Source organism: Pelodiscus sinensis, chromosome 10 (assembly GCF_052426305.1).
Source record: "Pelodiscus sinensis isolate ZL-2025 chromosome 10, ASM5242630v1, whole genome shotgun sequence".
NCBI lineage: Eukaryota > Metazoa > Chordata > Testudines > Trionychidae > Pelodiscus > Pelodiscus sinensis.
The window spans coordinates 55,776,720-55,909,805 of NC_143061.1; the positions used below are offsets into that span (position 1 = coordinate 55,776,720).

Here is a 133,086-nt window from a genome sequence, read left to right on the forward strand (position 1 = left end):
CTGTGTAAGAAAAGGGTTCGACTGGCAGAGGCCTGTGAAAGGGGAGAGTGTGTGGGAGGGGGAGTCTCCCCAGCCAGAAGGCTGTACATCCTCAGCAAGGGTCTTCGCTAAGGCCTTGTCTGCACTGGCCCATTTTGCCACCCAAAACCGGCCCTTTGGCATTAAACAGTGAGAGCGTTTACCCTGCAAAGCGACATGGGCTGAGAAAAACACCCAGTCTTGGCAACAAAAAACTTCCACCCCAGGAGAGACTTTTCTCTTTTCCTTTCCCTTTATTGTCGCCAAAGAGCAGGGTGGACTCTGCTGTTTGTTTTGCGGAGAGAAGTGGCTTCTGCCTCAGGATCCCCCAATGCCTGCCCTGGTGGCTGTGCTCAGTGTTTTGTGATCTCTGCTGCCCTGCAGGCCTGCACCCCTCCCCTTTCAAAGCTCCAGGGCGCATCTGACAGCTGAGTGAGCGGCTCCCTTTGGGGAACAAAGAGAAAATCACTGCAATGCTCCCGTTCTTCCCTGCACTAGGAACCCGGCGGTGGGCAGGCTGCTGCTGCAGGGGAAGGGCTGGGGAGGTTGCTGTGCTGCTTGGATATTCCTCAGCCCAGAGAGCATCCCAAGAAGTGCAGGGATCAGCTCTGCCTTCCCTCCACACTGCACTGTGGGATGCTTACCCACAATGCTTTGCTCTACCTGTCATCAGGGTGTTAGCAATGTGGCCGCGAACTGTCAACAATGGGAGGCAGAAAGAACGGTTTGACCCGTTTTCACTTGTCACGATATTTGCACGTCAGCATCACTTTCCTTGTGTAGCCAAACCTTCCCCGTGTAGACGGAGCCCAAGGCTGGTTCAGCCTGTTTCTCCCGTCTCTTCCCGGACTAGCGCTAAAAGGACTTCCTTCGGAGCCCCTCTGTGTTCCTTTGAATTGCTCAGTCAGAGCTGAAACCAGCTGGGAAAGGGCTGAGCAGCGCAATGAGCAGCCAGCCAGGGGGCTAGTGGAGAGGCAGGACGTGCAGCCAGCAGCGGGCGACAGAGAGGGGTGGTGAGAGCAGCCAGCAATAGCAGGGAGCAGGAGCCCAGCAGGGGGGCTGGCGGAAAGGCGGTAGCCAAGCGCCTGAGCAGTGGAGGGAGGAAGGCTCTTTACCCCCAGCACCGCCCAGGGCGGGAGGGGAGCTCTGCGGCTGTGCTGACCAAGGGCAGCGCCTGCGAGGGGTGCGCAGAAGGGCTGGCCTGCGGGGAGGATGTTACAGGTGCTGCACTTAAGACCCGGAGAGGAAAAGGGCACTAGCCATCACACGTGGGGAGGGGCTCTTGTGCGTGGTTCCTGGGAGGAGCCCCCTGTGTGGTGCTTTCCCAAATTAATGCCAAGTTATTTGCCCTCCTTCTGTTAACAGGGGGGTCTGCGATGCTCAGACTCGGTGCTTGCCTCTCAGCGGCGCCCAGGGTGGCGTGTACGGTTCCCAGGTCACTGGCGGGGGCGTGAGCCACTTGCAGGTTGGCTGGGTGGAAAGGAACCACCAGACATTGAACCTGGCCCTTGCTGCCACTGGCAGGAGACCATGTGACCTAAGTGACCAATCACAGATTTGACCAAGAAGTCAGGAGGTCTACTTGCATGAGTAAGAAACGTAATGTGATTCAAAGTCACAGACCTACCCTGGCCCGTGCTAGCTCAACCCACAGCACAGCCGAAGAAATAAAGAAATAGACAAAGAAGGGAAGAGAGCCGGAGACTGAATCAAAACGCTGAGGTGGCACGGGAACAGTGGGAAACACACTCAGGCAGCTGGCCAAGCAAAGGCATTCAGAGGGCAGCCATCCGACGAGAGAACCAGTGGGAAAGAGACTGAAAGCAACCGAGAGCCGATCGCTGCACTACACTGATAGCTGGGAGGCCCAAAAGTGGGGCTGACTGAATCTAAAGCATTGCCAGGCATTGTATTTTGTTTGGGATATGGTCATTGCTCACAATACGCACCGGACAGAGCGAGGATAAAGAACTTCCTGGTGTTTAGGGTCTGGATGTGTGTGTGAAAGGCCGATTGATACACACACACACACACACACACACACACACACACAACCAGTGACACTGTTCTAACAGTGACAACATCCTACCATTGTGACAAGCGACAACATACCATGTTAGTAAAAACAACCCACATTCTGTGGGGCTCATCGATCGCCCACGGCAGATTAAGATGCACCGTTCCCAGGGGGAGGCAGATGTATCCCAGCTTGGCACAGGCCGTGGGAAAGGGCTCAGCGCATGGCCCAAGCAGTGGCATTACCTGAGCAAATCAGTAGCATTTAAATGATTTCAAAGCGAAAGGCCCTGGGCCCTGCTGGGGGGCAGGAGAGGGCACTGGAGCAGCAGGGGCTCTGCCTTTCCCTTGCTGGACCAATTATCGGCAGTTAGGAGGACGGAGCCCGCGGAGAAAAGCTGAGCCGCTTGGCAGCTGAGCAAAGGAGCGGGCAGCTCTTTGGCACGGAAGCGCTGCGCTGTGTCCCAGCTGTGGTCAGCAAGTTACAGAACAAGCAGCAAGCGCCAGGCTCCCCAGGGCTTCATCTCGAATTGCATAAGGGTAGGGGAGGTTGTCCCAGTCTCTCTGGTTATGCACTGAATAGCAAACAGCTTCATTCCAGCCGGGGACCTGCCTTTGAGTGGGGCAGGACGGCTGCCTGGCCTCTCTAGCTGCGCCCCACTGCTTGTGCCATTTACAAGGCACCTTCGTCCAGCCCCAAGGACTCATCTGCTCTGCAAAATGAGCTGGGGTTACAATTGCAGTGTTGGCCTTAGCTCAGGTCCCCTTCAAACTCGGGCTGTCAGCGTAGCCATGGCAGGGGTCAGCCCGTGAGCATCAGCTTATTGGTTTGCGTTATGGTTACATGTCTGCTCCCGGGGAGCCGGCTGCCACGGCGCGGTGCCCCGGCTGGGGCAGGTCCAGGTTCATCTGCCAGAGTGAGGAATGCAGCAACCTGGACACTTCCCCCCCCCCGCTCCCCGACAAAGGAGGGAACAGCCAGCGACGGCCCTGTAGGAACTGGGGAGAAGACTTCAGCCCCCCCACCCTAGCTAAAGGGCATCTAGGGGGAGCGAGGCTCGGGGCTGGGAAAATCCCATACAGGAAGGCCCCCACCAGCCCCTTTCACCCGCCTGGCGATTGTCTCTTCTGTACTGTTGCATGAGACGCAATCCCATTCCAGGCACACCCCACTGTCCTGGCACAACCCGCCCCTGGCCCTGCAGATGGAGTTTGGTGGTCCTAGCTCCTACTGTTTAGGAGGAGTTCTTTTTGTGTGTCCCTGTACAAATCAGCACCCCTGCACCTGCACCACGAAGCCCTGACTTTGCTTGAAGCTATCAGAAGAGGAAGCTTCGGAGGAGTAGCCGTGTTAGTCTGTAACTGAAAGACAACGGACAGTCCTGCAGCACCTTAGAGACCAACACAACATGTCGACGGGGTCATGAGCTTTCCTGGGCACTGCCCACTTCTCCAAGACCCAGCCTAAGATCAGAGCTGCCAAGACCCCTCTGCTGCACGCTGGATTTGGGGCTCAGAGCTCTTACAATTAGGTAGAGTTCGTGAACCAACAGGCAGACAAACTCTCACAGTAGATTGGCGTCGACACTCGGAAGCCTGGGGCTCTGCCTTGGAGAAGTTAAAACCATAGACAGGACCTATGAATAGTGACTGTTTTACACCAAGCTAGCCCATGGCTCACCGGCCCCTTCCACCTGTCTGCACAGCCAGCCCCATCTCCTGAGTACTCGGCGCCAGGGAATCCAAGTTACCAGTGAAGCAGGCCAGTATCGGAACCATCAGGCACTTGTAGGAAAGAATGAGAGAACCGAAGAGGCCGTTTACAAAGAGAGACATGATGGGCACATGCTTGGAGCACTGCTGTAACGCGGCCATTCAGGGGACAGAGAGAGGAGAAACAATTGTCCACCCTCAGCAGGATTTTTGTCACCGTCAAAATATTGAGGAAATGGACTCGTTCTAGCATATTAGTAGAAAATGGCCTTCCACATACAACCAGGACGTGAGAAGTTTAAAACTGGAAACTCCAGCTCCCAGATCAAATAGTTCTGTCTCTCTAGGTTTGATATGTGAGAACAGATTGGGCAAGCTGACCACACAACAGCCGTAAAGTATCTCACCTTTTGATGCACTGACACAAGAGACTAAGGCACGTCTGGTTTCCGTAAGTCTTAATATTCTGTCGCTTCTGTGAATGGAGTTTACATGGCTCTTTGGCGCAGTCCCAAAACAAAACATCGAGGGGTGCAGATCGCTAATGTGCTTTCAAAGGAAGTGAAAACGGGACTGATGAGAACGTGCTTCCAAGGATCTAGACCCCACTGGGTATGTTCCATATTCTTTCCGAGACGTTGGAGGGCTCACAGACTAAACACTGAAGTCATGCTGGATGTTTAACCATGCCAAATTCAAACAGCTCCAGGATCTACAGAACATCTGTCTTCCTTTGTTTTATACCCATGGATGAATTGTTGGGTCATGTGTGGCATTATTTAGTGGATATAAAATGCCTCAGTGCACTGAACACACAGGGAAGAACTTTATAAAATGGGAGTTTAGAGTTTTCCTAAGGCTCTGACCTACAACAGGAATTCTGTGACTCACTGTCTCATGAAAACTGCCCACTGCCCAAGAGAACCTGAAAAACAAGGCGTGCGGCAAATTCTTGGTTGTCCTTACTATTGTTAAATCCTCACCGTTCTAACTGATTCTACAGATTGGCCTGGGCGGAAACAAATTGTAGCGTGGCAGCCCATCTCTTCCGTCATGTGCAAACAGCTCAGGTATTCGTCAGCCAAAATTCTCTCCCACGCCTGCCTCTGCGGAGGTCTTCCTCTCGCCCAGTGGCCTGACCCCGTCACAACCTGGGAAGCCATGGCGGACAGGTGGACAGCCTCTATTCCAACCCATCAGTATTGCCTCATTCTTGCCACTGACCGACTCAGACTCCTGCTTTGCAAGGAAGCTGCGGACCAGAGGAGAGAGTCTGGATTTCCTGGCGCCATTGTGCCCATTTCTGAATCAATGCGCTAGGATCTCCTGGAGCAGCGACGGGGCAGTGAGCACAGTGGTGACACGGCTGTAACAGCCCTGGGCATTCGTTATATGGCCACAGGGAACGCTGGCCGGTCACCAGGGCCCGGCATTCGCTTTGAAAGGGCCAGGAGAGCTTTCCCAGCCGCTCAGCCAGCCGGGGCGGGGGCGGGGGAACCGGCGGAGCAGGGAGGTCGCTGGTTCTGCCGTGTGCTGAGGATTCGGCCACCCTGCCCCCGTCGAGTTGGCCCCGTTCGGCTGCGCTCGCTTCATGTCGGACTCACCCAACGGAGAAAGGCAGCAACACAAGGCCCCAGGCAACTGAGAAACGGCAATGGCTACCCCTTACGGACCAGCTTCTGCGCCCCCTCCGCGCTGAGCAGCGCCGCCCTCTGCGCCCGTCTCCCACAGAGCGGAGCGCCCTGCCGAGGCGGCACGTCCCTCTTCTGGTGCCGCGGCTGCCTGCAGTCCAGAGGGCGGTGACGGGGGGATGCTGAGAGACTTGCCCTGCCCCACAGGAAAGGGGTGAGGGCCTGACCCCACTCAGTGGGGAAATACCATGGGGCAGGGTTCCCCCAGGGACGTTTCCCTGGCGCTTGGGGCGAGACGCAGGGGAGCGTGGCCAGGGCAAAGGGAAATACCCTCCGTGAGCAGGACAGCCTGTGCCGCCCCAGAAAGCCCCTCGCGCAGACGCCAGGGCCCGAAGGGACCCTCCCGATCACCTGGTCTGCCCTCCTGCCCCTCCCTTCCCCCACTGCTGGGGTAGACCCCAGAGCTCTGGCAGCGTCCACCATTTACAGGCTGACGCGGCAGAGAACGCGCCATTGACACCAGTGTCACCCAGCCAGGGCCCTGGGCCTCACGCTCATAGGAAGGCCAGAAACCTCCAGGGTCTCTGCCCATCTGAGCTGGGGGGATTCCTGCACGGCGACCAGCAGGCCTGGGCAGGGGGTGAGACCCAGCAGGCAGGCGGCTGGGGAGGAACACACAGCAGACTGCCGCCAGAGCTTCCCCCAGCCCTGTGGCCCGGCGACCCACGGCACGCGCCTGGCGTCTCCTCGCACAGGGCAGGTTTGCCATCCCTCAGCTCACCGTCAGCCCTTTGCTGCACCCCATGGCGGCCCACCGGTCCATCGTCCTGGTGCACCCGCCTCCCCCTCCTCGCTCACGTCCCCACGCAGCCCCACTGCTGCCGCTGGCTCCTGACTGCCCGGGGCCCGGCACGTCCAGCCCCTTTCGAACACGCCGCTTTCCGGGGGCGTCCTGGGGAGCGCGTCCCTGGCCCGCCCTGTGCCCAGCCGGCCCGAGACCGTTCCGGCCACGGCGCCCGGCCTTTGAGCCGTTCCCTCCGGCCTCCCAGGACAATCCCAGGGATCCACAATTGGCAACTGGTAAATTCAGCACCAACCAACCACCAGGCGCCTCCTGTGTGACCGCTGTGTGTAGGGGTTCGTAGGCAGGGGTCAGTCCCCTCCACTGGCGCCTCGCCCGACCTGTCCCGTGGCAGAGCAGGGGCCCTTTCGCTGCCACCACGCCACGGCCTGGTGCTTGGGGCAGGGCTGTGTGCAAAGCCCCCGGCACAGCGCGAACACAGCCCAGCGACCGTGAGGAATTCACTTCCCGGGCTGCCCGTCAGAGCCCGCCCGCACACGGCTGCAAGAGGGAAGAAAACAACCCCACGTTTGGCTCCCACGAGCCCAGCTTGGCACAGCTCTGCCGCGGCCGCCGGCCTGCCTGGAATGCTGCTTCTGCCTTCCAGTCACGGCTGTTTTGCAATGGAGGAAGTAAGTCTGAGCCATCAGAGAATGGGCCACGCTCTGGGTGCCAGCGAAGCCGGGCAGACCCCTGCCTGAAGGCTTTTGTTTCACCTTATCTTTTCCATCTCCCCGACACCTGCCTCTGCAAGGACGAGGAGGCAGAGATAATAGACAAAGGGCCAGCATTGTGCCGGCCAAGCAGCGGGAAAACCACGCCTCATTCTCCCCTCTCGCCCGTGTGCTCCCGGGGCCGGGCCGGGCGGTCCTGTGGTCCCGCTGGCCTAGGAATCCCTCCATCGGCCCGCCTGTGGGGCAAGCGCCTCGTGTCCCTCCCCAGGTGCTGGACCCTTGCAGCTCTGCATGACAGAGACTAGAACCATCTCTCGCGCTTCAGGGCGTCAGCCAGTCGCCTCCAGGGAGGAATCTTTCCTTGGTTATGCGATTTGCCAGCTGCAGGCTGAGGTCGTCTGTGTCTTCCTGTGCTGCATGGGGGACGGGCCGCAGCTGGACCGGGATACAGGCAGCCTGGGCGGATGCTCGGAGGGGTCCAGAGAAGCCCGCGACCTGCTGAGTTGGTGCCTCCTGCTCACACATGAGGGTTACGTTTCGAGGTTAAGGAGGATTTTCCCCAGGTCTGACGGGCAGGGAGCAGGATGGGGGGTCCACCTTGCTCCGCCATGTGGATCGCCGGGAAGGATTATCTGGGGACGCCCCCCCCAGCAGAGGGCAGAGGCCTTGGGAGCACTCGTATGTCCGCTGCGACACCCCCCAGCCAAGCTCCCTCAGGGCAGGGCTGCTTCCCCCTCCAGGGCCTGGGCTCCTCCCCGGGCGGGGGTGTCACGCGTGGAACTCAGTCCGGGACACTCCTGCGAGTGGCTTGGGGGGGCAGACAAGTGCTGGCTCCACAGGAGGCCAGAGGGCTGACCCAGCTCCCACGGGAGACTGGGCACAGCCGGGGCCCGCGCGCTGGGATCGCGCCTGCCCCTGAGACAAGAGCGCCAGCGGGACGGTGAGACCTGGCGCTTGGCTGTCCTGGGGGGGTTTTGCTTCAAATGGAGCAGGCCCCAACAAGGGGAGCCCTGGGCTTTTCCTCGCCGCGGGAGCGGGGGGCTGGGAACGTCCGGCAGGGCCTGACCCCGCTCCTGCCAACCTGCTGGGCCATGCAAATAGGGAAGGAACAATAGAGTTTTGTGCCTCAGACCCCCCCGCAAGCCGGCCGCCAGGGCAGAGCCTGCTGCTGTGGGCGAGGCGGGAGCGGAGCACGGCACAGAGGGAACATTGTATTCCTGGGGGAGAGACGATGGCTCCGTGCCACTGGCCGTCTCGCTGGACCGGCCTGGCTCCTGTGCTAGGGGCTGGCGGGGCGCCGGGGCGGGGGGTGGTGCGCTGAGTCCGAGCCGGCACGGTTCTACCGCTGATAGCGCCGTAGGGACCCCGTCTCCTCCACCTTTCCTTTGCTTGTGCCTCTGGCAACACACGTCCGGGGGGTACGAGGGGCTGTGTCTCTAAGGGCTGAGCTGCCTGGCCACAGGGACCGCTGCTCACACAGGCAAACCTGCGCCCGCTCGGGTACCGGAGCAGGGACTCGCCCCAGGGGCTGTGCGGCTGGGGCAAAGGGGCACGGACGCATCATCCCTGCAAGCCTCCGATTCAGGGGTAGGCCATGGGCAGCCTCACACCTGCTCGGCACAGCCCCAGGGACGGCTCTGGCAGTGCAGTGGGCTCCGGCTGAAGGGCACGGGGCCCTGACGCCCCGCAGAGCTGTGACCGAAGCGGCCCAGGCAGGGTTCTCCTCTGTAAATAAAAGCCTGTGTCAAGAGCTCTTGCTTGTGCAACCGGCTGTTGACACAGGGCAACTTCCTCGCGCGGTGTTTGCCCAGGCATTGCAAGGCCCCGGCCTGGCTGCAGCCCCAGCTCAGGCTGGGAACCGAGGCAGTCTTGTGAAATCGGTACCTGCCTTCGGCAGCCGGGCCGTGCAGAGAGGGGGCACGGGGCCCTGGTTCGTGCGAGTGCAGTACACGGCCTGAATGTGTACAGCACGCAGGGCGGGGCCGATCCCCCTCCGCCCCATCCCCGCACAGGTGCAGCGGAGCCGCCTCTCCCGGGGGCACAGGCTAGCCCACTGGCTGCCCCAAAGGCAGCCGGCAGGGAGGAGGCGAGGGGCCGGCGGCAGCCATGGCCGCTAGCGGAACTGGCCCACCACGGAAGGGCGCTCAGGCCGGCAGGGCTGGAGCCGCAGCTGGTATAAAACAGGAGCTCCACCGAGGTCATTGCCGACTGCAGCCCACGTCCCATTGGCCAGGAGAGGCCACGGCTGCCACGGCTTCCTCCCAGCAGCCGACCTGCCCAGGGGATGCCAGGAAGGTGCCCAGCTACAGGGGGGACCTCTCTAGTCAGGCCCCCCAGGACCTGAGCAGTGCCGAGCCAGAGAATTTCCCGGGCCACGGGAGGCCAGCATGGCCACTGGAGACATGGAGGGGTAAATCTGAGCTAGCGGCTGCCAACACGCTTTATGGGACCACGGGACACTTGGCCACATTCCTAAGGGGCCAGCCGGCGACCTCCGATCCTGCCGGGCCACGGCTGGTGCTGGACCAGGCAGGGCCGGACTCAAGCCGGCGTGCTAACCCGAGGGGCGGCCCTTGCGTTTTCCAGGGCTCAGCCCCCCTCGGCTCACAGAGCTTTGCTGCACCCCCCGAAGCTCCTCGCGGGCTTCACTAGATTTTGACCCGCCCAGCCATGGTTTACACGCTGCTCCCCAGAATGACTAAGTCCTGGTCCTGCGACCGGGGGAGAGGATCCTCCATGTCTTACAGGGACGGTCCTCCTGCAACCCGGGGCCTGCCAGCTCCTTCCCGAGCTCCCTGCCGCCGCGCAGCCAGCCCTTGCGGAGCTGCACCCCGCGCCCCCGCTGCCTTTCAGCTCTCCCTGGGGCAGACCTGCAGGGCCCTGAGCACGCGCTCCGCCCGGCCCGTCTCTCTCGTGCCTGGGCCCCGCCCCAGCCCAGCCCAGCCGTTTGTGTAACAAGTTTCCATTAAGCGCGTCTTACGAGGGACCTTATCCAAAGCTCTGCCAGCACCCGGGTGCCGCGCGTTCCAGGAGTCGGGTCGTTCCAGCGCTAAGCCCCACGGCCGCAGCGGGTCCAGGCGCCTCGCATGGCCCGGGACAATGGGCCGTGGGAGACTCGCGGTAGCCCCTGCGCCCTGCCAACATTGCAATTGCTCAGTGGGGTCCCCCACACACCGGTCACCTCTGCCTCCGAGCCTCTTCAGGTCCTGTCTTTCCTCCATCCACTCCGGCTGTCGCCTCCCCGCCCTGGTCTCTGCTGTCTCTGGGTCGTCACTAGCCCCCGGCCCCCCACCTGCCTCCTGCCCTCGCACCAGCCCTCCAGGAAGCCATTCCAGGGGCCACCGGACCCTTCCCGGGGCAGAGTGACACGGCAACGCGATACCCAGCACAGGCTCCGCTCAGGAGCCCCGGAGCAGGCAGGTCTCAGACGCGGGTAGCAGCGGCGCTGCCCTGCGGGGCCTTCGAACGCGTGGGACAGAGCTCACGGTCCACCCGGGACGAGCCCGCCCCTCGCCCACAGACGCTGTGGAGCCCGGGCCGGCCTGCAGCACCTTACACCCTGCGGGACATGAGCCACCATCGGTCCCGCAGGCTGGGGAGCCAGGGACAGCCGAGCCCTGGGCCAGGACCTCGGCGGCAGGTGGGTGAGCTAAGAACGTCAGAGACCCGGCTCCGGCCAGGGCCCGGGGGAGAGCCGGTGCTGGGAGGCAGAGCTCGCCCCGAGTCCGTGTCCTGCCAGCGGCCCTGGGGCTGGACAGGCCAGGAGGGGCGGGAGAGGTTTGTGTCCCAGTGCAGGAGTCGAGGGTCAGGCGTGGGACGGCTGGGTCTAGCCCACAGACTCTGGCACAGAACGGAGAGCTGGAGGCTGAATCACTCTGCAAAGTCCCAAGAGCAAAGATCAGCTGAACTGCAGGCGATTCAACCCCTCGCTCTGCAAACAGCTGGCTGCCCGGCCCGGGCTTCCCACCGCCCTGGGTAAGCCGGCCGGGAGGGCAGCCCAAGCAGGCCGGGGGCCACACAGCGCCCCTTAGAGCTGCCATCCGGTGCCATGCGCCCAGAGCCGGGGGCCGTACAGTGCCCCTTAGAGCTGCCATCCGGTGCCATGCGCCCAGAGCCGGGGGCCACACAGCGCCCCTTAGAGCTGCCATCAGGCGCCACGTGCCCAGGGCCGGGGGCCGCCCGGTGCCCCTTAGAGCTGCCATCAGGCGCCACGTGCCCAGGGCCGGGGGCCGCCCGGTGCCCCTTAGAGCTGCCATCAGGCGCCACGTGCCCAGGGCCGGGGGCCGCCCGGCGCCCCTTAGAGCTGCCATCAGGCGCCACGTGCCCAGTGACGGGGGCTGTACAGCGCCCCTTAGAGCTGCCATCATGCGCCACGCGCCCAGTGACGGAGGCTGTACGGTGCCCCTTAGAGCTGCCATCAGGCGCCACGTGCCCAGGGCCGGGGGCCGCCCGGCGCCCCTTAGAGCTGCCATCAGGCGCCACGTGCCCAGGGCCGGGGGCCGTACGGTGCCCCTTAGAGCTGCCATCAGGCGCCATGTGCCCAGGGCCGGGGGCCGTACGGTGCCCCTTAGAGCTGCCATCAGGCGCCACGTGCCCAGGGCCGGGGGCCACACAGCTCCCCTTAGAGCTGCCATCAGGCGCCACGTGCCCAGGGCCGGGGGCCGTACGGTGCCCCTTAGAGCTGCCATCAGGCGCCACGTGCCCAGGGCCGGGGGCCACACAGCGCCCCTTAGAGCTGCCATCAGGCGCCACGTGCCCAGGGCCGGGGGCCACACAGCGCCCCTTAGAGCTGCCATCAGGCGCCACGTGCCCAGGGCCGGGGGCCACACAGCGCCCCTTAGAGCTGCCATCAGGCGCCACGCGCCCAGGGCCGGGGGCCACACAGCGCCCCTTAGAGCTGCCATCAGACGCCACGTGCCCAGGGCCGGGGGCCACACAGCGCCCCTTAGAGCTGCCATCAGGCGCCGTGCAGCGTGCTGGGGGGCAGGGCCGTGCATGCGTCGTGCACCCAGGAATGGCTGGAGCCAGCCCTGGCTCTACCCCGCGGATTGTCAGCACTAAGCTCGTGTGGCTCTGCCTGCTGCCGTGGGGGGGGGGGGGGACTCAGTCGCTCCAGGTGCCCCCATGGGCCGTGACCCTCGCTCCTCTAGGGAGGCGTCCAACAGCTGCTGCTTGGGGCGGGGTTTCTGAGGGGCTGGGACAGACTGTCAGCACCCGAGATATGGGCGACGCCACGGGCCAGGCCGGCTGCTCCACGTGCACCCCCGCCCCGCCCCGCTGGAGCCAGGCTCTGGTTAGCTCACTCGCCCCTTCCCCCGGGAGCCTGCCCTCAGGCCCAGCCTCTCACTCGCCCGGCTCGGCGCGGACCCGCCTGTGCTCCCAGCCAGCTGCTTAGTTCTGCTCTCCCGGGCCCAAGTGCCTTGGACTGCAGCCGCCGGCCGCCGGAGCCAGCCTTGGCCCGGGTCAGTGCTGCGTGCACGGCCCTCGAGCAAACACCCCGGCCGGAGCTGGCTCTGCCCTGAGCGCCGCACTCTGCCAAGCCGCCGGCAGCGACCTTGCCCGGTGCCCGCGGATCCTGGGCGTGTGCCCAGAATCTCACCGGGTCTGGTCTTCCACCACAGGCCTGCAGCGATTCATTCGGCAGCCAGTCCTCTCTGCCTTCCCCGGGCCCTCCAGAACAGCAGCTGTTAGCGCTGCCCCCTGGGGAACGAACAGGACCCGGAACCATCCAGTCGCCCTCCCCTGTCGCCCATTCCCAGGGACCCCTTCCTGCCCAGCCTGGCTATCAGCCATCGATGGACCCAGCCTCCACGAACATACCTAGTTCTCTTTTAAAGCCCTGGCCCTCACAACAGCTCCAGCGAGGAGTTCCACAGGTTGATTGCCCATTGCGTGAAGCATGCTTCCTTGTGTTAGTTGTAAGCTGCTACCTCTTCAGATGGTGATTAACTGGGCTCCCCAGTTCAGTCCCAGTCACCTGTCTGGAATTGACCTCGGCTGGGGAGTTTCTACCTGTGCGTCCTCATTTCCATTAGTCACCCTCTGAGCTCTTCTCCCCCTCATTAACAAGCAAGGCAGAGCATTTGCATGGGTGTTGGGCCTGGCCTTGATGATCTTCAGCCTCCACCTCATCCTCCATGCTTAACAGCCCCACTTCTTTCCTGATTTTCGCTTTATTTGTGTGGCCAGAGACACGGCTACGATTGGCGTGAACCCTTTGCCAGGTCCGGCTCTGGGCTCAGCCATTGCTTGGTAACTTTTGACAGCCGGTGAGAGGTTTTATCTCCCGTGGCTTTTGGGGGGATCAGAGTTTGGGTTTGTTTGTTCCTGTTCTGTAGCTCGCAGCCCTGCAGACTTGACCGAACAGCGGCCTTTGGTCCCTGGTACCCGCTGTCCATGCACACGAAAGGGGAAGTCACTGCTCGCCAGGGCAGGCCCCGCTGAGCTGTGCTGCAGCCAGAGAAAGCTGAGCGCTCTCGTACGGTTCTCCCGGAGAAGCCCGGGGCCGAAGGGCGGTGAACGCGGTCTGCACGTGGCCAGGACACGCCTGCGTGCCCAGGAGAGGGGCTGTCGTGTTCTGGCCACGGTAGGACTGGAGGGAGCAATTGGTATGGCCCAGAAGAGAGACCAGCCCCTCGGACAAAGGTCTCGTCCTTTCCGGTGACCCCTCGGGCTGGAGGCAGGCGGCCTGACCCCGCCGCGCTCCAGGAGGCTGCTGTTTAGCACTTGACGGTGCCCATGGGGAAAGGCCGTGCATGTGGCACTGCGGCACACCCGTGGGACGGTCTTGCCATCAGCTGAGGGATTGGCGCACAGCCCTGGCGGGGCAAAGTAGCATATTTCTGCTGGGTGTTCGGGGAATAAACAGGCCGGAGCCACCCTGGAAGGCAGCGAGTCTCGAGTGAGCCATGAGGAGGGGACTGGCTGCCGTGTGCGCCAACAGCTGAAGGCCAGCTTTGACCAGAGTCAAAACAGGGGGCTGAGCTGACCTGTGTCGGGAAGGGCCCCGGCCCCGCTCAGAGGAAGGAAGGGTCTGGCTGCTGCTGAATCCAGAGGAGCCCCTAGGAATTCTAGTTTTGCACGGGGTCAAGGTCGGTGTCCCCTGCAATCTGCGCACGTGGGGGGCCGCCCGGGAGAGTGTCAAATGCCGGCAGCCTGTGTTTCTGGTGGCGGTGCCCATCTGCACACGCCTGCGCGCACAGAACGTTTATTCTGCACAGGGATGGACCCTGGTCCGAGTGGACTTTGGGCTGGTCAGCTGTCGGCCCACGTGGGAGACGAGCCCTATGAACATAAGGCCAGCAGAACGGCCAGGCTGGGTCAGACCAACGGTCCCTCCCGCCCAGGGTCCTGGCTGCCCACAGCGGCCCAGGCCAGGTGCCCCGAGGGAGGAGACACAACAGGGAATCCTCACGTGCTCCCTCCCCTGACTCGAGCCGTTTCCCAAGCTGTCAGTTCCAGGGAGGGACCCTGTGGTCGCCCATCCCGGTAAGGGAACGCCCCCCACACCTCTCTTGCGGAGCCTGGCACCAGCAGGGACATGAGGAGAAGCCAAAGAGGTGCTGACCACGGGCAGGAATCCCTTGGGAGGGGGAGCATAGCAACATGGCAACACGCCCTGGACGTCAAGGGCTGAATTAGCAGCGGGCCAGGTCGGTGCCTCGACTAAGCGTCGAGTGGCCTGCAGTCTAGCTGGGCTTCCAAGCGCGTTGTTTGGTACCAGGAACTAACGGGCCTAAAACGACCGTTGCTCTGTGCTACGTGGGCCCTGGTTCTACAGCACGGAGGCCTTGGAAGAGGCTGTTTCTTGAGGAAGCAAGCAGAGCGAGTCCCTTCCGAGGGTGAGGAAGAGCTGCCGGCCAGAGCAGGCCCCGCGCTGGCGCCCGCCGCCTGCTCCGCAAAGGCAGCCGATGAATTGCCTCGGACAGCTGGGCTGAGGCCCTGGAAAAGGGCGGGCGAGGCACCACCCACAGGGTGCCGGGTGCATGGGGCACAGGAAGGGGCAAGATGGCTGCCAGCTTGTCCCACGGGTGCCCGTAGGCTCAGCGCTCTGGAGAGGGGCCCCTGCAGGCTGAGGAGAGCCTGGGAACCGAGGCACGGTCCGTGGTACAGCCCCTCTCACGCCCAGGCACCCCTCGGGAAACAGCCCGTACCGGGGGAGCTGCTGGCCTCAGTTCTGGGAGTGGCTGGGCCAGGCCCCCCACCTCACGGTCTGCACCCCTCGCTGACCCCTGGACTCGCCACCTTCTCGGGGTGGAGGGGGAGAGCAGCCCCGGCCTGACGCCGGCTGCTGGCTTGGCCTGCCCCGTGCGGGGGGAGCAAGGGGCCATGGAGGGGCAGTGCCTCGCACCCCCCACACCCTGCTGCCAGTACCCCCCTGGAGAGGGAAAGACGCGAGCGGCTGACGAAACGGACGAGCTCAGCTCCCCCCACCTGGGGAACAGGGGGCTTGGTCTTTGGAGGGTGACGAAAGGAGCTTGGCAGCTCCCCTCAGGCGCCCTGGAGGGAGCCGATTTGCCCGGAGCCGGTGGCGAGGCGGGGTCCCTCGGGCCGGGTCAGAAAGGGGGCGCAGCGAACACTGCGCCCGGAGGGGACCACGCTGGAGCTCTGGGCTTTCCGCTCTAGACTTCTGGGCAGCGGTCGTCCCCCGGGGCAACGCCCGCCCCTCGTGTGAACGGCCCGGCCGTATGGACTAAGCCACAGCTCTCCTGCAGCCGGTGCAGCTACCGCGACTGGTGTTTCCTAACGGACTCCCCGAGGAAGCCAGGCACAGCTGAGGCAATCTCCAGGGCAGCTGCCAGAGCTGCGGGCGGTTTGCCCGCGCCACGCTCGGTAATAACGGCCCGGGGCGCACGCCGGCTGGGCCAAACGGGCACTGGGACCAGATCTCTGCTCAAAGGCGCAGGGGGCGCGGGGACCCCAGGGTGCAGGTCCCCCCCTCCCCCTGCCAGCCACGTGCTCCAGTGGAGAAACGCCTCGCCACGCAGGGCCCACCCGGCTGCACACAGGACACCCTGCCCCGCAGCAGGAGCAGCCGTGGGCAGGGACAGGGATGCTGCCCAGCAGCCAGGAGATCCTACATCCCTGGCAGACCCAGTGCTGGGTCAGAGTTCTCCTTGGCAGGACGCCGGGCTCTGGCTGCCGCTGTCTGGCATCTCCTGGCATTGCAGCAGCCTGCCGAGGTTGGACGCGGCGCTGGTGACCCCTGCAGGAAGGAGAGCTAACGAGTCGAGATGCAGTTGCTCCTCTCTGTGGAGTGGAATGGCTCTGGGGCCTCCATTCATACAGGAGCTGTGCACGGGGCAGGCCACTGGACTAGGCCAGCAAACTTCCTTCTGACTTTATCTTCTCCGTGGCACGACGAGCTGGCTCCCCCTGGAAACGCTGGTGCTGGGGTGAACGTCTGTTGTGAGCAGCGTCTTGCTGTGTCTGTGTCTGTCCTAAAGGATTGTGAGTCTCATCCTTCTTTAAAGCACGTGGAGACCCAGGGATGAGAAGTGCTGCACACGAGCTAGCGCAGCGGCGCTTTGAATTATTCTTAGTCGTCATGATTACTGCCTGTCTCCTTTTCCTTCTGTTTCCACTGCCTTTGGCGCAGCCATTCCCACGCCGGTGGGGCTCTCGTGGCTCTGGCCTGTGCTGGGGTCTCCTTCGACTCCAATTCCTCCTCCAGCATTTCCCCCTTAGCGACTCTCCATCTCTCCTGCTCCTCCTCCGGGTCCTCCGGGCTCTGTCCTTGGTCCCTTCATTGTGTCCCTCTGGTGGATTTCATCCTACAAACTCCAGGCAGAGATGTCTGCGGCACCCGTCAGACACCTGCAAGCCAAACCAGTAATCTGCGAGGGACCTGTGGAAGGAGCCAGCTCTGCCGAGATCATCGCTCACCTGGCACTCGGACGGCACTCGCTAAATACTAACAGCGCAGGGCGACGCGACAGCCTTCTCTGTCACGGCACGGGGGCCAGCTGTCTGCAGCTGCGACCAGTGGAAGGCTTGGTAAACCTTCATAACCACATCCCAAAGTACTACATGGGCAGCAGAGTGCACGTGTATCTAGGGCTTGTCGCTAGCGGCGCTTGGACTGCGATCAACACAACAGTCACATGTGAGCGTGGCTCCAGGGATTGTCACTAGACACACTAGCCTTTACAAATGACACACTAGGAGACGGTTCAACGGATGGACAAGGCAGCAGGCCCGGAGGCCGATGAGCACTGTGGCTCTTACCGCTAAGGGTTAACCAAGGTGTCTGACACCAGACGTGGGCGCACAGCAGAGGGGCCCCGTTACAAGACAGTGACAGAGACCGCGGGGCCGGCGCTGGCTCCTGGTGCTCGGGAGCCTAACCCAGCACCTCAAACCAAGCTGCAGTTTGACTAACTGTCTGTACTCCTCCTCCGGCAGCTCTGGACCTCAGCACGGCCTCCCTCCCCGAGGGGCTGCGCCAGGAGCCACGTCCCAAGAGATCCCACAACTCGCGTCCCGCTGCGCGGCCGGGGTCTCCCTGGTGCACCTGGCAGGGGCCTCCAGCCCGTGTAACACGTCCTGGCTGAGCACGTCCCTGCCTTCGCTCCAGAAGCGGGGGCCAGGCTCCTGGAAGCCCCGGGACTGGGAGAACCGCAGGCGCCAGCTTGTTGGGCACAGTGCCAGCTGGAGGGGCACACAAAGGCCGGTGCTTCGGTGTCCCTGAGCGCCCCGCTGTGGTCACACAGCCCGGCTTCAGGGCCTCACGCCCGCGTGTTTCTCCAGCCTGCTGGTCCCATGGATCTCACCCGGAGTCCAGGCAAGTCAGAGCGCCCTTCCCACCGACTCTGGCAGCTCCGGTGCGATCCAGCTGGGCGCGCCGCAGTTCTAGCTTGCCCACCGCGCAGGGAAGAGGAGCTACAGCGGCCTCAGGCCGGGCTGCTGGCCACAGTGTGCGAGGACCGAATCGGCACACAACTCGGGGTCCTTCCCGCCCCACGGTGCACCCAGGGGAGCTGCCGGGAGAGGTGTCACCCGGTTCACCAGGAATCCCGTCGGCGTGTTGCGTTTACACGCATGGTCCTTGGCCTTGTGCGCTCAGTGGCGCCTTGATGGCCGCGAGCAGGCCTCTGGCCACCCAGACGTGGCTGCGCGTTACAAAGGAACAAGTAGGATGGGGGGGGTCTGAAAGTGCACAGCCGTGGCCCCCCACTAGGTGGTGCTGTTGTGCAGCGCCTGTGGGTCCTGTGGGCAGCCCCGCCCCTCGCTTTGCTCATGTGCCCCATCTCCAGCTGCTTGGCCTCGCAGCCCTCCCGGCCGATCCCCACCCTGACTCATCTCCCGCTCACGGCCTGTGCTCAGCCCGGCAGCCGCCATCCCGGCTTGTCCTGGGGCTCCCGTCTGTAGCCCACGGCCGCTCTTCTCTTCGGCCGTCAGCCCCTTGGGTAGGGACGGGCCGTGTGCTCTGTGCACCTGCCGCACCAGCGCCATGGCGTCCCGGCCCGTAGCACGTCTGCGAGGCACAAGGAAAGCACCATGCACGTGCCGGGTGCGGGCCCTCACCCCGGCAAGAGCAGGCCTGCATCGCGGCAGTCTGCGTGACCCCGTGTGGAGGGGTAACCACAGCCAGCCCCTCGGTCACCAGTGGCCAGCGACGTGGCCAGGTGACCTGCCCGCCGGTCAGATTTACTGCCCTTTGAACCGGGAGCTGTTGTAGAGGGAGCTGGGCCAGCCCACACCTTTACCAGCTCTGGGCCCACCTCAGATGTGGAGAATGTGCAGAGGGTTTCTGCACACGGAGAGGGGCTGGTGCCCTCCAGAGATGGAGCGTGCGGGGGGCCCATAGGGCCCAGGGGGATTCTTTCAGCTGGAGGGGACACCGCACCATGTGTCGTGTGAGGGGAGGTGGCTGTACCCTAAACACCCTCGCCCTGTGTGACGTCTCCTGCACCCCTGTCTCCTGCACCCCCGTAATGGCACGGACAGACTGCACCAGCCAGTAGAATAGAGGGAGTTTATTGCTTCTCCAGGATACAGCACAGATGGAATCTGGTTCCAAGGCAGGCCTAGGATGCCTCAGCCCCCCTTGAGATGGGGGAGCCTGGGCCCCTAAATCCCAGCCCCTTCCCTAGGCTGTCTCCTCCATGCTCCCAGACATCACTTCCAGCCCTGCCCCCAGCCAGGGATCCACTCCCCTTCTTCCCATTGTTCCGCTCCCTGGGAGATCACTGGTCAGACAGGTTCAAAGCCCCCTTGCATAATGACTCATCCCCTGCCCTGCTGGGCCATGCTGCAGCCAGCGGAGGTCACTCACAGCCCACTGCCCAGCATAGCAACCAGCAAGGAACCCCCACTACGTCACACCCTGGAGCGCTGACACTGTCTCCCAGCGGAGGAGCTGGGCCATACAATTACCACCGCACAAGGGCCACTGCTTGGGGGCTGCCGGCCGGGCCTCATGCGTCACCGTGCCGCGGAGCAGGGACCTTCCCAGAGCACTGCACCCCTTTCCGGGGTTCGATTGGGCTTGTGCACCCCACCTTTCACTGCGCTTCAGAGGAACTTGCTCACCAAGCCAGACCCAAACCGCCGCGGGGTCACGGCACCCTGGGACCGTCCCACGGTGGCTGCCTCCCTCGGGACAGCACCGGCAACCCAGCTCCGTGGGAACAGTCTGTGTGAGCAGCCACCACCCCCACCCTGGATTAGAGCACTGCTGAGCTGGCAGGGAGGGTGGAGGCTTCCTTGGTTTGCCTGTGTCCCTCTCAGCAGGCAGGTAGCGTCTCCTGGACCCTAGCACCCACCCCATCGTCTGAGCTCCCTGGGAGCAGCACAGCCACACAGGCACTCAAGGGACCTGCCAGCCAGAGACCCGCCCCACCTCCAACCTGGCCTGCAGCCTGCCATGGCCGGGGCAGGGACAGCCTGAAACCAGCCCCCCCTTCCCAGGCCCAAACAGCCTCAACATTCATCCCTCTGGGGTGGCAGCGTCTGCACTGCGGGGTAGGGACAGCCACGGGAGCCGCACCGCAGTGATGTGGCTCGGGCGTGGAGCGTGCACAGGAGCCAGCAGACCCCAGCCTGGCACCGCATCATCCCGAGCCCGGCCGGTCCCTCCCCGGGCAGGGAGCCACGAGTCGGCACCGAACCACGCTCTGGGTCAGAGAGCGGCCCGCCCCAGGGGCAAATAACCACAGGCCGCGCCGAGGGGCGCTGCAGGGCACTGCTGGGGTGGGAGGCAGGCTGGGTGTGGCCGGCAGGGCTCCCAGGCCAGGCCAAACAGGGCTCTAGGGCCCGCTCCTCGGCGCTAGTCGGCATGGGGCGAGGCACGACACGGTGCCTTCCCCAAGGCGCTATCACGCAGCCTGGGACAACCCCAGGCACCGCCCCGCGGGCCTTCGCACTCGCCACCCGGCTGGAGAGAACCGGGCCCGGCTTGGTGGGGAGACCTGGCTTCTCATGGCCGGCCCTACCCCGCCCTGCAGACGGCGGGCAGGGACCAATGCCTGAGCCCTCCTGAAGCGGGCCTGGGCTGGGCCTGGAGCCGTGGTGCTGGGGGGAGCCCCTCATGCCCCCCAAGGCTGGCTGCCCTGCTAGGGCCTCGCAGGCTTGTGTGGGGCTGAGGCACACTCCCACAGAAGCGTGGTTCTGACGGGCGAGCTGCCTCCTCTCGGGGCCAGGGCTGCCTTACCCTGAGGAAACTGAGGCGGCCATGGGCGGGGGGGGGGCGAGGACCAGAGTGCAGAATATTGTGCCTGCTGCTGGTGCAGACGTCTTGTCTGGGCAGCGCCATGAGAGCAGCGGAACAGGAAGGAGGCAGCATCGAGACCTTTCGGCCCAAGCCAGGGAGCAGGGGGGCGCCCTGGGAGCGCCCCCCCTCAGGTGCCAAAGTGTCGGGGGCCGGCCCTGCTTGGGGCTGAGAGGCGAGCGGGTGCAATCGTGGCTCCCCGGCGGCAGGGAGAGCGGGGCCCTGGCAGCGCTGCGTAAGCCGCGGCAGGTGCCTGCGCTCCTTGGAGGTGCTACCCAGGAACAGGCCGGCCTGTCCCTTGTGGGGTGCCCGGGCGCAGGGCCAGCCAAGCCTGTGCCGGGACATGGCCCCTGCAGGCAACCAGGGATTCAAGGGAGCAGTGGCTGACCGCCCGTCTCACCCCTGCCCTGGGCTTGCCGAGACCCATCGCCCACCGTGCGGCAGGACGCCGGAGCCTCCCCTGGCTTCCATCCCACCAGCACCGCACGCCCAGGCCTCCCGCAGCAGCACGGCCTGCGCCCTGTGGGCGGCGCTGCCTCGCCTGCGTGCCCGGCTGCAGCCATCTGAAAGGGCGCCGGTGGCGAGGAGCGTCGGCGTAGCAGGGCAACAGGGCCCCTCCAGCCTGTGCACAGAGCACAGAGGCTCGGTCCCGCCAGGCGCTACCAGCTGCCCCCGGGGAAGGTTAAACGCGGTCGCAGCCCCGGGGGCCGAGGCGTAAGGGCGAGAGCCGGCAGCGACAGGCACTGGCACGGCTAGGCAAGCACGCGGCGTGCTGATAACACGGTCAGGCAAACAGGACTGGGGGGCTTTCCAGCTGGTTACGCCCCCGCCCCCCCGGGAAGGGCGCATGACAACTGGGTAAGCAAGCGGCAGAAGCTACGGCCCGCTCTGAGCTAAGCGCCCCAGCCTGCCCCAGCCACTGCAAAATCACCGTGGTAACTCGAAGCAAACAGCATCCTTGGCTGGGGAGCTGTGGCCCCCCCCCCCCCCGGGACGTTTTCCAGGGGGAACGGTCATTGGACCTGCAAGGAGTTTCTAAAATGTGCCTCAAGGGGATTCTCCGCCCCCGCCCCAGCCCTGTGAAAATCCGGGGAACCAGCAGCGGGCAAACGGCGCCGTTTCTAAAGAGGAGGTTCTGGAAATGAAATCAATCCCACCGTATTTTTCTTCCCTGGGAATTTCACGGGACAAAACAGTGTTTTCCCGTGAACACTCGGTCGGGCGGTTTCAAACCGGCTCTGCCTGCCGACGCCGGACGAGGCCCACGCCTGCTCTCCGGTCCTGTGGTCAGCTTGGGCCTCATTTCAAGGGGGCTCTGGCAACTCTCCGCCAGGCCGGGGGAGACCCTGCTTGTAAGGGGCAGGGCTGGAGCGAGCAGTGAGAGGCAGACTGGCCGGAGAGGAGCCTCGCCCCTCTGGGCAGGTGGGGGTCAGAAGCACCCTACTTAACACCCCTCTAAGCACGGCCGCTCGGGGCGGCAGCGCAGCCCAACGCATTGGAGAAGGGGCCAGCGCCGTGCCTGGCAGCCTTGGCACCACACAGACGGGGGCGGGGACCAGGCAGGGCAAGAGCGTGGCAGCTACGCTGGGCTGGGCCGGGGGCTGTGGGCGCTTTGCTGGCAGCATGAGGCACCTTTGTTGACCTTGGCTGACTGAGATGCGGATGTAGGAAGCAGGGCAGGGCCTGTTTGTCTCTCTCACGGCAGCGCCGGCCGCCCTGCCTTCGGGCCGGCTTCTCGCGCCCGCCCCGTCCTGGCGCTCCAGTGAGCACACGCGGCCCAGGGGTAGGGGGTCGCCCTGGAGCCTGGACTCCAGACCCCACCGGCTGCTTGCAGGGGAGTGGTCAGCAGGGCACCGGCCCCTGCCCCGCAGTACCACTGGGTGGGGGATGCCCTCGTGTGGATCAGCTCCCAGCTGCCCCAGCCCCAGGCAGCACACGCGCCGCCCTGCCGTGGGCACACGCCAAGCCCCGTGGCCTCAGCCCCCCCCGAGCATGCAGCCCCGAGCTCCCCGACACCAGCTTCCTACCTGCACCTTGGGCACCCGGCCCTCGAGGGAAAACCAGGCGCCTTCGGGAATACGGACGCTGGAAAGCAAAGGGCACACGGGACACAAATCCATCCCCATCACCCCCAGGACACTCCCGGAGCGTCGCTCGCCCCCCTCCGGCCCGGCTTCCAGCCAGCACGGCCAGGCCGAGGGGGACCCCAGCTAACCAAGCCCACGGGTGCGCTGAAGGGTGCCAGAGCATCTCTGCAGCCCAGAAAGACCAGGCCAGACCTTTGCCGGTCACCTGAAAGCAGGTGTCCCCTCCCCACGGCCGACCTCCCCCTGGGGATTTCCTCCGGCTGCTTCGCGGCAGCGGGCGCTGTGCTAGCCTTTGGCTCAGTCCCTGCTACTCGACTTCTCCGGTAAGATGCACTAGGCAGCGCCGCCGTGCCCCCCCTGTGGGGCCAGTCTCTCCCTCCTGGCCAGAGAGGCTTGGCTCAGGCATGCTGCCTTTAGCGACAAGGCCTGGGCAGTGGCTCTCACGCAAGGGTATGCGTAGCGCCCGGGGGACGCGGAGCTCTTCTGGGCCTACACTGACTCGCCCAGACATTTGCTTCACTTTCCAGCAGGCTACGTGGAAGCCCTAGAGAAGTCAGTACGAACGACTGTGTCCGTCTGTCCTTCAGGAACTCCTCCCACACGGTAAGAGCTGGGACCACCCAATTCGGTCGGCAGCTTCCTCGGATCCTAACTTGAGGCAAGGGCAGGGCTTGGTCGTGCCAGGAGAATGGGATGTGCCTGGACCAGGACGGCGACTGGTTCTCAGAAAACCAAAGGAAAGAGAATCACCAGGCAGGTGAAACAGGCTGGCTGGGGTTGTCCCCCCTCCCCTGTCTGGGACTGTTCCCACCCTGAGCCTCCCACCCCCCAGGCACCCTTTCAGGAGGGCTGGGGGCTGACGCTCCTCCCCTGATTCCTACAGGGACATGGCTGGCTGTTCCCCTTCATCTGGGAGCCAGGGGAAGTGCCTGTGACGTAGTGGGGGTACCTTGCTGGTGGCCATGCTGGGCAGTGGGCTGTGGGTGACCCCCACTGGTCACTATGCCAGGGGGCTTCGAAACTCGTCAGACAGGTATCTCCCAGGGAGCGGAACAATGGGAAGAGGGAGAGTGGAGCCCTGGCTGGGGGCAGGGATGGAAGTGAGTTAGTTAGTTTCCGGCTGGGAGCATGGAGGAGACAGCCTAGGCAACGGGCTGGGATTTAGGGGCCCAGTCTCCCCCATCTCAAGGGGGGCTGAGGCATCCTAGGCCTGCCCTGGAACCAGATTCCATCTGTGCTGAGCTGTATCCTGGAGAAGCAATAAACTCCCTCTGTTCTACTGGCTGGGGGAGTCTGTCCGTGCCATTACGGGGGTGCAGGAGACAGGAAAACCCCAACGCGCCATCACAGTGCCCAGTTTGCTGCCTCCTCCAGCTGGCTGGGGAGCGCAGGGGGCAGACGAACCAGAGCAACGATTTCCAGGAAGCCTGGACATTTCCATTTTCTTTTCCAAACACAAAACCTGAGCTGAGCGACGCCGGGTCAAGCTCCTCGCACGCCGGCCGGCGACTCGCTCTAGTGCTCTGCACACGACACGTGCAGTAGTTCCACTGCGTGGATGAGGTGGTACCGCGAGAAAGCAAAGCAGCATTTGCCTACTAGTGCGTGTGACACCTTCGCGAGTTCACGTCCGATTTTGTGAGCAAGTAGCTTGTAACTATTCTTGGGCCTTGAGGCCCAGGAGATGCACGCAAGTCTGGGCAGTGGTCACTGGAAAATTCAGGAGCGCCCCGACTGCCGTCTCTATTGTGCGAAACCGGGAGCGGGTAGAGAGGCTCCTGCTGCCAGAGTCCAGATTGGTGCCCACAAACTCTATTCTTGGGGTGGGAGTTACGGTTGATTTGTCCAGCGTTAGCAGGAGGCTTAAGTTGTTGAAGAGGGTACAGACGATGGCGATGGGGGCTCCCACCTGAGTCTCCGAGGCCCCCCACAGGAACCACTCGTCTGGGTAGGGGAACACCTGGATGCCCCGTTCCCTGAGTGCGGCAGCCACTGTGGCGGCACGTCGGAGGCCAGGGGGCCTCAGACCCCTTGGGTTAGGGGGTCCATTGTCATCACTAGACCCTCAGCTAAGGCTGCTTCCTTCATGTTTCGCAGCCAGCAACTGCCCCTTCCCCTGAAACCTGGTGTTGGTCTCCGCCTCCCTCCCTTTGTCTCTGCCCTGGGAATCCCCTCTTTTCTCCTCAGGCTGGGCCCAGGTGTCTGGGCTAATCCACATGTGGGGGTGTGACACAGTGGGGATACCTTGCTGGTTGCTATGCTGGGCAGTGGGCTGTGGGTGACCTCCACTGGCTGCTGTCTGCAGCACGGCCCAGCAGGGCAGGGGATGAGTCACTATGCCAGGGGGCTTCAAACCTGTCTGACCAGTTATCTCCCAGGGAGCGGAACAATGGGAAGAAGGGGAGTGGAGCCCTGGCTGGGGGCAGGGCTGGAAGTGAGGGAGTTTGGTTTCTGTCTGGGATCATGGAGGAGACAGCCTAGGGAAAGGGGCTGGAATTTAGGGACCCAGGCTCCCCCATCTCAAGGGGGGCTGAGGCATCCTAGGCCTGCCCTGGAACCAGATTCCATCTGTGCTGTATCCTGGAGAAGCAATAAACTCCCTCTGTTCTACTGGCTGGGGGAGTCTGTCCGTGCCATTACGGGGTGCAGGAGACGGGAAAACCCCAACGCGCCGTCACAGGGTGAGTCAGTGGGAATCGCACAGCGCAGCGCAGGGGACCCCGGGTTATAGAGCAGACAGCCCCCCACTACGCCACAGCCATCTCCGCCATGCATTTGGTGAAGACCCGAGGGGTGGTGGAAATACCAAAGGGGAGGGCCGTGAATTGGTAGCGGCCAGGGCCCACGGTAAATCAGAGGTACCTGTGGTGGTGGGAAGCGATGGAGATGTGGAAGCAGCATCTTTTAAGTCGAGGGCAGCGTACCAGTCTCCGGGCGCTAACGAGGGGATTACGGCCGCCAATGTTTCCATTTGGAATTGTGCTTTGGTGATGGAGGAGTTGAGGGCTCTGAGGTCCAGGATGGGACGGAGGCTCCCTTTGGCCTTCAGGACCAGAAAGTAACAGGAATAGAACCCCCTCCCCCGAAACTTGGGGGACACGCTCTACCGCCCCTATCGTCTGGAGATGTTGGACCTCCTCTTGAAGCAGAGGCTCGTGAGAGGGGGTTAGGAAGGAGGGGGCGAGTGGAAAGGGATTATGTAACCCCTTCCCGCTATCTCCAGCACCCATCGGTCCGACGTAACAGACCACCAGGCTTGGAGGAAGTGGGATAAACGGTCCCGGAAAGTTAGTGGAGAGACTGGTACAAAGCCCTCGGGGGTCCCATCAAAACCCCTGCCGGGGGCCCGAGGGTTTGTTGGGGGGCCCTGGTTGCTGCCTGGAGCTGGGTGCAGTCGGCGCCTGTTGTCCCGACATTACCACTCCTGCTCCTACAACGGGAGAAGTCAGGACGTGGGGCCTGAGGGGCACTCTAGGAACATTCCTGTTTGCGAAAGTGTGCCCCTGGGTGGCAGGAGTGTGCATGCCCAAGGATTTTAGGGTAGCCCGGGTATCCCTGAGGCCATGGAGCCTCTGATCGGTCTGCTCAGAGAAGAGCAAAGAGCCTCAAACAGGAGGTCTTGGAGAGTGTTTTGGAGCTCCAGGAGAACCCCGGAGCCAGGAACGACAGCGTAGAACCACACCTGTGGCCGTCACCGGGGCAGTGGCATCCGCCACGTGGAGAGCCGCTTGGAGTGCTGCTCTGGAGATGGCTCTCCCCTCCTCATGGAGAGCCTTAAACTCCCAGTGGGAGTCCCTGGGGTGCAGGTCTATGAACTTGTCCATGGATGCCCAGGAGTTACAGGCGTAGAGCGACAAGACCTGCTGACTGGCGATGCAGTACTGCATACCCCCGGAGACGTTCCTGCCTAGCAGGTCAGTCTTCTTGGCCTCCCTGTTCTTTGGGGTGGCAGCAGCCTGGCCTTGTCTTTCCCTGTGGCTGGCAGCTTGTACCACCCGGGAGCCCGGGGGAGGGTGAGAAAACAGGTGCTGGTTGCACTCTTGGGGAACAAAGAGCCTCCTTCCGGCTCGCTTATCAGTTGGGGTGCAGGGGTTTGCCACAAGGACTTAGAAATTTTGGCTACAGTTTTATTAACTGGAAGAGCCACTCTGGAGAGAGCATTGGAGTGTAGGACGTCTACCGTAGGGTCCGAGTCTTCGCACACCTTCTCCGCCTGAACTCCCACACTTCGGACCAGGCTGCGGAGAAGGTCCTGGTGGGCCCTAGCGTCCATGGAGGGCATGGGTGGGGCGGAATCACCTAAGGCCCCTTCTGGACCTCTCCCATAGGGGCATCCAAACACGAGGAACCCAGGGATGAGGAAGGGGGAGGTTGGCTCACCGGAGCCACGCGCCTCTGGAGCCTGGAGACTACTGACCAGGAGGTTGCGACTGGCCCAGAGATGTCGCTGAAGAAGTTGCTCATGGGCCTGAGGAGACGGAATCTGGCCTGGGCAGATCTACACCCTGGCTTCAGGGGTACGCCCAGGGAGTCCAGAACGGCCACTGGCCCGGAGGTTGTGGAGGTCATGTTGGCTGCACCATTGGCACCGGTACAGGCTGTGCCACTATTGCTGGTATAGATGAGGAGGGCTGCAGTGCCAGGAACGGGGCCAAGAACGGGATTGGGAACCCCTTGAGGACCAGGTGGATTTTGCCTCAGAGTCGGATGAATACTCCAAGGCGGACCAAGGGGAAGCCGACGCGGGTGCTGACAAAGCCATCGCCTGTCTGGCCGTGGATTCTGGCTTCCGCGGTGCCGAGATGGAGGCAGGGCAGCGTGGGCGAGGTAGGAGCCGGGATCCCCTGGGCCGGTAGCGGTGCCAAACAGCAGGGCTGCGCCAAGTCTGGTGCCGTGTCCTGGGGCGGCAGAGAGACTAAGGACGTCCCGGTGGCAGGTGCCGTGAGCAGTGTCGCCGGGGCCGGTAGGGGTGGGCAGTGGCCTCCAATGTCCTGCACCAGACCTTCAGGTGCCCTGGAAGGGGGCTGGTGCCAATTCTGCCTCCTGGAGGGTGTCGGGGTGGGAGGAGGAGAGTCGATGAGGACCCTCGCTGCCTCTAAGGCCTAGCCACTAGCCACCACGCCGGCTGCAGTGGAGACCAGGGATTTCCCTGCATCCCCCCATGGGGCTGTACCCTCCCCGAATTTCCCCAACACCCCCCAGTTTAGTGAACTATGGTGCCGTACAGCCCACCTTCCCCCTCAGGTCTCACTCCTCATCAGCCGACACCCCGTAAATTCGAACACCTCCCCAATTTCAATTCCTGGGGAGGCCACTGGTGCTGACCGGCCAGCGGGCAGGACGCAGCTGGAGGAGGAACCGGCCCAGACAGCCGCCTTAGAGCAGGACGAGAAGGGGCAGGATCCCTCCCTGGGAAACAGAGCTCTGCCACCAAGCTGCGCCAGACAAAGCCGGTGCCCACTTGCACAGCCCTGCCCGGGCGCAGACCCTGCTGAGAGCCCTGGGAATCGGCACAGCACAGCCCCTCTCCCATCCCCCACCCAGTGCCGGGGCTCCAAGAGCTACCTGCACAGAAAGTAAACAGCTGGCGAGCACAGAGCCAGGTGGGGAGCGTGCAGGTGTCACGCCAGCAGGCTCCTGGCTCAGGCTGCGGAGCAGACGCTCGCTCTGTCCATGGTCTCAGCGCAGCAGACGGGCCAGTGCACCACGCCCAGCAGGTCCCAGGCTCTGGAATGTGGGCTCCGTGTCCACAGAGCACCGCTGGGCGGGGCCGGGAGCAGGTGAGGAAACGGCAAAGCATATTTGCTGTGCCGGTCCCAGCTCAGACACCCGGAGATCATGTCGGAGCAGCCCGGGCCGGTGCCAGCGCCCCAGCTCACCATGCTCCAGCCCCAGCGGCCCCTGAGCAAGTAAGTGGCTGATTTGGGGCCCTTGAAACGCGCCCGGTACCACGGCCACCTGGCCCCTTTGCCGCCAGGGCGGGGCTGGAACTCAGCAGCAGAAACATCGGGGTTCCCCGCCCACGGCACGGCAAGGCTGCCAGGCGCACGGACGCGATGAACCGCCCCAGCTCGCCGAGTGCGAACCACCCGCAAAGAGGGCGCAGAGCCAGGGGGGACGTTGGACAGAGCGGGGCGCACAGAGGGGGGCGACAGGCCGCGGGGGAGATCAAAGGGGGGACGTTGGACGGGGCGGGGCGCACAGAGGGGGCGACAGGCCGCGGGGGGAGATCAAAGGGGGGACGTTGGACGGGACGGGGTGCACAGATGGGGCGACAGGCCGCGGGGGGAGATCAAAGGGGGGACGTTGGACAGGGCGGGGCGCACAGAGGGGACGACAGGCCGCGGGGGGAGATCAAAGGGGGGACGTTGGACAGGGCGGGGCGCACAGAGGGGACGACAGGCCGCGGGGGGAGAGCAAAGGGGGGACGTTGGACTGGGCGGGGCGCACAGAGGGGGCGACAGGCCGCGGGGGGAGGTCCGGGGGGGGACGTTGGACGGGACTGGGCGCACAGAGGGGGCGACAGGCCGCGGGGGGAGAGCAAAGGGGGGACGTTGGACGGGGCGGGGCGCACAGAGGGGGCGACAGGCCGCGGGGGGAGATCAAAGGGGGACGTTGGACGGGGCGGGGCGCACAGAGGGGGGCGACAGGCCGCGGGGGGAGAGCAAAGGGGGACGTTGGACGGGGCGGGGCGCACAGAGGGGGGCGACAGGCCACGGGGGGAGAGCAAAGGGGGGACGTTGGACGGGGCGGGGCGCACAGAGGGGGTGACGGGCTGCGGGGGGAGAGCAAAGGGGGGACGTTGGACGGGGCGGGGCGCACAGAGGGGGTGACGGGCCGCGGGGGGAGAGCAAAGGGGGGACGTTGGACGGGGCGGGGCGCACAGAGGGGGGAGACAGGCCGCGGGGGAGATCAAAGGGGGGACGTTGGACGGGGCGGGGCGCACAGAGGGGGCGACAGGCCGCGGGGGAGATCAAAGGGGGGACATTGGACGGGGCGGGGCGCACAGAGGGGACGACAGGCCGCGGGGGAAGGTCCGGGGGGACCTTGGACGGGGCGGGGCGCACAGGGGGGGAGATCAAAGGGGGACGTTGGACGGGGCGGGGCGCACAGAGGGGCCGACAGGCCGCGGGGGGAGATCAAAGGGGGACGTTGGACGGGGCGGGATGCACAGAGGGGGCGACAGGCCGCGGGGGGAGATCAAAGGGGGAAGTTGGACGGGGCGGGGCGCACAGAGGGGGCGACAGGCCGCGGGGGGAGAGCAAAGGGGGGACGTTGGACGGGACGGGGCGGGGTGCACAGAGGGGACGACAGGCCGCGGGGGGAGAGCAAAGGGGGGACGTTGGACGGGGCGGGGCGGGGCGGGGCGCACAGAGGGGGTGACAGGCCGCGGGGGGCGAGCAAAGGGGGGACGTTGGACGGGACGGGGCGGGGCGCACAGAGGGGGTGACAGGCCGCGGGGGGAGAGCAAAGGGGGGACGTTGGACGGGGCGGGGCGCACAGAGGGGGTGACAGGCCGCGGGGGGAGATCAAAGGGGGGACGTTGGACGGGGCGGGGCGCACAGAGGGGGTGACAGGCCGCGGGGGGAGAGCAAAGGGGGGACGTTGGACGGGACGGGGCAGGGCGCACAGAGGGGGCGACAGGCCGCGGGGGGAGATCAAAGGGGAGACGTTGGACGGGACGGGGCGCACAGAGGGGACGACAGGCCGCGGGGGGAGATCAAAGGGGGGACGTTGGACGGGACGGGGTGCACAGATGGGGCGACAGGCCGCGGGGGGAGATCAAAGGGGGGACGTTGGACAGGGCGGGGCGCACAGAGGGGACGACAGGCCGCGGGGGGAGATCAAAGGGGGGACGTTGGACAGGGCGGGGCGCACAGAGGGGACGACAGGCCGCGGGGGGAGAGCAAAGGGGGGGGACGTTGGACTGGGCGGGGCGCACAGAGGGGGCGACAGGCTGCGGGGGGAGGTCCGGGGGGGGACGTTGGACGGGACGGGGCGCACAGAGGGGGCGACAGGCCGCGGGGGGAGAGCAAAGGGGGGATGTTGGACGGGGCGGGGCGCACAGAGGGGACAACAGGCCGCGGGGGGAGAGCAAAGGGGGGACGTTGGACGGGGCGGGGCGCACAGAGGGGGTGACAGGCCGCGGGGGGAGAGCAAAGGGGGGGGACGTTGGACAGGGCGGGGCGCACAGAGGGGACGACAGGCCACGGGGGGAGAGCAAAGGGGGGACGTTGGACAGGGCGGGGCGCACAGAGGGGACGACAGGCCGCGGGGGGAGATCAAAGGGGGGACGTTGGACGGGGCGGGGCGCACAGAGGGGGCGACAGGCCGCGGGGGGAGGTCCGGGGGGGGACGTTGGACGGGACGGTATCAGAACCAACCACTTGAAAACAAGCTCCAGGCCAAGAATTTCACCTACATTGGCGGGGGGGGGGGGGGGGAGAGAGAGAATCATGATTTGGGGAGGCAATTTCCAAACAGAAAAGAAAATTAATTCCACAACCCTCACCCAGCTCCGTGAACAGCATCTGCCTTCAGATCCACCTGCTGGCACCCTAGAACTTCCCAAAGGCAGAGTAGCCACAGAGTCCGGCTCTCGCAACTCACTCTGCTGCTGGAACTGCCAGGTGTCTTCAGACCTCAGCCCCCTAGCAATTCCCTGCTCGTTACCTGGGCGCACGGGGCACTAACACCGGGACCTGTGCCCTGGGCCTGTGAGGCTAGAACTTGCGTGAGAGCACAAGGACGTTAAGGACTAGGCGACTATCCAGTCGGCACACGCTTCTCGGGTAGTCGCGTCGACTGGTCGCTATCAGAGGCAGCAAAGGGGGTGGGCAAGAGGGGTACTTCAAAGCAGCAGTGCAAGTAAGGGCTCCATGCAGCACTGCCTCTTTGAAACTCCGAGTTGACATCTCAAAGGGGCAGCGCCACGTGGAGCCCGGGGTCAGCTGGGGAGTCCTGAGCTGACCCAGTGCCACATGGAACCCGGGATCAGTGAGGGGCTCTCAGTCCCCTGCTGACCATAGGCTCCGTGCAGGCACTCCCACTTCGAAATGCTCTTGTGCATTCCCAAGGGCATGGTGCCCAGAGTCAGCAGGACGTCCCGCAGGCCCCCGTTGCACGCCAAGTTAGTTGTGAAATGCACGAGCATCCTGCTGGGGCTCTAGTAGGTTCCAGAGGCGGCAGGCGGACGTGCCTATCGACCAGTCGATTAACGGCTAGTTCACGCCCTTTGAGAATGGGTCTCTGTTAGCTCAGGCTGCAGTGGCTCCTGTCCCGAGCTCCAGGGGGGCCCCGGGCCAGTCCCGCCTCCAACCTTGCATCCACACACGGTTATTGCAGAGCTCAGAGATGCCCGGGCCACGAGGGGCGGTTTGAGCTCAGCGGGACCTTCCCAACACAGGCCGGTACCTTCCACCCAGTTAGTTTGCACTGTGGGCAGCCGCCTGGCTTGGACTAAATCACGTGAGTCCTCCAGAGCTAACAGAGCGCCCTGGGACACGGCCGAGCCCTCGGCCACCCTCAGCACCATCCCTAAGCTCCAGGGCGAGGCCGCGGGCACCTCTGAAGGCTGGGGCCGGGGCAGGGCTGGCGGGAGCTTGCCTGCACGCGTAGGACACTGCAACGGCTGCCACACGGGCAGGTAAGATGCACGCGGGTTTCCCAGCTCGGGGGCTTCCGCCGGACTGAGAAGCGGGGATCTGGGCTGGGGAGACGCTCACCCCAGTGTTTGAAGGTCTGACTTGCCTCCTCTTCAGCAGCCGCAGGTGTGAGCAGAAACTCCAGCCAAGCGCTGGCCAGGAGAGCTCCTTCCAGCAGGAGACGGGGACAGACTCTGGCCACCGAGTGCCAGCGCCGTTGGACAGTGACACCCCATGCGCCTGGCGGCACAGAGCCATGCCCGAGGCCCGGTCGGAGGGCAGCCCCCTGCCCGCCCCAGAACCGGGCCAGACCGCTGGCCAGCTGCCGGCCAGCCAAGTGCCCAGCTCGGGTGGGGGCTGGCAGACGAGCCATGGAGACGGTGAGGACGTGCAGATCCTTCCCACGCCCACGGGACTGAAACCCCAGCCCCAGGGCACTGAAAGGGCCCCCCCGAGGGATGCCCCAGCTCGGCCCGGGAGCCCCCCTCCGAGCAGGAAGCCCGTAACGATGGCAGAAGTTCCCCTCAGCCACAAGCTGGAAGCGGCTGCCAAGGAGCCAGCGTCAGGGCCACCCTTCGGGCAGGCTGCAGGGTCCTTCCAGAGCCGGGTGGGAACCAGGGCAGCGGCCAGGACCATGGCAGCTGAGAGGCGCCATGAGGCAGCCGCAGGGAGCCCAGGCAGATGGTCGCCTCAGGGTAGCACCCCAGGCCGCAGGGCTGGGGGAACGAGGGGAGATGCGCTTCCTTCCAGCCGGCCAGCGGCCCCCGGCCCCGCAGCCTGTGAGCCCCAGACCCACGTGGTGTTCCTGAAGACGCACAAGACCGCCAGCAGCACCATTATGAACCTGCTGTTCCGCTTCGGGGAGACGCACAACCTCACCTTCGCCCTGCCCGCCCGCGGCGCCAGCCAGCTGGGCTACCCCCACTACTTCCGGGCCGAGTTCGTGGAGGGGTTCGGCACCCCCGGCCATGCGCCCCACTTCGACATCATGTGCCACCACCTGCGGTTCCTGCGGGCCCAGGTAAGGGACGGGGCGCCCCGGGCCACGGAGCACAGCGGGAGGAGAGGGCAGCTGTCGAGAGGCTGCCTTGCCCACGGGCCGGGAGCTGGTGTCAGCAGGTGCTGTCTGGGGGACGACGGGCTCAGGGACAGGAGACCCGCTCCCGGCAGGCCCAGGGCAGAGTGGGGGATGGGTTAGGCTTGGCGGGGGCTGTTGGGGAGCGTGACCTGCCCAGGAGGAACCCCCCTTTGGCCAATAGCAGGGGCGAGGGCTCCCAGCGCAGCTGCTCTGTGGCAGCGCAGAGGACTCCAGGCGCGAGCGCTGGCCCCGAGGCTCTGAGCAGCGGGGGTAGGTCATGCGGCTGTGCCTGCGCCTGTCGCTTGCCTGTGGGCTCAGGTGAGGTGTTAGCCCGGTGCTTGTGCGTTGGTCAGCCCTCACGCTCCCCCCCTCCCCCCCAGGTGCAACGGGTGATGCCAAATTCCACCTTCTACTTCTCCATCCTGCGCAACCCCGTCCACCTCATGGAGTCATCCTTCAGCTACTACAAGGACACCTCCCCCTTCGCCCGCGCCCGCAGCCTGGAGGAGTTTCTCAGCCAGCCAGAGAGGTTCTACAGGCCCCTGGAGCCCGACAGCCACTACGCCAAGAACCTCATGGCCTTCGACTTCGGCTTCAACCACAACGGCGCCGTCTCCGCCCAGCACTCCCAGCAGATGCTGCGGCACCTGGAGCAGGCCTTCGACCTCCTCCTCCTCTCCGAGTACTTCGACGAGTCCATGGTGCTGCTGAAGGAGGCGCTGTGCTGGGACCTGGACAGCGTCGTGGCCTTCCCGCTCAACAGCCGGGAGGGCGGCACCAGGTCCCCCCTCTCAGAGAGCACGGCCGAGAAGATCAAGAGCTGGAACAGCCTGGACTGGGCCATCTACAGCCACGTCAACAGGACCTTCTGGCAGCGGGTGGAGGGCGGCCTGGGCCGGGAGCGCATGCAGCGGGAAGTGAGGGCGCTGCGGGCACGGCGGGCGCAGCTGGCCAAGGCCTGCCTGCAGGGGGGGGGTAGTGTGCCCCCCCGCGAGCTGAGGGACAAGTCGCTGGCCCCGCTGCAGTACGGCCTGGCCACCATCCTGGGCTACAATCTGAAGCCAGGGCTGGACCAGGCCACGGGGCAGCTGTGCCGGCGCATGGTGACGCCCGAGCTGCAGTACAGCAGGTCCCTGTACAGAAGGCAGTTCCCGGAGAAGGCCCAGCAGACCTACAGGCCCACCCCCCCACCGGCGTAGGCAGAGCACAAGGGCCTGCCCCAAACACTGCCCCAGCAGACAGAACATCACACTTCAGCCAGCGGAGACTCCCCAGCACAGCCCTCCCCCCCCCCCGGGCTGACGAGGTGGGGGCAACGCGGGCACATCTTCACCAGGCTTTGCAGCGCCCCAGCCCCTCAGCTCCACGGCTTCCACTGTAGCTGGTGAAAACTTTAGGATGTGGATGGGTTGAGGGCAGTGGGTCCCAGTCACCAGGGGCCTTTCCCCTGGTTCCCCCCCTAGCCCCACCTCCCAGGGGCCTCTCCCCTCCCCTCCCTCCTGAGCCCCACCTCCCAGGGGCCTTTCCCCTGTCCCGTCCCCCTGCCTCACCACCCAGGGGCCTTTCCCTTCCCCTCCCTCCTGAGCCCCACCTCCTAGGGGCCTTTCCCCTTTTCCCCCCGTTGCATAAATTGCTAGTTTCGTCCCCTGGAGGCTAGTCCAATTTGCCTCAAGAAGAGAGCCACACTTTCCGGCTGGGTCCAACTCCATTTATTGTTTGCAAACAAGGTCGACAAAGGAGCTCTGCGCTCAAAGCAGGGTCGACCCCGGGCAGCGCCCGAGATGAAACTTTGTTGGATTCTACATTCCTTCTGGCCAGCGTGTCGCAACGTGATTGGTCACTGCAAGTTTACTCAGTTCCCTGGCAGAGTGTTTAGCAGCTTCTAAGGCATACGCAATCAGCTAAATGCTACGTGCTTAAGCTCAAAACAGCAATGGAGGGGAAGACGCACACTTAGTTTTTACTACACCCCCTGCCTCACCACCCAGGGGCCTTTCCCCTCCCCTCCCTCCTGAGCCCCACCTCCCAGGGGCCTTTCCCCTGTCCCGTCCCCCCGCCTCACCACCCAGGGGCCTTTTCCCTCCCCCAGCCCCACCTGCCAGCCCCCAGGGGCAATTTCTCTCCCAGTCCTCAGTGCTGCAGCCAAAGGCAGGGGAAGGGTTTGGGCAGGGTACTACATACCTGGGGGGTGGCAGGCAGGATGGTGGGGCCCCAACCCTGCTGCCAGTCCCTTAGTTGGGGAGGGCAATAAAGTGTCACCAGTTCCCTCGGCTTAGCCCGACAGCAGAGACGCGACTTGAGACTTGCTAATTTTGTTACATCGACTTGGTGAAAATATTGTCTGAAAATGCCGATATTGACGGCTTGTCCAAAAGCAACTTGACATTTTTCAAATTAAGACGTGAGACTCGCCTTGGACCGGGCCCACAGGGACGTGAGACTCACCTTGAAGCGGGACTGTGACGGACGGGCCGTGTCTGGGCACAGCTGAGGGCGTCTGCTCAGGGGGAATTGCTCAAATTAGGGGCTCCTTACAGCCCCCAGACTGGAGACCTTCCCAAACCGGCCACAAACCAGTCCCACAGAGCGCTTCAGCAGCCTGCCTGAAGCCTCACGAGCAAAACCCCTCCGACACCCCAGCAATATCCGTGTCCCAGGCCTCATACACAGGGGGGGTCCTAGCACCCAATCCCACCTACCCCGAACAAGTTCTGTCCGGTTCCAAGAAACCAGCCACAGATCCCTGGTCAATTTACCCTCTGGACCTTACCCACAAACCACGCTGGGCCAATCCTTTAGCATCTAACATCTAAAGGTTTATTACCACAAGAAAGAAAAGCCTGAGAGTAAGGTTGCTAAAGAATCATACATTACATGCATCGAATCTCCCAGTTCTTGATGCAGGCTCTAGCAGAGATGTTACAGCTGCTGGCTTAAAAGTCCTTGTTGCACATCCTAGGATCAGGATGGGTCCACAGTTCTTTCTGGCTCTTTGATCCCTGCAATGCTGCCTCTGGGATGAAGTGCTGAGCTGAGAATCAAGATGGAGTCCACCACATGGCCTATTTATCCCTCCTTCCTGGTCTCTTCTTGGCTATAGCAGGTCACTTGGCCCTCGGCTTATTCCTGTGTTCACTGCTGGTAGCCCTTAGGTATGAGTCACCCTCATTCTTTAGGTGTGTCCTTGGCCCATTGAGTGCCATTGTCCCACAGGGCCTTGCTGATTAGCATGTCCAGAGACCGGGCTCTGCCCAATGCTCAACCACATGCAGGGAAATATTCAGTACCCATACAAGTACATGCTTATAATTGCATACACAGACATTATACAATCACATGACCAGCGTACATAGGATTAGCAGACAGTGAGCTTCTATTCAACACCCCACATGGCCCCAAAAATGGTATAAAAGGGGCCAACACCCCCCATGGGTGCAGCAGCGATCTGGCTGCTCCCCTCAAAATCCAGTAATGTGACAAGGGCCCGCAGGGACGTGAGACTCGCCTTGGACTGGCCAATGGCGGTGTGAAGACACTGCTTCTTGGGACTTGGTGGTTTCCCATCTTGGCCTCGTGCAGCCAGGTTTTGGGTGGAAGCATCCTGTAGCCTTGGCTCGGCCGAAAGCAGGCAAAGTTGGACTCTCCGAAGGCCTGGCCCCAGCAAGTCACTAGCACAAGCTTCCCTTTAAGCAGGCCTGTCGGGTCAGCGGGGCTATCAGGTGAAAGTGGGCCGGTACTGAGTCCCAGTAAGACGTGGCTGCCAGTGCCAGCCCATGCAGTCAGTGTTAACACGGCAGCCCCTTTTGTTCTGCCCCCACCCTCAGCAGCCCCACTGGTAGGGTCTGGCAGTTCTGCACGGAGAGCAAAAGGGGCAGCTGTCCTGGTGCCTGGTGATTCAGCAGGGCCCGGTGGGCTCTGGGTCACAGCCGGAGCCCTGGGGAGCCCCTGCCATGCAGTGCTGAATAGCTGGCTGCAGAAGGCTGGCCTCTAGCCCGCCCCCTCCTGGGGGGCCTGGAGCTGGGCCCCAGGCTAGTGTGATTGTTAAATGACATTTCCCCTGGTGGCTATACTTGTGCTTTCAGTTCGGAGCAGAACTGAAGCTTCCTGGCACGGATTTTCCAACAGAAAAGGGTTGCTGGGCGTTCAGACAGCATGTGATCGGACAGATTTTTAAAAAATTTTCCTCATGACAGCGGCACCCTCAGCATTCGATTTAGTAAGTCTTTACTAGACCTGCTAAATCAAATGCCAGAAGATCAAACTCCGGCACAGTACGGGGAGATGCGACCTCAGACACAGGAGCTTCAGTGCTTCGCTTGTTGCATGTTTGCAAACCAGGGCTCAGTGAAAAAGCTGGAAATCTGCTTCCTGGTAGCACATCAACCATTGCTCTTCCCAAGCGCCTGACTTTGGGTAATTAACACAATGGTGCCTATTCAGAGACGGAATTTCTTCTTCTACCTGACTCTCAAGAAGCCTGTGCAGCCCCAGGCACGTAGGTAAATCATTTAGTCTTTGGTGTAAAACAAGCAGCAAGACGACTGGCTTACGGCTGGTCACAAGCTGTGAGATTTGTGCTTCCAGAAACGTGGCTTTGGGCTCGCGCTGTACAAGTGGTCATTTCGAATGAGAATTCTCACTGTGGAAGATACAGAACTGCCGCTCAGTGGCTGGCAGTAAACCCATGGTGCAAATATTTAGCAGGGAGGGCAGAAAAGCATTGAAAAAGCTTCCTGAGGGGTGTGGGAAATCCGTCCCCGTGTGGCGTCTCACCAGGCGTGGCTGTCTTTCCAAAAGCCATGCTCCCGTGCAGTCACAAATGACTGGATGCAGAACAAGACTCTGTGGCTGGAATCCTATGGCAGCCTAGACAATCGGCATAATCCCTTCCTGTTTCTACAGGTTGTGCCTTACCCAGGGAACCCTCTTGGCCTACATTAACGAAGAAGGGTGGCATTTTCCACCTTATAGAATCACAGAACACTAGACCTCAAGGGGTCGAGTACAGCCACACTGCTAACTCATTTAGCTCGTGGTCCACTATGGCCCCTAGATCCCTTTCTGCCGTACTCCTTCCTAGACAGTCGCTTCCCATTCTGTGTGTGACACTCTGATTGTTCCTTCCTAAGTGGAGCACTTTGCATTTGTCCTCATTAAACGTCATCCTGTTTACCTCTGATCATTTCTCTAATTGTCCAGATTGTTTTGAATTATGACCCTATCCTCCAGATTAGTCGCAACCCCTCCCAGCTTGGTATCATCTGCAAACTTAATAAGCGTCCTCCCTATGCCAATATCTAAATCGTTGAAGATATTGAACAGAACCGGTCCCAAAACAGACCCCTGTGGAATCAGCCACACTTATGCCCTTCCAGCATGACCATGAACCATTAATAACCACTCTCTGAGAGCCGTTATCCAACCAGTTCTGCACCCACCTTGTAGTAGCCCCATCTAAATTGTATTTGCCTAGTTTACTGATAATAAGATCATGTGAGACCATGTCAAAGGCCTTACTAAAGTCCAGGTATCCCACATCCACCACTTCCCCCTTCTCCACCAGACTCACGATCCTATCACAGGAAGCTCTCAGATTGGTCTGACGTGGTTTGTTCTGTACACACCTCTGCCTTGTTGTGTTAGACCTGTCTAAAGATTCAGAGATTAGGTTCTGATCCACACTCCACTCAACTCAGCTGCAAGAACTAAGTGGGGGAGGCTTTTTGGTTTCAGTTTTTATTTCTTCTGTGTTTTGCAGTGGAGCCGTATTGCACTCAGGGCACCAGACAAGGGGAAGGATGCTGTATCAGCAGTCAGCCCAGTACGAGAGATTACCTCCCCACTTGTAGCACCAACAGTGACTGTCTTTGCCCCCCAGACGGGGAGCAGCAGAACTCAGCAACAACAAGCCTAACTCACACGGCCAGTTTGCCTTCCCCCGGAGTTTCCAGAGCAAAATGTCTTGGCTGCAGTCCATGCAAGAAGCTGCCGTGAGCCTTGTGGCGATTCCACGGGTGGAAACGAGTTTGTCACAAATTACAAGCTGTACTTGAGATAGAGTTTTAATTTCATTGCAATTGCATGTTGGAGCCTCCTGCCCACAGCCCCTGCGTGCTAACAAGCGAGGCCTTTTGCAGCCCCAGCAGCATGAGGGACCGTGGCCGGCTGCATTTCCCCAGGAAAACACGCAGCAGTTGAGGGCAGGGAGGGAGGGAGACTTGCTTCCGCCTCACCCACAATATTCCGTGCTCAGAGGTTTTCCCACCGCGGCAGGAGATTTACTCCTATCGATGGGTAAGTGGCAATTCCTGGAAGCTGCACGTCCCCCGTCTCCACGGGCGGTAGGCGAACCTAGGCCTGGGGGAGGCAAGTGCCCGACTCCCCAGCAGGCAGAACAGCAGGTTGAGTGGCTCGCCCCTCGTCAGCACAGGAAGCAGGAGCAGTCAGGATACTCCGTCCGGGGGAGGGGGACCGACAGCCCAGGGCCCTGCCTCCCTTCCCTGCAGACGGCACAGACCAGAGCCCCTCGCACCCCCAGCAGCAGCCTCCTGGGCAACAGGTGTCACCAGCTCAGCTCAGGGTACAGAGCATCAGCTGTTGTGTGCGTGCTGGGCTGGGGCAGCCTCCCTCAGGGAGAGTCACACCTGAAATTTCCACCCCACCCAGGGAAACCAAGGCACAGAGTAACCACGGGACAGGAGACCTCACGTGCAATGTCACCAGCAAACAGCAAACACAATCCCACTGCGCTACATCTGCTGAAGGAACTCGGCCCAGGCGAGCGCCACCCCCTCCCAAACCGCTGCCTGGCGGGCCCCAGGGACCACGCGCCCGCACGCCGCAGGGCTTGGCTGAACCCTCAAGGCACAGTTGCTCCCAGCTGCAGTTGGTGCATTTGCGAGTCCTTGGCTCTGCCCGGAAGGGGCAGGTACTTGCAGAACAATGCAGGCTGTGTCCCATTGTTCTGGGGGCGCTGGTCATAGGGCCGAGATCACAGGGCCTCACCAGCTCCCTTGTCCGCTGCTGAGCTGCAGGGCAGCGACAGGAAGGCTGAGCCACGGCGGAGCACAGGCAGCCCCGGGGGGAGCTGCGATTCCCTGCCGCCTGGGCGGTGCTGGTTGCAATGCTGGAGCCTGGGACCCTGCCCCTCTGCCCGGGCGCATGGGCTCTCCTAGCTATGCCCCTTCCCCCCCCCCTCCCCGTGGCCAAAGTGGCCGGTGCACTCGAGTGGCACGAGAAGCCCGCGGTCTCTCCCCGCAGCCCAGGCCTGGCCGGTGGCTTTGGGCCCAGCTCTGCCAGGCCGGCCGTGGAGGGGCCCTGTGTGAGGGAGACTCAGGCAGCAGCTGAGGGACGCTCTAGCACCCGTCACTCTGCTCCGGGGCTTGGCTTGCAGCTGCCTCCCGCCTGAGCCCGGACGCGGCCTTGCCCTTCGGGGTGCGGAACTTGCTCCGCTGACTGTACAGCAGGTTTCTCTGGAAGAGCCTGGGGATGTGCCCCTGGTACAGGAGCAGGGCTGCGAGCATCCCTGGAAGCAGAAACAGGGATTAGGCCTCGTCACTGACCATCCGCCCCCTCACCACCCAGTCTCCCCTCGCCAGCGGCCAGACGGCACCTTCAGGCTTCGGCCCGGGACTGCCCAAAGCCGCGGGATCCTGCGCCCGTGTGGTGAAAGCGCCCCAGGAGGTGCGACCCCCCCCATGCCTCAGGCTTTGCCAGTGTCCCACCAAGGCCAGGGTGTGGCTAACGACGTCTTGCAGCTCCGACTGGCTGAGGCAGAGCAGGGTGGGGAAAGGGCAGGGCGCACCAGGCCTCCCCCCAAAATAAGTAAGAGCCCCCAGAGTTGCCAGTTTCCATGCTCAAAACGTGTCCCTTCCCTGCAGGCTGACAGACACGGAAGACATACTAGGAAGGCTTCACCCCAGCCACAGCCTCTGCCCGTCTCGGCTGCGGCCCAGCCTGGCCAGCCAGCAATAGCTCCGGCACCGAGCGCTCCCCTGGACACAGCTCACCTGCCAGGGGCCCCAAGCAGTAAACCTGGATGTACTCGCGCAGGAGGCTCCCGGAGCAGCGGAAGGTGGCCGTGGAGGCCAGGCTGGGGTTGAAAAAGGCTCCCGTGAGCGGCCCGGCTGCGAAAGAGGAAAACAAAGAGCCTGACGGGTTGCGTGTCTGACGGGATTGGACACCGGGTGCTGGGCAGCCGGCAGGACAAGGGACGTTCTTGGTATGTGAAGGCTCTGAGAAAGCGGAGTCCGGTCAGAGCGCTCGTAACTCGACCGGCACACGCCGGCTTCCACGCCAGACACCCGGCCCACCACCTCCGCACTGCGCCCTGTGACCTCTGAGACTGACACCGCTCAGCCACAGCCCTGCTGGGACAGCCGGACCCTCACGCCCATGGGGGCTAGTGCGGCAGAACAGACGTGACTGAGGCAGGGGCCAACGGCGACAAGCGAGTAGCGAAGGGCTGACCTGGCTGTAACAGCCACCTAGCACTGGAAGGTGAAATGATGGGGTTCCAGATGTGCTAATCCTACTGTCTTGTCAAGGGAATGCGTAGGTTCAGGTATCGCGTACCGCCGGCCTAGCAGCTGAGGGAGAGGGATGGTGAAGAGGTGACTCGGGACAGTCTACGAGAAGTGCCGTAGGGAAGAGATTTCTGACAGGAAACAGTTTTCAGTCGATGGGACCAATGCTGGGAACTGAAACGAGGCCCATTCAGACCAGAAGTACAGGGCTTTAGAGAAACTACGCTGCAGGCAAAGGCCACTGGAACTGACTCGCCTGGAGACGCAGTGGATTCTCTGAGACCTGGTTATTTCCCGCCATGGGACAGACAGAACTCCTGAGCAAAACCCTTCGGCTGTATCGCACAGGTCTGGCGAAATGGTCACCGCGGGCCCTGCTATCTGCCAGCCCCTGAATTACCAGCCCTGTAGATGTAGCGTGTATAGACAGGGCTTACTCTGGGCTGGGACCTGGCAGGGCCAAGCCCTGGTGCCTCCCGGCTTGACATCCTGTTACTGAAGTAAAAACCCTGCTTGAACCCAGCCCCTCTTCCAGCGACAGTTACGCTCGGTGTAAGTATCTGGGGAGGAGAGCAGGGCCAAGATTAATCACAGAGTCCTAGAACCCCAGGGCTGGCAGAGACCTCGGGAGGCAGAGTCCAGCCCCCTGCCCAAGGCAGGACCAACCTGACTCAATCACCCCAGGCAGGGCTTTGTCAAGCCAGGACTTACACACCTCTAGGAATGGAGATTCCCCGCCCAGAGAACCCAGCCCAGTGCTCCACCCCCCCCCTCAGGGAAACAGTTTTCCTAATATCCAACCTAGACCCCCCCCCCCCCCGCCACTTGAGCCCATTGCTCCTTGTTCTGCCACCCCAAGAACAGCCTCTCTCCAGCCTCTTTGGAACCTCCCGCCCCCTTGCTCTCCAATCCCTATGACCCACTGCAGTGGGCTCGTGTGGCCACCCACTGACCCGAGGCCCTCCCTGAGCTGTGATGGGCAGCACCTGATGTAAGTGAGGCAGCTGGGAAGGAGACAGGCGTCTCTATCTGTTTACTGACGGCAGCCCTTGCGCTGTATTAAGGGCCGGGCTGTTGACTGGTTAATGAGGCAGCCTACTTTGTGTCTGGGCTCCTTGTTAACTGGCTGCCTGCTGGAGCCTTCACCCTGCATGAGGGCTGGGGGTTCTAGACTGCTGGGGGAATAGCTCCCCCTTGAACCGGCCTGGGACAGAATAGTGGGTCCATGTGGCCACCCACTGACCCCGAAGGGGACACTCCTCATCCCCCGGGATGCTCCGCACCGGGTTACCCCCACCATACCCTGGGGCATGCTCTGTGACACCATGTTCCTCACTCTACAGAGCACTGACCTTACACAGGCAGCAGGCCCGGTGAGGTATGAACTGCTGAAACCCACGGTTCTCAGTGTCTGCCATCGCAGCCTGTGAGGCTCTGAGACGGTGCCATGCGGTTGTCACTAAAACGTGTGGTAAGTTGGGGAATCAGACAGCAGCAAGAAGAGTAACCAAGGCCAGGACATGCAGAGTATGAACCGGAACATCACTGGCTTGGAGCGAACCCCATGTAGCTAGAGGCTCCTGAGCCAGAAAGCTATTCATGAGCTCCCCGGGTTCCGCAGGCGGCTGTTACAGGGAGAAGGAGGGAGAAATCTGACCTGTGTACACCAGGGCGGTCACAGTCCCGGCCAGGACGGGCACTCTGTACAGAGGGTGGCTGTGCTGGAACTTGAGCCCCGCCAGGTGGAAGAAGAAAGAGCCAAGACCTTCCACAAAGGTGCCGTGGGGCAAAGAGGTGTGGAGAGAGGAGCTGCAGTCCTGGGCCATGAGGTTCTGGATGAGGTGGAAGTCAGTCAGCTCCCAGGACCAGTAGTGCGCGGTGAGTATCCCAGCTGCCTCCACTCCCGCAAACTGGGCCAGAAGCTTGACAGCAGTAGCCCCCAAGGAGGAATCCATGAGCAGGAATTCTTGGAGAGACACAGTGGGGTTAGCAGAGGCGCCGTCAAAAGATACACCATGAGCCACGTAGAGAAGGAAGAGGAGGGTCAAGGTCACATCTGGGCCAAAGCCGCCACCCCAAGGACCAAACTCCATCAGCATCCTCAGCTCAAGGTAGCAAGCACACATCTGCAATGAGCTGACAAGTTCTCTGACAAGACCATGGTACACGCCGAGAGGCAGAAGTCTCTTGGAAACCCGCCTGGCCGCCTCACAAATAGCCACAATGGAGAGCAGGAAAGCAATGGAAACATTCAAACCTGCCATAACTACAGAGACGGCAACAGCACAAGTGTCGCCAGCCAAGGAACGGCCCAGCCTTCTCCTCCTCCTTATAAAGGCCCCTTTAAGCCAACGTGGCCCAGCCTGACAGGCCTGCAGCCAGCAGGGTCAAGCAAGTCCTTGGGAAACTCCACACATGCAGCTCCGCAAGCCGTCACGGAGCTGACAGCGGTCCCCTCCCTGCGGCAGCGCTAACACAGGCTGCTCTCCTCCACGGCCGGAGGTTGGCTCCCCATGTGCCCTGCTCCTGCCCAGCGTTAGGGTCTGAGAGGCTGTCAGCACCTCTGGTTGGTTTTTCCCGGCCCTGCGGGTCGCTGCACGACCGGGGCAGAGCACAGCAGCCGGTCTTTGCTCGGGTGGGCAGAGTTCTTGGGCCACTTCTGTTTGCACCTGAGGGGTTGGTTATCACTAAGCACCTTGCTGGTTTTACGCTGTCGCTACAGGGAGCTGGTAGCAATGGCTCCGTGCAGCAAACAAGGCGGGGACGGCTCGGAAAGGCAACGCCGAGATCCAGTAGTGCCCGGGGGCTCAGACAGCCATCTCCCCATAGCCGGGCAGGCCAGGCAACGAGCTCTCCCCCTCTGGGGCTCTGCCATACAACCACTCTGCAGGTCTGAGGAGCAAGGGTTCGCCTCAGAGCCAGAGTGGCATATTCACCAGGGCAGGACACACTAGTGCCCGTTCACCTTTCACTGCCCTCGTGCCAAGCACCTCGGTTTCAACTGGAACCTCCCATTGAAAGGGGCCGCTGGCAGCCCAAGGCTCCGCGTGGCTCCCAGAAGCAGGGGCCTGTCGGGGCAGCAAGGGGGCTCCCAGCACTGCTGTCCCTCCCCCCAGGGAGGGATACATCATAGGAGACAAGCTCCCAGGCACGTCTCCAGCTCACTACCCCAGGTGCCTGCTGTATTGGAATCTCGTCTCCGGGGCAGCAGTGCAGGTGTCATGCTTAGCCAAGTACCCGGTCCCTCAACCAGACACTCCCCCTTCTGCGCAAGGGTCTCATGGCGCACGCCACAGCTCCTGTACCAAGAAAGAAGCTCCCCCCGCTGTGGTACTCGTTCATTTTTATTCCCCCTTCGTACAACTGAGACAAAACCAGCCCCAGGGAAGAGAGGTTCTGAACAAACTTGGTGCTGCCGTGTAGGCGTTTTACACAGCTCAAACAGTGCCTGGCACTTGGCCTGCTTCCAGAGCACTCCAGGCCACGAAGACAGCGTAGGTACATTTGAAGCCGGTCACAGAACCCTTCCACCCCACCACCCACATGCGTGTTTTCATGCGGAAAGGGAAGACCGGCTCTGTTCAGCGAAGGCACAAGTCCATGGGGATGATGACAAACAGTCCCCTGGGGTTTCCTCTCCCCATGTGTTTACGGACAGGCCTATGTCCCTAGTTCCGCCTTTGCTGCGGAAACGGGCATGTGTTCTACCAGCCGCTCCCCCTCATGTCTGTTAAATACTCAGGCACCTGTCGAGGCAGCAGCATGGGGCTCTGGCGTTGGAAATTCTTATGTTCCAGCAGCGTGATCTGCCAGCCCTGAGGGCAGGAACAGCCAGCGGTTGGGGGGGGGGGGTACTATGGAAGGCCTCCTATACTGGTCCCAGGCATGAGCATTTCAAGCTCACAATGTTGCAGCCTGGAAGATCTCCAGCTGACCGGTTAAAAGGCCTCCGAGGTGGCACAAAAGGCTGTCAGGGCAGGGGGCGGCTCAGGCTGGAGTAACGCCCCACACGTCAAACCTCGCAGGTCTAATTCAGGGAAAACTCCTTTTGGGAGTCAGCAGGCGCTCGCCGTGGGCGAGGGCGGCAGAGGATCCGGGCTTTCCCACAAAGGGCAGGTAGCGGCGATTGAAAGAGTTTGGACAGACACAATAGCTTGGTCCTTGGCTCAGAGAGATGCTGGTGACTGCACTACTGATTCAGCCCATCGAGCGCAGGCAATTCACATCCCCTGAACAGATGTTCCCGTATGGCCACACTTCTCGTTCGGACTCAGCAGCTAGTGACCCCCAAACCTGCCCTTGCCAATTAACTCAACTTCTTTGCTGCAGAACAGCCACTTCCTCAGGAGCAGGAGGCAGTGGGCAAGCCAGAGCAGCCACGCAGCGTGCGTGGATGTGGGCTCCACAATGACAGGCTGGGCTTCGTGTTCCTGACGTGGTTGTGCGCAGGCTAGAGAATTTTACCATTCCAAGAACCCCTTGATTGTGCTGACAGACACCCCGCTCAGCCTACACCAGGCACTGTGGAGCTCAGACTGGACCAGGGTTATTTGTGGTAGGACAGTGGTCCCCAACCTTCAGAGGCTCCCGGGCGCCCGGGAGGTGGGGCCACTCATGCGCCGGGCGCCCGGGGGCAGGGCCACTCGTCCGGGAGCACGCTAGGGGACTGGGATGCCCTTGCACCCGGTGCCGGCATGTGCCCTAGGGCCGGGGCTGGGTCCGCCCGAGTGCCTTGTGCCGTGGGCCCGGGGCCGGCGCTGCCGCCCGAGCCACGCGCCTGGGGCCGGCACCGGCGCCGCTCGAGCACTGCGCGCCCAAGTGCCTGCATGTGCCCCGGGGCTGGGGCCGCCCGAGCGCTGCGCACCCAGCGCCGGTGTGTGTCGCACACCTGGGGCCGGCGCCTCCCGTGCGCCGGGGGCGGGGCTGCCCCGGGTTGTCAGTAGGCGCCCACGAATGCCCCGGCGGGTGCCATGGCACCCGTGGGCACCGCGTTGAGGACCACGGTGGTAGGAGAACTCCTGGTAAGGGCCTAGAGCTCAGGCTAATGGAGTCCGGTGTCTTCTGGCTACAGCCGCTCAGCTCAAAGAGCACAACGCACGAAGCATTCAAAGCAAACGGCTCTGTTGCACCGGGCCCACATTCCAGTGTCGGTCTGGCCGTAGGGGTCATTCGTGCAGGTCAGACTGATGTCAGTGAGCCTTAAAAACTACAACTTTTAACCACGGTTACAACAGGCAACCCAACTCCCTCCTCACTTCCGAGCTGACAGCAGTAAGAATGCTTTTTCTAGCAGAATAATAAGGGAGGATGATTCATGGCAAAGACTGAGCGGGGAAAGTCCAAACGCCTGCTCCGTTGAAAACAAACCCTTTTCATTGATGTCCATGTCATGCATTGTAAGAGTAAAACTACATTGGAGCATGCTCTAACGGCCAGACGTAGGGAATCGTATCCAGAGACCTTCGAAGAGATGTCCTGCTGTACCGAACCTGCAGTAATGCACATAGCATGTCCTGCAGCTGTGTGATACTGAACTCGGGCTCCAGAAAGGACCAGGAAATACAATGAGTGGTGTCAGTTGGTTTCCCCTCTCACATCAATGCACAGGAAACAACCCAACCAGATACACAGCCTGCCTGAGTGCACTGAAATACCAAGGCAAAGCCATCTGAGGCACACCCCTGGAGAGCTCCACTTGGCCAAGTATCACTGCTGAGGACCCGGTAAATATGGCCCTGCTCCTCTTTTTGCTGAGTCAGCATTTGTGTTGCTATTGCTCTGATGAGAGCAGTAAGTCAGACACCTGGGAAGCTGCACTGGAAACCAGTATCCAGAGGGAACTTTCATCGGCCAGATTCCCACTTTCACAATCCTCGCCGGATACTAACACTCAGTGACAGATGAGTCACTTGTTTTTCAGCCTTTCCCAAACAGCCACAGCTTTGGATTTTCACTGGCCTTTCCCCTTTCTTGGCTCCCAAACACAGTCCAGCTTCTCCCCTGCACTGAATCTAGCTGTAGGGCTGTCAAAATTTGCAATAATTATTTTAGGCAGGCATATGGCCAACTGCAGGTGAGGCAGTGGCATTACATGGAAATGCCAATCATGCTTCCATGAAAAGCAGAAGATGCTTTGAGCAACCTGAACAGTTAAAAAAAAAAAAACACTTTTCCTCTAACATTTCAGCCAACATTTGGGCAATGAAAGCTGATCCAGATCAACCCTGTAGCAAACCGCTTCCAGCTAACCCGCTGCAACTAAGCGGGAACTCAATTTCCCCTGAATCAGATGGCTTCTCTGCATGCAGGGTTTCACCAGTTTAACTTAATATGAAATTTTAAATCAGTTTAGTTACACAGATGCAAAGGGCTCTGTGGACATCACTGTTTCAGATTTAGACCAAGCTTATTTTGGTTTACCCAGTCAAATAAGGAATAGCATTACGGAGGACTTAAACTGAAGTGCGGGTTTATATGCAGACAAGACATAGCTCTCCTTAAATGAACTCTAAAGTCCACATGGATTATAAAGATAATATTAAGCAGTTTCTCTTCCCAATTAAAAAACTCTAAAATTAAACTCAAGAACTATCTAATGCAGCACTATGAATGTGAATTCAAATGCGCATGTGTTCTTACATAAGGCTACAACGATAAGGCAAATAAACCATCCGAATAGGCCAAGTACTGCACAATGCAACTCCCAATGTTGTGAGGCTGTAAGCGTTTTGGGAAGACTACTTGCTTCCCCACTTCTCTTGATGACTGGCTGTTGGAGAAAGGGGAGGAGCTATTTCCTTAGGTGCGCAGGAAGAAGGGAAGAATGGATATATGCATGATGCATCCTTGAAGGTACATCAGAAAAATTAACAATGACACCTCCTTCCAGATTACACCCAAACTAACCTGGGCCCCTAAAACCAATCACGTCGTCCATTTCCTTAGTGACAAGCTGGAGTGTTGATAATCCTTTATTAAAGAGAGAACCCTGATCAACAACCACCAGGCTTTGATCCAACCCAAAGCCCAGGCAGGATTCACTTCTGAAGACCTCTCGCTGCTGGCAGAAAGCTGACCCGAGAGGCTGGTAGCTGTCTGCTCCTCGCGCCCTGTTCTGTGGAATACTTAACACGTGGCATTTGAGGACATTTTGAATGAACAATATTGCAGCCTTGTTCGGAAGTTTTACTGGAGCGTCATGTGGCCAGCAGCTTGAGCAATGCCAAATCCCGTCACTAACACCCTACTCCACAGTGCTGTGGCCTGGGACCATGCAGAGCAGGCAGTCCAGTCTGGTCTTTACAAACGGGGCTGCGTTAGCAGCAGGCTCCCAGAAAGACCCTGCTAGCTGTCCACTCCGTTAAGAGAAGGGAGAACAATCCAGATCTGCTCTCCTGGTTTCAAGTAGTCAGGACTGGTTATTGGAGGCAAATGGAGGTGAGCAGCAAGAAAGGCTGCACTTGTCTCTGGTGTTACTGTTGTCACTGATTAGGAAGGTTCTGAAGACATACCTCGGCAAAAATCAACCACATTGAAAACAGTGTGCATAAGAGTCACACTTCATGCTTCAATTCAAAGTGACAAAGGCTGAGAACATTTTCCTAAGCCCTTGCAGGTATCTGACCATTTACTTTTTACACCACTCGGACCTTAACAAATATAAACTCAGGAAAGGAAAAAATAAACCTTTTAAAAGTTTATTTCTAGCCCTGAAAGAACAAAGTTAATAAATGAAGTAATCAAATACAGTAGTTAATATTGCAGAAACAATTAAATAACAGAATGAGATTAAATTAAACCAAGGCAACATTACAATCTGGGTACAGTAATCAAAAGTGAAGCTTGCCCCTACGTCCATTTCCATCTGGCCAAGCGAAGGAGAGAGAGAAAGCAGACCAGAGAGATGGTTCAATTCCAGCTACCAAGACCTGCAGCAGTGTCCTTGAGCTGCCCATCCTTCCCTGACAAGCTCCGCACTGCTCCTCGGCACAGAGTGAACACTCAGGTGGGACTCAGCATGTCTGCTTGGTGAGAAGTCGGGTTTATTCCATGTTTTATTCAAAAATCCTGGGCATCGAACATTGCCTGCTCACTTGCTTTCAAAGGAGTATGCTGCCCCTCTACTCCCACGTCCACCTCCCACGTGGCGTGTCTGCAGTATTCAGTCGTACGCATCTCTGTGATTGTGCCTGTCACCTGAGGACTGCGAGAGATCTGGGAATCCTGGCATGTTCCCAAGCCATACTTTGCTTCCATCACCCACCTGAACGCTAGTCTCTCCTCACTGTACTAAAAACAGGACTATGTAGCACTTTAAAGACTAACAAGATGGTTTATTATGTGATGAGCATTCATGGGCCAGACCCACTTCCTCAGATCAAACTGTGGAAGAAAACTGTCACAACCATATATACCAAAGGATATGACAATATGGTTGTGACAATTTTCTTCCACTATTTGATCTGAGGAAGTGGGTCTGGCCCATGAAAGCTCATCACCTAATAAACCATCTTGTTAGTCTTTAAAGTGCTACACAGTCCTGGCTTTTGTTTCAGCTACGCCAGACTAACACGGCTACATTTCTATCACTCACTGTACTAGTTATTCAACTGGGCTGGGCAGAACAAATGAACTATTCTCAGTTCTAACCTGATCCCACATGGGAGAAACGGGCACTTGGAAGACATATGCAACATGCGGCGTGTCCGGTGAGGAGATAGGTGGCCATCCTAGAGACATGCAGAATGCACAAATGTTACCCAACGAAGAACATCACAACAACTTCCCTATTACTTTTCTTTGTCAGCTTCTGTCACCACTTAACTCTTTGCCCTGCCTTTGCTGCAGAAATTAAATATTCCTACTAATCCTACTCTTCCTGGACCTCTCTCTCTTTCCCAAATGCCTTCTGGCAAGAGGAGCAAAAGGAACCTTACTGCAGAGTCACATACATCCCTGTGCACTCTCTCACTGTAGCTTAGTCCTCTAGGCCACAGGAGAAGCACTAGGATGTATTTTGGGAACTCCTGGATGAGGTTTATTTTATTTTTTAAAGAATTAAAAGTTTAGAAATCATCTCTTAAAGAGATACAGATACAGATCTGGACAGATTTGCTACTTGAAGATCAGAAGGAAGTTTTCTTGATTCATAAGACTGAACCAGTAAGTTTAAATTACTCACTGATTTTAAGGTTCCGTGCTAATTTAAGAACAACATTATAAGTATACAATAGACTAGGGTTTGCTACTGCGGGGGTAAGGGAGCCAGGTTATACTCCTGGACCAGGAGTCTGAGTCTCTGAAAGCCCATTGCCAGCAATGGGCAGACAGGGAGCTATTGAGGAAAGGAGATGAAATCTAACCCCCGAGACCTTGCTTTTCCCTATGGACAGGAAGATCCTGAGTGACATGCATCCAAACCAGGCCCTTGCCATTCTCCTGTTCATGGTATCAATGGCTTTCAGTGTAGACATAGTCTGTACGACAGGAAGCACCTCTAGAGAACTCAAACCAAGACATGACACTCCTAGGAAAGAAGCCATCTAATGCTTTAAGGCTAATGAGTTGTGTGTTCTTCTCGTGTTACCCTTCTTGTGAGAGCAATTACAAGAACTCAAGCTGAAGTGGGGGGGAGGGGTTCTTACTTCCTGCATGAAGAAGGTATCTTGTTGGTGCAAAACACTTTGCTAGTGCAATCTGTTGTAAGAACAAGAAGTTAGGAGAGATTGCCACCCCACGACAGAGGCTCAGGAAAGAGATGCTCTTTAGTTCAAGTGCTCCAAGCACAGCCGCATCTTGGTTGCCAAAACCCAGAGTAGACACTTCCATCTGCAAACAAACACTGACATTATTCTGACACAGAAGAGCCTTCCCACAGTCAAAAGAACACACATAAAACTCCGGTTACACAATTCATCAGACACCAGACAGAACCTTCTCGCCCCAGGACTTCAACTCTCTCCGCTCGACATGCACTGCCAGTTGGGAATGCAACGTAACTGCTTAGCACCAAATTAGTGGCTATTCTTTCATGCGCTTCATTTGGCACATTAGAGCTACAAACAGCGCCGTACGAAAATAATCTATAGGTATAAATGCAGCAATTTCAGTGGCTGAAATCAGGGACCAGAGATACTTCTATGGTTGCTACTGTTGTCACCTCAGTTGGCACCATCTCAAGAACTCAACCCAAGCTATTCGCTAGCTCTTACGGGAAGGCACTTTTTCTTGCACTAAACGCTGTCTTCTGCCAACCTTGCTGGTCGAACGTCTTTAGTTAGAAGGGGCCATCAAGACATGACTCTCTCCAGTCATCAGCCAGCCACTCAAGTAAGTCCCTCTCATGTCTGATGGAACTATTCACCCTCCTCAGACTGTCTTCACAGAGCAGCATTTGGGCATCTCCAGCTATTCATAAGCTTTTGTTAGAATTATTAATAAAAGTCTTGGATCTTCATTTTTCCTCAGATCTGATGAATTATTTGTTCTTTTGATTTTGTTAGTAGAAATGGAGCACACGAAAATGAAAAAAATAGTTCTAATACTTAAATCTTGGCAACTGCAAAGTTGTTGCATTATTTGCTTTTGGGAATAAAAATTACAACATATACAAAAATGTATTTGATACAAAGGAGGGAAATGTAAAAAAGTCAAAGGCACCAGCATAAATCCCAAAGCCCAATAGATACACTTGGTTTTAAGACCACCTACTACATCACACAAGACATCCCTTCTGCCTTGGCCAACACGTCTAGGGAAGGGGGACAGGGAAATGGAAACCGAAAGGAAGATAATGGGGGTCTTTTCAAACATATGCTTCCTTTCTATGTGACCTCCAAAAGCCTGACCCACCACAACTTGCTTCACTGAAATTTGACTCTTAAGCAGTCACAGATCAGAAAGACAGCTGAACTCAACTCTTCCCTCTCCCCCCATACGCTACTGAAAAGTAGATTTCATTGCAAAGTTAGACACAGCTAAATTGTACGGAAGGGGGTAGGGGTAAGATGTACCTTTCACATTTCTGTCACACTTGCTGTTAATCTAGTCATACGGGAGATGGCCAAAGCAGGAAAAGGGGAGAAGAAAGAGATCAGCACATAAAATTAACGCTTCTCTCCAAAAGCTTGAATCTGTCATTCAAGTATTGAAAGTACCCAAGAGGGCACAATGAATGGGAACGGCTATAGCAAAGTCTTCAAAAAACTTAAAACCCCAAGCATGGGAAGCAGGGTTCCTGGGCTGTCTGCAAAAGAGGTGAGAGGCCAGTGATTCCGTCCACAATTCCTTTTGGACCCTAAAAGGGTTTACCTGAAATGAAATGTGCTGACTTTTAGATGTCTTCTGGGCGAGCGTTTTTCCCTTTTGCAGACTTTTTTCAACCCCCCCAAAAAGAGTAACAATTTTCATATATTATAAAGATTTTTAAAAAGACGAAGGCCGTGACAATCTTAGCGGTTACTCTTCATTGCTTCTTTGGCTGCCAGAATCAATGGCGTCAAGCTAGACAGAGGTTTGGCCAGTTTCAGGAAGGGATGCTGCCAGGAACAGAGAAACACAGGACGTTAGGAGGAGTCAAATTTCAAATACAAACTACTGTATTTGCACAGCACTTCCCATCCACGTTGAGAAAGCAATTCACAAAGGTGCCCACTGGCAGCCCCTCTCAGAAACACGCCCAATGAATGGTCCACAGGAGCAGAGATTTGCTCACCACCTTTCCTCTACATTGCAATATCCAATATCCCTGGCTAGCCCCCACCCTCCTTTTTCCAACAACCTCCCTCATACAGAAATATTCTGGTTTTGATGCTTTCCCCATACCCTTCCTGATCTGTGTTCAATGTGCTGGCTACAGCAGCTTCTCTACTTAGCTAAGCTGTGATATCCTGAAGAATCACCAGTAGCAGAAAACTGCTAGTAGTTCCTGCAGTACAAGAATCACCTACATTTCCATTGCAAACTTTTGATTCCTGTGGTCCCCTCCCACTATTCTCCACTAAATGGTCCTTTAATAGGAAGACAAAGATAAGTGATATCAGCACTTCCCGATCTCTGCATTTCAACCTTATGGGGAGACTTCAATATACAGACGCTAACCTGTAATAGTTCTTTGGCTGATCCTCTTTTCTCCACATCCATCTCCAAACAACGATTTAGAAAATCCCGAAATATTGGGGACAGTTTCTCTGGATTCTGCAGCTCTGGTGTGCCATTAGTTGCTATTAAATACAAAGCCTGCAAACCAAGATAAATTGTTGCACCCAAATCTGTTAAAATTCTAAAACGTGTTTTATTAGAGAATCTGTTAGAGTTCTTCGAAGGGGTTTACAAACATTCGGACAACGGGGAGCCAGTAGATATAGTATACTTAGATTTTCAGAAAGCCTTTGACAAAGTCCCTCACCAAAGGCTCTTGTGTAAATTACAGTGTCACGGGATAAGAGGAAAGGTCCTTTCATGGACTGAGAACTGGTTAAAAGACAAGAAACAAAGGGTAGGAATAAATGGTAAATTTTCAGAATGGAGAGGGGTAATTAGTGGTGTCCCCCAAGGTTAGTCCTAGGACCAATCCTTTTCAACTTATTCATAAATGATCTAGAGAAAGGGGCAAGCAGTGACGTAGTAAAGTTTGCGGATGATACTAAACAGTTCAAGATAGTCAAGACAGAAGCAGACTGTGAAGAACTTCAAAAAGATCTCACAAAACTAAGTGATTGGGCAACAAAATGGCAAATGAAGTTTAATGTGGATAAGTGTAAAGTAATGCACGTTGGAAAAAATAACCCCAACTATACATATAGTATGATGGGGGCTAATTTGGCTACGACAAATCAGGAAAGAGATCTTGGCGTTATCGTGGATAGTTCTCTGAAAACTTCCACACAGTGCGTGCTGTGGTGGTTAAAAAGGCAAATACAGTAAAACTCCTGTGGTCCGGCATCCAATGGTCTGGCACCATCTGGAACCCAGAAGTGCTCCGGGCAGCCGGACAATTGGAGCTGCTCTGCCTCCGGCTTCCTCAAGTCAGCCGCTGCTGAAACTGACCAGCGGCTGTCTTGGGGAAGCCCGGGGCACAGCACGCTCTGCCCCGGGCTTCCCGGAGTCAGCCGCTGGTCAGTTTCAGCAGCGGCTGACTTGAGGACGCCTGGGGCAGAGCAGCTGGGGTGCTGCTGGGCTGGTCCCGCAGCGCCAAGGGGCACATCTCTACTCCACCACAGACCTCTCATAGCCCTCCCCCCCCCATAATCCGGCATATTTGATAATCCGGCACCCCCTGGGTCCTAAAGGTGCCGGATTATTGGAAGTTTACTGTAGAATGTTAGGAATTATTAAGAAAGGGATAGAAAATAAGACACACAATATCCTACTGCCCCTGTATAAAACTTTGGTATGCCCACATCTTGAGTACTGCATACAGATGTGGTCTCCTCACCTCAAAAAAAGATATTTCAGCCTTGGAAAGGGTTCAGAAAAGGGCAACTAAAATGAGTAAGGGTTTGGAACGGGTCCCATATGAAGAGAGGCTAAAGAGACTGGGACTTTTCAGTTTGGAAAAGAGGAAACTGAGGGGGGATATGATAGAGGTCTATAAAATCACAAGTGGTGTGGAGAGGATGAATAAAGAAAAGTTCTTCATTAGTTCCCATAATAGGAGGACTAGAGGACACCAAATGAAGATAATGGGTAGCAGGTTTAAAACTATTAAGTGAAAGTTCTTCTTCACACAGGACATAGTCAACCTGTGGAACTCCTTGCCAGAGGAGGCTGTGAAGGCTAGGACTATAACAGAGTTTAAAGAGAAGCTACATAAATTCATGGAGGTTAGGTCCATAAAAGGCTGTTAGCCAGGGGGTAGGAATGGTGTCCCTGGCCTCTGTCAGAGGCTGGAGAAGGATGGCAGGAGACAAATCGCTTGATCATTATCTTCAGTCCACCTCCTCTGGGGCACCTGGCGCTGGCCACTGTCGGTAGACAGGATACTGGGCTAGATGAACCTTTGGTCTGACCCTGTACGGCCGTTCTTATGTTCTACACCTTATTCATATTTCAAGTTAGAAGAAGCATATAGCAAAGCACATCTGAGACGAGGAGGAGACAGAGAGCAAACACTAGCATATGACACTTAAGATTCCTTGCTGAATCTTCAGCTTGCGTGCCAGCCATAACAGACCTGACGTAGGTACTGAAAGGTCATTTTTCTTTGTTTTCTATTTTGATCCTGGCTGTTTCATATGGTTCGCACAATGTTCTGCATGAAAATGACAAACATGAATGTGCATGATGGCCCTAGGCAGGGTACCTTGTCTGAGCCCTGGAATACTTTGTACCCATTATTCACCACTGATCAAGCTCCTAGAGATGAATACCGGGCAGGTTTCGTTCTGCAAAACAGTATCTATGAGCAGTTTTGGAATCAGAGCAGCTCAAAGAGTTTCCTACCACAAGAACGAGAGGGGGGGCGCTCTGTACGACAAACCAGAAACAGATGAACAGCACATGCACCTGATTTGCTTTAACAGTTGGGCACAACTTCTGTTGGAGGCCATGCAGGAGGCCTGGTCTACACTAAGTTAGGTTGACACAGCTCATTCTGTGGGCACTGTAGCTTTGCTGACCTAACACTACAGTGTAAACACCTAGGTCAACAGATGAATGGCCCTGTCACCCAGGGAGGTATCCGTACGGTGATGGGAGAACTGTTTCCGCTCCAGCGTACCGCAGCAGCCTAACTGCCCCTGTGGCGCCCACGGAGGGAACACAGCCCGAGTCTTCAAGGACAGAAGGCAACTTGCTTCTCCTCACATCGGTAGAAGCGTGTAAGAATGGCACAGCGCCGCTCTGGCAGCTGTTACTTGCTCTTCAGTAACAAGTGACTACAGGTACTTCAGTATGCAGGGTAGTGGCCACTATCAAACCTATCTACATATGCAGGGAGAGAGCATAAGGCTATTTATTGGCATGTGCTTTGCACTTCATTTAACTGACTTTACTGTTCTGAGCCTGGGGAAATGTATTGCTGGCACGAGGGATAAATCCTACTATTTAACTAAAACAGGGATTGTCAATATGCCTCAGACATTCCCTGGAGAGAGATCACGCTAGGTGAGAGGGCAAGATCATCCTCCATGTCTATTAGACCATCATCCTTCAATATTGGGGACCACCTGCACTAGTTACCTTGGATTCTTTCATGTAGATTCCTATCCATTAGGAACTGCCCTGACTGTACTAAATGGCCGTCAGCTGATAACCACTGAAACCCTTCTTAGCAGGTTTGGATTCAAGCCCACAGACGGAGCAGTTAAAGATCACAAAACTTTTCCCCACATTTCTGAGTCACTGTTTCACATGCACACTAACGGATGAAATATCTTACCCTCAGAGGGTTTTCGTTGAGGTATGGGGGCTCTCCTTCCACCATTTCAATAGCCATGATACCCAGAGACCAGATATCCACTTTAGGGCCATAGGCTTTCCGCGTGACCACCTCTGGAGCCATCCAGTAGGGAGTTCCTACCATGGTGCTGCGCTTGCTCTGCTCTGGGGTGATCTGAGCACAGAAACCGAAGTCGGCTGCGTGATAATAAAGGAATTAGTTAGTAACTATGAATTCAGTGCTCCCATCTCAAAGCCTCAATTGCTGACAAGTTTTTCTATTACTATAGAAACATCTTTTGCATCTGTATCTCTGCAATTTCCAAGTTCTCTATACTTTCTGCGTCACAGCAGAAATCCAGCCAAACACGGCAGACTAGAGCCTACTTAAAATAAAATCCTACTTCAAGAATTAGGTTATTTTATAAAGGCAATTTGTGGTCTCCCATAAGAGACTGATGTTTTGTCTAATCCCTCTTCAAGCCCCCTAGAACATCTGCAAGGGACCAAAAACAACATGTGGGAACCTGTTGTAGACTTCACACAACAAAGTACAATTCAATGGCCCTGAAACGGAAAGGATGAGACCAGAAAACCCTGCAGCCCCAGTACAAAGAAATGGTTATTGTACAACCAGGTTTCCCTGGGCAGAGCCTCTTATTTGAGCCTCTTTTTTTGTTCTAGGCAGGGTTTCCAATGAACTGCAAATGTCCAAGTGTTTGTGCAGCAAAACAGCGGCAACTCCCACTTGATCCACTTGCCAATTGGTCCCTGCCCTGAATCCTCAGCTGATTGGTCCATTCCCCAGGAACCAACAGATGCCAGATCCCAACAGAGAGGTGCTGACTGATGGCTGTCACTGCAAACTGGGCTCACACCAGCTGCCCTGCCCCCAAGACAGGGAACAACCCTCCCTCCACCTCCAGCAGGTACCTCCCCTGCCCCCTGGCAGTGCCTTCTGATGGGGAACCTGAAGTATGATGACCCTACAAATATGAGTTTGGTATTTATTTCTGTGCTCACCAACGTCAGTATTTTACAAAGGGTTTAGCTACGGAATCACTGGACTGTATAAAACAGAGGTCTAGAAGTAAAGCTTTAGATATAGGACGTGACCGTGAAGTATATTCAATAGGAACAAGCTGAGAGGAACAAAGTCATCATGTAGACAAGGACACAACAACTGCCTGGCTACATAATAAGTGTTGCCAAATGCACCATGTAAAACTGAACACAAAAAATATTTCCCTAATGTTATTTTTACCTTCATAATTACTTTTTAACACTAGTTTTTTTTGTTTTTTTTTTAAATCAGGCGAATGCTATGTCCAGCCCAATAGGACCATATCTGGTTTGCAGCCTTTAGGCAGTACTGAGACATAAATATGCAATTTTCATCCTGCCAATTAAACGGGCAATGAAAAAGCATTTGGAGCAAGTTCGGACAATCGGAAAGAAGCCAATAAGACAGCTCCCATTAGTACCAGCTCCCATCACTGCAATGCTTGCATCTTTCTCTCATTTTATATTGCACAGTAGCTCACATTTACAGGCACAGCCATGTGGTAACAAGTTACTTCCACATCTTCCCCTTTTACACACCCCAACTCAGTAAATTTCAGATGCGCAGAATTACAAAACCAACTATAGAAGGTAAAATTCCTTTTGCAAAGTGGAATGAATTCTATTGCTGATTTTTTTTAAATTCCTCCAACACACCTGTGGGAACTGTGTACTTACAAACATATTATTCATTTCAAAATATACTGAAAAGCAGCAGGAGGTTGAAACAATTGGCACTCACTGAGTTTAACTGATCCGTCCATTCCTAAGAGCACATTGTCACTCTTGATATCTCTGTGGATTACCTGGTTGGCATGTAGGAACTCTAGTGCTTGCAAACACTGTTCAGGGCAGATGGAAAAGAAAAAAAAGCCAATACAGTTTGTGTATAGAGAATCCAAAAGCAAAGTTTATGTGCACATAACACAGTATGTAAAACGGTAACGGGTTTAAATAACCAGCAGAGAGCAAGTTCTTTTGTGATGAGAAACAAGACTATTGTCATCCAAAGTTCACTAAGGCCAAAACTTGCTTCTTTAACCACAGAGAATACACTATTTCCTGCTCATTACAGACTTGCAAAATGAACTAAAATGCTCACCAGCCAGGCATCATCCAAGATTCCCCAAAGCTCCCAAGTACTGTCATTTTGCTATATGTTAGTTTTACAGCTTTCCTGGGGTGGGGATTCCTGACCCACTTCTGAGATCAGTTTCTTTGGGTCGAGTGTCACTATAAGGAGAATGCTTCACTCAAATACAAAAATCTGTGTTTTTACATCATTCTAGCACTCTCAATAAATTACTTAGGCTGAAATTTTCCATGTGAGGTTCATTCCATGTGAGGTTCAATTTTCTTATAAGTCATTATTTGAAGAAAATCTCTCTAGCTGTTTGTGTTCAGCAATGGTGAAAAACTTCATTTTTCCACATTGTAAAATATATAAATCCACTTTTAGAAGGCTATATACAACCAGATTAGCTGGATTTGAAATATGCCACAAACTAATCCCTATTGAGAATTAATACACATTGGCTGTGTGTACATTGGCACCCTTTTCCGGAAAAGGGACGCTAATGAGACAAGTCGGAATTGCTTTAAGACAAGTCGGAAAGGCTTTATTTTCCGAAAGATCCCGTCTAGACTGGCGCTTTTCTCCGGCAAAGCCCCGAGCCGGAAAAAAGTGGCAGCCGCGTTCATGCAAATGCCGCGGGGATATTAAAATCCCCCGCAGATTTGCAATTCCGACTTGTCTCATTAGCATCCCTTTTCCGGAAAAGGGTGCCAATGTAGACCCAGCCTTTAGTTTAGAAAAATGGTTCTGATTTGCCAGTCATGAGTATTTGGAATTTACATCCTGGACAGAAGAATTATTGGTTAAATCAAATGTCATGCAGAGTTTTAAGTAAATTTTAATTTTAAACTCATTCATAGGGAGCTAATTAAATGCAGAGTTTTTTAATTTCCATTTATTGTAGCAACTGGAGACAACTGAACTTTTTATTCGGTATCTAGACAGATATTTTAAAACCACTGTTTTCTTCCAAGTTGGCTTGTTTTTAAGACTCTTAATAAGACATAGAAATTAAGCCAAATTTGAAGTCAGCAGCTAAAAGTTTTTGCTCACTTTTCTCTTAGATTTATTCAAAATCAAAAGCAGTTAAGAATAATGCCAGGCTCTGAAAAGCTCTAGCTTAGGTGAGTTCAGCAAGATCCAAATGTTGCTGATTTAACACATTCATAATCTTAAAATTTGACTTGATCTTACTTCTCGAAATCTACAAATGTTTCCTGAACTTACATGACTTTTAGAGTGACTTGAATATTGCCCTTTCCCTGAAGAATGAGTCTCTTAATACTTCACGCAGTGACTAGCCTCCAGCTCCCTTGATAGGCCCTCAAATGTCCCCATTTATTATATTTTGGGCTTTTTAATTTGTTTGCTTTTAATTTAAGTTATTTAAATCCTTAAAAATTCTCAAAGCATCTGAAATTATATAAAACTTTAGATTACTTTAAGATGATGATGGCAATCCAGAGTGCTTTAGACCTAATTTAGGTTTAAGTTACCGGTATGGTTTTAATGCCACCCCTAGAGATTTGAGTTAAAACAAAAAATGAATTCCACCTTGGAAGTTTGCATTGAAAGCATTTTATATACTGCAACTGGAAAAGAAAACTGGGTTTTATTCTGAAATGGCCTTTCTGAAAATTCTCAGGTGAAATCAGGGAAGTGTGCTTTGGAGCATGGGTTATTTCTTTCTAAATATTTGTCCATCTCCAGTCATGGACAGACTCTCTAGGTACTGCAGCAATATGATCATCATAAAGAAACTGGAGAGGCCAAAAAAAATTGAAGAGAAACTAATTAGGCCAAAAGATTCCTGGAAATTAAAATGCAATAGTTAAAAAGCAGATGGCCAACTGGAAATATCCAAGCAGGAATGTAACTTATTTGCATGAAGACTGTATAGTCTATATTTTTGTTCACATCTGATCTTACGGTAAATAGTTACTTTTATTCCTCTATTGCAGGGCTACTCAACAAGTGGGCTGCGGCCTGTTTGTTTGCGGCCCGTGGATGGGAGCCAAAACAAAAAAAGTAGTGAATATAATGGTCTTCTGTTGATGTGTGTTTTAGTAGTTAAATTCCTGGACTGACACTGCTCATTCAAAGTGCTGGCATATAGGTGGAAATTGGGTAAATGTTACATTTTATTAATATCAGCCGAACTGACTTAAATGGGCCTGCGTGTTGTGTAATCTTGTCTTAGTCTTTGTATTCATACCCATCAGTGTGAAAAACTATTTGCATCTATATTTGCATGTATGTTCCACCACACTTAAGTTGCGGCCCTCGGCATGTGCTGTATCATTGTGGCCCCCAGGGCTTCCAAAGCTGAGTAGCCCTACTCTACTGTATAAGACACCCCTCTGGTTTCCTCAGGAACTAATTATCTCCTGAGGTGTTAAGTGAGGAGGCTGCTTCCCAGCCCACCCCTTGCAGATATCCTGCTGATGCACCTTAATGGGCTTTTAAACATTTCCCGTGCTGGACTCCTGCACAGCGACTCAGGGATGTGGCACAAGCTAGATTTTTAACTCGCCTGGTTTGCTAGGACACATCTAGAGATCATCCCAGCTACAGTTTTGTTAGTTCAAAAAAAATAAAAGTATCTGAAGAAAGAGAACGCTTCTCATTCCATAGCTTCCTGCCTGAATGGGCCACAGAACGAGTTCGAGGGGGAACAAGCGCACACAGCCATGCCAAAGCAGCTCTTATTGCCACATTACACTGCAAAGGCGTCGTCTCATGTGCTTTCCGTTCTCATCCGTCACCAGCTCTTTCCATCACTGGTTTTCCCTCCCACTGACTCACCTGCTCTGGACTGTTACTCTAGGCTGCATTGTTTTCTTACTCATTTTGTTGTATTTCTGCACATCTCACTGTATAGTATTTCCCTTCCATCACTAGTACCAGCAGAACTTCTTTGCTTAAAGATCCCCTTCAAACTGACTTGGAATGCGGCTTCCTTCCCGTTTCAGATTGCTAACGAGGATGTGAAATGCAGCCTGGACATCACACCAATGGGTGCAGTGCCTAGCCACAAGTGTAATGTACCTCAAGAAATGTGGGGAGGAGAAGACCATCCTTTCTCCCTCCCTACAGAAACGTAACACCAACCTCTCTGCAAACAGCAGCAATCTGGGCCTCATCCATGCATGTTTCTGTGACCACGTCCGTGAGCGACCCTCCGGCAAGGTACTCCATCACAACGAACAATTCATCACCCACCAGATAACTGAAGCCAGAAAAGACAGAAAATAAGCTTATCTGCAAGCCGTGTAAGTCAGGACTGAAAACGACTGACAGTGTATTGCAGTGTATAAAAACGACTGACAGTGTATTGTTCAAGGGAACACTTCAGAATAGGCCTGACAAAACTCACCTGAGGGTATTTAAAAAAGCAGCTGAAGCAATCATGGACACATTAGCAATAAATGAATTCATGGAGGACTGAAGAAGGGCAAAATTAGCACCTCTCTTTACAAAGGGGAACAAAGACAACCTGGGAAATTCTAAACCAGTCAGCTTCCGACAGTTCCAAGCGACAGTCTCATAAGCAAACCAGAGAAATGCAGTCTATCAAATCATTAAGGTGAGGGGTGTTTGAGACACTGTACTTGGGTGTTATCAACAGTTCGCTGTCAAGTTGGGAGGATGCATCTCATGGGGTCTGACTACGTGTGTGCAAGCTTCGCGGACCCGCCTGCCTCGCCCTTGCTGCCTACTGCCTATCAGAGGCAGTAGAGAGGGCGGGGAGGCTCCTCTGGCATCCCATGGAGTAGCTTCCGTCTGCAGTGAGCCTGGGCCCACCACAGACAGAGGCTGCTCTGCATCCCACAGAGCAGCCTCTATCCGCAACGAGCCTGGGCCCACCACAGACAGAGGCTGCTCCGCATCCCACAGAGCAGCCTCTATCCACAACGAGCCTGGGCCCACTACAGACAGAGGCTGCTCCGCATCCCACAGAGCAGCCTCTATCCACAACGAGCCTGGGCCCACCACAGACAGAGGCTGCTCCGCATCCCACAGAGCAGCTTCTATCCACAGCGAGCCTGAGCCCTCCGCAGACAGTCTGCCCCACAGCAGCAGTCCCTGTCTGCGGGGAGCTCAGTCACCCTGTGGACAGGGGCTGCTGCCACCCCATGCTACTGTCTCTGTAACAGAGGCAGCAGTGCAGAGTGGCAGAATCGAGCTGGTCCATGCAGGGAGCTGCTTTTTAAACCAACTCTTGCCTGCCATCCCATGCTGCTGCCTCTGATAGGAAGGGGGCTGCAGGGGGTGACAGGTGACTTTCCCGGGAGTGGGACCAGGAGCATACAGGTTGCCAGCCCCACCTCCAGGGATTACTGAATAGTTGTGTAATCGCTAACATTTCATGTGGTTCCACTATTCAATTACATGCTACGTAGCATTCCTAGTGGAGAAAATCCACAAAAGAGTAACAAAAGGGGTCAGATATTTAGAAAATCTAACCTAGGAGGAAAGGCAAAATATGGGGCATGTTTAATCTTGAGAAAACAGGACTGAAGGGGGAACCTGATAACAGTATCAAATTAGGGATGGTTACCCTGGTAAGCATCCGGTAAGGCAATGTTTACCGGGTAATCAGTTACCCCCTTTGCATCCCGACTTCAGTTGTTAAGGCTATAATAAAGCCTTGTTCTCCATGCCCAATGAAAGCAGGACAAGCAGCAAGGGACTTAATCTATAACCAGGAAGATTTAGGTTAGACATTAGGAAAGCATTCTAGCTCTAAGGACAGTAAACATTGCATTAGGTTTCTAAGGGAGATGATGTAATTCCTGTAGTTGGAGATTTTTAAGAACAGTTTAAACACGTCAGGTATGGTGTATTTGGTCCTGCCTCAGTACAGGGAGACGGACTATATGAGGTCCCTTTCAGCCCTATATTTCTAGGAGTTTAGATTAATTAGGAAAAAAAGTATTTAGGGAGCCAGACTAGATTTAGAAGTTCGGGCCAAGCTTCTTTTATGAAAATGACAGAAGGTCTTTGTTGTTATCCTGACTCAGTCAATTTTGCATCCAAAGCAGCCCCTCCAGCAGCACAGGGCTCCCAAGCTACCGAATCAGAAAGAATACTACTTACTGACTCACCAGCATTACAGCCAGCAACATATCTGGCTGTGTCTTGGCGATGTCTTAACCCAAATCCTCACTGTACTGTCTGAGCGCATGCCCCACAGAGGCCAGGGGGTCGGCAGCCAAGGGGCTAGCTCAACCTGCTGCCCACGCTACTCACCATGCACTATTTTTAGAATGCTGTCTACCCCAGCTGGAAAGTGTGCTCCAAGCTGCAGTGCAGACACCCACTGTGACGCCAGCTTAGAATCCTGGCTCCTGGGAGAAGGAAGATTAACTGTTCATCTCCATTTACCTGTCTAAGAAGTTGACTATGTTGGGATTCTTTAACTCTTTCATTACCAGGATCTCATTAATAATCAACTCCTTCTTGGGCTGCTTCTGCAGGTTTATCTGTTTGATAGCAACCTGAGAACCAGGGAAAGAGTAAAATACAAGATGAAGCATTAGTCTCACAAATCTGAGTGCCAAACCACTGCCGTGCTAAAAGCCATTTATAATATTACAGTAAACATTAAGTGGGTGATTAGGACAGAGGAAAAACAACGGGGAGTCCTGTGGCATAAGCTTTCGTTGACAAGGCATCTGATGAAGTGAGTCTTCTTCCAGGAAAGCTTATGCCCAGATAAATCCATTAAGTCTTTGAAGTGCCCGAGGATTCCTTGTTTTTGCAGATTCAGATGAATATGGCTCCCCTCTGATACTCAGGACAAAGGACTGGGCGAGGCACGTGGGTTAGTAACAGCAAAGGATGCTCTGTCAAACTGGCTGTAGGCTATGTACAAGGTGGGACTGGAGCTGTAGGTTTTTTTAAATATAGGGAGTCAATAAGATGGCAGTACGACTGTTCCAGAGAGTGAGCCAGGTTTAGACAAATACTCCAGAAAGTCAGTGCTGGCGCAGGCAGGAGTAGCAGGTTGCATCAGGGAAGCAAAGGAGAGGCTTATGGCAAGAAAAGAACAGGTAACTGTGAGATGATGGGAGAGGCACAGGAGACCTGTGTTATCTTACATCTTCTTACATCCTCCTGTTAATTGCATTTCCTGCTGTTCATTCCCCTTCCATCAGCAGTTACCCCAAATTATGAATATGCCATTTACACCACAGTTAACATCACCCCCCACAGCCTATGCTATGCAGTGCCAGAGAGACAGTCACTGCCAACACTGTGCAGACCAGGAGGGATCAGAGTCAAGAGAGATGCCATTAAGGGGCTTGAAGAGATGTGATTTTGTAGTGAACAGAAGCGACAGCCAGCACAGGGGTTTCCGGACAAGGCAACGGAATTGTTTCTCTCTGTTTTGTTCCGAACAGACTAGCATTTGGATAAAAGCATGTTGGTGAGGCAAAAGGAACTGCAAAAGGACCGGAACAGTTTCAATAAAGCGAGTGATGAAGGAAAGGCAGACACACTGGTAAACAGGCGACAGATTAACTTCGACAGCATTATGGCCAGAGTCTGAAAAGAAGATCAGGACTGAGAAAAGGAGAGGAATGAGTTGGACCATAAATAAACATGGCATTCTCCTGGCCAAGAAGAACCATGTCCACCTGTGAGTTGGCCGTGGATTAATTAAGACAGATGGAGGGAGAATGGTCTGCCGTGTCCTCACCCCTAGAGCTAAAATAAGATGGAAGCAGCCTATTGTCTAAAGCATTCAAAGGACACCACACCCCACAGTGTGAAATGTGCAGCAAAAGGAGCAACGAGGAAGCCACATGAAAGATGGCTTCCCCGCTGGAGGGAGGAATGACACATATTGGATCAATGAGGTTGGACACAATGAATGTTCAGACACCAGCGCTTTTGTGGGAACTCCGCAGAGGGTCAGTAGTGAGTGTTACTGGAAAGGGAAGGGAAAGTTGACAAAGTGGAAGTAGCAGCAAGTGGGTGAGGGACTAAATCGGCAACATTAGAGAGTGAGTCTGGAGATTATAGAATATCAACAGTGTCAATTTCATTTCTATTTTATTCACAATGAAATATAACAATGCTGCATACTTTGGTGCACCAGAAAGTGTGTACACTTTAAGGATTTGAGCTATTCTTGTCCCATGAGTTCCTGAGACACAGGCAATGGAAATCGCTTTGATAGGGTAAGGTTGGTTGGGAGATGTACAGCAAAGTAGCCATCTTGAACAAGAAGCAAGGAAGGGCTAGAAAAACAGAGGGTAGGTATGGGATTCTTTATAGATGGAGGAGCACAAAGTGCTTCGTGTATGACAGGTAAAGGAAAGTACAGGGAAAACGTTACTTATTGCATCCCAGACATGGCTACTCTGACGCAGGAGAGGTAGAAAAGAGGAAGAAGCTAATAGCTATGAAGGTGAGAACAATTCAGCTATTATCAAAATGAAATTCAGTGCCCAAGGAGGTGGTGGCAGGAGAGCCTCATTAAGCTAATGGATAAATAATTAAAGAAAAGATGCTTTAGAAAGCAGCTGACAATTGTGAATGTTAGACATAGGGGACTCGTGGAGTAACAGATGTTCAAAGGAAAACACCAAAGCAAACAGGATGGTGAATGCTCAATGAACAATTTGTAGATGACAATGAAGCCACCACATCTTCACGGCTGTCTGAGTGCAATCAATGGGAAGAGCCTAGGAGCCGGATATGGAGAAGGTCGCTTAATTAAAACACATGGAAATTGCTTCTCATCAAACAATTCCCTATGGGCGAGACTATTATGGTCACAGATGAAGCTATGTAGAAGGCACAGACATAAAAGTTAGAAACGGAAGTGAGCTAAAAGAGGTCTAATGATGGCTAAATGCAAAATTACTGGTGCGAATTCCAGACAGTATTGCCCGTCACACGTAAAGGTTAAACAGTTCGCAAACCCCTCTAGGGATATTAAATATCGGTTAATTGAACAGCTGGGCAAACTCATGAGTTATCGGTTAATCAACTAGTCTACAGTCCCGGGGGCAGGCCCAGCAGCCTGAGGAGCCCCGACACTCTGTGCTGCTGCCTCTGTATCAGGGACAGCAGCACAGGGTGGCATATGGGAGCGGGACTGCGAGGGCAGCCAGTTTTAAAACCAGCTCCCCTCGTTGACTGGCTGCCTCTCGGCCTGTGCTGCTACCTCTGATAGAGACAGCAGCCCCTGTCTGGGGGGTGATCGGAGCTCCCGGGCCTGAGGTGAGCTGGAATTGAGCCAAGCTACCTGCCCACCTGGGCCCTAATACACTTTCAATGCAGAGCCGAAGCAGGGGTAGGTCCTGGACCCAGCGTGAGCCAGAACTGAGCTGGCTGCTGACCAGCCTACTCAAAAAATGTACTGGTGGGCTGGGGGAAGGAAATGCGTGTCGTCTATGGCGTTAACCTATAAGCTTTTGCTTATTAGTTAACTGGTTAATCAACTGTACCATTACATCCCTAAGCCCCACAGCTCCAATGCAAAGGGATATGTTCATTTGAAAAACAAACCCCTCTTTTTAGTGTTGATCATCTGGCTGCTACAAAACAAGGAATGCACTGGTAGAAATGGCTACGACAAATGCCCTGAGATGGGAGCCACTGGCCAAAACCTATGCAGTTCACTTCCATCATCCTTAAGAGCAGATTAACATGGAAAATATTCACTCAGAGCGCACAGAGCCTACCTCTTGTCCTGTTGCCACGTCAATGGCTGTGAAAACTGTACCTGAAGCCCTGTGAATACAAGGCATGTGATCAGCAACAAGATTTCAAATCTAACAAGCATACACATGCACAGACAGAACACAGGCAGATTTTTTTTAAAGTTTTGCACACCTAAAAGAACAGTCAAAACCTGCACACTGATAAAGAAAACTGACGTTTTGATTGTCTAAAAGCTGCTACCTAATAATTTCATCAGCAGGTCCCTGGCTTTTGTCTTCTGTCAAAGGGTAAACACACACTTCTCAAGGCACATTCTCCACATCATTCATCATGACATTATAGGTCTTTGTCCTTATATCCATGAACATCTCTGCTGCCCTTCTCTGAACCCCTCTCAGCTCCACCATATTTCTTTCTGGCAACCAGAACCGAACGAAGCATTCAAGGTGGAGGCACAACACTGGATTAATACAGTGAAATTCTGATATTTTCCTCTTTCCTAATTGTTCCCTATGTGGCTAGCCTTTTTGATAGTCACTGTACATTGAGCAGAATTCTACAGGGTTTTAGCCATGGTGACTGCAAGAGCTCCTTCTTAGGGGGTAACAGCTAATCAGACTTCATCATGTATGTAAAATATGTACACACACACATAGCTGAGATTATTTTTTTCTCCACATGCCAATTTGTTGCCCGGTCATCCAGTTTTAAGAGATTCCCTCTAACTCAGGGTACTCAAACTCATTGACCGTCTGGCCCAGAGTCCCTACAGCCCAGGTGTGTGTATCCATCTCCATCCTTATTCCAAAGCCCTGCCTCTTCCAGCTCCTCTTCACCACAGATCCTGCCACCCAGCATACAACTAACCTATGGAACTCACTGCCATGGCATGCTGGAACAGCCAAAAGTATAACTAGGTAAACCAATGAACTGTGTTAGGTGCACAGAGGTTAAGGCTATCATTGTCTATCAGCCAAAATGGTCAGGAGTGCTCTAACCCTCTGGCCACCAGAAGCTGGGGGTGGAAGGGAGAGAGAGGAGCCCTGTTCTGCACTCTTTCCCTGAAGTTCTGGAATAAGTCACTGTTAGCAACAAAATACTGAGCAAGATGAACCGTGGCCATACCCGGTACGGCAGCTCTTACGTTCTTAAGCAAGAAGGGCATTCAAGGAGAACTCGAACAAGGAAATACAAGTACCAGCAAGCTCTGAAACAGCCCACTAGTTACCACAGACCCTCCCCCTTCCACAATAAGAGGAAAGCTACTTCTCTTACGCGTCAGTGTGTGCAAAGCCCTGTATCTTCTGCTATTCCCAAAGACGAGATAAATTAGACAAACAATTGTATCGGGGATTCTAGTCCACCCCTCAACATTTTACACAAAAAAATCTAAATATTGTTAGAAGGGATGAAGACACAGTAAGAAAAACATTTAGATTACACTGACATGATTCATGGAAATGCCTAGAGCAAGTTACAGTAGACTGATAACACCTTGTCTAGATTAGGAAAGACTTACGTTCTCTCACCCTCACCTTGTCACAAGCCATACATAACATTCAAAGAACAGATAAGTTTATCAAATAAGGGGAAAGAGCAGAAGAGACAAGAGTTCACTTAAATGAATACTTTTTCACTCCCATCCAATCTCACCAGAATGTCTTCTGATTTGAAACAAAATACAGGACTATGTAGCACTTTAAAGACTAACAAGATGGTTTATTAGATGATGAGCTTTTCTGGCCCAAGAAAGCTCATCATCTAATAAACCATCTTGTTAGTCTTTAAAGTGCTACATAGTCTTGTATTTTGTTTCAGCTACACCAGACTAACACAGCTACATTTCTATCACTATTCTGATTTGAACAGATTCAAAACTTCCATCACTGTTTGAAGTCTACTGCATGTGATTATTACTGCTTATACGCTGACATTTCTGCTTTAAAAAACAGTGACCGAATGACGAAAGAACATACCTTTAATACTGATTTATTCACTGAAAAAAATTGGACAGATTTACAAATACTCACCCTTGCCCAATTTTTTCATATTTGGTATATTTTTTCTTGGGATCTCCTATGCTCACGATAGTCCCTAAAAAGAAATTCCATACAAAATAGAAAAATCAACATGTGATTTAGGGAGCATTCTTTACTTTTTCATTAGAATACAATGAGTACCTTTTCCTTTTCATTCTTATGGTCATAAAACAGAGCTTTTAAAACTGAACTGAACTTCATTTAAATCAGTGTTTCTCAGCCAGTAGTACAAGTACCCTTAGGGGTATTCAAGAGAAGTCTCGGGGGGGTATGTCAACACAACTGAAATTTGGAGAAACTTGGATTTTTGTTTTAAGTTTTACAGAGCTTTATTGTTTTTGTACTTTTTACACCCAAACATTTCATCGACCGCCCGGCTACGATTAAGTTGTTTAAACAAACGTGTTGCAATGGTAGAAAAAAATGTTGTGTGCCTGAAAACTGTAGGCACTGGGGGTATTTATATATATTCTTTTTAAAAGGGTACTTTATAAAAAAGTTTGAGAAACACTGACTGAAATGGTATTCTTCTGTATGACTTTTGAATCTGTAACACCTTTGTAGGATGAATCAGTAATAAATCCAGCAATCATGCTGCCTATTCTAAACTAAGCATTACCTGCCCTGTGGTAGACAACAGCATTGGTTTGGTGTAAGACTGCTCCTATGAAGATTATGAAATGAGAATCAGGAATTCTGCACAGCATTGAAAGGAATACTCCATAGAACCTGATCACCATGCCACAACTGCCAAATGACCTTAAAACGCTTCAGAGCATGGAAATTGTTAATTACCATTCTTCAAGAAGAATCCAGATGGCTGAAAACAGTTCCCCTCAACGAGCATATGACAAAAAATAACCAAGTCCTTGGATTACATCACCTTTTGGTGGAAAATGGGGATAATGGCATCAAAAGACTTCACTGTTTCCATTTTCTGGTAAAGAGAAACTACAACCAAGCATCTGTGCAGACTGTTGTGTGATCACTTCTGAGCATTCTTCATGCTGGTTGGAGATTTGCAGGCTTTTCGGTAAGACTCCACCATGCAATATCAGCTCAAAGCAATGTGCTCATCAGAGCTGCACATACCCCACCCACATAAATTAGGTAATTATCAACCAAAAGCATCAATCCTGGAGTCCATATTTTTAAAAATACAACTCACGTAGCTTTTCCATGATATCTTCATCTGACATTTTGGTCTTCTTTTTCTGCTTGTCAAGCGACCTGGCGGCACTATCAACACTATCACCAACTGGTGCAGGGATGGGATCAATTACAGAGCGTGTGTAAATCTGTGGTGAAAGAACAAACACTGTTAGAACTGAGACGCCTGTTTGCAACTAGAGGTTCAAGACCGCTATAAATTCTTATCTGACCACTAGCACTGTGTCACTGGAAACTTTTGGAACCAGGAGAAAAGTGCTGGTTCTTGACTAGCAGCCAACATGGCTGCAACACTGCTTGTTTCTAAAACTGTGACTTGGAGACTTGCTGGACAACACAGATGGCTTGGGGTCGATTCGCTGAGAGAAGAGAGCGCTTACGTCTGCCATGTTCTCTAGCTTCTATAATTTCTACTATAGAATCACAGAACACTGGAACTGGAAGGGATCTTGGGAAGTCATCGAGTCCGATCCCCTGCCCTCACAGCAGGACCCAGCACCATCTAGACCATCCCTGACAGGTGTCAGTCCAACCTGCTCGTAAATATCTCCAGGGATGGAGATTCCACAACATCCTTAGGCAACTTATTCCAGTGTTTAACCACCCTGAAAGGTAGGAACTTTTTCCTAATGTCCAAACTAAATTTCCCCTGCTGCAATTTAAGACAATTGCTTTTTGTACGATCCTCAGAGACTAAGGAGAACAATTTCTCCTCCCTCCTTGTGACACCCTTTTAGATACCTAAAGACTGCTCTCATGTCCCCTCTCAGTCTTCACCTTTCCAAACTAAACAAGCCCAATTCCTTCAGCCCTCCCTCCTAGCTCATGTTCTCTAGACCTTTAATCATTCTTATTGCTCTTCTCTGGACCTTCTCCAATTTCTCCACATCTTTCTTAACTGTGGTGCCCAGAACTGTAGACACTACTCCAGTTGAGGCCTAATCAGCACAGAGTAGAGCGGAATAATGTCTTCTCGTGTCTTACTCACAACACTCATGTTAATGCATTCCAAAAACATGTTTGCTTTTTTTGCAACAGCATCACACCGTTGACTCATATGTAGCTTGTGGTCCACTATGACCCCTAGATCCCTTTCTGTAGTACTCCTTCCTAGAGAGTTGCTTACTACACTGTGTGTGAGACTGACTGTTCCTTCCAAGTGGAGTATTTTGCATTTGTCTTTATTAAATTTCATCCTGTTTACCTCAGACCATTTCTCCAGTTTGACCAGATCTTTTTGAATTATGACCCTATATTCCAATGCAGTTGCAACCCCTCCCAGCTTCGTATCACCTGCAAGCTTAATAAGCGTACTTTCTATGCCAATATCTAAATTGTTGATGAAGATATTGGACAGAACTGGTCCCCAAACAGACCCTTGCGGAACCCCATTTGTTATGCCCTTCCAGCAGGCTTGTGAACTGTTAATAACTATTCTGAGAATGGTTATCCAGCCAGTTATGCACCCACTTTGTAAGTAGCGCCATCTAAGTTGTATTTGCCTAGTTTATTGATAAGAATATCATGCGAGACCAAATCAAATGCCTTAATAAAATCCAGGTCCACAGCTTCTCCCTTATCCACAAGACTCATTATCCTATCAAAGAAAGCTATCAGATTGTTTGATGTGATTTGTTCTTTATAATCCATTCTGGCTATTACTTATCACCTTATTATCTTCCAGGTGTTTGCAGATTAATTCCTTAATTACTGGCTCCATTATCTTTCCTGGCACAGAAGTTAAACTAACTGGTCTGTAGTTTCCTGGGTTGTTCTTATTTCCCTTTTTATAGATGGACACTATATTGCCCTTTTCCAATCTTCTGGAATCTCTCCTGTCTTCCATGATTTTTCAGAGATGATCACAAAAGGTTCAGATACCTCCTCTATCAGCTCCTTGAGTATTCTAGGATGCATTTCATTGGGCCCTGGTGACTTGCAGTCATCTAACTTTTCTAAGTGATTTTTAACTTTTTTTTTTTATTATATCTTCTAAACCTACCCCTTTTCCCACTAGTATTCATTTGTGAGGCATTCCCTCATCATCAATCTTTTTGGTGAAGACTGAAACAAAGAAGTCATTAAGCACCTCTGACATTTCCAAGTGTCTTATTACTGTTTCACCCTCCTCCCTGAGCTGTGGGCCTACCCTGTCTTTGGTCTTCCTCTTGCTTCTAATATATTTATAGAATGTCGTGTTTCCTTTTAGGTCTGTAGCTAGCTTGAGCTCATTTTGTGCCTTTGCCTTTCTAATCTTGCCCCTGTATTTTTTGTTTATATTCATCCTTTGGAATTTGTCTTAGTTTCCACTTTTTATAGGACTCCTTTTTTATTTTTAGATCACGCAAGATCTCCTGGTTAAGCCATGGCAGCCTTTTGCCATTCTTTCTATCTTTCCCACACAGTGGAATAGTTTGCTTTCAGGCCCTTAATAATGTCCCTTTGAAAAACTGTCAACTCTCTTCAGTTGTTTTTCCCCCTTAGGAAGCAAGACTATGGGACCTTACCTACCAGCTCTCAGAGCTTACCAAAATCTGCCTTCCTGAAATCCATTGTCTCTATTTTGCTGTTCTCCCTTCTACCATTTCTTAGAATCATGAACTCCATGATTTCATGATCACTTTCACCCAAGCTGTCTTCCACTTTCAAATTGTCAACTAGTTCCTCTCTATTTGTTAAAAATCAAATCTAAAACAGCTCCCTCCCCCAGTAGCTTTTTCAACCTTCTAAAATAAAAAGTTGTCTTCAATGCAGTCCAAGAACTTACTGGATAGTCTGTGCCCTGATGTGTTAGTTTCCCAACATATATCTGGATAGTTGAAGTCCCCCATCACCATCAAATCTTGCGCTTTGGATGATTTTGTTAGTTGTTTAAAAAAAGCCTCATCTACCTCTTCCACCTAGGTAGATGGCCTGTAGTAGACCCCTAGCATGACAACACCCTTGTTTTTTACCCCTTTTAGCCTAACCCAGAGACTCTCAACACATCGGTCTCCTATATCCATGTAAGTGTTCTACTCATTGCAAAAATTGCTTTATACTGTAATTTGCACATCATTGCTTTGTTCTACCAGACTGGGTGGAAATCTCTCCACACTGTGGAAGCATGAACTACAGAGTTTGGTACTCACCTCCATGAACCGCTAATTTGAAAGCTTGGTTGGAAATGCAGACATTATTACGCACAGTCATTTAACCTCCACATTTTGGGGAGGTTGGGTGGAAGGCTTTCTACCCACTTGTTCTCTAATTAGACTTTTTTATTATACCACATGCTGGAACAGAGGGGAATTTTTAAGAGCCCCTTCACCCTTCGTCTCTTCACATTACATGATGCCCACCCATCAGCCAAGAGGGTGGAAACTGCTCTTTATTAACAAATCATCTGAAAGGAGGTGATGTGAAGAAGAAAGCTATATTAAAATAAGATGCAGCAGATGCCTTTGTACAGCCCAATGTTTCCGACTTGGGGAGAAGACAATTCATATTTGTGCATGGGTCTTTCCTAAACTACCTAATTGTTCATTTGAAAAGTTGCATAAACTGACAGTTACACTAGCTAATGTGTCACTACTTAGAGCTGTAGACATGTATTGTTCCACCTATAATCTTACTTAACTGCCATGTAACCCATTCCATAAAGCAATGCTCTGCCAGCGTTTTACATATTCCATACCTACCTTTCAGACAAAGCAAGGCAATAATGTCAGAAAAGGAAAGACAAGATGACATTTGGCCTTTACAGGAGCAAAGGGAGGGCTTCAAGGGAGGTTGAGGTGGGAGAGTTAAAGATGGTGTTACAACTTACCCAAGAATTTAAGTGTTTAAGTTCTCATGTATAAAATTTAGTACCAAGAACATTCTTGTTGGTGCAATACATTCCCAGACTTAAAACTACAATGCCAGGGTTTTTCTGTGATGGGATAACACTTAATAGAAAAAAAAATCAGGAGCACAACATGTGAGTTAAAGTTTTTTTTAAAAAAACACAAGTTAGCAAATCCCAGAAATTGTGAGTAAGTGCATTGGTAAATTTTTCAAATGATCCTTATGATGCAAATTAGAGGACGATGAAATAATTTGGGATTTTTTAAATGTAACCCTGTAAAATATAGCAGTGCTAAGTTGGATACTCTTGGGCTAACTGGTACCTATAGCTAAGTCCCAGGTAGGACAAAACATACCTACTAAAATAAAACTAATACAAAGTGTCGTTTTGCAAGTAACAATAATAATAAACTTCCCCAATTTGTTGTGAGCAGGGCCCATGGGAAGAGGCTTGCAATACACAGAAAAGAAAATAATTTAAAAAAGCAAAAATACCAGAGTAAAGTTTAAACACCACACTCACTGATTTTGTGTGATCCGGTCGAGGGGCAATAACTGGAGGAGGAGCCTCTTCATCGTCGTCCTCATCATCGGCTACTGCTGCTGAGGGCTCTGACCCTTTCGCATTGGGCTATGTATGCATTGCATTGTTATTGGATGGAAGAAAGGAGAAATAAAATACAGATAGGTTAGAAGCAAAGTTGTTGTTTTTCCCAAAAGCATAAACAGCTTATGAAGGGACTTTTCAAATGGGGATCCAGGAATTCTTAGCAATTGAGACCATGCTGAGACACAAGAGTTTCAGTACATTTTATTACAATATTTAGTTTACTATATTTCATTGATATAGGATGTATTCATGATTTTAACAATACTTTTATCAAATAAGAAATATCTTAATATTTAAATTATCTCTTCCACTAGTCCAAGTGCTAGAAGCACATGTTAAGTATTCCTCACCATTCTTTAAATAGACAGACAGACATGGAAAGCTTTTAGCAGACAAAAGACTTGATAAAACATCCTTAAAACTAAACCACCTACTGGGCAATTTGTTTCCTGTGGGAAATGTTTAAATACAATTCAATAACATATTACTAATTTTATTATGAAGTATATAATATGAGATTCAATTTAATTGAGAAGAACTGAAATGGAGCAGGCCTGGAAAGGCACAAGCAATAATAAATACACTTACTGTTGCTGGTCCATCTTTTTCTAAACAGCAAAAAGAGAAGAAGGCGAATATATACGATTAGTGGAATAAGCAGTAATAATAAAGTGGATTTTACAGAAAGCATGAGCAGCACATCAAGAATATGGACAGAATATCCAACTATGGCTGTTAAGAAGCAGGTAACTGGCTAATCGTGTAGTCGATATAATTTGTATCGATTACACAATTAGTCAATAAGGGGAGGCCCTCTGTCCCGGTTCACACCAGCTCCAGGAGCTACGCCTGCTTCGGCTCTGCAGTATAAAAGTAGCAGGAGCCAGGTGCACAGGCAGCCTGGCTCCGACTACACTGAAACTGCAGAGCCACAGTGGGGATAGCTCCCAGAGCCGGCACAAACTGGAACTGAGCAATCTCGGCTTGCACCAGCTCTGGGACTGCTGCAGCTCTGCATTTTAAATGCAGTAAGAGTTGCTGGGCTCTTATTCCATTTAAAAATGCAGAGCCGCAGCAGGGATAGCTGCTGGAGCAGAGCTGGCACAAGCCAAGACTGAACAGTCCTGGCTTGCGCCAGGTCCGAGGCTGCTGTGGTTCTGCTTCCCCTGCCGCCCTGCTGCATACTGTGGAGACGGTGCTAGGGGAACCAGCTTATAAGCCAGCTCCCCGCAGTACCAGCTCCTGCTCCCCTCCACCCCTGCTGCCTCTGATACAGAAGCATCACGGGAGGTGGGGAAGCAAGTAGTCAACCACTCACCTAGTCACTTACATCCCTACTTCCAAACAGATGAATTTTCGTGGCTGATGAAAGGGGAAACATCTCTTTAGATGCAGACATAGTAAAATCTCAAATCCTGACTTGCTACATGATTGGATCTCCCCTGGGTGGAGACGGTGTCAAACTGTGTATTAGTTTTGATGTGTGTACAAGAGAGATTATGACCAAATTGATAATACAGAGATGTGACAAATCCCTATCACCAAGCTATTTTTAGAAAGGAAATCTTTCTGATAGAATCTGCCAAAAGGAACTGCATACACTGGAAAAATACAACCGTTTCCCCAGCCAGACACCCACCCACACTTGTCTACAACCTGCATCAGAAGTGACAAGCTACTTTGGTCTCAGCATTTGGGAAAGGTGAGCCAAAGCAAGTTACTGCACAGCACTTCTCCAAAAGCATGCCGTCCCTGGAAATAAGACAAGTGACCATCCTTACACGGTGTAACCAGTTAATCACAATCCTGTAGTTCTAGTTTCACAAAGACAGGTCACTAATTATTTAGCTGACTGGTACTGCCATTTTGAATTATCCTGTTCCACTTGTTCTCTTACACATCTCAAACAGGAGTTTGACTGGACAAAGCTTTAGCGGCACCTCCACTCATTAGATCCTAACTTCCCAATTCAAAGTCATGGCATACAGGGCAGAGCAGACTAGTCTGTAAGAACCAACCCCTTCCTCAGAGTGCCTCGTATGTACTCGTGTCTCACCTGCAGCAGAGAAGCTCAGATACTTCTGCTTTGCTGTGTCTTTGGAGTCATAGAATTTCAGCACATCTAGTACAGCCTGAGGGTTCTTCTTCTGCTCTAGCTTGGTGATATTTGAGGTCTGTAGTAAGCGAGCCCATTGCTCTGGCATTCCCTGGAACAGGAGACAACCTTAATATCTGCTATTTTAAAGATGTTTTTTAAAAAAAATCAGGATGGATTTTCTTTCCACGTGTAAGTGTTCATCTGTGGCTATGGGGAGGGCTTCAGTTACGGACTTGAACATGTGTATGTGGCACAAGATAAACCAAGCCTTCAGCTAAGCCAGCACAAAATTCAGTGGCTCTATCAGTTCTTCTGACCTTCTGGGGCACAGTAGGAAGAAGTTGTGGATCCCCCCAGCCTCATTGGTCCTAAACATCTCCTCCCCGATCAGGTACATTAAATCAGTGTTCTCCATTCATCAGCACAGTCTGATTTTCTGTGTACATATCTGCTGTAAATGGAAGTGAACTAACCCAAGTGGGAACTTCATATTTCTACAGTTACCCTGTAGGCTACCAGAAACTCTCACTAAAGGTTCTCCCATGTGGCATAAAGCAAAGCATTAGGAGTCTAGTGACTAGTAAACATTTATACTGCAACACCACCAGAGGCCAATCACGTGTGCTAAGCATTGTAAACGATTTGTGATGGAGATGAGGAGAGATATTTTAATTTTATTCCAAAGTGAAACATTCTCTACACTTCAGTTAGGAACCCTATGGCTTTCTAATCAGCTCGGGACAGGTGTACTTACAGTAAACTCTCCAGTCACCGCATCAAAGCCAACATGGATGGTGTGTTCGAAGTCTGATGGAGGAGATATTTCTGGCCTTTCCTTTTCCTTTTTCTTGCTTCCTAAAAGGAGACATTGAAAACCATCCACTTACAATTCCGAGGAGGTTCGGTCACAAGACAGAAGATCCCCATTGTCCCTGCTTATACAATGGTAAGCTTTGAGAATTAATATACCCTTTGTATTTATTCTGAAATTAGAACACGAACATTTCTTTACAAGTTTCCAAACAAAATAAGCTTTTTGGTGAAGGTGACATGCTATACGTTTCAATGGAGTTTTAAAATAGACACTGCAGCTCAAATTATACTTTGTTTTAAAATCACCTTAAGACTGAGGACTATGTCAAATTTCAAACCAGAAAAAAAAAGTTATAAGCAACTCAAGTAGCACCACCTCAACTTGGACTGTAATGAGCCTAAGGAGATGCAGAAATATGGGGAAAAGCACGTGCTACTTTTGAGCAAAGTGGGCCCAGCAATAGTTAATAAAAAGACTACTTTCTCCACTGGGACTGCACAGTTGGATATTCACTCAAACATGCAGTCATCTGAGGATTTGTTTCTAAGTACTCGCTTTTACTGTATTTCCAACTGCACAGACCCTCACACCAGCAGGAAAGGAAAGAGGGAATTAAAGACTATACTTAGAACCATAAAGCCATTTGGCCTGCCTAGAGCTGAACAATGCTTTGGGAAGACATTGCTGTTATAAACAGGATATCTTTAATATGGCTGCATAGGTCTGGGAGCCAAAATGAAATAGATGGTCAAATGCATTTATAAAAATACTTCAACTACAGGGTTAGAAAAACCTGCTTATCTCTTTATATGAAAGCCTTCATGCATCACTCTTTGCCCAACCTTTTGCTGCTAACTATGCGGAAAGAAAATGACTATGTTCCTAAGGAAGACTCCAGGTCTGAAGCACCTGATGACTTCTAGAGAACATAATTTGGGGGTTAAAATCCCTAGGCATGTGTGACACCAGTAAACCCTTCTCCTTTCAATCCAATAAACACTGTATTAGTACACTGGGCAAAGATTCTAAGACCCATTGCTCCGCCCACAGGAATAACAGGTCAGACACACACTTTAAACAAATTCAAGCAGTAGAACTGAGCCAAGAGGCCGATCAGTGAGTCATATGTTGGCAGCAGGTACTTGAGGCTCCATTAAGGCCATTGTGAGGCCACAGTATTTCTGAACTTCTGATTATAGTTGTGCTCCAGTTCTGTACTTAAAAGCGAGTCACTTCACTCAGTACGGGGTGACTCTTTTGTTCAAGAGTTATGATACTGTCCCTTATTCTCAGAGCTAACAGTAGCTTCAAGGGTTGCAGACGTAGCAGTGCTCAGCCTCTGGGGAGAAGGGAGCACCTCAGGCCATTTCCCAATTACCCTCCTGGCTGATAAGGCTCCACTGGGAGACACGTACACAGCACTGCTCAGATGGAGGTTAAAATGTGGGATCTCTCATGGTGGTGTTAATGAGGAGCAAAACCAGCAGAAATGTAAAATCCTGGAGGAAACTGTAACCTCTGGCTATAAAATATCAAAAAAGCACTAAAAATGCCCCAGATTAACTGAAGGAATCTTAATTCAGTCACTAATAAATATTCCATTCATGAAAACAAATACATTAAAATATACACCAGTGAGACCAAATGTCTGGAGCCAAAGCGTAAGATGCTTATTCTCCTACTGTAAGATTTTAACACTACATACAAAAGCTATATAGCTGGTTTTGGCTCTCATGAAAACATGACACAGTACGTGCTTGTCCTGACTTATTCCAAGGATGATCATTTAAAAAAAGCCATGAGCAGAACACTCAGGCAGAGTGAACACAGCATATATGCTTATTTTGTTGGAACCACACTAGAGGTGTCAGCTCTAGTGGAGTGCTGGAATTAAGGTTGAGACTCATTTACTCTTTAAAAGAAAACTAATTCTAAATCCTCACACTGATTTGGATGGTCTTGAAATCCGCAGTCCCTCACTGAGGTGGGATAGGGTCAGTGTTCCTAATCTGTTACACATTTCTCAAAGCACCAGACATTTTATAAAATCTCTTGGTTCTCCTCATTTGTTTTGTACGCACCTCAAAGGCTCGGCTCTCCACGAACTGATCTCAATAGCTCGGGATTTACCTCAGCTAGTGCATGGCACCAACTGACAGGAGAGGATTGCAGTGAAGAAGTTATATAGGAGGGCCCTTCTTATTCGCCACCTTTAATGATGCTTTAGTCCAATTACACTTTGTAATGTACTGAGACTCTTTCACTATTCAATGCCAATCCAAACACCAAGGGCCTTCCCTCACTGTATTTCCTTACAATCTTGTTTGAAAGAGGAGGGTTGCAAGTATTCTCATGAAGGCATATGCACAAATGGCAGATAAGTCAGGTCATGCCTACACTACCTACTGGATCGAAGAGCAGTGATCGATCCAGAGGTGGCTAATTTATCAAGTCTAGCACAGAGGTGTTAAATGGACCACTGAGTGCTCTCTCATCAACGCCAGTACTCCCCCAGAACAAGGAGGATAGGCAGTCGACAGGATAGTGTCTGCCATTGACTCACCATGGTGTTTTCACTGCAGTGAGTACACCTACGTATGTCCACTTCAGCTACATTATTCGAGTAGCTGAGGATGTGTCACTTAGACCAATGGCCAAGGGTAGTGCGGAGTAGGCCTAAGTGAAGCCTATCAGCAGTGCCCTTGCTGCTAGTCTTGAGATGAGGAAGGAGGCTATTCTACTCAGGTTTATGTTGTGCCCTTCACAAGAGTACCTGGCATGCGCTGCTATTACTGTCATCATAATGGTAAATACTGGTTTCTGTAGTGACAGTGGGTGAAGCTAGTGCCTGCAGCAGACAAGAATCACTGAATCAACCCTCACAATGAAAAAAGACTCGTTCCTTAAAAGTTTTGGAAGGTTGCATGTGTCTTGTTGGAAGTGATCTCAAGTGAACACCATGCCCCCATCTTCCCTATGCAGTATACAGGGTGCACTCTTCTCCCTCACCTAACTTAATCTTCCAATGGGTAGCTGGAAGGTCTGTTCCTTTCACATCACGGAGGTTTGGGGTCTCACACCATCCATCACCCATGATCAGCAGCAGAAGTTTGTCACAGAATTGTCTCTTCAGACTTCCCTCACTAACAGATGGGCTTATCTACACAGGGAAACTGACCAGCACAGCCACTGGATGACTCACTTATCTGGACACTATTCCAGAATAAAAGTGACTTCAGCTAAGCCAGTCAATGCTTGTTATCCATTGTACAGAAACTGCAGAATACCAGAAGTCATCTTATGAATATGCATGATTCTTCTAAGAGGTAAAGAAAGCATAGTCGAAGTGACAGCTACTGGGACAGACAGAGGAGTGAGAAATAAGAAATGCATTAGGGGAAAGACTTAATATGGTTAATAAATAATTAGAGGAACAAAGTCTCTCAAAGCAAAGTGATGAAACCAGTGTCAGCATGGCTGAAACAATCCTGCTGGGTACATCAGTCATAAGCAGCAGCAGGGTGGGGAACAGTAGAGCCTGGAAGCATTAGGAACAAATATATTAAAAGGAAGTAAAAACAGTGAGGCTAAAAGTGGTTTCCTAGTAATGTAAGATAGTAACATGTTACTCTAGTCCATTGCCCACAAAATCTAACCACTCTGATGCCAATACGTTTAAAATAGCTCTATGTTTAAAGCCTAAATATTTGCTCTTCTACAGCGACAATTTCTAGTTCTCATACATTTATACACGCTTTAATACTTTTAAACACCTGCTAAGCAAATATAGTAATAGTCTCCAAAGGAGAATACTCGTGCAAAAAAAAAAAATCAATTACATTTTAAAAGGTCTAACAATTTATTAGATCCAAAAGAGAGACCGATTACATAGTACAATGGGATGCACTTGATATATATTCTGGTCGGAAAAAAATAAAATCATAAAATTAAATTGCTACAGTTCTGAAATGCAGGGAAATATAACTATTAAACTTTGGGAGGATCTCTCTCAAATATAATTCTATAAAGGGTATGCATGTGGGAGAGGGAAGACGAGTTTATTTTTTATTTATATTGCAATGGCACACTCCAGAAAGAGATCCAGGATCAGGAACCCACTGCCCTAGACATGCACATAACAAAAAAGGCTTATAACCCAAGTGTAGAACAAGAGACAAAAAGCAGACACTATGAAGAGTAAGGGGAGCAGAAGGTAGAAGAGTTTTTATGAAGGATGATTTAAGATGGTAGAAGGGAATTTCATTTGATGGGGTTTTTTCTGCCAGCTACTAATTTAGGTTTAGTATCAGAGGGGTGGCTGTGGTGGTCTGAATCTGCAAAAGCGACAAGGAGTCCTGTGGCACCTTATAGACGAACAGAGTTATTGGAGCATGACATGCATCTGACGAAGTGGGTCTTTGCCCACGAAAGCTTATGCTCCAATAAATCTGTTCGTCTATAAGGTGCCACAGGACTCCTTGTCAATTAGGTTTAGCCTCTCTCCCACCAAGGTTCCATGTTCAAGGACCTACAGTTACAATGGAAAGCTTCCTCTTACCCAATAAAACAGGCATCCTGAATAGCAGCACCTCCTGAGATGAGGTACTATATGCAGCTGAAAAGACTAAAATGACGACACCTAAAAAATGTTAATCTTCGTATCATGGACTTGAATGCTTACAGCACTCCTACAACCAAATAAAAGGCCAAAAGGAAACATTCAGTAGTCAGGGAAAGTTTTGTTGACAGCGTTGAAGTATCTTACCTTTTTCAGTAGAAAAGATGGAGATGATTTTGTTCCTAGGTTTTCTCTCTTCTGGTACAGAGGGCAGGGGTTTCAAGCTGTGGTTGGTAGACAGCTGGTCTTTGCCCCCTGAACTGAAGATGGTACTGCTCATTCGGACGGGAGGGGCTGGAGGCTTATCTTCCAGTTCTCCGTTATCAGACATGGCTCTAAATGGCTAGACAAAGCCCTGAAATGGAAAATAGGAAACCAATATAAACATGACTGGCAAAGGTAACACAGCACTAGAAACAAATGCCGGATTGCTTCCAAAATGCCAGCAAAGTTCACTACAAAGGCAGAAGGATGCATTTCCATTGGAACGTGTACTTGGCATATTAACTAAGCTAACACCGATCATCTAACTCTCCAAGTTTTTTCTTGTCCTATTATAAACAGGCTTGGTAGGCTATTTTTACCAGGAAATGTCATAAATGTCAATTTCACTGTACAAACTGACATTTTCATCAATAAAAAATTACAGATACGCAAAGAAAAAGTGATGCTTGAATACTTAGTTTGATTTAACGGTATTTACTTTGTGTATTCTGAAATATGGCGTTTGTGCTTCAGCTATTACTGGTAAAGATTTAACCTGCTGTATCTCAGCATCTACTGTTAAATAATAGTCTGAACCAATCATAAATTTCCTGCAACAGTGAAAATTTAAATAAAAAATGCTTTAAACCAAACATCATCATCTGTTGAAATTTAAAAAAAAAAAGATAAGTCTGTCAAAGCTATTTATAATCCAAGTTCTTTGTGATAGGGACAGCATTTAGGTCTCACACAGTGACAAGCACTTTTGGGTTAATGTAGATATTTAGTGAAAATAATGCCCCTCCACATTTGCTATTACCTACTTTTATGTGTGCTGACTAGAGACCACCCTTCTTGGTAGGTACCTCAGACTGCAAGGATCCGAAATAAACCAAATCAAAGAGTCAAACTAAACAAGATCACACAAGACAGATAAGGAAAAGACCAATTACAATAATTCCAACAGCCACAAATTACAAATGCAAGGAGTTTTTATATTCTTCCTGTAATACAAATTCTTCACAAAACATAATTCTCCTATTAAATGGAAAAGGAAAGAAGAAAACCTGGCCAGAAAACATACCCTGTGCCCTTCCAGCAAAAGACACTCAACATGACAGAACTCTACCTCAAAAGCATGCAAGGACTCAAAAACAATCTTTCAGCTGTCTGACGGATGCAGCGGAAGTGACTTAATATTCATCAGTAATAAATGGTATCCGGAACCAGCAAGTTCCAGGACTGGGAGTCTGTTTCCATTTCCCAGTCTGTCAAATGGATCTTTTTACCTCTGGGAAAGTTTTAAGATTCTTGAATGAAAGGTGCTCTTTCAGCAAAGTAACTGACTCAGACTGAAGAGCAGCTATGATTACTGAAGCACACCAACACCAAAACATATCTCAGTTAAGAAAATACTAAACTTGGGAGCATTCTGAAACCATTTTTTTTTTTAATTCTTCAGCAGGATATTTGCATGATAGGAGTTCTACATGTAGTGATGATAACCTTTCATTTGTATAGTGCCTTTTGTCTAGCTGGATCCCAAAAGGCTTTATTGCTGGAACTGATGTAAAACATACACATTTTATTTACAACAAACAAAAAAAGCATTAATGCTTTAAGATGAAAAAAATCTGCAAATGAACAAAGACCCCCCCATCTCAGACAATCCAATTTTTCCTGCTCAGAAATCTTCACACTCTCATCCCAGAGTTACATTACACATTCTAATTTAATAATGCCTAAAATTTGCAAAAGTATATTCACAATTACTAAGAAGTTGTTTGAAATGGATTTTTTTAAATAATTGAGATTTGATAATCTAATTCGTTAATCTCTGAATCTGACGTATGTGAATAAACATTTTGCACATTTAAAAACAAGTAGTCCCATGGCACCTTATAGAAGAACACAAATATAGATAGTATCATGAGCTGTGTAGAAAAATGCTTACTAATTGCATCTGGAGATAGCAAAGAAGTACAGGCAGTCCCCGGGTTACGTACAAGATAGGGACTATAGGTTTGTTCTTAAGTTGAATTTGTATGTAAGTCGGAACTGGCTCCAGATTCGGCCGCTGCTGAAACTGATCAGCGGCTGACTACAGGAAGCCCTAGGCAGAGTTGCTCTGCCCCAGGCTTCCTGGAATCAGCCGCTGATCAGTTTCAACAGCGGCTGAATCTGGACTCCTGGGACAGAACAGCTGGGGCACTGCCGGGTAGGTCCCCGCAGGACCAACCCGGCAGCACCCCAGCTGCTCTACCCCAGGCGTCCCGCAACAAAAGCCTGGTCTGCTGAGGGGGGGGCGCACTAGCTGCGCCCCCTCTCCCCCCAGCAGACCAGGGAGATCCGAGCAAAGCCGCGGAGGCACAGAGGTCCCACCGCCTTTGCGGCTTTGATCCTGTCTCCCTGCTGTGCTGGGGGAGTCTCCCCCAGCACAGCAGGGAGACCCGAGCAAAGCCACATAGGCAGCGGGACCCCGCTGCCCGTGCGGCTTTGCTCCTTTGCCCCGGAACAAAGCCGCACAGGCGGCAGGGTCCCCCGCCTCTGCGGCTTTGCTCCGGGGCAAAGGAGCAAAGCCGCATGGGCAGCGGGGTCCCGCCGCCTGTGTGGCTTTGCTCGGGTCTCCCTGCTGTGCTGGGGAGTCCCCCCCAGCACACCAGGGAGACCCGGAGCAGCTTTTCTCGCCCCGGAGGATGCGGTGGCGGGACCGCTGCGCTCTGGGCGGTCCCGCCGCCCGCGTGCTCCAGGGCGAGAAAAGCCCCGTTGGTAAGTCGGATCCGCGTAAGTTGGGGACTGCCTGTAAATGGCTCCCCCTCATGATTCCTGGTATTCTGTCTGAATTAAGAACACCATATCAAACACCTCTCCTCTCCCTCTCCAAAACAGCGTGGAAAGAGGTTGTCCTACTACTCTTCACCCAGTTCAGCAAACTGTTAGTAAACTTTACTACAATGGCGGGGAACTTGACTGATCCTAGGCACACCAGTAGGTCAGACATTTTGAATGTAACAGAAAGGAGTCCGGGTAAAACGTGCATCAACGCATCTTATTTTCATAGCTGTACAGCACTGTCATACATTGACATGTTCTTGGCAAAGAAACTATAAACCGACTGCCACCATCTAGCAGCTCATGCATGAGTGGTATAAGATGCCAGTTCCTAACTACTCAACAAAGCAGGGTAGAGCCTCCCTTCAAAGACTCTTATTTCATGTAGTCTGGTTGCCATAAGCATCTAAGTAATATAGCTTCTCTGAAAATCTCTTTATAATGCCAGGTAGTACTATGCAAGAGTCCAGCAGCTTTATGGTAAGCTGGGCAGTTGCTAGTTGTCCGTCAATTGACAAATTGCTGTGGGACAAATGCCAATGCTGTATGTCTAAAGGGGATTTTGCATCCCTAGTAACTAGTTAACTGGATAAACATGTTAAGCGGTTAACCGATTAAACGGGATGGGGGCAAGGGGAGGAATAGATGTGGTTACAATATCTGAATACAGATTCAGGTGACTCTCTCAAGCCCAAACTTTTGTAGATTTTATCCATGCTTTAGATGTTTCTGGCTTTAGGCAGGACTTATTTCAAAACACCTACATTCTGAGGCAACAAATTCAAAATTTAATTATTTCCAGGCAGGGATGGTGAGTGTACACAGATATTTTCATGGGAGCTACCGGTTCTAGCAAAATGGAAGATGTTTGAACAGCATGAAGCCCTATTTTAGGGGAAGGGCAGAGCAGGATTAAAAATTGTATGGAGGCCTCTTGATAGTGCCAGATCTTATGTGCTGGAAATAAATTACATAAGTGGAAATCAAGAGGCCTGTTCTGTATGGCTGGCTCTCACTAAAACTTAGAGAGACGTAGACAGCTAGAAGGGATGAGATTAGTTAATACATAACTCCATGGCCATTGCGTATCTGTAGAGGTGGGACTATATGGACTTGCAATCCTAGAGCTACTGATTTGAGGACACCCATGTAGCAGAATACCGATTTTATTTTAAACCCCTATTTAGACAAAATTTAACACTTCACAGATGTCTGTGTCAAAGTTGTTAGAATAAAAGTGATACATCAATTTGCACAGGCCTAATTGGTAAAGTATTGTCAACAACAACTGAAGACATGCCAAACAGAGTTAAATGAAAAATTATTGTTGGAATGATTTTCTGACAACTGCTTTTTTTGCAGAACCAAAGTTTGTAAGGGAAAATTTTCAGCTTTGCCAATAAACTGAAATTTCTGCTGGAAAAACTGACTGCTCCCTGCCAACAAGGCACTTGTCAATTTCACTCCTCTCTCCCCCTCCCCCCCCAAAGTAAACTGACAAAAAATCTTTCCTGGGAGGCCTGGATCCTGATTCTTTTACCTCTGTGTCCCCTCTGTCATCGCCCCCACCGCCAGTGTGGCTCTGAGGTTTTGCCTGGGAGTGAAACCATCAAGAGCCATCCTGGCAAGCAGCCAGGAAGGCAAAAATTTGTTTCAGTTCTCCTGGAAAGGGGATTTTTCTTGAAAATCCTTTCCATAAAAAATTGCATTTTTGATGTTTCATTCAAAATTGACAACAGCCCTCTAAGCAGAGCTTCCAAGAGAGGCAGAGACCCCAACAACTCCATATTCCCTCTCTGCTCCAGGATTGGAGAAGCACTGGCAGCTGTTGCAAAAAAAGCAAACATGATTCTGAGATGCATTAACATGTGTGTTGTGAGCAAGACCACGAGAAGTCATTCTTCCGCTCTACTCTGCGCTAGTTAGACCTCAGTTGGAGGATTGTGTCCGGTTCTGGGAACCGCATTTTAAGAAGGATGTGGAGAAATTGGAGAGGGTCCAGATTAGAGCAACAAAAATGATTCAAGGTTTAGAGAACATGACCTATGAAGAAAGACTGAAAGAATTGGGTTTGTTTAGTTTAGAAAAGAGAAGATTGAGGGGGGGCATGATATCAGTTTTCAGGTATCTAACAGGGTGTCATAAGGAGGAGGGAGAAAACTTGTTCATCTTGGCCTCACAGGCTAGGACAAGAAGCAATGGGCTTAAACTGCAGCAAGGGAGGTTGAGGTTGGACATTAGGAAAAAGTTCCTGCCTGTCAGGGTAGTCAAACACTGGAATAAATTGCCCAGGGAGGTTGTGGAATCCCCATCTGTGGAGATATTTAAGAGTAGGTTAGATAAATGTCTATCAGGGATGGTCTAGACAGTACTTGGTCCTGCCATGAGGGCAGGGGACTGGACTCGATGACCTCTCGAGGTCCCTTCCAGTCCTAGTATTCTATGATTCTATAACCTCTGTGACTGACAGCAGTGACCAAAGCTTCAAAGAGGTCACTTATTGATTTTCTCCTTGATAGGCTCCTCCCGTACTTGCTTTGAAAGCAATTTATTTCAGGGGGGTTTCTTCAAATATTCTATCTGGTAGAGAAAGAAAGGCCAGAGGGAAGGGAACAAAATTCCTTTTTGTAAAGGAGTTGTATGTACCATCTGTCATTGTGTGTTATTTTTGTACTGTTTACACCCAAAATTTTCATTGCCCGCCCGGCTACAATTGTTTAAACAAATGTGTTGCAATGGTAGGAAAAAAAACTGTGTACATTTGAAAACTGTAGGTACTGGGAGTACTTTTTTTTTTTTTAAGAGGTACTTTATTAAAAAAAAGGTTGTGAAACACTGGACTAGATCATCATGATGGTGCCTTCTGGTCTTAAAGTCTGAGTCTTTAACATAATAATAAATAATAATAATAATAATAATAAATGTAACAGCAACCATTGTTCCCTGGAAGCTGTGTGCTTGGGTGGCCACCCAAGAGAGATTCAAATGCCACCCAGCTGATTAGCAGAGAGCCCACAATCGGCAGCATGTGTTTCTACTGGTGGTGTACATCCGCACATGCCTTGTTGCACAAAATGTATTCTATACATGGATTGAAAAATTAGAGAGAACACTGACAGCAACTACTAGTTTTTAAAAGAGAGTAGCAGAAATACAAGTGTCAGCTTTGTCTTTTATATTAACCATTTTTTGATCCAAGTTTAGAACATTTCTTGGGCCCACATGCCTCTCTCTGGAACTCCTTGTAATTACACTTCACCTCCCGCTGCCAGTGAACAATTGCCCTGTGTTTTGTTCATGAGTGGTTTTGATTATTAGCTCCCCAGAGCACATTGTTTATTGTTTTATTCCTTTTGGGACGTTTGGATACGATGTTATATAGATAAATTAATGACATCATATTTGTGGGATTAAGAGTAATTCAAGTGAAATATCAAATCATTTAAAAGTCATATGTAAAACATTTTTCTACTATTCTTGTGCAAGCCTAAAATTCTTCAGATTTTTTTGAGCTGTATGAACAGTCTTGAGCCAACTCAAACTTACCTTACACTGTATTAAAATATTTAGCCAAGACTATTTGTTTCTTTTTTGTGTCGGGGCTGGGGACTAAAGCAGCTACTTGGGTTAGGAGACTAGAGCACTGGGAAATCCCCAAGGCCATCCATTTCAACATGAAAAAAAAGCACTTTTAAAAATGGCAGAACAGCAACTGTGCAAATTCCTTAGACCTCCACTTCTGAGGTCTGGCTGATCAGCTGTTTGTTTTTTAACAGAGTACTTAAAACCACGCAAGCCCTGGCCTTGAATGAGGGACCTGAAGCATTCAGGAAGAAAATGATCCTGAGAACATGGTGGGGAGCAGCAGAGAGAGCAGCGAAGGTGACCAAGGCAGAATGGAATGATAGAATGAATGGTGCACTGTATGAAATTAACTACCCAGGGTTAGCTTCTTGTGATGCTAGCTCAAGTTTTATGAACATGACTTCCCTCCCCCCCCCCCAAGTGTTTAATTTTATTAAATGAATTTTTATCAAAACCTTTGAAAGTTACAAAAATGTTTAAACAAAAATGGGTCCATTTTAAACCTGCAAAATGGAAACCACTTTGAGCCTGTTATTTTTAAAAACGTTCCACTAGCTCCACTCACCACACAGCTCATTGTATGATGCATGTAAAAGTCTGATCCCTTCAGGGATTTTTATTAATGGTTAACAGTCACACTAACTCAGGTTTACATGCCGCGGGTTGGGGCGTGGACTCTCCTTCTCTATTCAATGTTCAGGGAAACAGTTTGCACAGAGGCAGGAAGTGCTTTTGAAACCACTGCAGAGAGGCTGGCACTCTGTACAAGGGCTGGAGTGAAAACAGTAGCGTGCACGCAAGACCTGCAGCTAGCTCCTCTTCCCCCTGCCCCTCACCACTACAGAAGGGAAAAGGTGTTTCTCTTGACACAGCTGTTCTTGCATCACCTCACACTGGCTGCCCTGTTGAAACTTAGTTTTATGGGTATGACTGTAAGAAGTATGAAAACTGCAAGTCTGACACTTGCAAGTAATTCTTGAATACTGGCGAAGCAGGATCCTAATCCACATTTCTGTGTAACTTTTATCCGAATGGCTTGAAGATACTTCAGTGAGTTGCATTCACGTTCATTAGACTTGTTCACTAGCTTCCCAAAATCTCAGACAAGTGGGCACTTTAGGGCTGGTGAACAGATGACTGAAAGGAGATAAAGCTTAGTATAAATATGTAAAGGGATGTTGTAAGTGGAAACAGATCAATCATTCACATTAGTCATCAGAGACAAAGCAAGCAGTAATGCAGGGCTACTCAACTTTGGAAGCCCCGGGGGCCACAACGATACTCACAGCACATGCCGACGGCCGCAACTTAAGTGTGGTTGCACGTACATACAAATATATATGCAAATGATTTTTCACATTGATGGGCATGAATATGATTGAGGCAAGACTAACAACACACAGGCCCCATTTAAGTCAGTTCTGCTATTAATAAAATGCAATATTTACCCAATTTCAACCCACATGGCAGCACTTTGAATGAGCACGTTTAAAAAGAAAATTGTGTACCAGTGTTTTGGGTATTTAGCTTGAAGCTTCAGGTTGTGCGTTTCTTGGAGTGGTTTTACTCAGAAAAAGTTGCCAATCCAGAGCGCTCCAACCTGTGGCGGGCAGGGAGCTGGGTGAGTCAGGCCGGACACGAGAAGCGAAAAAGGACAGGTGCCCGGGAGCCCCACCCTGGATTCCCAGCATGGCTGACGTCCCCTTGCGGGAGTCCATTGCTGCGAGTGGGATGGAGGCAGGGTTGCCCAGCCACACCTAGCTACTAATCAGAAAGCTGGCTATCAATTCTGCCCCTCTGCCTGCCCTGAAACACAGCAGCAGTCAGCTTTGCAGAAATACGTTTCATTTCTGCACAGTGAACTGTACTAGACGTTTTCTCTCAGAGAGGAAGGGGATCTGAGAACCTGTTGTGTAAACCAGTTCACAGAAGAGGCAAACAGAAAAGCCTGAGAAGAATTTGGCAGCACTCTCAGAAGTGTTACTCTGATATCAGGGAGGATCTCAAATAGTGTACTGTTGCAGCAAACTAGTCTGAACACTCTCACCTTGACGAACTTTCCTCTTTTGCATGAATGTGAAGTGGGTGGTTCCCTGGGAAACTTGTTAGGTATAGCTCTTAATTGCATTGGCCCTGGAATCTTTTGAGACTGGCTAGATTGCAGCCTGAGCTCACATGCTATCCTTTTATGGTTTCCTCCTTTGCATCTAAAGTGGGCTGTCAAAACATGTTTGTTACTGAGCTAGATCCTAGGATATAGAACTTTCTCCACTCTAGACATCTCATTTGGTTCCTCCCCACTTTTAAAAGGCAGTTTTTAAAGCTATTTTTTTCTTCCCAAGGTATTTTCAGAATAACTGTTCATAGTGCTATATTTATCTCATTCCCCTGCAATCCATGTTGCTCATTTGTTAAATTGGCCAATCTGACAACTGTTTTGGACTGCTTGAACTTTAGTGGGGTTTATGGTTTAAAATATAATGCATTATGTTTTATCCTGTTGTATAGCATCCAAGGACATGGCCAGTGGTGGAGAGGGGAAGTATTTAGGTATAATAATTTCAGAGAAGGTAAGAATTTGAAATACTAAAGCTTTCAAATTACAAGCAAAAAGTTGTTAAGGTCCTTTTTTAATTTATGTTTTTCAACAATTCTATTAAACTAATGTTTAAAGGTTTCTATTTACCACATATCATTGATCAGAAAAGTTAACTGAAAAAATAAATGGTTTGAGCAGAAGTTTGGCTAAACAAAGTAGATATTTTATCAGACAGCAGTAAGTTTGAGAAGTATGTAAGCTTTCCTTTTTAGTACAAAAATATTTTGTCTTCACTAACTAATCAGTGAGAATAAGCTCTTATTTCAGCAATCAGAAAACAATTAGCATTGCTGATGTAAAATAAACTCACCTTTCCAGAGATGATCACAGGAAAGGAAAACAGATGCCCCACCAGACGGATTTACCATGAAACAAATGGTGCTGTGGCACAGCTCCCAACAATGGGAGGGGCACCCCACACTAGAGCAGCAAAGCAAAGGCCCAAAGGCCTCATTTGTTTGCTGTTGTAGTCATGCCCACAAGGTATTTTGCCAGCACGAGGGAAAGGGACAAGTCAATCGTGAAGCTGAAGAGCCTGTTAAGGAATGCTGAGTTCACAGGAAAAACAAACATCTGGTAGCACTTTAAAGACTAACAAAACATGTAGATGGTATGAGATTTCGTGGGCACAGCCCACTTCTTCAGATGACCGGACACAATCAGGGATGTAAAGGGATAACCGGTTAATGGGTAACTTGGTTAACAGTGTCTTACTGGCACACTTACTGGGGTAACCAGTTAACTAGCTCCCAGGTGGGGGCCTGCTCCAGCTGGGCTGAACCCACCAAAACGCAGCAGGCCAGTTAACTGGTTAAACATATAATTTAACTGGTTAACATTTTAAACAGGATTATACATCCTTACTCACAATAGACCCTGGAAAACACCTGCCCTGTCTACACTTGACTTAATCAACTTTTCCTCGAACAAAAAAGGAAGGGGTGGGGCAGAGAAACCCAAGGAAACAAAAAGAATAGCCAACCAGAGTGGGACGGTCAGTAGTGGAGAGGAGGGTTTGGCAGTTCAGCCTGGATGGGCAGGGACTGCCCCTTTTTGGGGCTCATCTCCAATATCCCTCAAGTCCAGGTGCTGCTAAGAATGCTGGTTCCTCTTAGCCAGTGACTCAGTGCCTGCCCAGGAGAGCCCTCATCCCAAACCTCCCACTTGCTTCTGACACTTCAAGGGTGGCAGCAGTGGAAATTTCATTCCTGCTGCACCATGGACTCACCTTCAATCTCCATTATCTAGTCTTTAGTCGAGATGCGACTGGCTTCCTACTGGGCCCACAAAGGGAAGAGGCAGAAAGGGGTGGGCTATGGGGGAGGGGAAGATTTACATGTGGTACAGAGACTCCTCTAGCATCCTTGACTGCTGAGTTCTCCCTTGCATCCTGTGCCTGCAGACTCTCCCCCGTAAGTCAGCAGCCTTGATACCTGTAGTATAAACACAGCCCTTGCTCAAGTGGTTTTGTTCTTTCCTCTCCAAATGACCATGCCTGTTCCCAGTAAACTCAAAAGCGAACCGTTCCTTTTCAATGGTAACAGGCTTTGGGCCCCAAGAAGTAGTCAGACAATGTGATTTTGATCAATTGCGCATCTGTCCCGAGACAGTTCTCGTGCATGTTGCTCTGCCAGGCTGATTTTGATTTCCCTCAGCCTGAGATGCAGGCAGGGCAATAATAAAACAATTGATGCACATGGCGCACACAGTAGCAAAATTGTTGTGTTTTTTTAAAGGAGGGGGGAGGCTCTTTGACTTAAATATGCACGACAGTAAGAAATTAAATGAATTCTCCCAAGAGAACAGACATTCATCTTTTTGAAGACGAAGTGAAACATTTCATTATTTTAATAAAAAACGATGAGCTCTGTGCTTCAATATCACCAGGTAATTTGCATAGATTTGTACAGGACAGTTTGCAGGCAACCTTTCCAAATGCAGACACGATTCTGGAAACATTTTTAACGCCACCTTTTATGAATGTAAAAGTGTAACCGTGTACAGAGTTAATCAATGAGCTGGGCTCGTTGGTTAACGTCCACGGTTACACACAGGCTCACGGTACACATGGGGAGAAGCCTGTCCTCTCCACGCTGCTGCCTCCATCAAAGGCAGCAGTGCCTGGGGGGAGGGAGGAGGAGGGCAGGCAGGAGCAGATATGCATAGGGAGCCAGCTTAAAAGCCAGCAGTCCATGCACACCAGCTCCTCAGGAGCCAACCGCGGAGCCACATGTAACCATTCAACCTCTGAAATGTTCAGTGGTTACACAGTTAGCTAAATGCATTTAAACATCCCTAATACCTATCACAAATGCTACTGGTGAACATTCTTTTGTTTTAAAATGAATTAAGTTTGGCAATACTGACAATTGAAAATGACTCTTTACAAAATATTACTAACAATGACTTGACATTTGTAAAGAAAAAGTGTAGAAAAAAAAGCTATCTGAATAATTTTTTTTCCACATTGAGCAAATTTCTTCAGAAGTTAACTTAATTTTCCATTCATGTGTCATCTATACTTTATTTTTACAGATTTTTTCACATTAGCGTAATGCAAGTACAAGCTTTCATCCAGAGCAGAAGTTCTCAAACTGTGGTCCAAGAACTCCATTCAAGTGGACTATGAAAGTTAAGATTTTTTTTTTTCTAAAGCACTCTTATCCAAAGCACTTTCCAATAGTTAGCTAATGATGCAAGCAACATTTGGAAAGATCATTAGGTAGTCTGCTGAGACTCTCAGCAATTTTCAGGTGGCCTGTGAAAAAAGTTAACTACCAAAAAGTCAAGGTCCCTCATTTTTTTTATTTAACTTCCTATTACTTATAATATAGGAGTATAAAGAAAAACCATGAAAAATGGGGGTGGGGAAGATCAGAAACTGTTCTGATGACTTGGTGGGGGAGAGGGAGAGAAAAATGAAGCTGAGCACAAGGCCCCACTAACTCTAAATCCGCCACTGTGCCCTACAAACGTATCTCACAAAGTATGGAATAATCAATAAACGCAACTAGGTCAGAGATCAGGCTGAGATCACGTGACAATAGGTAATAAGCAAGACCGGAGGAAATTACTTGTAAGGACTGGTGTAGCCAAGTAATTTAACACTTGGTGAGAATCAGAATGCACATCACGTTATACTAAACACTTATTCAAAGTTCTGGTGAGGTGCTCCAATTATTCTAAGCACTCCAATCCATGACTGATTGCCACCTCCTCCATTCTCCACTCTTTATTAATTTGAGACACAATCTTCTAAAAAAAAAAATTCTTGAATGAGACAAGGTCTGCTTTTTTTTTGTTTAATTTTTGCGTATTTTTTCCAGAAGGGAGGGGAGATAAGGTAAAGTTGATGTCGCACATTCAGTAAGCAAGTACAGTTTCTGTGTGATAGATGCTTCCAAACTTCATTTTGGGGCCACTGGTTTTATGAGTTTGAGATCTTAATTCACCAAACAGTTTTTCAGCCTAAGGCAAAATGCAGCACGTGTATGTGCATACATATTATTAAAGGCTCCCATTTCGCAATACGTTTCCTGCAATTAGTTCACTGAGTACTGATCACAGCTCACTTCCTCCCCAGGATTAGCTCAAAGCAGTTTTCTGACTAGTTTTTATTTCAGCCTGTGCTACCTAGCCACAGCTCACTTCCTGCCACATCACCAGCAAGCACAGTGGCTAATCAATTTAAAAGTATTTACTCACCATAGAGTAATTCTAATCTGGTTTCAGACAGAACCAATAGGTCTCAGATTGCTTCATACCAAAAGCAACACACAAAAAGCAACTATTAAAAACTGAAAAGGCCAGGCACATAAGATTCCTTTAGCTTGATCAGTAGGGACTCCAAAAACTATACTAAGAGGTCAACTTCAAGAATTTTCAAGCTATTTCTGCCTGCTAGCTAATCAGGAAATATATGGAAAAATACTAGTTGTACACATAAAACTGCCTGTTTCCAGACTTTGGCAAGTTCCACTGCCAATTCCTCATCTGCCAAAGTGGAGCTTGTGAGAAGAAAGAACAAGAATAATTTTGACAACGGTGGTAAGAAGTCAAAATGGTAACCCACTCCACTTGTAGTCGTACCACTTACTTAGTTTCTATGTACAAATAGACCAAAGTCAAACACCTCACACCAGGCATGGTAGACACAATCTTAATAGGGTTTGTTGCCACATCTCACCAGGTTTATATAATTTCAGATAAGCTAATGCACATGCCAAACTACATAGCTATAACAGACAAAAGATGGAAGTTTACGAAACACTGATATTCGCTGGGGGAAGGATACAAACCTTATTATAATCCCTTCCAACTAAGTGAAGAATGGTAACACTTCATCAATGTATTTGGTTTGACCAACAGTTATTGCTTGCACCAGAAAAAGACTAGCTTCAAAAATTTAAGAACCAGTGTTAGGATAAAAGTTCAGAGGAAGTCTAGTAACTTCACGATTCATACAAAGGAAATAACTTATTAAATTTACTCGCAGGAGAGCCTCTCTCACTGATGAAGCAGAGAACTCACTCGAGTCTTTCTTGTCACATTCCCACAGCACACACATCACTTCATGCCTGGAAACGTTCAGGACAGAGACAGTCTCTCACTCACATATCTGTTCCCAGACTACACGCTTCAATAAATCTTAATCTGCAAGGGACAAAGAAGAAGTTGAGTACTACCTTGCAAAATAATAACTAGCGAACAAAACCAGCCATGCAGGCAAATTCTTTTCATTCTATCTTTTTCAGGCTCCCACTCCTCCCTATCTTTTTTGCTAGCACACTCAGAAGTAAAGGAGCAAACCTAGGGCAAATAAACATAGCTGGTATTTACGTATCAAGTGGACAATGCAAAAAAAGTAGTGTAACAACAAATACTACATAATAGCAAAGGAAAAAAGCTAGTGTCAGCATTAATCATGGAGAAGGGACTTTTCTAGCCCCTTTCCCCTGCCTGGGGATTCTGTCTCTTTTCTATATGGTTTTATGAGAAGCAATCCCATTCCAAGCCCATCCAGTTTTCCTGGCACAAACAAGCCCTAACTTTGCTTTAAGTTAAGATACGAGGAAGCTGTATACTGAATTTGGTGGTGCTAGCTCTTACAATTTAGAAGGAGTTCTCGAATATCTACAGACAAACTCTCTCAAATCTATAGTAGGAAGTAGAGATGTTAAAATGCGTTTATTTTTGCAAATGTATAACTGGGCACACACTTATATCCCTAATAGATAATGGGTGTTTTGAAAGTGTTGCACATGTTTGGGTACCTCTTTCTAAATAAGGCAGAACATAACTACAAATCCACAGACAAGAAACACCCAGAAATAAAATACTTCCCTCTTAAGGACATTTCTGTGCAAAATATTACTCTGTGCTAAAATGCTGTTTGTTGTCTTAGGCCAAGGATCTTTAAGTTTTTAATGGCTGCCCTAAGCTACTCTCATTTTGAGATGGCCTATGCACTGCAAATAGCACCAATGTTCAGTAGCCTTCCCCTCCCTCAGTGCTGGCACACCAAGGCATGGTGTTTGTGTAATGATTAATAAGAAAAAATATACAAAGTAGATATTGCTCTTAAAGCTCTTGGTTGATCGCCACACTGGCCCTCAGTTTCATAAAGTCTACACATCCAGTTAGAACAAGCCAAACAATGGTTCGTGGTGTGGACAGCTTCTGCAAAAAAACCCAAAGGACTACAGACTCAAATCTGGAGAGAAATCACTTCCTACTACACTACTCTCAAGCATTAACAGATCTTCCATTAGAAAAGATACGCTGTTTTTCCACTGTTAACGATGGCATAGGCAAAAGCCTCAGTACACAAACAAACTTTTTAGTATTGTCTCCCAAGACTAAGCTACATCAAATTCCAAGAAATGTAATTACAATTTCTGCTAATTCAAATATACATTTGGCACATAGATAGTGCTATAGATGATGTGTGTCACTGAATATGAGTGAATTATAAGTGAACAAATCATAACTATATCTGTTCTATATCTTTGCTCTGTATCTTCCAAATGTCAACTCATTAATCAGATTTGTTTCATAAGTAATTTACACTCTAGATAGGCCTGAAAATTGATTTTCTGCCTAAAGTTTGTCTTTGTTTCACACTTCCTTGAACATGGAAAGACTGAGTCTGCAAAAAAATGAGGTTGTAACATTGATAATGGCAACTGATGAAGTAGAAGCAAATTAAAACAAACCAGACTGGATTATTTGTAAGGACAGAAGATGTATGGCACAAATACATACTGTTGTGCTCCTACCACATGAACCTGCAGAGAACCAAAACAAAGGAAATGGCCAGCAATTTATGGTCTGTACAGGCTCCCAAGAACAAGGGAGAGGGAGGAGGGGCAAGGGAGGAGAGCATGCAGTGTGTGTTGACATCACCAGCACATCTGTGATCCCAACAAATGCAGAGATCTGGGCTGTTTGCACTTGCTCATGCTTCAATAGCTGGCAGCAAGACATTTTCAAGCCCTTATTTGCACAAGCTGAATTTTTCCAAGCTCAAGGGGAAACGTGATTTTTTGCCAAGTTTAAAGGTAGGAAAAACTCATATTACTAGTAATTGTTTGTAATACCACAGGAATTTGGGCCACTAGTCTGTGCCTGTCATCCCTGGCAACGTGCCTTAATGAAAACAATTATTCTAAATGTGACATCCAAACATTGAGTGAACAAGCCAGTCCGGAGCATCACATTTTGAACAGAGGGTGTCAAACCATATACAGATAATCACTTTGATCATTTGTGTACAATCCCAGTCTTATGTGAAGCTATTTACCCTTGAGACATTTTTATCACTGTCCCATCAGAGGATTACTAGGAGAACTATTAGAATCGGGAAGAACTGAGCTTTTGGTGTCCATCACTGTGCTGTGTTCATGACTCCACAACCCCTGCACGTTAGAAGTAATGGCAGAAACAGTGGCAAGGATGGAGAGAGAGAGAGAGAGAGAGAGAGACTCCAAAAAAGCCATTTAACCCTCTAAGGGTGAGACAGGGATGGGCAAAAGGCTGAATCCGGCTCGCCAAGAGGGTTGATCCAGCCTTTGGACTACCTGCTGCTCTCCTGCCCCCAGGCCATTTAGGGCCGGGGAGAGGAAGCGCACGAAGTTTCCTCCTCCCTGCAAGCACCATGTGCTCCTTATTTTACTCCCACAGTAAAGAACTGAGACTCCTATTGTTTAACCTACTGCATTCAGTGGGACTCCCGCATCGATGAGTCACAGCTAACCTTCTGGTAATCAATTTTCATTTTTCTAGGTATCAGAGGACAACTCATGTGATCTGCAATTTATTCTTTGTTTACTATGTGAAAAGTAAATTTTTACAGGTTCCTACAAGACAAACAATGAGTAGGCTAAAAACGAAAAACTAAGAATGTACCTTCATACATATGAGGTGCTCTCTGCATTAACTGTTTGTATTAAATGCCATGTATTAAAGCACACCTATATCACGTTTTTTAAAATATGACACACAACTTGTTCCCTGATCAGAGAGATGCAAGTTTAAAAACATAATGAAGAGCAAAATAGCCAGAGATATTTTCACTAGCTCAAAGTGAATGCCCACAGGTATGTTCACACCCTAGATTGTTGTATCTAGATAAAGCAGGCAGTCATGTCACAAGGGCAAGAAAACTGAACTAATCTCTGAGCTTCACACGTTGCTTATGAGCTTTCATAATCAAATACACAGGTTAAAGAATTAACAGTCTTGAATATATAAGCACTGTGAAAACTACAATAAAAGCAATGCACTGTGTTTATTTTGGGAATGATCACCTTTCACAAAGTCAGAACAATATTTTAACAACAAAAAATGGGTGACATTTTGGGGAATCTGTGATATAAAAAAACTATTGCTGATATGAATGCAGAAAGGGAAGTTTAACATAAGAGTAGCCCATAATAGGGACATTAAATTGAGATTAATCAATCAAATAGTCGACAGGATTTCTATCAATTATTCGATTATTCAATGAGGGCGCCTCTGCCCCTGCTGGGCTCTTGCCACCGTTGAAAAGCGGAAGCCCAGCAGGGAGTATGGGGCCAGGAGGGGACTCTTGCACATTTCAAAAGCAGAATCACAGCAGAACCGGTACAACTTCAGTCCCCACTTGCACCATTTCCCACTGTGCCTCTATCTCCCCTGCCCCATGAAGACGGTGCTGGGGGGAATTGACTTTTAAGCTGGCTCACCCCCCCGCTTGGTGCCTCTCTGACGGAGGAAGCAAGGGGGGAAAGCAACTAGTCGCATCACTTGTTGACTATCCAATAAGTTTAGGCTTATCGGATAGTTGACTAATCGCTTACATCCCTAGACCATAATTAGAAATAAGTCTCAGCAATTCCACAAGACAATTTCTGGGCCTTTCTTTTAAAAACCTAGGAAACTTTTCAAAAAGGTGTTAAAATACCATTAAGGGTACCAACTTCACCACTCAAAAGTTAAGACACGTGAGAATTAAGATTGCTGAGGAACCCTGTGTTACCTGTATTATGCTCATCTTTAGTTACATGATATCAGACTATCTACATGACTCCATCCAATTCAGTGCACAGCATAGCTCTGGGCATGAATCAGGATTACATAATGCAGAAGGATGATGTCTTCTGGACCTTGCCTTATTTATGAGAGGTCTGAAGTCACATAGTGAATGAAGCAGCAGACTGAAGGGTAAGAAAGGATGGTGTCATAGTTAAAGCTGCAGAATGGCACCATGGAGAACAAGAGTCTATTAGGGATGTGAAAGGTTAACTGGTTAACCAATAAGTGGTAGGGTCTAGAGCAGATCCTCACCTGAGCCAGGGGCAGCCCAGCCCTATCGGATAAGGGCTGCTCTCATCCAGATATGATCTCTGAGTGTGATGTAGAGTGAAGTAAAAAAATCCTAAAAGGAGCATGGTTGGTTCTTTCAGTCATTTGTGGAAGAAACGTGATGATATGGGGGCTGTATTTCTGTTACATATCATGTTCATGGCCTAAATGATAATGCAGCATAGAAAAGATTACTAGTGCTAGTCTCCAATTCTGCCTTGCTTTCTTACCTCCACTAAGTGTTGTACTAGGTTTATCTACCATGCATGGAACATGATGCAAGAAGAGAATGGTCACGGGTTTTATCACATCCTGAACAATAAATGGACTGTCTTCCAGTGAGTTCCCCTCACATTCACATGAGAGTTACTTACTCTGATCTGCTGGAAGAGAAGAGACTGATATTTATTTTCAATTATCGGAAGGCACTCCCATTCCATTGTGAGGGATACATTACATGAGTCTACGCAGAATAAACAGATGTAATAATGACAGCCTTTAAACAAATGCTAAAGCTGACATCTTGAGTGCTAAGCCATAAACAAGCAAAATCATAAGAGCTGTATGTCTGAACTACCTGAGTGCTACTCCTATCCCTCCCATCTTAAGTACTGCTGAATGATGCTCAGTTTTATATATCTAAACCTGAGCTTAAAATCTAACCTCATTTTTGTTTTGATCTTTTAGGCTCGCCATTTAATTGTGTTGATCATGGAATTTATAATTGACGTGTTTATAATATTCTCCCCTCATTGTCCACATTAACTATACATTTTACAGTGTCTAATTTCAATATTAGTATACCACTAAAAATGGCCTTTTAAAAAGCTTGTTCCTTATTTTAAGGGGAAATCCTCTTATGTACTTGAATTTTGTTAAAAACAGGAAATGAATTATAGTAAGCCATTTCAAAACACCTATATACACTCAAAATCTGTTTTAAATATTGCAGCACTGGAAAAAGTCCTTAAAATACCAGCTTTAGTAGATACCTACAACCAGTAATTTTTCTAGCTATGCATCATACCTCCCAAATTGTTAAGCATGGCACAAAAGAAACACCCTGAGCAATAGAAAACCAATTAGCAACTGCCAAAACCAGCATTTTCATGATGCCAAAGCACTTTACACTTGGAGCCTACTGCAAGGTTAATTAGGATTGTATGACCATCATCAGGAAACTGGATCTCTGCAAATCACTTGATGTAGAAAACTGATCACGGTCAAAGTTCCTCTTTACTGCTTGCTACATGTATAGAGCACTATTGCTCATCCTACATGGCATAAAAAGAAAAGAAAAAAAAGGGACAGGTGTGGGGGGAAAGGTTAAGGAAAACAATCCACATTTTCCCTACCAAGCATTTTGCAGGACTCTAAAGGTTAGGGAAGAGTGATATTTTGATGGCCTAAGAAATGTGTTCACTCCTGCTAAGTTAGAAATGTTTTCTACCAGATGAACAGCTGAAACTACATTTATCTCTAGCCTTGAGAAAAATTCCAGGAGACAAAAAAATTAACTTCTGCAAATTACAAAACCTAATCCCTTGGCTCCATGTTTCTTCAAGTTGGGAGTACTGAAGAGGCAACACGCTCCACCAGTTACTTCTCTAAATAAGAGAGGACAGAGATGGTCCCCGTTACAAATGTTTGCTCAGGTGGGACAGGAGACCATTAGTCACTTCTCAATTGTAATGAGGCAAAAGTAAATATGCTAGTAATAAATACTAGAAAATGTGTCCAGACATGAACGAATATCAAGAGTAAGAAAGGACTGAGAATCTTGATGAAGCACATTTCAAAGTCAGAAGGTAACTTGTAATTCAAGGGAAATAAAACTAGGTTAGGAAAATGTATTATCTTAAGGTTGTCTTGGTTTTTCATTCTCCTTCCTTTTAATCCCTTCAATCTTTCCTTGGGAAATTTAAAAATTAGATCAAAAAATTAGAACAAAACATAGTAAATGTAGTTCCGAGAGCTCTGGGAAGTTCCACAATTCCATCTAGTGACAACGTAACAGTATCTGATGTCTCACCAATTTCACCTACAGCATTAACAACCTACGAGAATTTACCAAGTGTACGTCTGGTTCCAGCGTACACAAGACTTGAGGTTTATTCCAACCACAGACTTCCAAAGGAGCCCGCAGCTATGAAAGCTTTTGAGAGGGCAACACACAAAGGATTCTGAAGAAGGGGTACAATCAACCTGTAGCCAATCAGGACCCCCGTGAGTTTGCTACCCAATGTGTTGAGACCCCACTGAGCCAGTTTTCCCTGCCAGCGTGGGTCCCCAATGCTCTGTCTTCTTGACTCAGACATACTAGCCTACTGCAACACAGACACAGGGTGCAGGCCATGCCCCCAAAGCTTCAGCCCTTAACTGAAAACAGCTCAGCAAGATACCCGTCTCCAGCACTCAGATACCCAGCCCCACTGGGAGCTGAACCCTGGATAAATCTGTTCTATGCTAACACGTCCTCTGTTTGCCACCACCTTTGCCTCTTGGCTACTCGAGAGGCTGCAGGTGAGCTTTTGATTGTATGTGCAGATGTTCGTACCTCGGATGTTTGTAACTCGGGGAGTGCCTGTACTACCATTCTAGGACCAGCAAGCCCTAAACAGCACTGAAAGTTTATGACAAGGAAAAATAACCGAGGATTGCCAAACTACTATCGTCTCCTTCACTCAAAATTCATAGTAAATGCATGAGTCCAACGTTGGTCACAAAGAGTAAGTCAGGCATTCTTTAAAAATTGAGCAGCTAGATAGGCTCCTGATTAAACTAAGTGTTCAGCTGTTACCTATGTTATTTTTCTTCTCTATTTGCTATCCTCAACCTATTGTGCCATCACAGATGTGAGTTACATTTTTGGGGAAAGACCTGTCTTTCTAGTTGTTCTGTAAAGCACCTAGTGAGGATTTTGTTTGAAAATTACACAAAGTTTCTCTCCAAACAAGACAAGTTAGTTAAAACTAGGGATGTAAAACCCAGTTAATCAGTTACCTTTAAGTTTAACAGGTTAAACAATGAAGTGGAGAGAGTCCAGTGAAAGGCAACAAATGATTAGGGGGCTGGAGCACATGACTTATGAGGAGCAGCTGAGGGAAATGGGCTTATGTAGTCTGCAGAAAAGTGAGAGAGGACTTGAGGGTAGCCTTCAACTACCTGTAAGGGAGGGCTCCAAAGATGATGGAGCTAGGCTGCTCTTTGTAGTGGCAGATGACAGAAGCAGCAGCAATGATCTCAAGTTACAATGGGGGAGGTCTAGGCTGGATATCAGGAAAAACAACTTCATAAGGAGAGTGGTGAGGCACTGAAATGATTTAACTAGGGAGGTGATGGAATGTCAATTCTTAAAGGCTTGTAAGGCCAGGCTTGCCAAATCCCAGACTGGAATGATTGAGTTGGGGTCTGTCGAGCTTGGATCAGTCAGTTGGACAAGATGGACTCCTGGACTCTCTTCCAACCCTAATTTTCTGTGATTCAGTCACAGAAACGAGAAGTTGGTAGCATTGCCTTGAGACAGCAGTTAAGTTAAATGCTGGCACAAGCTTCTACCCCACCGACCTCAATCCTAACCATGCCATTCCAGTCCCAAGTCTCTATGGAACACACAGTCTGACAAACAAGCCAATTTATTTCCAATAGCATGGTGATCTTGAGACAGAACAAGGAGTAATAACCCAGACATGGTAATTTGGGAATAAATTTGATCTTCTATCTCCAGAGATGCATTCAACTCCTCACCTCTGAGCACAACACACGTCTTATCCAGGTGCCGGGCAATCTGGGATTTGGTTTGGTTTTTTTAAAATGAAGATGTAGATTACTTATCCAGTCTCCAAAGCTGTTCTACAAGTCTGCAGGATCCTGGCCTGCAACATAAAACAGTTTAATATATACTTCCGGGGGGACAGGGACGGGGACGACAAAGTTAAATCACCTTTAGTTTTCAATACACCTGCATTAATAATACTGTAGCATTACCTAACATTAATTTGTATTTTGATATTAATTAAGATCTTACCATCCCTTCTTCACTCCAGTGTTATATAAGAGTTCAGACTAGATAAAAGGTATGTAAAATCCCGGTTATTTAGTTAACCAGTTATAATTTGATCAACTATTTACCAATTAGATGGGGCTTGCTCTGCCCAGGCTGGAGAATCCCCCACCCTCAGTTAACTGGTTAACTAGTCACATTCCTACTAGATAAGCACAGTGGTTCCTTCTGGCCTTGGCCTCTATTAAACTATGTCAGTAATCAATTGTAACTCAGTGCTGTAGCCTGATAAATTCTTGAGAATCCTGCACCTGAGTCATATCTTGGCATGGAGAAGAGGAGGGTACAACACACTTTTCTTCACTGCATTTCCATACTCAGTATTTTTATTTTAAAAGCTGGGCAAGTACTACGGCAGAAATGTATAACAATGTGTTTTTTGTTACTATGAGTGTCATCAATGCTATTTCGCATGTTAGAAGAGTGGGCCTCTCTCAAGGTTATACCATTTAGTATAAACAGGCACTTATTTCCTATGTAAAGGACTACCATGGGAAAAAGTTGTAATATTTTGAAGTGAATTACAACAGTTAATGTCAGTTTATTTTGCATTTATTCTACTAGCAGAAATATTTCCAACTCAATTCAGAAGAACTGAGCTGAAACTGGCCAGAAGTTTATACCTCTTCAGTATGAAATGGACCTGTACTGAAATTAACCGCTCCTCCATTTTCAAATCCAGGTTTTTAAATTAGGTATCTAAAAACATATTAAGAAATCTAAATAAAATTGCTATCATTTTCACCCGTACCGAGTGACACAGGCAAACGAATTCAATGGAAGCTGCAAGTGGTAAGCATCTCTGAAAATCAAGTACCTATGATGTCTAAATGTTTAAATTCCTAATTTTAACTGCGCCACTTTCAAAATTATAACCTATCACTTCAGTATCTGTAACTGAATATAGTGATTCTGCTTCGACACATTTCCTGATAGATTAATCTAATCCACTCCCTTAAGGAATCTGGGATGTTATCATTTTAGGGAATTAGATTGTTCTTCAGCAAGGGTAGAATATCCTCCAAGATTTCTCTTTTCCCTTCGAATTCCACCTCCCAACTTTCTCACCAAAAAGACTGTTTTGATGTAACCCAGCCAACACAGGAAAGTCCCTTAACAGCTAAACAGCATCTCACCTTATGCACCACAGAAAAGAAATCACTTAAAGACTTAGACTTCAATTCCCTGCTTTTCCAGATCACCTGACAGTCAGGAAGAGACAACTCTTTCTCCCATCAGCTAGACCAGTGGTTCTCAACTCGTTTCAGTCCACGGACCACCAGGCCAATCAAAAAATTTTCGTGGACCACCTCCAGCACATGTAGCATAGAACAAACAACACAGCAACCGCTCAACACGATGGCAGCAGCTACACTGATGCTCAGAGCCTCAGATGGAAGTTACTGGCAACACAACGCGGTTGCATCCTAGGTGACGCTATGGATGACGCACTGCGTACTTGTGAACACAGCGTAAAACAGTCTAGCCGTGGTGCCTGCTCACACCGTGTGATTTTGGACAATGTTTCTGTGGACCACCAAAAAAGTCACCATGGACCACCAGTTGAGAACCACCGAGATAGACGAATGTGTTACTTCAAATACAAACACCACAAACCAGAAGCGAACAAAAAAAATTAAAAAGAGAAAGTTCAAGCACAGATCAGGGACAGCGCTCATAAAAGAACCCCGTACCTTCCTCTTTGCGGGCAAGCAAACAGGGGGGCCTGAAGCATTGCCTCTTCACTTCACCTGTGGTTGCCTTCCTCTCCAACATTAGCTGAACCCCCTCTTCCCCCCCCCAGCTATTACGCTTTGATCTCCTGCTAGTAAGCCTCTGGCAAAGTACTCAAGACTTTGGGATGTATTTGCAGATGGCAAGCATATTAATCATGCTGGCAAGTAGGCTCACTCATCATCCTAATATATATTAAATAGATTTTTCCAAGCTCTGAACATAATGAATGCCCATATATAATTTAACCAAGAAAACGTTTGAAATAACAGTGTTTTATCACTCCCTCTAATCTGCTAATCCAGATTAGCTGCCAGAAGTAGGAAATAGTGAGGAAACATGCTCAAGTCAGATGAGGAACAATGTTCTAGTTTCTACTACTTCAGGGGGGAGCTCACTATGACCCAGTCTGGCAGAAGAATAAAAGGGAACAAATGAAGTGACTGCTATCTGAATTCCCAGCCCCACTAAAAAGGTCACCCAGAGTTTCACTTTCATTTAAAATCTCCCTTGGCCTCTGCCCTGAAGCTGGAAAAGCTGGAATCCACTGCCATGCTTGTATCTGGGACCCTGTCCTGGTGCAGGAAGCTAGTATTTCAGTGGAATACAGGGCAATCACAGTGACACTTAGAACCTAAGTGGGGACCTAGCTACCCAAAAGTATGGACTTCACTGAGAAAGGGCTGTCATTAGCCATTCCCTCTGATATCGATACAACATAAAACTCCTTGATGCAGAAGAGCTACCTGTGACCATCAAGCACTTAGTATATTACAGTCAGGCTGCTAACAATCCAAAGAGCAAGAGGATATCTTCACTGCAGGTAACCTGGGCTCTTACCCAGGTTTAGCCCAACCCTCCCATCATCAACAAAATACAACCTGTGAGCCATGTCTGGCAGAGCTTTATGTGCAGGCTGGGTTACTGAGTTTAGCATTGAGCTGGGTGGAAGGGATAGAATCGGATATCTGCTTTAACATGAGTTGAAACCTGCCCACTTTGCTATAAGGATGCAGGCAAAAGGCTAACACATTTCAATAACTGGTCCTCCAGCATCCTGCCCACAATTCTCCCTGCAGAACACACACTCTTTGGCAACTGACAATGTCTCAGCAAAAAAAGCCATGGCACATGCCCCCAACACACAGGAACATGTAGAAACAGTGGAGATATAGTAACAGGTGGGGCTTTGCCATAGTGATGCTTGTACCCATACAAAGCTAACCTAGGTGCCAATCACCAGGTTATCTGTGCTGTGAAGCCATTCCCTAACTACCTTTTATTGATAAGGTCACTATCCACTATGAATCTGAGGTACTGCTTGTGACTGCTCAGGGAGAGGAAAGGCTCTCTAAGCTGGGGTTTGCATGAGTGGCGTTTACTACCCAGGTTTGAAATACCCACTGCGGACAAGACCTGACCCTATCAAATGACAGTAAAAGAGGTACAGGTATGCCCAAAAGAGCCTTCACCTCTTCCTTGGAGGCTTCCTAGAAAGAGGCGAGGGGGTTGGTTAAAGCACTTTGAACAAGTCGTCTCTTTGAAATAGGACTAGATCAGAGTACATGAACAAACTTAACACGTCAGCAGGGTGCATACCGATAGCTAGCCTGCTGCAGGCTAGTGTGGGGTAGAGTCCCCACCACAGCTCACCACTGCCTAATTCAGGGGTGGGGAACCTAAGGCCCAAGGGCTGAATGCAGCCCCCAACTTCCTTGGATCCAGCCACCAAGGCTCAGGGCTCCCACTCAGCATTGGGGAACCCACATTGGTTCTTTAAGTCCCTCTCCCCACTGTCCTCCCATGGGGCTGGCGCACACAAAATCTACTAGCCTGGGCCTGCCTAGGCTCTGATGTGAGAGAGGAATGTGGGGAATGTCTCTCCCCTTTTAAGTCACATCACTGAAGGTGGGGTCTTTTCCCCCTTTTTTGCTTCTCACTTGTTTGTAGCCCCCAAATGATTTTTCTGTAGGTCACTGGACCCCAACACAAAAAAGGTCCCCATGCTGACCTAACTGTCGGTATGGACAAGCCAAAGAGACTGACAAAGGAGCTGGGGTGCCAAAAGGCCACGATGCACACAGCAGCCAAATGTAAACAAATCTGACAGGTTTCAACTTGGGAGTTATCCCAACTGGAAACTGAAGCAAAATTACATTCGTAGCCCCAAAGTAGATGCAGAACTGCAGAATAATGGCAGGAAACCTGCTTTTTCAGTTGAGAGGTTCACAGAACTGAAAGCAGATCCACCTCCCACAGGATCAAGGGCTCAAAATGCTATAGGAAGGCAGTTTTCAAAAAAATCTTGCCTGAATCAATAATCCAACAGATCCCAAGGTACTGCAGTTGGGGGTTCTCCACTGAGGACTGTTCTGAATGCTCTAACATCCTCTCCTCCCAGGCCTTCAAAGGGTGTTGACTCTTGGTGTTTTATCTAGTCACAACCAAATGGCACCCCAATGTTGACAATTGACGTTGCCAGCCCAAACCAGAGGCGGCCCATTCTTTTCAGGACCCTTAAGATCCAGGAAGTCCAACCTTACTGGGTTCCAGCTAGAGCGGACATCAGGATCCTTGTCAAAAAAAACCTCTCCTACCATATGGCACCACCGAACTGCCAGACCACCAGACACGCTACTCGCAGCATCTGAAGAACTCTGACTTTAAAATCAGTGGAATACCATCTGGAAGTTCCTCACAGGGCATCTTTAATAGAGGATGGTATTTCAACCTAGAATTCTGCATCAGGCATCGAGGATGGCAGTCACTCCTTTCTGTAATTCTGAGATTGATCAACTACCTCATAAGAGTTGGTTTTTGAGGAGAAAACAGTTGGGGCAGGGTAGAGGAATTCATTATTCCATAAAGAGCCCATTTCCAGTCACACTACATGTACAGCCTTTTGAAAAAAATATTCAGGTTTTTAGAAAGCAAGAGACAGCAGGGAAGAGGCAAACATGCCCTACGATAAAAAATACTGATGAGGTGATGTCCCTTGAATAAATGTATGAAATAAGCCATGATATACTGCACCAAAAGCTGAATTGCATTGAAGAAGCTCTAAAAGCACGCTGACTGACAGTTGTGAGCTTTTGTGGGTATGTGATGAGTCAGAGGTGAAGTAACTACCTTCAGTTGACAGGAAGGAGAAAATTTCAGAGAAGCAGCCAGAAGCTGCATAATAAAGGCTTTGTTAGACCAGTCACATCTCCTGCCCTCAAGCACCTGCCAGCTGCCCTCATTCTTGCTCACACAAATGTTCAGTACAAAAGAGAGAGGATGCATATGCCAATCTCCACTATGAAAAGAATTTATCACATTTTAAGTTATATTTAAACCACTCATAACTACTTACAGGCTGCATTTCTTCAGTGAGACACAGATAAACTTTACAGATATTGTTCTCAATTGATCATGCAATACAATATTAAATATGCCTGCATCTGCTTGTTACTATGCTTAGATACTACAGCGATGGACGCTATGGAAAACCTTAAGATAAATAACTGTCTAGCATTAACAGGACATTGTTTTTAATCAACTTCAGCTCACAGGTCACGACTAAAACTGTACCAAACCAATCAGCAAACATCAAACCTGAAAATTGAACACCCCATTCGCAGAGTAGGAAACTTAACTTACATTTTCTGACTTGTTCAAGATACTTTTAGTTAACCCTGTTCTCTTTCCAGAGGGATTGAGAGAGTGTTTAACCTCTGGTCTTCTATTTAATTTTGTCACCAATGGCAGAATTACCCTAATACAAATGACAACATAACACAGAATGACAACCAAGACCAGGGTTCATTGTGCTAGGCACAGTACAAACATATAGTAACCTTCAGGCCCCAAAAGCTTATAATCACAGAGACAAGACTGCAGTGATAAGGGAAACAGAGACAGGGAGATGCCCAGTGTCATACACCGACCTGTGGTAGTGCCAGGATTCCTGAGTACTATCCAGTCAATCACAGTGGCTTTCATAAAACTAAAGATTATTTTTAGGTCAACTGCCATCATTAATAATTCAGATTTGCATTAAAACTATTATTCTACACTCTAAGGCCTTGTCTATACTAAGAGATAAGGATGATGTTCTGGCATCTGATTTTGTAACTTTGTGCAAGAATTCAACGTAGCGTGTCCTCTGTCAGGTGGCTGTCAACTTGAGATGTACCATGGATAGCTCTCTATCAGTTCCTGCCACCCCTTTGCATTCTGGGTTATGCTCCCAGAGCCTGATGGGACCAAAACTGTGCAGTGGGTGGTTCTGGATACATATCTTCAGCTTCTCAGAATGCACTTTTCTCCTCCCTGACCTTCCATTTGAAAGCAACAACAAACAGTATTTTCATGTGCTTTTTCCCGGCTATCTGTGCAGATGGCATGGCAGGGTAAGCATGGAACCCTTCCGGGAACAGCGAAGTATTGTGTCCCCATGTTTCAAGCGCATCTCCTTCAGCAGCATTTTCCTCCACTGGCTTATCGCTCTCTGTCCACGTGGGCAGATTGCATTTGTTCCTTGAACATCTCAGCCCTAGTACATTTTCCCCTTTGGACACGTGCTAGTTGAACAGTTGGTGAAGGGGGAACGTGCACTCGCTGATGCACCCGCTGTAATGAAAAGCGAAGGGCAGACTTTACAGGAGGTCCGCTGTCAAGCATAAAGCCTAATCTCTTAGCACAGAAGACAATAGAGATGTGTTCTGTACAAAGCCACAGTACCTATGCAGCAGGTACACTCCAGGAATCTTAGGGGAGCAGCTGGACTCCATTTGGTGGCAGGCACGGCAAGGAACAGGCTCAGACTAGAGCCTGCCAGGGGAAGGTGCTCTGGCCTTGGCGGCAGGGCTCATGCGGCAACCAGATGTTTGGCACCCCATTTACCAGGAAAGCACAACTTTCCCTTCCTGCAGGAACATGTGGATGGGTGGGAAGGAGTGAGGAATCTGGGCATTGCACCAGGACAGGGGCTCAAGCCATGCTTCACTGGGTATGGGCAAATGGAGGTTTACTGAAGAGGCATCCGTTAATAACTTCTCCTCCTTCATCCAGGTTGCCATGCGCGATATCAGTCTTCTCCGAATCACAGAGTGATGGGAGCTGATCCTGACAACAGAGCGTATGCTGCAATGACGCAAGACCACTTACTGCTGGGCTAGGCATGGAAAAGCCCAATACCCTAGTCCATACTGTGAAGGAGGGAATGAGGCAGGCCTCCCCAGCAATCTTGTGAGAAGGATTAAAGAGTTCCTCTACGCGAGTTTTATGGAGATGTGCAGGAGAGGATTCCTGCTCCTTCTCCCGACATGTCAACAAGCTATTCCAGGCAGCCCCCGCTGCGTAGGCACAGTGGCTGCAATAAATCATACCCAACTGCTTTAACCCACTTGTAGGCAGATAAAAATATGAACTCAGCAGAAGCACCCTCCCTGTCATCAGGGACTGGCTGTGAGATGCCGTTGGATGTGGGGAATGGTCTCCAAAGTTATAAAAAGGTCCTGGCTATCCGTGAGCTCAGCTGCCCCGCTCGCCTGCTGACCATTCTCCCCCTCACCTCTGCTGCTCTCCAGGCTACCAGAAGTATCTCTTAGGAGGAATCTGCAGACTGGCTAGGGAAGCTGGTCAGGTTCCCCTGAAGATCACACGCACTTGCTCATAAAAGCGGCACGTTTGCAGCGATGATCCATATTGTCCATGTGTCCCCTGATTTAACTGCTTCACCTCCTTTATTGTCATCTCTCACTGCTGGGCATCCCTGGCTTATCCTTTCTCCTCTGTGCCCTTTGCCATCTTGGCATAGATATCTGCATTTCTCTTGCCGGTTCGTAGCTCTGCGAAAACAGTTTCCTCTTCTCACACAGCAGTGAGGTCAGAGATCTCCTGCATGCTCTATGCTGGTGCTCATTTGTGACCCTAGGCATTCGTGGTCAAGTTTGCTGCTGACTCTGAGGTCTGCTTGTCTTGCTGGCCACACAGGACATGAAATTCAACTATTTCCAGGGCTTTTCCTGGGCACCTGGACAGCAGCAGAGTTGAAAGTCCTGGCCAGACCTGTCACAGCAGGGCACTGTGGGACACCTCCTGGAGGCCAAGAATATCAACTTACTATCACTGCATCTGCACTACCTTAGAGCCAACCATGCAAGGTTGAATTTAGCATCACTAATGAAAAGCTTGGTCACGTGGACTCACTGTTTAGAAAATCAACTAAAAGCAGCTAAGCTCCACTAAATGCCCAGTGTAGACTGGTACTAATACACCAGATGATTCCCAACCCCAGGACCGGTATTAAATTAAGACGTTAAAAAGTTACAGAAGAAGAAGGTTGGACACACCAGTAAATGCAGGGAAAGATAACTACCACCTCCATTAGCTCAGAGATGGAACTACTGTGTTGCAAGATTCAAATATAGCAGCTATTTAATGGCAAGAGGTAACAGCTAATTTCCCAGAACAAATAATGCAATAACAAGCGAAGAAGTAACCCTGGGCCAATCTGAGTTGGAAGTGTTTGTATCTCAGTCAATCAGAAGCTATCAAAAATCTTCTGGGATGGAGGTCCATCTCCCATTCAAGCCTTTTACCTATACAGGAAATCCCCAACTTACAAGCAAGTTGTGTTCCAAAAATGTGTAAGTCATTTAGCAACTCAGAATGCATTTTAGCACAGAAACAATGTTATTAATGGCAGCTATGATCCCAGGCTAGCCCACAAAAGCCTATTTAACCCATAACATGCTATATATCTGTGATGAAAAACAGCAGAAATTGTTTTTATTTAACTTCAAATGCTGGTCCTTGAGGAAAGGCAGATTTAATGAGAGGAGAATGAGTAGGTAGATGGAGATTCTGAAGGGGACTTCTGGGCATGTCCCTGCTACCCACACCCCTGCGGGTTCTGAGCTAGCTCCTGCGGCCAGCCTCATCCTCCAGCCATCCCCCTCTCCCCACAGGCTACCCACAGTGAGCAGGGGCTGGAGGACTCCAGAGGAGCAGGATGCAGCCTTACAGCTGCAGGCAAGAGAGCAGCACTGGTTTCCTTTTCAAAGCACCACTTCTCGCCACTGGCTGCATGACCGCCCTCTGCTCCTCCAGCGTCATCTGGCCAACACGTCCTCTGTTTGCCACCACCTTTGCCTCTTGGCTACTCCAGAGGCTGCAGGTGAGCTTTTGATTGTATGTGCAGATGTTCGTACCTCGGATGTTTGTAACTCGGGGAGTGCCTGCACTACCATTCTAGGACCAGCAAGCCCTAAACAGCACTGAAAGTTTATGACAAGGAAAAATAACCGAGGATTGCCAAACTACTATCGTCTCCTTCACTCAAAATTCATAGTAAATGCATGAGTCCAACGTTGGTCACAAAGAGTAAGTCAGGCATTCTTTAAAAATTGAGCAGCTAGATAGGCTCCTGATTAAACTAAGTGTTCAGCTGTTACCTATGTTATTTTTCTTCTCTATTTGCTATCCTCAACCTATTGTGCCATCACAGATGTGAGTTACATTTTTGGGGAAAGACCTGTCTTTCTAGTTGTTCTGTAAAGCACCTAGTGAGGATTTTGTTTGAAAATTACACAAAGTTTCTCTCCAAACAAGACAAGTTAGTTAAAACTAGGGATGTAAAACCCAGTTAATCAGTTAACTTTAAGTTTAACAGGTTAAACAATGAAGTGGGATCCCTCACAAGGGGGCCAGCAGCCCCAAGCACCCACTCCCACTGGGGGCTGCTGGCAAGAGACCTGCTCCTGCCCCTCCATCCCACATGCAGAAGGGCAGGCTCCCACTCTCACCCCTCCCCCCCGCACACAGAGGAACCAGCTTCTGCCCTTCCTTCACATGTATTGTTTTTCTGAGTCTGCAGCCAGCCAGCTCCAGTACTGCTACCGTCAATGGCATATCCAAGGAGCAGTAGAGTGAAATTTACAACACTGATGAGATTTACTGCAGTTAAGAAGCCAGAGGGCAGCTGTAGAACTGTTAAGCATATCTATTACTGTTTAAGAACGCAAGCATTGCAGCTTGTCATAGTGGAAGAGGAACCAAGCAGAATGTTGACGGGGAAGGATTGGTGAAAACCTTACACCTCCCCCTGCACCCACAGAGCCTCTGCATTGAAGGGTATAGACGCAGAAACCCACATGCAACAGCCAGGATGCTCTGGAGGTGGTGAAGAGACAGGAAGCATCTTCCTCAACAGTGAGAGTGGGAGGAGCTTCACATTTATCTGATAACTACTTGCAAGAAGCGGATACAAAATATGACATCCCAATTAGACTCCAGGAAAAAGACACAACAACTTCTCCCTTTCAAATAGCTGGGAATGATAGCTGGATTTTGCTGAGGGCATCACTGACCTTCACAGCTAACTCTGGCTAGCATGTATGAAATTTTGAAGGTCTGATCCCTCATACTGCAGTTGGGAAAACAGAAAGGAAGTGTCTGTCTAAGGATGCACAGCTGGAGATAGAACTAAAATCTCCGAATTCTCAGTACCAGTCTACACTCTAGACTAGCGAACTTGAATGCAGACCATAAAATGCAGACCAAATTAAGTTACCATAATTGACTTTCTATGAAATCTTGCTTGAAGATTTCAATCTTGTACTTCTTCAAGGCTTTCCATTGAACAAAGTTAGCTCATCCTACTTACAACATGATCCAAGTCCTAAAAGTTGCCAGTTCACTATTTGAACATTTTAATGCCAATATATTTAACACATCATACTGTCATGAAAATGCATAATGCTAATATTAAACAGTTTCTTTTCATCGTACACTACAATGATACAAAAAACACCAACCCTAGCCAGAAAAGCATCTTAAGAATCCTTAGTCCGACTAACGCATGCTCTAGTGACATTCAATTGTAATTTATGCATAATTCTTATTTATGGAATGGTAATATCTTCCAGACACCACTGGACAATTGCAGACTTTTATTTGTGAGTCACTTACAATATTTTCAAGAAACCACTACCTAGTTAACTCGAGAGATTCAAAGGAATATACTGAAAGCTTGTATTCTTTTAACCTTCTTACTGCTCCAACTAGTGTCTGTTTTCATAGAGAAAAAAAAAGCAGTGAAACCAATCACTGTAGTTAAGGTTTTGGAACGATCTCTTCAATGGAAAGCTTTACAATTGTCTCTATGAGGATTTGGATTTAGCCTGCTTGAACCGCCTACAATATTCTTAATTAAAGTTACATTTATATTGCCTTGTACAAGTCACAAATACTTGTAGCTCTTTGATTTTATACCTTGAGGAGTTATAATATAGCTTGGAAGAAGAGCGATCATCTGACTGGACGAAGTTAGTTTCAATCCTACAAACTATAAATCATCTTCCTGTTCAACCACTACTGCTTAAAACATATATGTCGTTTTACAAAATGGCACTGGTAAAACTGCTTTAGATTATTTTCAATCAGCGATGGGCAACCTAGGCTAGTGAGTGGGCCACATGATTGCCATATCCAAGACAGTCTCCTGGGATGGGGTAGTTTTGCTAACTACACTTGCCTACCTTAGAATTTGCTGGGAGTGCCCACTGGACAGTAACAGTACTTTGATTGGATGTAGAGAGAGCACATGGCTCTCGCAATCAATGCTGTGTGCAATTTCAGCTCATATGCACTTACTTTAGGTGCGTATCACTTTAGCAGTACTGGTAGGAAAAAACTACATGGACATGCCTGGGCAATGGTAAACAGAATCTCTCACAGGCCACACACAGACCCCAGAAGGACCACCTGCCGCCTTGCATACTGCCCACCAGTGCTTTAAATCCTTAACTATAAATTACTTAAATAGGACTTCCCAGCCCACCACATATGTCAGCGCTATTAAGTGGACAGAGGGGATCTAAGGCAAATAATTTTTAATAGCCTGACACCTCCATAATCTCACTCAATTGTTTCCACTTCCATGCCTCTGCTACCCTCCTCCTTTTCTCCCCACCTGTGCATTTTGATCAGACATGTCAGTATACAAAGTGATGCTTAGGTCCTAGCCCAAGACTCCAGCATTAGCATTTTCATTCACACCACTACTTGGCAAAACCCTTTGACATTGGTGTGGTTGAATGGTACATCCAAATATGCCATTTGGGTTTGGTTTGGTTTTTTAAAATAAGCCCTTTAAAACACTGCTGCTGTAACAGTTAGGATACTTATTCCAAAAACCATGATTTATCTTCACTGTGGCCACAGCAGAGGCATCAATTAACGATCTGTTAATCTGAAAGAAGAACATACTGGCTCTGGAAGCTCAGTCCAACTCTCAGACAATACTTGAGCACTGAAATTCCAACCAAAAAAAGAATTTGGGAAGAGTGAAAACATAAAAAAGGACAGGAGAGGGTAAGTACTGGACTAAAAGTAGTTCTCTCAATGGTATAAGTTAGAGACCCAGTTAGACACACACACCCTCTCACATGTACATCCAAATTCCATCTTAGACATGTGGCTGGCATATCTTGCTCACATGCTCAGGGTCTAATCGATCAGATATAGGTAAGGAGGTCCCCCAAGGTCAGATCTGCAGGGACTCTAAGATATTTTCCTCTTCCTCCTCATTATGGGATACACAGGGCCTGTTGGGATCATGTAGGCACTTCTCACACCTAGTCAGTTTCCTGCCACTGCAAGAGCACCCATCTCTCCTGTGTTGTGCCTGCAACACAATGGTTTAGTCCCCTAAGGACTAAATGCTTTATTTACCAAAAGTAACTGGTCTCACAAGTGGGGTATTTGGGTGAAATGTAATGGCCTGAAATGAGCAAGAGGTCGGACTAGATGATCTAATAGTCCCTTCTGGCCTTAAACACTTCAGAGTCTCTTGTGAGGAGGGCTGGGGGAGCAGATAGAAAAAACACAATGAACAAAAGTAGAAAAATAAAGATGTCAGAAAACAGGAAAGCGACCTCAACAAACAAACAAACAAAACCAGACAGTGACAACTACACTGAGACAAAGCATAAACGAACCACAAAGGGGTACTGATCCACAAAGGAATTTTCCAACAAACACACACACTAGTGGGATGCTGCGATATTTGGGTTGCTTACACTACCAGGGAATGGTAGAGAAAAAGAAATCCAGTAAACCCACAGATTTACCAACAACATTTCTGTTACAAAATGTAAGTTTGGGCAAAACTTGACAACTCCATTAATGCTTTGTGCACAATTACACCAAGAGGCCGGGCACCAGGGAGGCCCCGATGCAGCGACACACCAGCCCGCGGCGCTCACCCTGCGGCTGAGAGCCCGAGAGCACAGGAGCAGGACACACACCGAGTCCGCTTGCCCTGCCCGCGGGCAGAAGTGCGGCGCGGCGCGCGGGGCAGGTGCGCCTTCCTCCGCGCGGCCCGGGCGCAGCCCCACGCGCACAGCCCCCCCGCCCCCCAGGGAAGAGCCGCCCGCCCGCCCGCGCGCTGCCTGCGGCTCCCGGAGCAGCCGGGGGGGGGGGGCTGCCCGCACCTGGCCCCGCGCCGCGGCCTGGGACCCGCCGGCAGGTGGGGGCCGCCCGGCGCGGGAGGAGCGATCGGCGGCCGCCTCAGCGCGGGACTCACCGGCGGGGGGACCCCGGCCGCGGCCCCTGGCTCGCGCGGCGCCTCCTGCGATGGCGGCAGCGGGACCCACCGAGGCGGCGGCAGCCGGAGGGGGAAGCGGAACCGCCGCGCGTGGCCACAGCCCGGGAGGAGGAGGGGAGGGGGCGGGGCCGCCCTCCGCGCATGTTCGCGCGGAGACTACAGCTCCCGTGATGCAGCGGGCGCGGGGCGGGGCAAAGGGGGAGGTGCCGGCGCGCGCGGGGCCCGCTGGGAAGCGGAGTCCTGGGCCCCTCACCCCTGCGGGGCCCCGCCCCCGGCTCCGTTCCCGCCTCCTCACCCGGAGCGGAGGGGGCGGGGGCTTCCTCCCGGTTGCCATGGGAGACAGGGCCCAGCGGGAGCAGGCCGGCAGCGCTGGGTAGCCCCGCCCTCCAGGATCACCATTTGGCCCTCGGGCGCAGACGTTTTTCGGAAAAAGACTTTTGCCCGGAGCAGCACGGCATTTCCGCAAGGACACTGACACTCCTACAGGGACCGGCAGTGCTGGTGCGGAAATTCGAGCGGCCAGTGTAGACAGCTGCCAAGTTTTTCCAGAAAAGCAGATGATTTTGCGGAAAAACTGGCCAGTCTGGACCCAGCCCAGCAGCACATGAAGAGTCAGGGGTAGGAGCAAGGATCCAGAGGGGGGGCACCTAGCAAAGGCCCCTGGACAGTGCTGACAGTACCCGCTGCTCCTCCCTGGACATCTTCAGACACTGCCCAGAAAAACTCTGCCCCCACATAGGACGTAATGGAGGATGTGAAGTAGACCCCCCACCCCCAGTTGCGGAACACTCTCTTACCACCGGCTTTTGAAGTCATCCAATACTTCTTGCACAATATGCCGGTCCTCCTCCATATTGGAAATACCGCCCTCCTTTGTCATGTGCAAAACTCGTTAGTGTACTCTCACTTTTTGTGCCAAGGTCGGTAATGATAATGGAAACTAAGATTGGTCCCAAGACCAGTCATTGAAGAAATGCACTAGTAACCTCCCACCACCCTTACAGTTCACTGTTCAGCATGACCTGTTACAGTGTCCTCTTTAACTAGTTCCTCACCAAGCTTTTCATTCTCATATTAATCCCTGTCCTCTCCAATTTAATAATTTCCATTGTATAACTATATAATACCTTATTGAAATACAGTCAGAGTAGATCCTCTCCACTTCCTTTGAAGAGAATCCATTATCTTCTCAAAGAAGATATGATATGATAGAGGTCTATAAAATCATGAGTGGTGGGGAGAAAGTGAATAAGGAAAAGTTATTTACTTGTTCTCATAATATAAGAACTAAGGGCCACCAAATGAAACTAATGGGCAGCAGGTTTAAAACTAATAAAAGGACGTTCTTCTTCACACAGTGCATAGTCAATCTGTGGAACTCCTCGCCTGAGGAGGTTGTGAAGGCTAGGGCTATAACAGGGTTTAAAAGAGAACTAGATAAATTAATGGAGGTTAAGTCCATAGCATGAGTAAGGAATGGTGTCCCTAGCCTCTGTCAGAGGGTGGAGATGGATGGCAGGAGAGAGAGCACTTGATCATTACCTGTTGGGTTCACTCCCCCTGGGACACCTGGCATTGGCCACTGTTGGCAGACAGGATACTGGGCTGGATGGACCTTTGGTCTGACCCAGTCTGGCCATTCTTACGTTATTATAATCTATCTTTCGTAAAATGATTATGTATTTTATTCTAATTGTTATTTATCTTTACGTCCTTACTTTCTCTTTCAACATTTGTTTTACAACTTTGCATACAAACCAAACCAAAAGGGCCTGTAATATCTCTCATCACTTTTTTAACCTCTTACAGGGCAGTCTCGATTTTCTGACCTTCGCTTATCCAACATACCATTTTATCCAACATGCCACCCGCCGACGTGACAAATTGACGAATAAGAACGCAGCATGTACAATAGCCAATCACAATCAGCACATGCGCCCACACCACACAGGAGTGCAGTTGTGCTTTTGTTTGATGTTTATTTTTTCATTAGAATTAGTAATACATATTTATTCCCATGTTTTTTATTGGTACTCCATATTACCTGACATTTTCACTATCCAACCATCCTCCAGTCCCGTTTAGGTCAGATAATTGTATATTTAAAAGTACTGCATTTGCAATTCAGTAGTTATAGGCTATGACCCCTGAGTTTATGGATGTATTAAAAATCATTGTTTTGAGGTTTGCAATTTCATTTGCCAGTTTTTTTAATATTCTTGGATGGAGATTATCCCCATACCGCGTCCTGGTTTTGTCCCATAAAAATAAGTTTAACTTTCATCTCAGATGTGGTAATTTCAGCTTTCATATCTTTGTTCCTAGTGGCCATCCTGCGCTGTCCCCAAGATTCTAATTATTCTTTTTGTAAGATGAGGCAAAATATTCATTTAGGTGTTTGACCATGCCTAGATTATCTTTAAACTCCACACCATCCACACTGATTTGCAAGCTCATTTCTTCTTTCCTTGTTTTTTGTATCACTAAAGATTTTTTTGCCAGTGGGTTTACTTTTCTTTCATCTAGTCCGATTTCCTGCCCACTAAACTCAATAAGCAAAGTCAGGCCTGGGTATGACAGCCGACACGAGACTAAACTATATGCCATAAAAATAGAAAAGAAGAGATGAGGTGCACAAGGCCCAAGGGAAGGGAGAGACACAAATGACCCTGGCAAACAATGTGCATCCATGCTGTAGAGGAACACACATGTTTAAAAAAAAATCACCAAGGCCACTGGAAATCTGACCTGGGGGGAAAGTCCATCAGAATCCCACATAGCATGATCAATTGGAACCTGGACATGTGAGCAAGAACCAATCAGACAAGCATCTGGGAAAGAGATTACTTGGTACCATCTCAGAGCACTGGCCCATTCTGTCCTGTGACCCATCTCCACCAGTGGTTTTTCTAATGCTTTAGAAGATTTAAAAAGAAAAACCACAGAATACTTATTTGGGGGGGGGGGGGGAGAATCCCTCTGACACTAGCAAACCAGGTCAGATCAGGGCCAAGGGCTGGTTCACCTTTGTTACACATGCAAGTGTTAGATGTAAGAGTGCATTCAGGCCAATTAACTTACTATTAAGATAGATCAAACTAATTTTAAGGACGTGAATGACTAAGCAAATGCTTATCAGATAGTCGACATGCTAGTCAACTAGTCACTTCCCCCACCCTGGCTGCTTCTATCAGAAGGAGGTAGCAAGTGGAGAGGAGGGGGAAGAGCAAGGGTTGCTTCAAAGCAACAGTGCTGTGTAGAGCCCAGAGCCAGACCCCGGGCTCCACACAGAGCTGCTGCTTTGAAACACCGCATGCAGCTCGGGCCAGCTGGGAACTCCCAGCTGGCCCTGAGCTGCATGTGGCATTTCAAAGCAGCTGTGACGCATGGAGCCCGGGGTCAGCTGAGGACCGCTGACCCTAGGCTCCATGCAGCACTGCTGCTTTGAAACACCACGGGGAGCACGGGGCCAGCAGGAGTCTGCTTGAGTCGCCCACTGGTCCTGTGCTCGTCCTGTGGCTGTTGCCACACTTCAAAGGTGGAGGTGCCCTTATCAACTAATTGAATCGTTGATGCAAACTGCATCGACTATTCAATTAGCCAATTAATTGAAATTTAATATCCCTAATTGCTGAATGTATGAGACTAATGGGTCCTTACTTTTATTGTTCTTGTTTATCAATTCTTGTTATAATATAACAAACATTTACATTTGTTTATAGCCCTGGAATTAAATTACCCATCAAAGAACTTTAAGGAAATGCTAATGAAGTGTTTAAGGACTTTAACAGAAAATGCTTCTAAGTAAGTGATCCTTGTGTGTGATATTCAAAGTAAGGACTCTAAGTCCATTCCTCACTATCTGTAATCAAAGAAAAGCCGATAGTTAAGAGAGATTGTCAGCTTGTCTTCTGAAAGAAGATATAAACGTGGATTCGAAGAAAGAACATCTATCTCTGGACTGTTTGGATTCTAACAGGGCACAATAACTGAATGTGAAGACAAAGATCCAGAAGGACTTTTGGGAAACGCAGTTCATTACATCATTGCCACCATTTGGAATTACAAACTGTGATTTACCTGTTATATTTACCTGCTCTCACAGCTCAGTAACTCAGTCTTTTTTTCTTAGTTAATAAACTTAGTTTACTGTAGAACTGGCTGCCAACATCATTTTTGATAAAAGATCTGTAATACCAATTGATTCAGGTACAACCAATCACCTCTATACCCCCATCATACAATGCCAACAAATCTGTCAGGATCGATCTCAAAACTAAGTATGTTGTTTGCCCCCACTCACACCCAAACACTCTTCCTATTGGAAGGCTGTCCCAGATCCTCATACCTCTGATGGTTAGAAAGCATCTCATTCCCAGCTTGAATTTGTTCAAGACCAGTTTATACCCCTTTAATCTTGTACCAATATTGTTCTATACTTGCACTAGCTCTCCCTGGTTTTCTTTCGCCTTGCTGCATTCAGAGATCACAATCATGCTCTTAGTCTTCTTTTTGCTAAGCCTTTCCAGTCTCCTCTCATTAAATAGAGTATCCATTCCTCTGATCATCTTCCCCCTGACTGCATACTCTCAGCCATAAAGCTCAGGTAAAGCTTCTGAAGATTAACCTTTCCAGTCCCAAATTGCTGTAATCAAATGTCTACCTCTACCAGAAATTCAGTAATAGATGTCATTACAACTGATTAGAACAGATTATTTCTTTCAAATTAACTTGAAATAATTAAACATTAATGTAGATCATTAAAATACTCAGCAATTTATCCTACCCTGTTCTATATTTGCACTACAATGACCAGGTACAAACAAACTAATCTGTGCTCTGACACTATCCTCACTAGTAGGCACAATCAGACATAATTTTTACCGCAAACTCTTTCATTAGGATCAACAGCATATTTGCCTCTGTGCAATTAATACAGATGCAGATTATTTCTCTTACTCCACTTTACCGTTGTAGATTTTGTTTTCTATTCTTACAGTCACCTATGCAAATTTCTCAGGAACTCATTCATTAAGTATCACCACTAGCAGTATTTTCCTCATGTGTCCCATGGAAATTCACAGTTTTCTTTCACTAGGCAATGATATCAGATAGGGTAATCACTTTAAACAGTTCATATTAAACTTTATCACACTGTCTTCAAAATTAATATAATCTTGAGCAAAGGGAGGAATATCAAAGGAAAACCATCTTCCACAGAAAGGGGGCCCACAGTATAAAGGGTTAGCCTTCAGTATAAAGCACATGTCTGGCCAGGAGACAACACAAAAAACAAACTCATATTTGGAAAATAAAACAAAAAAAACCCAGGGACAAGTTAAACAATAGAAGCTCACAGCTGATAACACCATGGCACAGCTGCTCAGACATGGTTAAATAAGTAACAAAGTCTATTTCAGGTTTTTTTAACATTTTCCTTCCCCCAAACGGATGCAGAGGACTCATGAACTGAGGCAATAGATGAGCCACCTCTTTCGGCACTTCGTCAAGGGAAACAAGAGACCAGTGTTAGATCACTTTCCAACCTGCAGCCGAAGTTACAAGACAAGTTCTTTATTGAGTGTCAGACGGAGATGAGGAAAGATGCCCAGGAATTCCAGAAAATATAGCTGTGGAGGAAGAGGAAAGGCCAATCCTGCTGACAGAGCAAGGATTATGCTGCACAACTACAGGCCACACATGGATTTATGAACAGAATTTGAAAGCCAGGACCTCTGCTTTTTATTGCATCTGTAGTTTAATAACAAAACCACCTATATTTAATATCCTCTACGTATACAGAAACAAAGTAAAAATCTGCCCTATGAGTTATCTTAAACTCATAATGCCCCCTACTGACAAACAACAGAAACAAGATACATTTAGGATGACAAATGTAAGAACCATTGAGGCACCTCAGTTTTTCCATTAATGAAGCAATTTCCTCTCTGTTTCCTTGTATTTCTTAACAGCGCTGATGATTACCTCCAGTCTTCCAAGTCCTCTATTCCAGCTTAGCATCATTTCATAGATACCAAGACCAGAAGGGATCACTGTGGTCATTCGGTCTGACTTCCTGCGTAACACATGTCTTAAATTTCCTCAAAATAATTCCTGTTCGGATGAGGCTCTGTTATTTCCTCTGAAACATCAAAGTTACTAGTCCTGCTTCTAATTTACCCAGTAAACATCTAGAAGTTTCTTCCAAATTCTTAGGGCCTCTTTAAAAATCACATAAATCTGGCTGCCTCCTACAGGTCACTGTTAATAAAACAGGGACCATTATATCTTTACAATGCTTGGAAATCCTTTCCTGTTCCAGGTAAATATGTAGCTCACAAAACAAATTAAAATACAATAGAGTTGGATTATGTTTCAGTTTATAACTCAAAGGTACAGAGACCAGGGAACCTGTTTCTCTGATTATAATAATCAGTCTGTCAAGTCAGCTAGTTTAAAATCCTGGAAGAATAATATGTAATGAGAGGCACAGTGGTCTCGCACTTAGGGAATACAAGATTAGGAGTCAGGAGACCTGAGTTCTATTCCCAGCTCTGCCAAATGACTCTGGGCAGATCACCTCATCTGTACATCTTAGTTCTCCCTCCCATTCTTTGTTCATCTACATTTGTTGCTAGTCTCTAAGGTGGTGCAATACTATTCATTATTTTTGAAGTTTTTTCAGTTACATTCTCTGAAACTTTTGTCTGCTTTGTCTATTTAGAATGCACCTTCTTGAGTGCAGGGATGGTCTCTTATTAGGTGTTTATACAGTGCCTGGCACAAGAGAGTCATGATCTCAGATGGGTCCTCTAGGCATTACTGTTGTAAAGGTGATAAACAAATGGCATTCCATTCATAGAACCCTATACAGAACAGATTCAGTTTGCATGGTATTCATTACTGTTTCAGACTGACTCCAGCTACAATGTCTTGTTCAGTTTTACTCTGAGCAGTGCACCAAGGAAGAGGGTCCATGTTTGCATACAGCTGCAAGAACTAAACAGGAACACAGGACTGTGGTAAGAAGAGTCCCCGCACATACCAAGGCACCATGCTGTTTGAGCCCCACTGGCACTAGCAGTATCACTTCCTTATTTACCTGTGAAGAGAGAGTTGGATGTTAAACCTGAGTAAAAATACAAACTTGAGCTATTATTCCATTCTCAGTAGCTTTTGTTTCTCCTTTAGACATAGGAATTAAGAAAGCATCACAGAATCATCTATTTAATGTTAGGGAACAGCCCTCAACAACCTTAATCTCTCTAGTTGCTCAGGCTTTCTCCATTCATTTAAAGGATTTATCCTTTCATGCAGCATTGGATTCAAAAGTCAAAGCTGGGGGAGAGACATTTCCATTTCTATCTGCCCATCTTGACAGCTGACTTATTGAAATGCTAGGGCATTTATCAGGTTAACAGTATCTGAGGCACTGAATTGTGCCTTTATTTTTCTCTACAGCTTTGTTCTTATATTAGCTTTGACATTAGGGACATCGTGCAACTTGTGCACACTGTAAGACTGGAGGAAGAAACTTATGGAACGAATAGCTAAAGAAATCTCTCTCGCATAACAGTAGCCTGCAAAGTTTAAAAAAAAAAAAAAAAAAAAAAAAAGGCCTCAAGTCCTTTTATGCTCCTTATAATTCATTATAGGTATGTCTACAATAGCCCCCTAGTTCGAACTAGGGAGGCTAATAAGGGCGACCGAAATTGCAAATGAAGCGCAGGATTTAAATGCCCCATGCTTCATTAGCATGTTCCCGGGCGGTCGCCATTTTGGAAATTGACTAGCCCGGAATAACGGCCCGCGTCTACACGTGGGTGGGGGTGCAAGAGTGAGGGTATGGGGGTAAGGAAGGCGATTCCATTCAGCATGGGCCTTTTCTCTTCCCCAACCCCCATGGCCATCAGGGGCCCTTTTCTCCCCACCCTCTACCCCCTCAACTCCCCCAAGCTGCTAGAGGCCCTTTTCTCTCCCCTCCCCGCCTCCCAGAGCTTCAGCCAAGGGCCAGGAGGGGGAAGAGTTTGGGGCAGGAGGGCTATTTACTTGGTGTGCTGGTAGGGAAGATGATGGAGGCCCAGCCCTGCTGGCCACTCCCTTGGTGGCATGGCTGCCCCCAGTGAGAACTCTGAAGGATAGCTCTCTCCTACAGGCGAGGGGGCCAGCAGCAGGAGGGGCCGCATAAGAGGAAAAAGGAAGCAAAAGTGAAAATCAAGTAAAACCATGAAGGATGAATATTAAAAAGCAACACATGTAGAAACAAAATTAGAAAAGCCAAGGCACAAAATGAGATTAAGCTAGCTACAGATGTAAAGGGTAACAAGAAGATATTTTACACAAGCGTTAGAAGCAAAAGACAGACCAAGAACAGAGTAAACCCTCTACTTTATGAGACAAGAAAGACAATAATAGAAAATACAGCAATGGCAGAAGTGCCAAGTTACTTTTTTGTTTCAATTTTCAACAAAGAAAATTAGCAATTACTAGACAACGAAATATAATGTTTATCAATGTAAATGGGGTAGGATCTGAGGCTCAGATAGGAAAAAAATAAGTCAAGAATAGACAAGTTAGTGGTCTTCAAGCCTGCAGGGCCTGATGAAATACATTCTAGACCACACGGAGTTGGTTGAAGACACCTCTGGGTCATTAGTGATTACCAACTCATAAAACACAAGAGAGATGCCAGAGACCTAGAAAAGAGCAGCCCGTGTATAAAAAAGGGAATAAGGACATCCCAAGTAATTATAGACCAGTCCGTTTTTGTAAGGGGGTATGCAAGAAAAATCCTTTAACGGAAGGAGAGCATGAAATGAGTTCCACCACTTTTCCCACTCCCCACCAAAATATGCTAGACACTGGGAGGAGTAGTTACAGGCAGATATAATTAAAGAATAATCAAGAAACTGTGTCTCATTTAAGATTTAAAACATAGGAGGGAGAGAAAGACCTGGGTGCATGAATCATAGAATCATAGAATAATAGGACTGGAAGGGACCTCAAGAGGTCATCGAGTCCAGCCCCCCACCCTCAAGGCAGGACCAAGCTCCACCTACACCATCCCTGACAGATGTCTATCTAACCTGTTCTTAAATATCTCCAGAGAGGGAGATTCCACCACCTCCCTTGGCAATTTATTCCAATATTTGACCACCCTGACAGTTAGGAATTTTTTCCTAATGTCCAATCTAAACCTCCCCTGCTGCACTTTAAGCCCATTACTCCTTGTCCTGTCCTCAGAAACCAAGAGGAACAAATTTTCGCCTTCCTCCTTGTGACACCCTTTTAGATATTTGAAAACCGCTATCATGTCCCCCCTTAATCTTCTTTTTTCCAAACTAAACAAGCCCAGTTCATGAAGCCTGGCTTCATAGGTCATGTTCTCTAGACCTTTAATCATTCTTGTCGCTCTTCTCTGTACCCTTTCCAATTTCTCCACATCTTTCTTGAAATGTGGCGCCCAGAACTGGACACAGTACTCCAGCTGAGGCCTAACTAGTGCAGAGTAGAGCGGCAGAATGACTTCACGAGTTTTGCTTACAACACACCTGTTGATACAACCTAGAATCATATTTGCTTTTTTTGCAACAGCATCACACTGTTGACTCATATTCAACTTGTGGTCCACTGAGTTGATTAGAGGTTGATTATGAGCCACCAATGTGATGTGGCCATAAAAAAAGGCAATGCAATCCTAGGATTGCATCAGGCAACATAATTTCAAGTAGACTTTGGGAAGTTTTAAGGCCATTGTACAAAGTACTGGTCAGACCTCACTGGGAATACTGTGTACAATGTACTTTTCTGTTCCCCCATGTTCAGGAAAGATGGATTCAAATGTGAACAAATGCAGAGATGATTACCAAACGTAGAGCCTATCTTACAGGAGGAGATTAAAAAATCCTTGCTTGTTTATCTTAGCAAAACAAAGGCTGAGAGGTAATATAATTGCTCTCTATAAATACAACAGGTGGGTAAACATCAGGAAGGGAGAAGAAAAGGACGACATTGGCAAAAGACCAAACGTGGATAAAATGGCTAGGAACAAGTTTAAACTGGAAGTTAGGTTTCTAACCTTCAGAAGCAGTGATGTTCTAGAACAGTCTCCCAGTAGAAGTGGTGAGGACAAACAACCTAAATAGTTTTAAAATGGAACCTGACACTGATAGAGGATCGACTAAAATGTATCCCTCAAAGTAAAAAAATATCGCAAGAGAATAAAAAAAAAGTCCCACTGGGGCTAAACAACAAAACAAAAGAAGCAGAGAGAGGCATAAGGGCTTCCTCTAAAATGTGTAAGTTAAATCCTAGTGAGGAAAACAGAAAGGAGCATCAACTCTGATAAGTGAAGTGTAAAAATGTAATTAGAAAGGTCAAAATAGAAGTTGAAGAACAACTAACCAAAGACTCAAAAAGTAAGAGCAAATTAAAAAAAAATACATTAGAAGCAGGGACCCTGCTAAACAACCAGTGGGGCCACAGGACAATCAAGATACTAAAGGAGCACTCAAGCATGGTAAGGCAATTGCGGAGAAACTAAATGAATTCTTTGATCAGTCTTCACAGCTGATGATGTGAGGGGGATTCTCAAACCTGAGCAATCTTTCCAGTCTGAAATAGGTACTTACAGGTTTGTATGTCACATTGCTCCAATGACAGGTATGCCCATTTCTCACTGAACATGGAGCTTCCACTTCAGAATAGTTCCAACATTCAAGTGATGGGAAACCTGGGAAAAGCCAAAAGAATCAGACCAGGATGAGGCAACATATACAATGCAAAAGTATTTCAATATTTCAAATACAGGTTGTACCTCTATAAACCAGGACCGTCTGGTCCGGCAACATCCACGGTTCAGCAGGACTATGGATATTCCAGGGTCAGAGTGTTCTGGCACAATGCAAGGGGGTGAGAAGTAATCCCAGCGCATAGCTCAGCAGGGCTGTGGAGGGAGCCGGGGAGTATGGCGGGGCAGCAGGGAAGGGGATGGGGCCAGCAGCAGACGGGCCAGAAATGACCTCCCCTGGTCTGGCAAAATCCCTCATCCACCACATACCATAATAAACTATTTTAACATTTCTCCTTTTGCGTGTTATATCTCTGTAATGCTTTTTTTTTTTAAATTTGGTCTCTTATGAATAACTGTAGATCCCCACCATTAAAGTTGACCATCAGCGTCTTGGAGACAAGGGAAGGCAGAGTCTTGAGATTCCATTATGCAAGTATACAGAGCCCCGCTATAGTCTCAAAGATGTAAAAATGAAAATAGGCCATCAAATAATGCCTACACAAAGCTAGAAAAGGTGAGAAATGTATTTTCGTATCTGGTTTGGAGGCGAGGAAGAGTCGGTCTCTTGAAAAGAAACACATTTGTAGTAGGAGTGGGGATTTGATTGTTTACAAGGATTAAATGATCCATTATTAGTAGATACTAGATATTTTTTAACAAAGTCTCAGGCTCCTATCATTCCATCCCTCATAAGTCAAGAGTCTAACAAAGATTCTCCTACTTGCATATTGTGCACGCTGGAAAGCAGGGCCAGCCCACAACATTTTGGCACCTGAGACGGGGAGCTCAAATGGCACCCCCATGTCCCCTCGCTGCACGAGCAGCGGACACAATTTTCTACACTCTGGGTCCTAGTGGCACCCCCCCACACATTGTCTGGCACCTGGGGCGGCCGCCTCAGTTCGCCTCATGGTAAGGCCAGCCCTGCTGGAAAGCACCAGAATACTGTTGTTTGATACATTCAGCTTTCCTTTCTATAGACTACACCATGAACTGCATCAATTGCCATGCAGAATCCAGTGGAAACACGTGGGCCATACAGACCTTCATCAGTCCACGTTCTACAGGAATTCTCAGGAGCAAACCAAATGCCAACACTCCCATCTTAAAGACTCACATTAGGGGATATAATGCTCCTTCTCTGGGATGGGGATGTTACTTAGAGAATAAAATGCATACTGGGATTGTCCAGGAAGTTTAACAGCAACCAGACCTAAATTAGCCTTTTGTCAGGATTAAGCAGCATCGGTCCAAATATATGTGAAAAAGAAAAGAAAATTCTTTGCCCTTCTTTTGCAATCACTATTTTCCCCATTTTTAAATGACTATCCAGACACCTCTCTCCACCACGATTTTCCCCAAAGTCTGGATTTCAAACTCTGTAGAGTACATAATTATTTCTCTAATCCCTCCCTCTTTCACATAGCAAAGTGTATTTCTCACTTTTATGGCAATAGATCAGTATTTCTGGATTCTTTAGGACAGCAATTGCTTCACCATCATCCTTGGATGGCCGGTGATATCGGCTGTGCACAGGCAACATGGCTTTAAAACAGCGATCACACTGAGGGTCAGGTTTCATGTAAACAAGAATGGCAAGGTCTGTGGCTAAATACTCAGGAGATTCCACATCAATAGTATCTGCAATCATCAGAGCCTGTGGAAAACAGACACAATCAATACAGATGAATGAATGTTATGAAAAACACACGCATATTGTTATAGAGGAAATACAAGATAAAAATGACTAAAACTGTCAACCTGGCAAAGTAACCTATTACGATGTCATGAGGGAGACAGCAGTTTAATTCCCAAACTAAAGTTCTTCTTCCTCGAGATGACAAAGACCAACATTCATTCTCTGTCTCTGTTCTATTCATATAGTGCCCATCACTGTTATGCTACTGAGGTCAGTGGCATTACGTTAGTTACATGAGGCTTACATTTGGTCCAGTATTTTACATCTTTATTACAGTAATGCCTAAAAGCTCCAAGCTAGTTTGGGGTCCCACTGTATTTGGCACAACCTACACATAGCAAGAGACAGGCTTTACAAAGAGAGAAAACAGACAAAGGGTGGGATAAAGAGACTCTCAACTCCACTTTACACAGGAAGAATGGAGGCACACATCTTAAGGGACTTGTCTGAAATCACACATATTTTTGTGACAGAGTCAGGAACCTGACACAAGTCTCTCACATCTCAATATAGCACCTTAAACACCACACCATCCTTCCTCACAAAGTGACTAATTCCCAAGGATCCCAAAGTGCTGTAACTACTCCTCTTCATGCATTTGCTGAACTCTCCTGTTTCCCACCATGACTTCTGTGAAGAACCTGGAGCATTTTGAAGAAAGGCTTCAGAGGAGCCCCGTAAACTTTTTCTAAGCTAAATGGATAAATTTAGCTTCCAGGACCTCTTTCCTATAGTTCCTCAGGCCACTGGTGTCAGCATAAGTCATAATACCATCATATTCCCCCACATTCTGTACAAATCTATATTGCTTATGAGAGTCAATGTATTCACACTCAGCGGTCTGAAACACGCTACCTATATAACTAAGAGAATCCTATAGAAATACCCTGTGTCTCTTCCAACTGCACTATAACCACAACTTCTGAGGCAGTTCCTCAGAGCCTCAGGAATGATCATCTTCCCTAACAACTCTTACAAAGTGACTTCAATGGGATGCAAGTTGTTTCCTCTTCATTCTGGTTTCCATCCATGACTGTGTGCCTACCCAGCAGAAAGCTCTGTCATTAGAAGGAAGGGTAACATAATAATGGTAGATGAAAGTTCATCTCCATGCTAATGTTTCAAATTATAGGCACTGGATATTTACTCATAAGTATTCAAATAACTGTTTCTCTTGTGTGAACTATTTCCACACAAAGCAGCGTGACTATTTGGACATCGTACCTCAGTTAGGTTGTGCTGCTGCAATGATGCTAGCTCATAGGGATCCACATATAGTCCTGCTGGGAGGTGTTCTTTTATTGCCACAGTGCAGCTTCCTATGGCCTCCTCCCCTGCTCCAAGTTCTACTCTTGTTAGCAGCTCTCTTAAAAAGAAAAGAAACCGTTAGCACATATTTCAAATAACTGCACAAAAATTATAAACAGATCATTTCAAATATTAGATGTAGCTCTCTACTATGCCCTGAGAATATAGATACATATTATTTTCTATCTAGAGTTTTTCCTTTCCCTTTTAGGAAACACAATATTTCAAGTACTGTACCTAAAAGGGTGTTAACAAGGAGGAGGGAGAAAAATTATTCTCCTTATCCAGTGATGATGGGACAAAACCAATGGGCTCAGAGTGCAGCAAAGGAGGTTTAGGTTGGACACTAGGAAAAACTTCCCATCAGGTGGTTAAACACTGGAATAAACTGGAAGATTGTGAAATCTCCAATATTTGCAAACTCCCATCACAGATGGTCTAGAATAGATGGTTCCTTCCAGTTCTATGATCCTATGAATATATTATTGTATTTCCAGATCTATTATAACCAACATGTC

At 50.0% G+C, this 133,086-nt stretch overlaps 4 protein-coding genes across 9 annotated transcripts in view; 1 reads left to right on the forward strand and 3 right to left on the reverse strand.

The window, feature by feature from the left end:
* The first annotated feature begins 32,843 nt into the window (after positions 1-32,843).
* Positions 32,844-34,612, forward strand: LOC102454147 (galactose-3-O-sulfotransferase 2-like). The gene is made up of 2 exons (XM_089780999.1): positions 32,844-33,356; positions 33,794-34,612. The coding sequence occupies exons 1-2, from the start codon at positions 32,844-32,846 to the stop codon at positions 34,610-34,612; spliced, it is 1,332 nt and encodes a 443-aa protein (XP_089637125.1).
* Positions 34,613-36,242: 1,630 nt separating this feature from the next.
* On the reverse strand, positions 36,243-50,340 carry LOC102453908 (aquaporin-12-like). The gene is made up of 3 exons (XM_014574470.4): positions 43,596-50,340; positions 41,423-41,539; positions 36,243-40,938 (listed from the first exon to the last, which is right to left on the reverse strand). Exons 1-3 carry the CDS (start codon positions 44,200-44,202, stop codon positions 40,769-40,771), a joined length of 894 nt encoding a protein of 297 aa, XP_014429956.3. The 5' UTR covers positions 44,203-50,340; the 3' UTR covers positions 36,243-40,768.
* Positions 50,341-50,389: 49 nt separating this feature from the next.
* On the reverse strand, positions 50,390-118,904 carry PAK2 (p21 (RAC1) activated kinase 2). 3 transcript variants are annotated; one of them, XM_075937204.2, is made up of 15 exons: positions 118,749-118,904; positions 83,460-83,667; positions 78,635-78,735; positions 77,839-77,989; positions 76,371-76,390; positions 75,696-75,803; positions 71,343-71,472; positions 70,166-70,229; positions 68,156-68,204; positions 64,842-64,954; positions 62,565-62,682; positions 59,121-59,220; positions 57,318-57,514; positions 54,038-54,175; positions 50,390-53,475 (listed from the first exon to the last, which is right to left on the reverse strand). In XM_075937204.2, exons 2-15 carry the CDS (start codon positions 83,641-83,643, stop codon positions 53,389-53,391), a joined length of 1,560 nt encoding a protein of 519 aa, XP_075793319.1. In that variant the 5' UTR covers positions 83,644-83,667; positions 118,749-118,904; the 3' UTR covers positions 50,390-53,388. The 3 variants fall into 3 exon arrangements, with proteins under 3 accessions (XP_075793319.1, XP_075793320.1, XP_089637074.1); XM_075937205.2 differs by having other exon boundaries at positions 118,819-118,866; XM_089780948.1 differs by lacking the exon at positions 118,749-118,904 and adding an exon at positions 105,124-105,251.
* A 5,583-nt stretch (positions 118,905-124,487) lies between these two features.
* The window catches only part of PIGX (phosphatidylinositol glycan anchor biosynthesis class X), a 13,169-nt gene continuing 4,570 nt past the window's right edge, over positions 124,488-133,086 (reverse strand). For all 4 annotated transcript variants that reach the window (XM_075937206.2, XM_075937207.2, XM_075937208.2 and 1 more), the window contains 4 exons: positions 132,485-132,626; positions 131,005-131,218; positions 129,401-129,501; positions 124,488-125,871 (listed from right to left, as the gene is read on the reverse strand). In XM_075937206.2, coding sequence (XP_075793321.2) covers positions 125,713-125,871; positions 129,401-129,501; positions 131,005-131,218; positions 132,485-132,626 — 616 coding nt within the window. In that variant the 3' untranslated portion in view covers positions 124,488-125,712. The remainder of the gene's footprint in view (positions 125,872-129,400; positions 129,502-131,004; positions 131,219-132,484; positions 132,627-133,086) is intronic.

Excerpts from the sequence above, each read along its gene's own strand:
- LOC102453908 (XM_014574470.4), bottom strand. The coding sequence starts at position 44,202 with ATGGCAGGTTTGAATGTTTCCATTGCTTTCCTGCTCTCCATTGTGGCT. Across the intron at positions 41,540-43,595 it reads GACCGCCCTGGTGTACACAG|CCGGGCCGCTCACGGGAGCC; the intron begins GTCAGATTTCTC and ends CCTCTTTCGCAG. Across the intron at positions 40,939-41,422 it reads CTGCTTGGGGCCCCTGGCAG|GGATGCTCGCAGCCCTGCTC; the intron begins GTGAGCTGTGTC and ends TTCTGCTTCCAG.
- PAK2 (XM_075937204.2), bottom strand. The coding sequence starts at position 83,643 with ATGTCTGATAACGGAGAACTGGAAGATAAGCCTCCAGCCCCTCCCGTC. Across the intron at positions 75,804-76,370 it reads AAAAAGATGGACCAGCAACA|CCCAATGCGAAAGGGTCAGA; the intron begins GTAAGTGTATTT and ends ATGCATACATAG. Across the intron at positions 53,476-54,037 it reads CAGCCAAAGAACTATTACAG|CATCCCTTCCTGAAACTGGC; the intron begins GTTAGCGTCTGT and ends TGTTCCTGGCAG.
- LOC102454147 (XM_089780999.1), top strand. The coding sequence starts at position 32,844 with ATGGCAGAAGTTCCCCTCAGCCACAAGCTGGAAGCGGCTGCCAAGGAG. Across the intron at positions 33,357-33,793 it reads TGCGGTTCCTGCGGGCCCAG|GTGCAACGGGTGATGCCAAA; the intron begins GTAAGGGACGGG and ends CCTCCCCCCCAG.